We start from the raw sequence: 135,157 nt of genomic DNA on the forward strand, positions 1-135,157 counted from the left end.
TGGTCCAACCCAGCTCCAGCCAGGGCACCAGAGTGCATGTCCAAGGGGGAGATTCCACAGCCTCTCGGCACACTGTGCCAGTGCCCCATCGCCGCACTAATGCTTCTGCACTCGATGCTGATGCTGACTAACTTCACAAATTTGCCACAGGAGCACACAAGAAACGCCTCCTCCATTCTCCAACACCAAACCGAGGGCGCCCAGCCGTGCTGCGCGCCGTCTCACCCAGCACCGCCTCGGGCCGCCTCCGCGCAGTCGCCGTGCGGGCAGGGCGCGTCCCGCCGCCAGTAGGCTGGGCCGTGCCGGGCGGCAGCGGGACTGCCAGCGCGGAGGAGGTGCGGGGTATGGCTCCGCCGGCGACGAGCGGGATCCCGCCGATTGCTCCCTCGCTGGGCCCGACGGCCGTCTGGCTGGGGAACCGCTCCGATCTCGGTGGGTGAAACGTCCAGCCGGGACCCCTCTGCTTTCCCGGGCGCTTTCACCGACCCTGCCGCCTCTCCCCGGGGGTCGGTCCGCTCTGCGCGACGGGAGCCGGCGGGGCAGGAGCCGTTCGGGGTCGGGCCGGGACTGCGGAGGGCTGCCGCGGCGCGGCCTCCTCCTCGCTGTGCCCCCGCTCGACTCCTGCGCTGCCCGGGCCGAGCGGGCGGGAGGCAGCGGGGGCTCCGCCTGTCCCCGGTTCGGAGCTCGCGGCCCCGCGGGGCGGCGCACGGCGCGGTGCTGCCCGCTGTGCCGGAGCGCGGAGCTCTTGCTGCCGTGCGGCTGTTCGGTCTGGGTTGGCTGTGGGTTGGGTTAATGGAAAGCTATACGGTGAGCCGTACAAGTTCTCGTAACCGTTCTGTAGTCACCTTTATTTTGAGCCGGAGTGGGCGAGTGACTAACAGAGTATAAACGATTCGAGGAACTGCTTCTGCTTGGCTGTCCAGCGTGAGGTTGAACTTGGCTTTGTGTTTAGATTTTAGAAACTCGATTTGCTGTAACCCTTTAGTGCTCTGAATGCTGCTCACATACAGAGGAAGTTGCTCCTCAATGACAGTTTCTGTGTTTATGCCTAACCCCAGACGTTGCGATACTGGTAATCTCAAAGCTGAGTGTCTCCTGCTGCCTGTGTTGTCTGAAGTGCGAACTGTTAAATGTAAACTCACTGGAAGACACTCCTTGGCTGCTGGCTGTGTCTGTGGGTACCTTGCACCAGCAGTACGTTACTGTGTGGCGGAGCATGGCTGAGGGCGTACGGCTCATGTGAGAGCAGGCAGAGGCCGCAGTTAGTATGGCTGTGATTACTAGAATGAAATTAGGCATGAAATGCTTTGAATCTTCCTATACGCCCTTTGTCAATCTGTAATTAATGCTTAGCACATGTCAGCTTGGTCCAAAAGGGTTTGAGGTGTCCACCACCTGCTGTTTTGCTCTGAAAATAAGAGGTGTGGAAGCCTTGTCATCTAGCTCATTCCTTCTCTTCAGGAGAGCAGAAAGAAGTACCAGTAGGCACAGCTGAGACCTGTAGAACAATGCTAAATATGTCGGCACTGTCAGACTTCTTCTTCCCAACTTCGAAGAGTTTCAGTGAAAGAACAGCCAGCCTGGAGTTCAGATCTGTGTTGACCATTAATTGGCTTTGCAAGGCCTGAACACTTTTTTCAGATCTTCTATGGCAGGTGTAAGAGAGGAGGGGGATTGCAGATATTCCTTCTCTTGTTAAGCTTGACCACATTTTCCTCCTCTTGTGAATAAGAATTCTTGAAAGATTAGAGTGTGTGTGTGTGTATATGTACATACATATATAAATTAGATTGCTCTTCTGTTGTTGCTGCTTTGGCATATTGTTGCACGTTCCTCAATCTGTTGGGATGGCCAAGCAGTTTGCTACTGGCATCTTGAAGAGAATGCCTGAAGGTGTTCTTGTTAGCTGCAGGATGGGTGTGCATAGGCTTGTAGGTACTCTTGAAATGTTTATACCCAGGTTTCTATCACTGAGCACTTTCACAAGGGAGTCTTAAAGCCATGTGCATCAGTGGGACTTAATAACAATACCTGTGCTTTCATAATGTGCATCAGGTGCACTTTTGAAAGAGAACTGTTGCAAAGTGTAACAGAAAATGCAAAAGGTACAAAAAACAAAACAAAAAACAAACAAACCAAAAAACAAACAGTATTTCTTTCCCCTTCCTCCTGAGGTTTGCCAAATGCTTTCTGCTATATTGTCACACGGAGGATATGCTGGTTTTAGTTAAAAATCTTTTTTCAACAAGTGTGAATGTTTCCACAGAACCATTGATTTTATGTGTTTGGTAGCATTGCTTTAATGCTGCTGGTGCTTGCAAATTTCCTAATGATATGGAATAGTCTTAAACATCTGATCCTACAGGGATCCTTTATTTTTCTTAGACAGCCAAATGGGTTAAGTGCACTTCATTAATTGCACAGAATGCACACTTTATTTGAAAGCTGAAATTTGATGATAGGTGCTCCAACAGAAATGCAAAGTACTGTAATGCTGATTAGCAGCAAAGCATGAGATTCTGATCTGTTTTCTCCGTCTTGTCAGCTGCATCTTCTGGATGGATCAAGTCTCTCTTATTGCTGTATGTAGAGCAATTTATTCTTTTTTTTTGTCAGGGCTGAGCTGTTGTTAATATTTTTGTCTTTGTTTTTGAAGTCTTTATAATGCTAGTGCCTTCATGATGTGATTTCACAGACAGACAAGGGAATTGACAAGATTCATCTGGGATTGCATAAAACACAATGATTTTGTATTGCTGAGGGTTACATGCATTATACGCGACTGCTTTTAGCTATTGTTGTTAATAGGACCTGTTCATGCTTAGGAGGTATCTCCTCCCTGAGCCCTCCTTGCCAGCTGTCAGGGAAGCCTCTGTACGACCATTTTTTGTGGGCAGCTTGTTGAACTGTTGATGTATCACGTGACTGGGAGGGAATTTGTCGTGGCAGTGACCTGACTCTCGAAGTTCGGCGGAGAACGCTCGCTTTCCAGAGCTTCTGCAGAATGTACCCTTGATATCATCGTAAGTTTTGTGGTAACTTCAGTAAGCCAAAGCCTCAGATTCTAACGTGAGGATTCTAGCAGGCTCCAGTTTGAGATACTGTGAAAGACTTGCAGGTTTATGGGTTTGAATGTGATGCTTGGTAGAAAGGATGCAGCTAGATGTTTTAAGATAGGTTATCCCTGGGACTGGCTACATACATCTTGCTAGTAGTGACAAGGAAGTAAAGCTAGTTAAAAGTATTTAGAGCTAGTGCTGGGTGACAGCACTGGCACAGGCTGCCCAGGGGCTGTGGGCTCTCCTCCTTGGAGATCTTCAGAAGCAGCCTGCCCATGGGCCTGGGTACCTGCTTTAGTGTCCTTGTTGGAGCTGAGGCTGAGCTAGAGGGACCTGGAGGTCTCTGCCAACCTCAGCCGTGCTGAGCTTCTGTGAGCCATGTAGCTGATTTTTCTGTGTGCTTGGTTGAGATACTGCTGTTGACAAACCTAACGAAAGTTTTGAAGTTTGTTCCTAGCAGCAGACCTTAAACAACCTCTAGGGCAATTAGCAGTGCTGTTACTAATCGTCATCTTCTTTTATCATGTGGCTTCCTCTATCTCATCAGACTTCCTGCTTATTTCACTTCTGTTTGTAGGTTCCGTTTACTACAGGATAGCTAGAAGTGAAGCAGAATTGAACATGTTGAATGTTCCTCTTAAATGATAGCTTTTTTTTCCCGTTATTCAGTTCATGGATATTCCCCAAAGTACCATTCCCTTTAACAATAGGTGAAACAGATGTTAAGCATCAGGTTGTGTTCACTTGCTCTTCCTCTGGAAAACACCCTGTTTAACCTGTTCCTTGTCACCTTTTCTATGGTTTCCTCTGTTCTCCCCTATAGCTACCACCTTAGTAGTAAGACAGGGATGTAAACTGTGATTTAAAGCTCTTGTTGTAACCGTGATGCAGGGTGAAACACAGAGACACATATTTTGGGCTTCTCCTGGAGGTAGGAAGTGTCACAGTTTGATGCAGTGTGAGCATATTTCTGTCAGAGTCATGAGAAGATGAAACACTGGCTATGGTGGCAGCTGCTGTTCCCATGAAAGGTGAGCTGAAGTGGGAATTGGCTGCTCATTTCTCTTTGTGGCATTGCCAGCTTATGTCGGCCTTTCATAACGCCTGTAAATCATTTCTGTGGCCGCACAGTGAACTAAATGAGAACGTGGTCCAGGCATTAAAGAAGTAAAAACTAGCAGAAAACACCCAAACAAGTCACTTTTTAAAAGTTATTCTGAAACTTGAGTAATTCCTTCTTTACAATGGATGAGTGAACTAGCTCATAAATGATCAGGGAGAGAACTGCTGAAGATAAGGCTGCTGCTGAGACATTTACAGCTGTGCTTAGCTGGGGTGTCTGAGCAGATCCTGTATCTTACCTGAATGCTTCATTTGTCTTATACTGCAGTTAAATATGTGCAATGATCGTACTTGATTTCCCTAACAATTCAGTTAACATCAAGGCCAACAATAGTTTGTTTCTGCATATTTAGATAGAAGGCTATATTTCATCTTCATGCCTGGAAGCAGGAAATATGATCATGCAACTTTTTGAACTACAAGGGTAAGACAGTAAATGTGTATGTAGTTATTTAGAGTAGACTGATTGCTAGAACAATCAAATTCACGAAATATAAACAAAGCTCTTTAAAAGGCAAGCCATGAGAAATAAATGACGTGGGCTTAATAGGCAAAATCTGGCGTAACAAAATACGATTCTTTATCAGCAGGGCAGAGAGATTACATCATTGTTTATGGGCTTCTTGCTGTAGATTAAACAATACAATAACTGGAATGTGTTTAAAACAATCCATTAGATGTGTATTATACTTAAGTTTACTGTGGGAGATTTAGAAAAATAGTGCATTCTTTTAAGGATGACTTTTACGTTGCTTATGTAACAACTAAACAGATACAAAATTTATCGCAGAAAAGGTTTTCTTTTCAGCCCTCTGAGTTGTTCATCATGCAGTATTAAATCTTTCAGGGGATTTTGCTCTGCTCTCTGAAACATTTGAGAATTGCCTATTTAGATCATTGCTGAAGGCAAAGATTTGAGCTGACTGGAGCTTCATCAGGGATGTCATAATGATCATGCTAAATGAAATCTTTTCATGCTGCTAAAACCAAGGAGAAAGTAATTCTGAAGCTTGGTATGAGCTGAGTCTATTAATGTGGCTAATAGATATAAATGAAATAATTGTTCTGATCCTCCATCTGCAAAGGAAGAAAATGGTGTGTGCTGTTGCCTTTGCAGGATCTTTAGCTCTGTGTGGCAAATAGTTGTGTAGGAACAGCTAATCCTGCTCTAGGACAGCAGAATGAAGTGGGATGGCCTTGCTGACATGCTCCAGTCTCTGTTTTCTGTGAAACTAAGGGGGAAGAAGGTTTGCTACAGAGCAATATCTTTGTGTATGTGGTCCACTCCAGCCTTGTCAGTGCTATAGCCTTCAAGATACCATGGTCTTTGATTTTTTTTTTTTAATATTTTTTTGAATAAACATTACCTTGCTAACATGGAGAGAAGACTGAGTCAAATATTGATAGATCAAGCTCAGCCATATAAAAGCTGTAATTAAAAAAAGAACAAATTCTTTTTGCCTCAGTCACCCAACTTCTTTTCCTCATGTATCCTATTTCTTGAAGGTTTTGTAATATATTCTTGAGCCATTGTTGGGATGGAAAGATAGAAGAACACTGTGAGTAGTGGTGATTAGAACCAGTATAAAAGAAAAGTTCTTGACCAAGGCAGACTGACTTTATATTTTACTTTTTAGTTAAGGCTTAGTTAAGGGTGGAGAATACTTGAGATCAATGACTGAAATGTACTTATTCTTAAGCCAACAAGGCTACATGGGGTCTGAATTAGTATCATGAATATAGTCTGTGATTTGTAGTTTAAGCAGCGTTTAAAATGTGCCAAGTGTTGCTCCTAAATGTTTGTATTTGAAGTGCATCCTCAGGTAATTTTGATATGTAGACTGATAGTCTGCACAGGTGTATGAAAACATCAGGACAGGAAAAAGTCCGCAGCAAACTGATTTCAGTAAGTATTGGCATGAATCAAGGAAGTCCTGAATTTTCAGTGAAAATCTTTGTGAGGCAACACGGTACGTCGTGAGAATGGGGTAACTGTCACCATTCTATTAATAACTGTAACATGCCTCAGAGGAAGAATAGGGATCATAAAATGAGTGATGCAGCTCTGACTAATACATGAAATGTATTGCTTGTACCCAGGCAGGTCGTTGTCATGTATTACATCCTAAATGCTGAAGTTTCTGGGAGCAGACTTCTTGACACATGGGTGGTGTTTGGTAATGAGTGCAGAGTACTTTGCTCTGCTTATAAGGTTGAACACAGCAGCAAGTATTTGATCCAGGCAATCATTTTTTTCTAGAATATTTTCTGTTTTGCTTCTAGTGAATTTTTACATCTCTGATCATTTAATGATGTCATGAAGAACAATTTTTGTTCTGTGTAGATTACCTGTTTGCATTAAAAAAATATTGATTTTTTTACTGTTAAGGAAGATACTTTTAAAACGTGCTCATACCTTGTTGAATTTTAATGGAAAAAATAGATTTTCAGACATCTAAAGACAACTGAATAAAACTTGAGTGTCTCACTTAAATGGGCCAGTTTGTTGGAGTTGCTGTTAATATGTAAAATATTTTTTCCATTTAAAATTTTGTCTCCTGCCTAATTCTAAAGCTTTTAAAATTTCAATCTAATTAGTAGGCTAATCTGTATTGCTGAGCATTGAGTTGGTACATCACGAGTTTATTCAGTACCCTTCAGTCAGGAAAAAAGGTTTCAGTATTGGCTCATCTGTGGCATTTTTAAAGTGTTTTTAATTTTTTTTTATTGGCTACATTTATCTTGTAAGAATTTTTCTGAGCTGTCATAATCCTTGATGGCAGACTGCAGCTGAAGGGTTTTCTGGTTGGTATATCAGGTGGCAGCCTGTGAGCAGAAATGCTCAATGAAATCAAAGAACAGTTTGTAGTTTAAAAATAATAATAAAATAATAATAATAATAATAATAATAATAAAAAGAAACCAGGCAAGTGGTTCCTTCCAAAAATGAAATTTATTTCAGAACTGTACCCAAGCACTACTGACATGAGAGAAGAGGAAACTCATTAAGATGAGTTACTTGATTGCCTTGACAGAGCAGTCTGCAAACCACAGCTAGTGCTGCTTCATTGAAGCGACTGCTTTAAAAAGTAAAGGCTTTCTAAGGCAGCTTTTTCTTCAACAATCTCAGTCACTGATCCAGTTTACAACTCTTTCCAGGGTTTTGGCCTGTCGGGTGCAAAGTTGGTGGGGTAGCAGAGAACTGAGGGGGGAGGGGACGGACCTCGTGAAGTGGCTTTGTGTCTGGAGAAGCTGTGAGCAACCACAGCTTGGAGGCCTGGAAGCACTTGCTCTCTAGGTTTGAAGTAGGGTTACCTGCCATGGTCATGAAGGAAAGTCAGGAGGAGATTTCTTAGGGTAATGCTGCTTTTCTCACAAAGAGATTGAAAATGTAAAGAGTGGGATTCATCTGGTGGCCCTCCTAATCTGTCCTCCTACCTCTTAGTTATCTTGAGTGTTAAGTTGCTGTTGATGTCTTTGCAGTAGTGTGCTGTGGTTTTCCCGTTCATTCTTAAAATGGACAGCGTGCATCAAAGTTCAGAGCACCTGCTGATTTTCCTTACATTAGCACTCTTCACGTTCTGATCTGTTGAGACCTGTTAACACCTCTCTGAGGTTGTGATGTATGCTATTTCAGTTGGATTTCTTAGATTCTGAAACAACACAGCCATCAAAATAGTATTTGTTGTAATGGCTTTTCTCCTTCCTGAAGTAAATTGCCTGATGAAGTGGGGAACTTGGGATATGTTGGAAGCTGACAAGACCAAACCCATTTCATTTTAATTTATTAAAATGTGAATTGAAAATTCTTGCCAAACAAACTGTGAGCAACTTTTTCAGTTATATGATTCTGTTTATCCTTTCTTGTCTTTTACTTCTCTGTCATGTAAAACAATTGCAGTTTTAAAGTGTTATCTTGTTCAGTTCTTGTGTTGCTCAGTTGTCCTGCCCAGGTACAAGTTAAAGCTACTGAAGATTACATACCTAGTAAGTTCTAATACAGTTATCTGCAGCGTTGCTGGCCTTTTTTGAAAAAATGAATAGCTTTCTTTTTTGGGTTTGTATGCAAGCTAGGCCATCTGGCTCTGTCCCAGGCAAACATCCTGAGGTTTAATTTCAACATTGGAGTTCATTCAGCCTCCAGAACTATTCAGATGTTTGTCTGCATTTCCTTCAGTTTTCTGCATTCCCCCTGTTGTGTAGCATATTGATTCAGATGAATACTTAATGGTTTTTAAATTTTTATTTATACAGCTGGCACAGTAGAGGTAATTTTGAAGTAATGGTCCTTCTGCAAATTTCTGGAGACTCTTAAGTGTTTTGTTTTGTTTTTTTTTCAGAGGGAGGAGTTAGATGGCTTTGGGAATTTCCGTTGTGAAAGCTTCAGTATCGCGTAATTGGTTTTCTGATGAATCTTCAACCCATTTAGTGGCAACATTATGAATTACCATGTCTGTTTTAGTACAAGTAGGTAGAAAATATGGTAACATATGTTAGAATTTTACTCACCTCATTTTGTTGCCATTCTTTCCTACTCTAAAAAAATAGAGTAGAATATTTTTGTATGCTTGGAGGTTATTATGTAAATCTTTATGATGTATAGTGTGTATACATAAACTTTAGAGACTTCAAACAAATTCTGAATACGCAAACATGTGTTTGGATTTAGCTGAACAGTTGGACATGGTTGGAATCTGTTGTATTCTTCTAATCCCGTTGCCAAGAAAAGTCAAGGATATTTCAGTCTGATCCTTTTGTCAGTGTTAAATCCTGTGCTTTTTCTCTATTTTGCATGAAGTTAGAACTTCAGGAATAGTATGGAGTTCCCCTCACTGGTGAGAAGGAGCACTTGTGTTGTCTTGCTTTCCGTGAAATACGCTGGCCCTCATGCTGAGATTGGCTAGAATACCATTTGTTCTGCCCCATCACATTGAAGAAATATCATATAGGTGTTCTTTGCACATGGTTGAATATTTGTAATTGTTTCATGCAGAGAAGATACTGACTGTTAGAGGCATAAACTCTGTTTATTCCATTATGTAGGTGATGTACAGGCCTTGGCAAGCCATGATTTACCGACAACTACTGTGACGACTGGCAATAATAACAAGCCTGAGCACCTGGAGTATGTTGCCTTTGTATTGGTGCCTGTTTTCTTCATCATGGGTCTCTTGGGGATCCTCATCTGTCACGTCCTTAAGAAAAAAGGGTATCGTTGTACAACAGAGGCTGAAGAAGTAGAGGAAGAGGAGAAGCCTGATGAAAAAATAGGTAATCAAAGCATCTAAAAAAATATTTCTACTTATTTATAAAAATTGCAGCCAATATGGAGTTAACTTTTTGTGAGACTTCTATCATTCTTCTGTCTAGATAAGTTATCATACAATATCAGGAGAAGTATTTTTCATTACCATTATGTCTGTTGGTTTTTGGTCTTTGTTAGTCAAAGTTTTGCCAGTCTTCCAACTTCCCACGAGTCCTTTAGAACAGATTAAGAGCTTATGGAGGGATCAACGTATCCAGGATATTTGTGGCTGTGTACTGAAGTCACCGGATCTCCTTTGTGCATTCCATCTGCTGCTGAGAGAAAGTATTGGACATCAGGGAGTGGTGAAAAGCTGCTGTTTAAGGCCTTAAGTCTAAGATTTATGTTTAGCAACTCAAGTTTTATTTGTATTGTGTTGTCTTTCTCATCTCCCTTCTCAATATAAAACTGAGCCTCTGGGTGGATATTCTCTTCTATGTAAGGCATGCTGCTTATATGTATTTTTTTCTTAAAGATACTTCTGTTTTTCTGTTTGTACTCTTGTTTTGTGATTCCTTATTCCTGTTTTCCCCTGCTCTCTTTTTCACCCCAGAGAAGAATGCTATATGCAGCATTTGGCTTGGCAAATAGAAAGGTCAAGTCACTTGTAAATGCTTCAGGCCTCTTCCTTTCTCCAAAAAGATTGATAGCATCTCCACAGGTTCATAATAAGTGCAAATTACAGTGCCTCTGTGGTAACAGTAGAGTCATGTGCTGCAGTAATGATCTGTCATTGTGTTCTTAAGCAATCACTGCCCATGGCATGTACTCAAGCTGTGTGTCTGTTTAATCTGCTGGTTCAAGGGAGGAGTAACAGCAAGGTGAGTGGCAGTGAGAGGGGGCAGCTTCCAGGTCTTCTGAGGAAACAGGTGTGTAAGCTGCTTTGCAAAGTTGTAGGCATTGGGGTGAAGAAGATGAAAGGTGGGGTGAAGAGAGGAGGAAGCCCCAAATTTACTACTTGGAGGCAAATTTAAGGCCTAACCTATCAAACCTGCCTCCATGTTCTGATTACTTATTTTTCCCCCAGTCTTTGTGTTCTGAGATTATTCTGGGGAAACTTCCAGCACTGGCAACGAGTGAAGTCAGCTACAGAAGTACCAAGGTTCTCAGTTGTGTATGACCAGAGGAGCGAGGAATTTAAGAATCCTAAATGTATAAAATTAAAAAAAAAAAAAACAAACAACACAAACACACACCTTGCAGTTGTAAGATTAAATTGAATCCCTTTTATTCTAGAAGCTGATAATCCCTATTTTAAAATATTAGCTTGAGATGGCTCCATTTGTTGTTTTCCTCTTTATGTTTAGGATTAGAAATACTGCTTTCTTTTGTATCTCCTTATCTAAATAGCTATAAATAGAATTCTGATGCATGTTCATGAAAATATTGAACTTCTTCAAGCCTTAAAGAATGTTAGAGCTGATGTGTAGATTCCATAAACTTACTTTTCTGGGCTTTCTTGAATAAAGACCAAAAAGTCTCATCTGTTTTCTCTCCAAAGTGACAGTAGATCTTGCCATTTTCCTTCTGAAACGTCTTCAAGTGTTTTTTTTTCTTTCTTTCTTACTTTTTTTTTGGAGGTGGGTGCTTTAGTGTAGTTTATTTTTTGAAGTATCTTCTTTTTTTTTTGCTCTTTTGAAAGGCCAAAATATTGACAAAATATTTATTTCGTTGCACAGAAATGAATGAAACTGCGCATGAGAATAGTGACACTGTAGGACAAATTATTAACTACATTATGAAAAATGAAGGTATAGTATGGTGAAATTGAAGTTATGAGCCTTTGTGGTGGTGTCTGATATATATATGTGTGTGTGTATTTGTAAATATTCAGAAGTATGGCATGTTGGTATGTTTTCATTTAATAGCTGTTTTGTATGTGTATTCTTTGAGATTGCCTGCAGGAGGCATTAATCCTAAGCAAAGTGGAGATATTTTTTGATTATCTGAAAATAATTCTGTATTGTAAGCTTGATTCATGCATTTCTTGATCTTCTGTTAACTGTTGGGGCATTTGGTTTTTTTTTTTTTTCTCTTTTAAAATATTTTTGCTTGTTTTTCAAAGAAAAGCTTAAGCTTGTTTTCTTAATGGCAACATTTAAAGCATGTGAATTCTCATGTTTTGACCATATTGAACATTTTGTCTTGTAATAATTCCCATGGCTGTTGTCAGATGAAAGATTTGAGCACAACTGAGAGAACAGAGTAGACTAGCTCTGACTTGGAAATTCAGACATGATATCTTCCTGCACTGTCTGCACCAAGTAAATGGTAAAATGGATACTTTTAGAAAAAATGTAAAACTATGCTTAAGTGGCCTGGAAAGCGCTTGGTTAGGTCAGAACATTTTTACCAGTCAAAGCAACCTTTGGAGGAAGGAGGAGACTGCATGTTTTTATAGTATAAGAAACTTCAGCCTGTTAATTTTACATTTGTATAAATTCAAGTTCTCCTAAGCATTGAGCTTGCCTTGAGTTACTTCTGAAAGAAGCCTAAATCTTAGGAGAGGTTTCTTTTTGTTGCTGGTTTCTTCTTTTCCCTCAATGACTGCTAGTGCTTAGTGCTACTGTGTTTTTCATCACGGTTGGGTTTTGTTTTTTGGTGCCATTTTCTCTTAAATTGCTCTGTAAGTATGAGGTGATGACAGTCCTGTGATCAAATGAATGTTTTTAAAATTTTCAGTGATCTTGTGTAGGAGTGCTGTGCAGATGGCTGCTATGTAGCTTGCAGTGGGGCGAAGCTTCGTTTGCAATAGGAGCAGTAATTTTAATAGCTTATGTTAAGAAAATCCCATAGAGTTATGTAAACATTTTTGCAGTAGTCTCTCTCATGCCTTTTGGTGATACAGATAATGCAGCCATCTTTCTTCTAGATGGAAGTTCTTTTAGCACCTTCAGTTTTGTTGTTTGTTTTTCTAAAGTTAGAACTGTGCATTTTTGAAGAATTCTATTTATTCTCATTACAGCAAATGCTGATGTGTTAAAGGCCATGGTAGCAGATAGCAGTGTCTTTGAACCCGAAAGGTAATTGCTCAACTTTTTAATGTGTGTTTCCTGAGGCAACTAAAAATGTACCCTTTCAAAGGGTTTTATTTCCTGTGCACTTTGAAGACTACATCACTTCCTTGAGTTGTCAGCCAAGAGGATTATAGCTTGATTTCCTTGTTGTGTCTTTTAGCTCACTACATTTTAGCATAAGCCCCATGATAATATCTTGCTCTTCTGGTTATATGTTCTAGGCCTGTCAAAATGATTTATTGCTTTCTCGAGCTAAAGATTTACAGAGGCTGCAAATATTTGTTTACTTTAGGATGCAATTACTTCCAAGTTGGTTTAATCAAAACTTGGTGATTTGAAAGAGCAAAGGCAGTGCTTGTTTCATTTATATGGTTGCTAACTTTGAATAGTGTCTCTTTCAATGTTTTACTCTTTTTGCATTATAAATTTGGTAACATACATTGGCTGGCCTACCTCTTGGGCTTCCTTCCACTGCACACCTATTTGAAACTTCACATAGGGAAGGTAGTCTGCCCCTTAAATGGCAAAATACTATTTAATTAAACATGCTTATGTCTGTATCTAAGTACCTTTAAACTGTATTTATATTACTGCATTCTTCTTATGTAATCCTATATTCCTATTCAAGGCAGAGAAAATGGATGTTGAAGTAGTGAAGTAGGAGTGTATAGTTTTAGCAAAAGAAATGATGTGCAACCATAGGAAACTATTTTAATGATGCGAGGCTTGGTTATTGAAGAAACTCATTTCAAATCTAACAAAATGAGCTCTTGAACATAAAGATGATTTTGGAGCTATTTTTTCCTGGTGCATCACAAATATTTGGTAGGATTTTAACTCAAACATCTTGTGTAGGTATGTGTACTTTGAGAGTTCGACCACTGTTTCAGTGAATTAAAATAGAAAAATGGGAAGGGACTGTGGTCTTATGAGACTACCAAAAGATGTGATGATTTTTTTCTTGTATTACTTCTGACAAATGGTCCTGAAGCTTTACTGGCTTGAGTGCAAATCCCTTGCATTTATTTCTGTGTTCAGTCCACTGTGAAACACTTACTAGTGATAGAAATAAACACAGTGAAGTGAAATCTGAACTTCTGCTATTTAAAGTCATTTCTTCCTGTCTTCACTTCAAACATGTTAAATGGATTTTATTTCCTTTTTAAGTTTCTTTAATTTGTTTGAAGACCACTAAATGCCTCCTGACAATGTATTTGTTCTGAAAATAAACATCTAAATAGCTCCACTCTTTCATTGGCAAACTTTATTTCTTTGTTCTCCTTTGGAGTTTCTCTGGTTTGTTAGAATTTTTCTAGAAATAGCATTCCTAAAACTGGATGAAATGTTCCAGCTAAGGCATGATTAAAGCTTAATAGTGTGACTTTATTAGGTTGTTATTTCCATGGTGAGAAAAAATTCTTACTTTAATGCACTTACATCCTAATGATTCATGTTCAGCTTGTGTTTTTCTACCTTCTTTTTCTGAGGAGTGAGTATCTGGCTAACTGCCTCTGTCTTTTTAATGTTTATTTCTGCTAAAGCACTGAAATTTGTGCTGTCCCTACTGTGATACATCCAGTATTCTTCATAAGATTTCTCAGTGTGTGTCTTTCTCACACACACACTTTCTTCCTATCATCCTCATTTCTTTGCTTGTACTCTACAGATAAGTGTAGGTAACCCCAAAATTCACAAGTAGTTTAGATGTTTTTCTCTTCCATTATTTAATGAACTATTTAAAATGGAATATGATCTGGACCAGAATGACTGCATTGAAAATGCCCTTTCAGTTTTACGGTAATCTGATAAACAACTTTCTGGTATGCCCTTTTTCAGGAATGTTCTGTCTTAAGTTGTCGTCATTTTACCCGTAACGCACTGAACTCTGTCTTGCTTTATGAGAATATGTTGCCTGACCGTGGAGTAATGCTGAAATCCAAAAAAGTCTTTGCTTTTTGTCTGTCCTGCCTGTTTTTCTGTTTTAGAAGAAATTAAGATTAATTTTGTGGGTTGCTCTCAATAGGTGTATTTTGTTCATTGTAATGCTTTTTATTTTTTCATGGGTCCTTTAGAAAGCAGCTTTCTGAAGCTTTGGCTGGATGATATGTTAATCCTGTTTCATGACAGACATTTAGTTTTGCCTCAACACAATGTTGTGACTGTGTCTTTCTGTGAGTTCTTAAAAATAATGGAACAAGTCCATCTAAACTATTTTTCTGATTTTTAACCTGATTTTTTTTTCATTTCCTTGTACTTTCTGTCAGTTACGTTAACTACGTGATTGCAGATCCATTCATTCATGGAAGTGATTTTTGAACTGTGGAAACATGGTATTAGAGGGAACATTAATTCCTGTATCCCCACGAATAAACTATCCTTCAGAAAAGTAGTTTTTCACTAGACGCAACAGAAGGCTTTACTCTTTATTTTCCTTCTAAGAAACAAGATTTAACAGTACTCTGTTCATTTCCTTTATACTTCCTCTAGCCCCGTGTCTCCTAACACTCCTGGGAGTCCAACAAGTCCAGGGTCTCCTTTGTCACCTGGTGCTGCTCCACTTAAACACAGCTGCAAAGGCCATCACTTACATACTGTTGGAGGAGTAATAGAGAAAGATGTTTGTTCTCGCTGTAGCCACAAACGGTGGCATCATATAAAACCAGCTCACAAATCCAAAGAGCACAGAAGAAGTCGCCTTGGAGAGGTTACAGTACTTTCTGTGGGAAGGTAAGATCTAATGCCACTTCATTGTATCCTTTTCTTAGAGACACTATAGTGGCCGATCAGGTAATGGGATCAGCTACCCATTAACTTTACTCATTTCTAGAACTAGTGATTATTTTTTTTTTAAATCCCATTACTAGTAAACTAAATTTATTTCTAGAGGAAGTGAACAAGACTGTTCTAGAACCCTGAATGAGTAGGCATCCGCTGTGGCTGCAAATCCAAAGCTGTAGTTCTGATGACACAGTCTAAATGTAATAAGAATTGCATGTGAATAAATTCCTTTTTTTAAATTTGTTATTTCTGGATTAAGTGTGAGGTATAGAAATAACTTCATTATGCTTTCAGTTGTTTTTAATTCCCTTCTTACACAGTAGTTGTCTTAGAAAAATTACTTGTCTATTAGCATGGAATCTGTGGACAGTTTTAAAAACCAAGTCCCTGAGAAAGTGTGATTCAGCAGCAAGGAATGTTTAAGGCCTTCATGGGTAATAAAAAGGAAGATTGCTCTGAAGTGAACGTGGGTCTGTGTGGGTGTGTGCTCTAACTTCATGGTCTTGGGATTCTCCTGTCTTTAAATGCACACATATCCATATCCTGGCTATACAGAATGATCTTGGTAATATCTAGGGACATGCAACTGAATCTCACTTTTGGTCACCTCAGGTTTAGAGTCACGAAAGTGGAGCACAAATCTAATTCCAAAGAACGGAAAAGCTTGATGTCTGTTACTGGGGTGGAGGGCCTCAATGGTGACGTGCCTGCCACACCTGTGAAACAGGAAGCAAAAGAAGCACCTGCCACACCTGTGAAAGAGGGGACGCAAGAGAGGAGAAGCTCAGAGTGAACTGCAGGTATGGCACTGGGAAGGAACCAGTGAAAGTGAAAGCTGGGAAATAGACTGAGGCAGCCAGTAAGGAGAAAAAACGCTGTGAATGTATCTATTCTGTGTGAAAACTCATCAGGCAAATTTGAAAGTTTCTGTAAAAGTCTGCAAAAATCATATTTGATCTTTCAGTTAATGATTACATTGGTAATGCCTAAAATATACTCTGATTTTTTTCAATCTAATTTTTTATTTAGACCTGAAAATTTCAACAGATGTAGAAATAAAAGCTACTTCATTAAGGTAGCATCATCATCCAAGATATGCATATAATTTTTCCACAGTAAGTGGACAGTTTAGTTCTTAGTGGCAATGTGCTGGATTCCCAAAAGAAACAAGTACTGCTGACTGCTTATTCACTGGAATAATTGCAGTGCTTCTTCGTTGTTCTCACTGATACTGCATATCAGCTGGCTGCTTATTGGATACTTCTCTGATAGATCAGGGAGGCTTTTAATAAGAATAGAAATGCATAAAAATTCTCATATCACAGTGATCTATGATAGGCTATTAAACCAGGAGGATGGGGATTCTCTTGAGGCATTAAAATTTGGTAAATTGCTTAATGGGATATCAGGCATGTTGAAAATGTCTGCCATAATTTGGAATGCACACCTGGTGGGGGGAGTGAGGGAAGAGGATAGTCTAGCAGGGGAAGCCTAGGATGTAGTAGTTGAAAATGTAGGGGGGGGAGATGTGATAATCAATATATAAGTAATAATCAATTGGAGGTAAGCCGTTTTACAAAGCAAAGAGAATTTTATACAACTGTGACATGATGAGAGACTGAGCTTTGGGGAAGATGGGAGTTCCAGCGTAATAAAATAAAGGCTCTATGTTTGAAGGAAGTGAACAAGTGGCAGAACCAAATTGTAGAGCTGGCTTGCTATACAGTGGATTACTTCCTCCTAACCTTTACTGTGAACACAGAGATAAAAGAGTGTTAAACTAAGAAGAATGTATTTATCTGGATGCTGTCTCACAAGTATTTTTTTTCTTTATCTGAATGAAATAGGAAATAACCTCTTCCCTCACTAGCTGCATCTGTATGTTCATGTGCAGCTGGATTGGGCATGAAGGTCTGTGGTCTTTTTTTCCAGTATTTCCAATGGGATATCAGACTTAGAAATTCATTCTTTGACTTATGAGAAGATAATTTGTCTTCTAACATGAAAAATAGCAAGAAAAGGGCATATATATGAAAATAGCTTGTTCCAGTGCACTTGTGATTGGAAAAGTTTGTTTTCATCATCTGGAAATGCTTTATAGCTGTTTTGTAATTTGTCCTTTCTCAAATCAATGAAAGCTGTTCCTTTTAAGTACCTAAAGATTGTTCTTTAAGTTTGAACTATTACTGCTTCAATCTAAAAATAAGCTGCTCTTTAGAGAGAGAATAGTATAGCTATTATTATAGAACCTCCCTTAGGATTTGAGATACTGCTCTTTTTGAAAACAAATATTGTAATAGCAGAGAAATGACTCTGGGGAATCACTTGTAATGGTATCTCCAGTCCAGCAAAACTATTTTCTAAACTTGGGAAACTAGCCAGGTCTGTTTGCTCTGCACTATGAGGGGAAAAAAAAATAAAAATAAAAAACCCACAACCAAAAAACTCAGCTTTTGCCTGAGCACTTAACATTCTGTTCTCTAGTGTGGTTCTACATGAGTTTTTCTCTGCTGCTGTGAAAAGCTGTTCATAAGTAAGCAGATACTAAGTTAGACTTCCGTTTCAATTACTTGTTTCAGACTTACAATAACGTATTACAGCTTAATTTACTGACATTGGGTGGATAAGCAATGTTTGGGACTTCCGTGCCTGTAGCTCATAAATGTATGATTAAAAAGCACATTGTTTTGGAGAACATGCCTCAGATCTTCCAGCGTAGAGGAAGAAGGGAGGCACAAATGTGCATGTAAGTGCTGCCAGAAAAAGGTTTGTTCCAGCTTTTTGGAGGCACTAGATTGGTCCTTGTGCATTAAACGGCCGTAACTGAGATCTGTGTGAGATGAAATCTCTTGAGTTGAGCAGTATTTTCATGCTGCTGGTCGCTTGTGTTCACGGCTACTCTTGAGTTCAGTTTCGCTTCCCCTAAACTGACATATTCTTAGTATTTTCTTGAAATGAGCTCTGCAGTGTTTCAGCTTATCCTTCCATCTTGCTGCCTGCATCTTTTATACTTAGCATGTCTTCTGTCTATCTCTGAGGTTCGTGATCTTGAGCGGATTCCATTTCATCATTTCAGTTTACTTGAAATATTTTTAGTGGCACATGAAAAAGAAGTAAATATGGAACAGATACTTAAAGTCAAGTATTTGAGTTAAGCTCTTGGAGTTCCTTGGCAAGCTACTGAGAAAACAAAAACTTAAGTTACTGCTGTGCTGCAGCTTTGTGATGTTTGCCATTTCTGGTGTCCCTTTCTAAGTTGTGTGCGCTTTACACTGATGTGATTTATGGGTCTGCTGGTGGTTTTGTCCATCCTTTTCATAATTACCAACTGAAGTTTTAACTTTTTTCATTTCTTATTCTAAGGCTTATAATGCATAACCACCACATTAAGTAATTCAGGCACTTTTTTTTCTATTTCAGAGCATCTGTATTTAATTGACATGTTTATACTGTAACTAATTTTCTCCTGGACCTATCTGTGAAATTACTTTCTTGTTTTGCAGGTGGAACTTCTAGAAGAAGTTAGTCAACTAGCACTTTGGAGAAAACAGAGGACTCCCAAGAAATGCATTCTTATTCTTAGTGTGTTTATGGCACTGTAGCATTTTACAAACTTTGTGATGGCATCCATGCAAGGTTAAATACTTACTGATTTTTATTGGTGAAAAAAATTTAAGATTTACACATACACACTGTTGGGCAGTGTGGACCTCATACCAAAAGTTGAGCTTCATCTTCAAAATCAAAAATACACACATTTTTTTTGGACAGGGAAGGTAAAAAGTCTTACCAGATAATTTTTTTCTTCATACTTTACCCCTCTAGTCCATTTGGATTTTTTAACTCTGTTCTTCCCTTCCAGAGCTCACAAATACTCACTGAAGATGAAAGTCAGACTACGGAAGATGAAAAATACTCTATTAATCTAAATTTTAGTAGCCAAGCAAACCACACAAGAAAATAAACGTTTTCAGTCAAATCTGCATGTGTGCAGACATGCAGAAGTATGTAAGCCTTTCTGACTCTGTGACAGGTAACTCACAGCACGGAATGGCTTAGCTATACGCAAATGTTAAATGATACTGTTGTCCTTATTCCCATTACCTTAATAACTATTTAATATTAGGCTAAAAAGTGTCTTCTTCTATGCACTTGGTTGAGCTTTTGGAAAGGTCACTTTCATTAAGACCATTTGTTCTCCAATTTTCTTGTAACTACTTAGTCGTATTTGCAGTCGTATTGCCTCATGGCTTTGCCTTTCTCTTTTGTTTTTTACCCACAGGTTCCTTATTAAGCTAAGGCAACATATTTGAACCACTAGATAAGGATATGGAATATATGTCATTAAAAATTTATGGAGTATGTACCGAAGTACTTCAGAGTGGCTTCAGAGGGTAGCAGTTCTCATGGCACCGAAATCTTAAGCCATTGTTTCACTGCCTTAATATTTTGAGTGTGATCTACTGCTAACAATACCAGTGATGGTTTTGTGATGTTATTTTTGTGTCTACTTATTATGACCTTTACAATCTTATTGCTTTATTTTGGTAAGGCAGGGGGAGGGGACATTTGCAATACTTCAGCAAATTTTGCTATGTGAAAGAAACTGAAAAATAACATATTCTCCAAGTGCCTAAGAATATAAGCTGTAAGGTAATACAACGTAGTAGAGATTATGCTATTTTCTGAGAACTATACATTAATTTAATCTAACCTATGAACTCTATAAAGATCAGTGCTTCTTTTGAAATTGATTTGTTTTAAATTGCTTTCGATCCTTTTTGTCCAAGTGTTCTGAACTGTGTTTTTCTTTCAGATCTGAGAATCTTCATCAGCTTATGTAATGTTAACAATGTGTACAAGTATTAAATTCATATTCATTTTTTTTAACCATATTAGGTACTCCCACATCTTGTCAGAGAACTTTGTTTGATGGTTGCTGGGAAGTATGTGCTGTGATTGCCTTCCTTGTATCAATTAGATATTGATAGATCCAATTGTAGAACAGCTTGGGTTGGAAGGGGTCTTAAAGATCATCTAGTTCTGCATCTCCTGCCCTGGGCAGGTTTACTGCTTGCTAGGTCTGAACGCTTCTCAGAGACACCATATTTGGTTGGGGGGAGGAACAAACAAACAACAACAACAACAACAAACAAACCCCAACAAAGATCCTGAAAATAAATGATGGTTTATTGTGCCTTTTAGAATTGATGTTTTTAGCGAGAACTGCTCATTCTTGAGTACCTTAAATAACTCTGACCAGGACTGGTACTTGAGTGTTTAGCATCCTTGCTGTCATTAATTTAAGTCTGGTTTATAAAATCTCTTTGATATTTAACAAACTACGAAGCTCGCCTTATAGGCATACATTTGATAGATTCTTGATTTTATATATATTTTTCCTTCTTCAAACTTCACTTGATTTCAATAAAAAGCTATTTATTCTAGAAGAGTTTAATTAGTGTTGGTTATAATAGTTAGCTTTCAATTTCCAGTAGATTGAGAGCTATGAGTATAAAATGTTATTGGAAAAAGGGAGTATTGGGCAAAGCCGAGCAGTTTTAAACAGTTTTCATAAAGAAGATGTACAGTTACAGACTGTCTCAAAAAGCTTTAAAAAGTTTTTAATTTGATGGTATTGTGTTTTAATACATAGTAAGCTAATATTGCAAGGTAACATACTGAAATAATTCAAAAGAAGCTTGAACAAAAATGTCCTATTTTTTTACTTAATTTAAAAGTACTTCCTATTTTGATTCCATTTAATTATGTAGATAAAATCAAAATGTGTTGGATATGTAAAACATTGTTTGCCTGTATAACTTACTTACATAAGGTATTTTAAGACCTGGTATGTGCGAGAACTGAATTTGTACATTGCTTCTTCAATAAGAAGATTTAGAAGTGGTGCCTGTTTTTACTGCCTTTAACACTACACTTTGCAGTTTTGTAGTGATATGGACATTGCCATATTAGTCAGCCTTTCTTCAATTTGCATATCGGATGTATTTTTAACAAAGTAGTTTATATACAACTTTTGTACTACCAAGCAGATAATAAAAGATTGATTCTTAAACTCGCTTGTGATTTCTTCAAACCTGCCTCGTTGTGTAGATCTTGACCATGACACATTCTGAGCTTCTAACGTGTAATGTTAAGCTCTTAGCCCTATGAGTTTTTGTTTGTGGAGGTTAGGCTGTTGTGTGATGTTCTTCCTTACTATTTTCTTGGCAAATAATCTACTTGCTCTGTATTTATCTTGGAAAGAAGAAAATATAAGCTTTACTCTGAACTGGTATCTGACTGAAGACCTTTTGCCTTTAATTGCCCTTAATATCAGGGCTTTTAACTTTTTATTGTATGTGATGTTGAGCTTTTAGAAAATACGCAACATTCTCATTATTCTCAATTGTTTTTTGTAAGGTATGGAAAGAAAAAAATACAAATGACAGGAAGCTCTTTGCAGTTGCTTCCTCTGTGTCTCTCAGTGATATTACAATGCTTAATTTGTTACATTATGTTCTCACAGATGACTGCAGTCTGCAAATGGCATTACAATGAATTTTGCTGTATGAATAGGTGAAGGAAGCTCAAAGCAAGATGTTGTGGCTAGCTGGATGTAATTATCAGTGTACCATCCTGTTTGCAATTCTTCTGTTCATTATTTCAGTGTTTCCTAGCTGCATCACACAAGGTCTGTTTTGAGATCTGGGCTCGTTGAGTTTTAAAAGTTTATATGCAGCAGTGGTTTGCAATCAGAACTTGGAAAAATAAAAAGAAAGAAAAACATTCTTCCAGGCCTCTGTTTTCTCAGAGAATTGTGACAGTGCTACTAGAAGATTAATGGAATTTGAAAACACATTTAGATTGTCATTTCCAGATACATTCTTTTCCTTTTCATCTACATAACAAAATAACCATAGTGTGATATTCTGTGTGTCTTGTTTTTTCCTTTTGTGTGTTTTCTACACTCAGCTCCTTGACATTTCTACTGCTTGCAGTAACAATTTCAGGTTATATTTAATTGAAAACTAAGTACAAATTTGACCGTCATCAAGCTTTGAAAATATAATTATAACAATTCTGTAATACATATACTTTTATTAGCTGTACATTGAATAAATAACAATTTCTGTTTTGAAGTTTGGGACATGTTGTAATTGAACTGGCATAAATCAGTCCTCAAAAGAAATGTGACTTTTTTTTTTACCAGAAGGAAACTGTTATTTCCCCCCAACACACTGCTTTATTTTATTACTTGAGGCGTTATGCCAAAACTCCTCAGTCTACCTCATGTTGCTGTAGCAAAACAGATAAGGGAACTACTGTTTACTAATACCTGATTTTATTGGTGAAGAGTACGTGTCCAATGCATCCTTGAAACATGGTAGACATGAAAGAGTTTTTCTCATTTCTGATTTTGTGACCAACACTTAGTTTAAAAGCATGCTGTAATGTACCGGGTGGCTCTTCACTCTTTTCTTTCTGAATTCTTTCTGCTACTCAAAAGTACAGAAATCCTGACAAAACTGAAACTTCATGATTCTTCTGCTGACAAGTGTTTGTGTCATATGCGGAAAGATGCTTCATGCAGATGGTAAGATTTTAAAAACAAAGAATAGTACCAATGTGCCTTCCTTCTTGTTTCGAATGTGGGGGTAGCTGTTGCATCTGTGCACTTTCTGTAGAAGTTAACCCAGGCTGTTCCTGTTGCACTGGTGAATGTGTGGGCTCCCCTAGGCCTGCAGCCGTCATGCTGGCAGACAGGAGGGGGAGGTGGGGGCCATGCTGTGTGACAGGAAAAGTGTCAGAAAGTAGTGTTCTCCCCTCCGCCCCAATAAACTGAGCTTGTGCTTACTGCATACTGATAGAAAATGGTGTGGGAAACAGTTTATTCTAGCATGGTATTGCTGATGCCTCCCAGGATAGAATGTGAGCATGTGCTTCTTCTAAGGAGTTACGTTTCCTGAGTGTTTAATGGATCATAGAATCATAGAATCACTAAGGTTGGAAAAGACCTAAAAGATCACCCAGTCCAACCGTTCACCTATTCCCAATAGCTCCCACTAAACCATGTCCCTCAACGCAACATCCAGTCTTTCCTTGAACACCCCCAGGCTTGGTGACTCCACCACCTCCCTGGGCAGTCCATTCCAGTGCCTGACCACCCTTTCTGAAAAGTAATACTTCCTCATGTCCAGCCTGAATCTCCCCTGCCGTAGCTTGAAACCATTCCCCCTGGTCCTATCACTAATGACACGAGAGAAGAGGCCGACCCCCAGCTCACTACAACCTCCCTTCAGGAAGTTATAGAGAGCAATGAGGTCTCCCCTGAGCCTCCTCTTCTCCAGGCTGAACATTCCCAGCTCCTTCAGCCTCTCCTCATATGGCCTGTGTTCCAGATGGATGTTGAATGCTCCCACCTGTGCCCTGCAGGTGGCTCACAGTGCTAATCAGCCTGTACCCATCTAAACCACTGTTACTGAGCAATTCGGAGCAGTTTGATCCTTTTTCTTGCTAGGTATGTAATATTACTGCTAATAGCCAAAGACTGCACTTATGCTTTCTTGTTTGTTTATTTGATGAACAAAGCATGTAGCTGTACTAGTAAAAGTGAGCTTTGATTTTTGTACTGTTCTGTGAAGCCTTGTGTTTGATTAGGACTCTTGAGGACAGCTTTGAGTTAGGCCCAAAGTACTGTCTGTCTGTTACAGATGCTGGATATACTTTCCATCTTTTTCTTTATGGTTTTTGTTTTGATTTGTGGGGCACATATGATAAGGGCACATATGATAAGGTACCACTGCTCTGTTTCCTACTGCAGTCTGACATCACCTCTTGCTCTAGACAAGCTGCCCTGCTGCCCACGGGCGCCACCTGTGACCCAGCATGCTTGATTTTGTAACTACCATTCATACAGAGCTGCAAGACTCCCAGATAGACTAAGGACTGTGTTTGGTCATCTGGTGGAGAAAATTAATTAAAGAATGTGTCAGGCTGGAGCAAGGAGGGAAAACTCAGTGATGTGGGATGGGAGGAGCCCTTTGTCCTGGCTCAGAGAGAGAAAGAGGGCAGAGCGCAGGCCTGCAGCGCTAGAAGATGGCGGGAGCATGTGAGGAGACGTAATGGTAAGGTGTGAGAACTGCGCAGTGAGCAACTTCTGGGCTGTTTTAGAGCTCAGAGCATGGGCTGCCGTGTTTTGCTGTGAATTTGGGTTTGAAGCATCAAGTTATTTGTACTGGGGATGGGCCTTAGTCCAGGGCTGATAGGTGCTTGTTTGTGGGAAGTGTTGGGCTGCCAACACTTTTTACCTTGGTCTCTGGCATCTGCAGAGTGGGACTGTTGTATCTTAACAGAAATAGCTCTTTTAAAATTATACCTCTGCAACTCCTTGTGACAGACTTGCAGTGGCATGAAGGTTTGCTACTACGCCATCCTGTTCCCTAGAGCTGTATTGGCAAGTGGATTTTTCTATCAGTGTAACTGCTCACTTCACACACTCAAGCCCTCTGATTTTTTTCCTGTTTCCATTACTACCTGTCATTTCCTTACCTGAGAACAGGAAAGGGCAGAATCCCAAGTTTGAGGGAAGCTTACCTTGCTGTCCTAAAAAAAATAAGTAAATGTAGCCATCTAAATGCTTATAGGAGTTTCAGATGCCTTCAGGGCTTCTGGCTGACAAAAAGTGAATTGGGAACCTCTGGTATAAGCAGTCCACGTGTGATCAGTCATTCTGTGATCACTTCTTTGTTGTTTTAAACATGCACTACTCTTGGTTCCTGCTTTCATCCCTCTACTCGGTGTGGATACATCGCTGTATGCCCAGTGAGGTGCCCAGGTAAGGTGGTATGATGTTTGCATGGAATAAGATAATATTTTGAAATTGTCTTAAAAGCATAGTAGATATTTAACTACTGGCCTTTTAGTATCCTGACTTACAGTCGTAACAATGATCCCTGAAAAGCAGCAGCTTTAGGAGGATGTTTAAATATCCATCCCATATCGCAGTTTCTACTTTTACTACGTGTGTAGGTGTGCAGGGGGACACGTGCAGGAACGCGATGGTTTGTGTCCCCTGTGTGTTTGGTGTAGAGCAGCTGGAACGTGTTTGTGGCAGCAGAGGGAGCTATTGACGCTTTTATGGATTATTCAAGAAAGCTCAGAGCGCGCGCCGAAATGTTTTAAAAGCACCGAGAAGCCCCAGTTCAATCAGAGGTACCTCACCTGCTGCTTAGTAATTGCATTTCGCTGCTCTGGGGCTGGGCAGCGGGGGCCCCGCCAGCAGGGCGCAGTGCTGGGGCGGGGGCTGCCCCGTTCCTGCCCTGTCCCCATCCCGTCCCCGGGGGGCAGAGCCGAGCCGAGCCCCACCGCTGTGCCCTTCCCGGAGCCGGGAAGTGGCTGCTGCAATTACTGAGAGGAACAACGCAAACCTCTCCTCAAGCCAAATTTTTAATCAAAGCAATGAGAGAGAACAGGACATGTGTGGCTCACGTCAAAACAATAGCTGTGCGCATCAGCTGCTAATTAACACAAATGCGTGACTCTGGAAAAGCAATTCGCAATTAGGGTGGAATATGTGTATTTATTTTTATTTTGATTAACGTTGGGTTTTTTTCTTTTTTGAAGCTGCTTTTACTAGCTGAGTTTCATACGCAAGCTTCAATAAACAGGAGATTAATCACTAGAAATTAACAATAACTGAAATGAGACGGCGTCATTGTTCTGGGAAAATGCACAGAATGCTTCATACATTAACCTTTGTGTCACTTGTATCTACCAAACTGTAATTCATTGGGTTAACAGCCTATAACATTTCCTTCGTTCTGGAGGTGGATACTGGGGGGAGTGATGGAGAAACCTGCACTGGTTTTGGCCACAGCGAAGGCTTTTAATACAGCAGCAGACCTTGAATTGGAAATGCCAAAATTTGCATAGATCTCTGAAGATTTTTCTGAAGGTTTTTATCCTCTTCTTTTTTTTTTTTCTTTTTTTTTTTTTTTTTTAACTTTGTTGCTGGAATTGATTCTCAAATGAGAACTGCAGGAAAGTAAAGCTTTATTTAGATATCAACCACTGGACGAGAGATGGTTACAACCTATAGCATTAATTCCAGGAGATTATTGGCTTGACCTCTGCAGTTTGTCATCAAATGCTTACGTGCTATTTTCATCTCATTGATATATTTGTCTTTGTCCTATTGCTCATAGTCATACTGTGTCTGTTGTGTACATTCCTCTCCTTTAGAGTAAGTCTCCTTAACCTACTGGCTACCTCATGGTGCAGCTTGGATTGTTAAGAGCAAGGCACAGTGTATGTGATCACAGGTCATTGAAAATTTGACCAACCTTGGGGTTGAGAGGCTGAGGGCGTTGCCTTGCTTGTGCTTCTGCACCCTCATGAGATGAAACTAATCCCTGGCTCGGAGTAAATAACAGCGAGAACAAAGAGCAAACAAATTAAACCACAGCCTTCTTGTGACCTGGTTTCATTGTGGGGCTGGTTCAGTGCTTTTTTTTTATAGTTATCTGCCACCTGACATAGTAACAGGATGCTGTATTTCCTGAAAGACTTGTTTTTTTGTGTTCTTTTTCCCCCCATTGGTAACATACAGAACTGAATTGTGAAGTATAGAAAAAAGCTGGTATGTTGTTTGGTCTGCAGTCCTTTCAGTTGAGATTCAGGGCAGGGATCTGTTCAGCTTCCACATGGTTTTGTTTGTGAGGATGGTTGTGACTGCTTATGAACTTCAGCAATAGGGTTAGAAACAAAATCAGGATAGTCTTTGTCTGTCCCAATTCACTGAAAGGATGTTGTTGGCTGTGTAAAGTCGTCCAAGGAGATACTGCTCATCTCTGACTGAAAGATGGAAGGATGAGGGAGTGGGGAAAGGGGCTCAGACAGTGAGTTGGTCACTGACCAAGAGGAGTGATAGGCAGGCTACTGAATAATGATCTGCTCTGAAGCTGTAAAAAAACATTCTAACAGACAAACAAAATCTTTAGTAAAGATGTGACTGCTTATGCTGAGAGAAATTCCCAAAGCAGCTGGAACACTGCTCGGTCAGTAGCAGCTGACACAAGTAGCATTATCTATAGGTTCAGGGTGAATATTTCTGTTTATCTTACTGGTTCAATTCCAGTTCTCTTCTGAAGTTTAGAAAGTTACTGTGAAGGTTCAGAATGAATGAAGATTTTAAAATAAATTTCCCTGAGATCACAAGTGAAATCCTTAGTGGAGGAGGAGGCTGAGCTGCCTGTCTTTGAGTGTGTGTGTGTGTGTGTGCGAAATTTGGAAGGCCTGCTCAGGGGAGGAGCTGGGAACTTTCTACTTTGTTTTCATGATGGCAAGGAAGGAGGAAATATAATAAAATTATTTTCCAAGGGCAGTTCTTGTTGGAAAGGCCAATGAGGATTCTTTATATGCGTCCAACAGTCTTAAGCACTGTGTGCGATACAGATGTACAGAAACCTGGAACACTGTCTGAAGCAACTCTGTTGATAATGCTTTCTTTAAAAATAAATTAGTTCCCTTGTAGACTGACTTCGATAAACTTTCTTGTGTTCTTAGTGTGTCACAGTTCAAGATAAATAATCCATTAAGTGAAATGATTTCAATGTAATTAAAATGTTCAGTTTAAGCATTTGAATAAATGTATGAAATACTGTATAAATAGGCTGTTATAAATGTTCATATATTCTATTCTTGTTTAGCCAAATGTGATATATTGGCAAGAATTAATCTTATGGAAAATTAAATCACATTTAGAAAATTAAAACTGCAGATGCAACATGAGGGAAATATTAATTTTTATCTTTTTAGTTAGTGTTTCTTGTTTCATGAATTTACATGATAAAAATTGCATTTTTAGATTACTTTAAAGCATCTTTTAGCAAATAATGACTTTCTATTTCTGGATTTTAATTTTTAATGGAGAGTCTCCATAGCAACGCTTGCCCAGTCAATTGCCTTTGTTCTTTAAAATTAAAAAAAGAAGTGTGGAATTTATCTATTTCCAGGTTCCTACTTTCTTGTTATGATTTTGTTTGCTGACCTGAAGAACTCTGCATTGTCGTATCTCGGTTTTTGTTGTTGCTTTGTAAATAAATGTGCCCTGTAATACTTAAGGATAAAATCAATTAATTTCCTTGAGTTGGGCGGACTGGGACATCTTCCTTCCCTGTTGTCCATATTTGGGATCTATGCCATGGTCTGAATTTCTGTTTGTAGTTACCCAGTGCTGACCCACTGCTAAAAGAGAACATTCTAAGCTTACTCACATTCAGCATCTCTTTGCTTACACACAGAAAAACTACATTTTCCCTTTAAGCTGTCTGCCTACCATTAGAGAATATCCAGTAAAATATGAGCTTCTGAGATGAATTTTTGCATATAATTTCCAGCTTTTGTAATAATTTTCCATATTGTTTGTTTTTCATTTCTACACAAATGTCTTCACTCTTACGTGTGTAGAAATTCATCAGATACAGAAACATTAATGAGTGTTGGCCAAAGCTCTCACTCTTTTTGCTTCAAGAGAAAACAGAAACACTTAGGTTCTACTTTATAAATGAACGTACAAAACGTTGGTTTGGACATGGTGTATGTCTGACATTACACCCACATATGATGTGACTGATGCTCAGCACGCATACGTGTGTAGAATCATAGAATGGTGTGGGTTGGGAGGGACTTTAAAGACCACCCACTTTCAACTGACTCACTAGATCAGGCTGCCCAAAGCCCTATCCAGCCTTCATGGTTTTAGATAGGAGGTAAAGGAAATCTGGATGGTGATGATGCCTCATACTTGTTTCAGAAAAGTTTTTGCACCCTGCAAATTTGAGATATGCAGGTATCTGACTTACTTTTTCAGTCGAGGGGCACTGACCAGGTGTTTTCCCTGCAGTGAATGTAATTGTTTTGCAATGCATTGTCTGCTTTAAGGCAATGGGAATGTGACCCAGAACAAACATGCATGGCCCATCTGGTCCTTGCAGAAATTGCAAGCCTAGTGCCAGTGGTCAAAAGCATTGCCTCAGCAGAGATACCTGATTCAGCATGTTTGGGAGCTGCTTTGGTTTGAAAGTCCTTTGTGAGTAATGTGCTTTGTTTTACTTCTCTGGGAGAAAGGTAAGAATTGACTTTGATTTGTGTTGGAAGTCCCACGCTTAGAGAAATGGAAAACTTGTTTTTATCTTGCATTGTTTGGATAAAAGGAGGGAATCTGCATTTAAACAAATTCTTTATGTATTTATACATTGCTTAAGACTCACCTCTTATTCTGATCCTCACATGTGCATTAACGGTTTTAGCATTCAGCATATACTGTTAGCAAATACATAGTTGATGTTTAATGTGTATCTAATGAAGGATTTACCTTTTATTTACAAAAACCACCAGATAATTTTTCATAAGTTTAAAAAATTTATTGGGTGCTTAACAGGCTCAGAAATCACAACGTCAGTACAAAATTTCAAGTGTTTCCTATGACAACTGTTAATATCCACCTTTTGATGAAACAACAGCACTGAGTTGGTCTCTAACTCCTTAGCTTTCCACAAGGAATCCAACAAAAGTAACTCAGTACTCTGAAGATCAGAGGAATAGTAAGCATACCAGGAATGCAGGTCTGATATTCTGAGGCTTTAATTCAGCTTGTAAGCTTAATTTTTCCTCCTGTAAGATTAGGGACTACAGTCAAGTCAGAGATGGGACCTTACTGGCTCTTAGTGGTTATGTATAAACAACACATCTTGCTGGGGAGCTTGAAGACACAACCTCTTTGCAAGCTGTCTTGTTAAGGCAAGTGATGTAGGCTTGGAAAATTTATCAGAGTTCAGAGATCTCAGGCTGTGGTTTCAAGGTGGTTTTAATCTATCTAGAAGGAATTAATTTTGATCCCTCTTCAGCACTTCTGTTACTGTGGGCATGGTTCTCATGCTCATTAAACCACCTGACTTTCTCACTCTTGACTTTGGCTTGGCTTCTGCTGTTTTAATAATCTAAATCGACCAATTAGACCTATCAGTCTCACCTCAGTGCCAGGAAAGGTTATAGAATGGATAATCTCAGGAGCCATCATGGACCAATTAAAGGTCGACCAGGGAATCCGGCTCATTCAGCGTGGGTTTACAAATGGTAGATCCTGTTTGACAAACCTGACTTTGTTCTAAGACAAGGTGACCCATGTAATGGATGAAGGTAAAGCTGTAGATGTGGTCTGCCTGGGCTTCAGTAAAGCCTTTGACACTGTCCCCCACAGCATCCTCATTGAGAAGCTGGGTGCCCATGGTTTGGATGGGCGTACTGTCTGCTGGGTGAAACACTGGCTGGATGGCCGAGCCCAGAGTTGTGGCAATGGAGTTAGCTCCAGTTGGCAGCCAGTCGTGAGTGGTGTCCCCCAGGGCTCAGTATTGGAGCCACTTCTATTTGACATCTTCATTGATGATCTTGATGAGGGGATTGAATGCACCCTCAGTGAGTTTGCAGATGACACCAAGTTGGGAGGGAGTGTTGATCTGCCAGAGGGTAGAAAGGCACTACAGAGGGTCCTGGATAGACTGGATCAAGGAGCCCAGGTTAACTGTATGAGTTGCAATGGGGCCAAGTGTTGGGTTCTGCATTTTTGTCACAACAACCTCAGGTAACCCTGCAGGCTTGGGGAGGAGTGACTAGAAAGCTGCTTGATGGAAAGGGAGCTTGGTGTACTGATGGACAGTTGGCTGAATATGAGCCAGCAGTGTGCCCAGATGGCCAAGAAGGCCAATGGCATCCTGGCTTGCATCGGAAACGTTGTGGTGAGCTCCTGTACTTGGCACTAGTGAGGCCCCACCTTGAGTACTGTGTTCAGTTTTGGGCACCTCAATACAGAAAGGACACTGAGGTGCTGGAGCAGGTCCAAAGAAGAGCAAAAAGGCTTGTGAAGGACTTGGAGAATGTGCCATATGAGGAGCTGCTGAAGGAAATGGAGCTATTTAATCTGGGGAAGAGGAGGCTGAGGGGAGATGTTATTGCTCTCTTCTGATATCTGAAAGGTGCCTACAATGAGAGCAGGGTTGGTCTCTTCTCACTGGTGATGGGTGGCAGGATGAGGGGAAATGGCCTCAAATTAGTTTGAATATCAGGAAAAACTTCTTTACAGAAAGGGTTGTTAAGCACTGGGATAGGCTCCCCAGGGAGGTGGTTGAACCACCATCCCTGGGTGTGTTAAAAAGCTGTTTGGATGTGGTGCTCAGGGATGTGATTTAGTGGTGAGTTGTTAGAGTTAAGGTACTGTGGTTAGGTTGTGGTTGTGACCTGATGATCTTGAAGGTCTTTTCCAACCTGAGCAATGTTATGATTCTATGAAAGCGAGTCACTGGGGTATCAGATCAAATCTAGCCAAGGTGTATCAGAAAAAGTGGAGTTATCACTAACTCCACCTGTGCCTGAACTGAAGTGTGAGCTGGCTGCCTTCTTCCTTTCACTCTGCGTTATAGAGCTTTGGGTCAGTTTTAATTGTTTGTGCTAACATGAAAATCTGTGATTTCTAACTCCATGTCTTCTGTAGTTCAGTTTTAAATAATGGATTTTTTCTGAACCTGGAAAATGCAGTGTGTACAGATCCTCCTGAGAGTCAAAACAGAGGGAAATGTTTGTGTGAGACCAGATGAGGTGGATATACAGCAGAATATCCTGTGTGTAAGGAATGATGCTTTGCCCTCCTGGTTTGTCCTGTACAGAAGAGTGTGTGTGCCTCAGGCAGTAGAAGTTAGAAGGCTGTATAAAACATTTGAAGGCATAGAGATTTAGTCCCAACTCTTTTAATATATATGTTTTGTAACAGCTGTCCCCATGAACAGCACATGCATTCATGTAAATCCAGGAAAAAAAATATCTGGATCTCACCCAGTGTATCAGAAAGAGATCTTCATCTAGTATTCATCATCCTCTTCGAGGTCTTCGCCTGCAGTTGCAGCTTCCAGTGCAGCCAGAGCTGCTGCTACTTCTGCGTCTTCCTCCTCCATTTGTCCATTGGTGTCTTTGTGGCTGTGGTGTGTGGGTGCCTGTGCTGCTGTGGGCACAGCTGTGGCAGCAACGCCATTGGGAATGTCCTCACTCAAGCCTGCAGAGTCACTGTTAGAAGGCTTGATACTGCTTTTCTTCATATGCAAAGGTGAGGCTACGTGAAGGTCATGGCCATGCGTTGCTGAATGCTCACTCAGTTGGTCTGGGTGTGCATAGTTAACTGAAATGCTATCTTTTTCAACATAGTTCCTGATTTGATTGCCATTTTGGCAATAATCTATATCCGGCAGTCTTATGGCATCATCATTTTGGATCTCCAGTACTGCACTTCCTCTAAGAAAGTTGCTATCTTCTGTAGACTGGGGCTTCACACCTCGAATACTGTTTGTCTGACTGCAGTCTGCCTTCCTGTGTCTGCCTGCTCCTAGGTCAAGCTCTTGGTCACGCTCATTCAATTTGGACTGGAAGTCTCCAGTGTTGACTGAAGAAGGCTCTGCTGGCTGGCTGGAGGTGCCCTGTTCACTGGCTTTCTTCACTGAGTTTGTGCTGGGGCTGAGAATGGGGTGCACACCAGAATGGGAGTTGCTGCCATTGACTGCAACATCAAGCTTTGCAACACACTTTGCAAGGCTGTCATCTTGAAAAGCATCGCCTCTGTGGTTCCAGAGGGTCTCCCCTGTGCTGTTTACCTGATTTTTAATTCCTGTTCTATTTAGCTCATCCTTCTGGAGTTCTTTTTTCTGTTCTTTAATTTCATGATTGTGTTTGAATTTGAATTTATTGCTTCTTTGCTCATCTTGTTTGTAGCTGTTTCCTTCATGAGTGCATTCAGGTGATTGTAATTCTTCTGAATCAAAAATGTAGCTGGAATGAGAAAAGTTTGTGGAAGAAATGTTAGGCTATTAACAGTAGTACTTAAAAATGATTATGCTTCATTTTTAAGCTTGAATTCTTAAGGAACTGGTGTCACTGAGGTTTACCTGAGGACCTGAGAATGACCTAAACTGAATGGAAATGTTGAATTATGCTGTGGTCTCCTGGGAGTAGCACAGAACTGACCCCGTAATGAGGTTCACCAGAAGCCCAGAAAGATATCAGAGAATCTCCCCTCTTTCTCTTGTAGGACCAGTGCTTTTTCCCACTTCCTCACCTGTTCTGGAGATGTGGCCAGGGAAAAGAGTAGCCATTAAGTGGGACTGAAGTGTTGTCTTTCTAAAAAAAAAGTGTCCTTCTTCAGGATAGCTTTTAACATAGAAATTGTTCTTGCAGCTAATTTAATTAAAAATAAATAAGGAACTGTGACAAAAGCAAGGATCTGTAGCTGATTTTCATTTTTTAGGGGAGGGGGAGGTTCTGACAAAGTCTGTGCTCTTCATTCTGCTGAATTGAGGGTAGCTTATGCTACCTATGTAAGGAAAATCTTTTTGGTTAAGATGAGATTTCTGTCCCACACAATACTTTTGTGGCTCATGAATTATAGAAATGAATTATAGAAAATTATAGAAATATAGAAATTTGATTACAATAAATCAAAAGGGCATTTGAGAGAAGGCATGCTCTGGCATGACTTTAAAGATACCCAAATTCTGGGAAAGCTTCAGTCTCCAACTAATTTTAGCAGTAGGTGTGGAGGAGCACAGACGTGTTTTAATGCTTTTCTTTTATCCAGTTCAAATGTCTTTTATTGTACCTTTGTATCATTTTGCAGCACCTGCACCCCATCTGGATTTTCTTTAATCTGAAAAGAGAGAAAAGGAAGGCAAGGGAGAAGGAAAATGAGTGAAGTATTATGAAATTAATGCATGGGTAATTGTATTGAAAATTATGCTCGTGTTTAGAACGGTTTTATTAGTTAAATAGAAACACGCCTATGCAAAAATGGACGCAGTGCAGTTCAAGCTCCTTGTAGTTTTCTATCTTGCACTGATAGTTGCCTGTAGTTGGAGAATAATCTGGGGAAGAATTAAAGAGCTCTTAAGCAGATAATGCTGTTCTTTCAGAATGTTTTTCCAGTCTGCAGCAGTTTTATGATTTGGAGACTCTTAAGATAAACTAGTGATGTTTTTCTATTGGCAGTTGGCATCTAGTTTTGATTTAGTTGGCCAAAGTTTTGATATCCTTCATGAATGAAAGGTGGGAACCACAGTGCTGAGTTCTCACGATGTGGTGAGAGCTACTGAGCACTGCAATTCTATTCGTCTCCTGGTTATATACAGAGAGAGATGTTGCTGGGCTTGGCGTTTAGTTATGTGCAGTGTTGTGTGCCTGTATTTTACTACAGGGGTAATTCCTCAGGGTTTAACTAGAGCTACCAAACTGCGAGAATCTTGCTACATCTCAGTATAACGCAAGCTTTCTGTGGATGTGTGTTATTGCCTGATCTGATGAGATGCTGAGAGCCACCAGCTATGTGGTCATATGTCACTCTTTTACTATGGGAAGAAACATCTTGTTAGTTTGGACACTCGAGAACGTTTATGTTCTAAACCTAAATGAAGGCACAAATATGAACAACCCCAAATCCTGGGGGAGGAAGTTATTCTTGATTTTACATGTTTGGGCTACCTTAATTCTAGTTAATCAAGTCAGGACAGCTTGTTAATTATTGTTGTAATTAAAACTATCTCTTCATGACCTACGATTTTGCATGCTTTTGCCATTGCCTACGGACAGCAGCTTGCTTCCCATAAGACGGACTGATGACACAAGGTCAGGATATTTTCTAGAGCAAAGGAAATATTCAGCAAAGGAAAATATTATTGATTTATTTGTACCAGGCATGGCCTGTACTTCCCACCAGTGATCGTGCTGGCAGAAATTATAATGCGCTCCATGTTGCTAGCTTATTATTCTCCTTTTTTCCCCTCTAAATCTGACTTCCTTTGCTGCAAGCACTGTGCACAGTGCCTCACGTCCAGTACCGTGTTTCTGGAGCCTCTTAGAGCCTGTCATTCAGCAGCTGGCTCTTACCTGCTCCTGCCTGTGCCTTTACTCTTTGTGCCTCATCTGTCTTAGAGCAGAAGTTGCTGTAAGGGTTAGGCAGATTGCTGCAGCTCAGTGCCTGTCAGGGCAGCCTGCGCTGAGCTGCTCTGCTGCCTCTATCTGATGGTGCTTCTCCCTCTTCCTTAAATGCATTCTCCCTTCTTACACCTCTGCTGATTTCTTGCTGTGTGCCATTGTCCTCCACAATAATGTCACAGCAGGAATCCTGATGCAGTGTTTTTCATCAAGTAGCCTGCAAGAACTGGCTGATGTGGCCATGAATACTGACCCTGCCTGTGTGCAGCTCTTCTGCAGTATGAAGGGATTTGGGCAAGTTTGATGTGGTATGAGGCTTGTTTGAGGGCTTGTTTGAGCCAGCTCGTGTAGTCTCTTCTGGCTAATAGATAAAACAAATAACTTTTTGTTTGCTTGGATGCTTCTGAAAGATTAATTAGCTCAGGCAAGTCTGGCTTGCCCTGTACCCTGTGTTATCATGGAAGCAGCTTTGGAACTACAACTCAGCAGCAACCAGACAGTGGTGTGCTATGAACCCCTTGTGAGCTAAGTCTGGGCACAGAGTGCAGTGTGGTGCCAGCTCAAGTAATGGCAAGTAAGTTCACGAATTGTGATGCAGTGGCTGAATGCAGTCCTGCGAACAGTGAAAAACATGCAGCCTTGCTTTCTGTTTTGATGACGGAATTCAAAAACAGACTTCAAGATTGTCAAGAAATTATCTTTTTTAATATTTGTGACTCAGTTTTCAGTCAGCATAAATATGTGACCTGCAGATTTTCAAAAGTAATGTGTAGAGTTGGAATTAGACATTCAAAAATCTGATCACGTCTCTTTGTTGGACTGTCATAAACCCTGTATTGGCAGAGAGAAGTACCCCTTGCTTCACATGATGCTTTATTCATGTCGTAGCTTTTTGGCAGTAATGTATTTGTGACCAATTTTTTCAAGAACGAAGCACTGGAAAATTTTCATTACAAATCTCTGAGGAACACAGGTGGATGTTGGTGGTAGGGCAGTAGAGGCTGAACCTTCCCACCAACATTCCATTACATGCTGTGGCCGTGTGATGGCAGCAGAGGGGCACTCTGATAGAACGGCCTCTGACATGGAAGTGTGCGTGGTGCAAAGGTGAGTTCCTCTATGTGGAATAAATGGCACTCATTCATTGATACGTACTGAAGGTTGACAGAAACCAAACAATGCATGTGAGTGCAGTAAGATGGTGGGTGGTGCGTTTCAGGAGTGGTGATAACAGCAGTGTGTCACCTCCACTGGTGCAGGTTTTCACAAGTGTGGCATGCAGGCTCTTGTTCCTCACTGATGAGAATGTATAGCTAGGGGTGGTGACTGTTGAAAAATGGTGTTCTGTAGCTGAGGATTTGCTCTATCAAGCAGTGTTCCTTTGCTCACAGTATGTGTTGCAGTTTCCATGGAAATAAACAGGAGGCATTACTTCTGGAATGATCTACATATGTGCTCCAAGAGAATTCCTCTTTACTCAGTGCAGCCCAGGCAAGCCAAAATGTTGGATACCCATGAGTTATCTCTCCTTTAGATTAGGAATGATTCAAAGTTAATTCAATTGAGCTAAGCTGTATGTTGACACTTGTTTTGGTTTGAATCACATGTTTAGTTTTAGCTCAAACTTGCTTCTAAAACAGAAGAGCAAAAACTGCTTAAAACTGACCAACCCTTGTGAATCTTGGCCTTCAAGTCTCAATGGCTGCCGTGCATTAGGTAAGTCACAGTGACTGTGTGGTTTGTCCATGGGAAAGACAACTTACGTTAAGCCTCTTTCTATAGAGGCTAAGCTGCTGCTATCCTTCATGCTTACCACAGGCTACGAGTATGCAAATATTATTTCAGCTCTGGTAGATCGTGATGACTTCAATCACTGTCAGTTGGCAGGTGAATCCACTGAAGCGCCTGTGCAGGCCTGGGTGCCTGGCTTTAAAGTGGCTGGGTTTGGTGAAATCAGTCCAAGTCTGCCCATAGTCAGGTTCTGAGGGCAGATCCTGCTTCGAGCTGGGGGGGAGGCACTGCACATCAGGCTGCTTCTGCTTAATCTGTTCTGACAAGTTTCCTACTGAGTGCCTGTATTTATAACACTGTGATTTTTAAAAGAAATTTGCTTGTATAGGTTTTAACTATTGGGAAGTGCCAATTGATGTCCTTCATTCTGTTGTGAAGACGTTTGTGATCTTCACAGTAAGCAATTATAAATGGAAATACCATTGTTACTTTTATAAAAAGCACTTTACTGTTTGTAACTTTTAATTACAACTGTTTGAATTATCTCCGCAGCTACTGCACTTATGCTTTTCAGCTGATTAGTTACAGGTAGATTTGTTCACTGGCATGAAGGAGATATAATGCGTGGAAATATTTTATGCAGTATTATCTTAAAAATTAGTTGACATCCCTGAAGTAGGAATATATTTTTTACAATGTTACTGTCTGAGCAATGTTGGTCTTTTTTCCTTCTTGTCCTCTCCTTCCTTATATACATAGTTTGCTCTGAAAGTAATAGCTTATTATTTTTTTTCCCACTGAAGATGCAAAGAGCACAATAACACTTTGATAGAGCAAATTCTGAGTTATAAAACACTGTTTTTAATATTTCTGCGAGCTGCAAATAATCCAGGATTATTCACAGATGATAACTTTCAGGTTAAGGTATCTGACAGACTGACCAGAGGGGAAGCATTGCTGGACCTCGCACTTGCTAGTGTGGAGGAGATAATTAAAGACATTAAGATCAGAGGCAGCGTGGGCTGCAGCAACCATGCTCTGGTTGAGTTTGTGATCTTGACTTACGTAGGCCTGGCAAAGTGTGAAGTCAGGACCCTGAACTTCAGGCTGTTTAAGGCACCGTTGGATGAGATCTCCTGGGAAGCTGTTAGGGCTAGGGGATTGGAGCCCTGATGATCCTTGATTTCCATTCCAACTCAAACCATACTATGAGCACAATCATCACCATTAGCTATACATTTTCATTAATGGTGAACAGCAGCCTGCATGCTGCACTTGTAAAAATCTGCACCAGTGGAGGTGACCCACTGTTTCATAGCTGCTGTGTAGGCGCTGTTGCCAAGAATATGTTGCCACAAACCTTCTTTTATCAGCCTGAAGGGATGGAATTCAGAAAATGCCAAATCTGAATTGTGTGGTAGGACAGTCCAGCTGAGACTATGTGCTCCATAGTCTTCAAACTGATATGGGGCCCAGTGTTACTGAATTGAAAGAGAAAGGACGTCATCTTCTCTGGCCTTACTCCGGAAGTTCAAGCCTTTGGCTTAGTCAGTGTTGCAGTGTCACAGTCAGAGTTGACTTTTCATGCTCATAGCAGTGACACCACATCTCATCACTGGTGATGATGTGATCCAGGAAAATGTCATCTTCAGCCTTGTATTGGTTCAAGAGGTCAGGTAAAACTTGCATACAATGTTCTTTATGTTCCTGTGTGAGCATTCATTGGACCCATGTGACACAAACTTTGCAATATTTCAGTGTTGCCACTGTTGTTTCCAACACATTGAAGCTGATATTGATCTCCGTACACAGTTCCCTGGTTGTAATCCAACAATTCATGTGGATGATCTGAGATGTTCTTTATTTTGTGGTGTGACAGCTGCGTGGCTGCCTGGAACATGACTTGTCTTTCATGTCGCTGTCACTATTGCTGAAATGCACCACCCACTGCCTCACTGTGTTTTCATCCACTGTTTGGTCTCCATGAATGTTCAGCAAGAACTGATGAATGTCAGTGAGTGAAATTATTTCCACGTGGAAGAATTCAATGACACACCTTTGTGTCATATGCACTTCCGTGTCAGACACCAGTTTGCTCCTCTGCTGCCACACAGCAACAAAATGTAATGGAATATTGGCAGGAAGGTTCAGCCTTTTCTGCAATACCACCACCATCTGCTTCTTATGTCATGGGACAGCATTATGAAATAGGAGGCATTGTTTTCAGAACAGACCATGTATATTATAATAGTATTTAAAGCCAAACTTGGGAAAGGATTCTGAGGAACAAATTGGTTTCATACCATGAAAAGACATGCTTTAATCCTACTTATTTTGTTTTATGTAGCTTGTTCTAAAGACTTCCATACTGTATTCATAGTTCCACTAACAAATAATAATATGAAGAGGCTCCTGTCTAGAGCAGTTTAAATCAAGCACGTGATACGCAGATCAGCAACAACAACCAAAAAGGGTTAGAGAGCTCAAGCAATGGATAATTATGTTATCTCTGACCAAGTTTAGAAAGACATCTAGAGTAAGTCATTATGTTCTTTTATGTTGTTGAAGTTGTTCAGATTCTCATAGTGTGGAAGAGTGCTATTGCCTCATAGTTTGCATATTTAGTGCCAGTACTTGCTTCTGTTAATGTAAAAATATTTTTTTCCCCTTTTTCTTCAATGAAAGAGGCTCAGATTGTTCACCAGCCACTCCTGCTGACCTTGAATTGACCATACAAAAGATACTCTAGTTGTATTTTCTTGGCAACACCTTAAATCAATGTTCACAGAGACCAGGAAGACTTGATGTTAAGAAAGTGACTTTCTTGCTTTGAAATACAGTGATATAGGAATACAACAGTTCTAAATCAGTTGGGAAAAGTGCTGCTCTGTCTATTAAGGAGGCTGTAACTGAGTTTAATTAGGGGAGAGCAGAATGCCAATTGTGTGAGATACGTGCTGAAAAATGGAAGGATGTTAAATGTTTTGCTGGTGGCACCCCCTCTGAGGGTGGAAAGGGGCTTTTCTTTGTGTGAGACCTTGCTGTGGATGACAAGGATGTATGATGTCTGACTCCACAAATGTAAGCTTGCATTACAAGCTGCAGTATGCTTTAAGAGAAGTATGCTTTGCTTTATCGGATTTGAGAAACACAGCATATCTGATTTAAGATTATGTAGTAACACAGCTTCTACTGCCTATTTAAACTGTACCTGTGCTATGAAAAAGAAACAAGCAAATGATAATGTCATAAAAAGGGAAGGGCAAGCATTTCAGAGAGATAAAAATTGTTTGACAACCTGTCTTGATATTCCTAGAAGTTTACATGGGAACAGAAAAAAGGCCAATCTCAACTTCTGTTTATGGGATGTTATATTTTGATTCTGTCTTTATAAATATATATATATATATATATATATATATACACACACACACACGTATAATCTCTTCAGGCAGAAAGGTGAGGAGAGCAAGCACTGTATTATTTTACTTTTCTAGTAAGTCACAAATATCGTGACTCGGTGACTTTTGATCTGAGTCATTCTTCTTCAGTCAATTTTTTGATTGTTTATTTTTTCTTCCTTGCATTCTGATTTTTTTATAAGCTTTTGCTGTTTCTTCAACTTCTCACTCTCCTCTCTCCTTTCCCACTCTAAATTACTAAGTGATATCCTTTCACTTGGATGTGTTATCTTGGCTATTGAAACTGAATGTTGCATCCCCCAGTGGCCTAGGATGCCTCTTTCTGCTCTCCTTTCCAGGTAGAGGTGGTTTTCAGACTAGACCCTGCTGGGATAGGGTGAGAATAACCTCAGACATCTGTGGCATTTGACAAGCTTCTCCCAATTTGGGTGGTGTGTTTTGCCTTCTGTGCTGAGGAGGCATTCTCATCTCAGCAGATTTCAGAGGCTGTCCTCAGTGTGTGCCAAAGGCTGAAAAAGGATCAGGTGTGGAGGAGGGAAGTGCAATTTGTTACTGAGGGGAGGAGGCAGCAGAACAATTGGTAACTGATAACATTAAAAAAAAGCATGGAGAGATTGTGGCACAGATGGTAGAGCAGAGAACTATAATTAGAAATTTAGGGAACTAGTAAACATACTCTAGAAAAAACACCCTCCTGTCATAGAGGAAGAGAAAGCTAACAGAAGAAGGTTATTAAGGAAGAAAGAGTAGGGACATAGCTACTTCAGCAAATCTGTGTGCGGGTTAATAGCATATGGGGAATGTTTTGCGTTCCATAAAGTACAAAGGACTCTTCAAATCTGTTTTTATCCTGACCTAACTCTCTATTCTGAGGGCAGGCTGTTTCCAAAGAGAGAAAGAATTGTTCTGGGCCCAGAATCCCCTTGTCCTAGGGGTTCTCCAGATCATTTCTGCACCTGTACCTGAAAGTTATAGTCTAAGTTAGTTAGAACTGACCCATTAGTATACAGGTGACAACAAAAAAAATTTGTGAAAAGTAAGACCATGCAGCATGTCTAATGTCTTTCAGTGAGCATCTGGATTCATTGGCATCTCTTGTCTTAGTGTAGTTATTATGAAGGCAACAATATGATGTCTGCAGTGAGGTCTCTGCAGTAACACCAATAGCTGAACTGAAATCTCTACTTTCCTTTCCTCTGACTGATTCTTAGTCTGGTGATTTGTATTCAAAGTTCTTCAGGGAGCAAATCAACTGTTCCGTAGCATCTAAAATAAACAAACCAACCTGGGGAGGCATCATAATGTGCTTCATTACAGAAAATGGTCCCACCTCATGAGTTGGATTTGCCTGTTAACTTTTCTGTATCTGAATTGATTTCAGGCTTCTTATTCATGCTTTCCTTAGCTGTAACACAGACGTGTCACTTTCACACTCAGACCAGCTTGCAGTCCAGCCCCAGTGGGAATACATGTCTGTTCCATCCCAGTCACACAGTTCCTACTGTCTGCACTGCTCTGCAAGGAAGGGAAAGTTGCAAGTGCTTCTGTGAGTGCAGCTTGTTCTATCCTCCTGTTTTGAGAGTGGCAGACACTGAGTTTCAGGGCAAGGGATGTCAGTGTCTGCCAGAAAGAGCCTTGTACTATCCCTCTGCCAGCACAATGTTTTTGCCAAGGTTATATCTGCCTGTCCTATGTTACTCCTCCCTCTCAAATGTGCTCTTTTCATTACTTGACAAACAAATCTGTGGAGCTGCTCAGGTCTACCGGATCTTTTCGTCCTCTTATGAGGCCTCATTTACCCACTGAACTGTTTATGTGCATCTCTAGTCCAGCTAACTGATGATAACTTGTCAGAAGGGACCCACTGAAGACTCGTAACATTTCGTTAGCCACAGTAGTAATTTAGGGCGGTCAGCCTTGGTTATGTATGTCTATTGGCATTCTGCTTGCACCTTTCAAACCAATTCCTTGTTTTTCATCAGCGAATATCATCATTTCTTGAATGCAAATTATCTTTCTTATCTTATCTGTAGCTCTTGAGAAGAATATTTACATATTTTACAAAGATTGTTAGAATTGAAAGGGAAGGAACTGTGCAACACATGTGAGTGTATGTTTTTGTTTTGAAAGGAATTTTTAGAAATATCACCAAAAATACTTTTTTTTTCCTTTTTTTTTTTTTTTTTTCCTCCCATGGAAGTTTTCACAGTTTTGTTAATACTTCTTCATTTTTTTTTTCTTATAATATAAAAATAGAAAACTCTCTATGGCTTATTTTTGTCAAACCCCAGCTTTTGGCAAGGAAATGTCAGGATTATTCAATTGTATTTCTTCAATAATAATAATTAAAAAAACCAATTCAGAACTATTATAATCTCAGTCCCATTAATGGACATGGCGTATACCTGCTGTATCTGTCACTTGTTGCCAGCCAAACTTTTTTCTTGTATCTGCGCTTAGTGGACCTTTTCAAACATCTCTCTGACAGATCCCCCATTGATTCATTCAGATTTATTCACACTATCACTCTTTAACTTGTCTCAAACCTCCTACATTTCCATACATTTACATGAATCCTATCTAACCTCCACAATTCGATCATGCATTTTTCCCTGACTCTTCTCTTTCTTCTCTCTGGCCCAAACTAAGTTGAACTCAATTGTTTTCTGCTGTTCAGTGCAGTGGCCTGATTCTTTTTGTTTCTGTGGCTGAAGTGGCAAACCTTTGGGAGATGTTACATGCTAATACTGCACACAGCCAACAACTGTTTGCTTCCATAATGGAAGAACTTGTACTCATTATGCTATCTAGGGCATGAGGTTTAGGGTTGTTTCTGTTTGTATGTAGGGACTTAAGGTTACTATATATTCTTATTCCCGATGGAGTCACGAAAGTGGTTTAAACTTCTAGGTTTTCTTTTTTCATGGGAGAAAAGTGACTTTAACTGTGGTAGGCATCAAAACCTGGAGGTTTTCATGCCTCAAAATCATGTGTTGTTTGTTATCTGGGAATTTATACACCTGAAATATCAATACTTTGTAACCTGACATAGATTTAAGTCTTCTGCTGAGAAGATCTGATGGCACAGAATGTTGTTTTTCAGTATCCATGAGAAGATAACGGGGTCCTTAAAGGACAGTGCTGTAGAAGCAGCGATAGCAAGGATGAAAACCAAGTCACACATGAAGTTTCCGATCAGCTCAGCCCTAAACTTTCCAAGAAATTAGAACAATGCAACTTAGTATTCAGAAACACTGGAGTAATAAGCACTTGTCTGATGAATATTGACCACAGCAACAGCTAATCACCAGGCTGTGGCCAACTGACCATGTAACCAGCGGGTGTAATGTTATCATGACTTTAACATCTGTCTGCAGGATGGCAGTATATGTACGTTTTAAGTGCTTATCCAGGAAGTTTGCAATAATAATAATTGACAAAAAGTTGCATTTACTGTCCTCATTCTCAGATCACATTAGCATTACTATGTATGCAAAATAGTGCAAACTGCCTATTATATGCTTGGACTATTAATAACAGCATCCAAGGGAGAGTCCAATCTTCTAGCTGAGAGGTGCATCCACTGTGTGGGAGTAATTATGTCTTGTAATTGTTTCCAAGTGCTGAGGAAAACCATCTTGCCAACATGATGTCCAGCTACAGTGTGATGAAAAACAAAACTGGTGGGCAGGATGCTCAGAGCAGTGAAAATACCTGCATACATTCCTAGTTCTATTCAAAGAGCATACAGAAGGTCAGACTTAGCCTGATGCTGCTCCTGAAATCAGAAAACATACCTGCTGGTTATCTCTGTGTATGTGGTCTTAATACCAGCAAAGTTTACTGGTATGGTTGACAATGGCAACACATGCCAGTTGTTCCATGCCAGTAGAATACCTTACCATACAGTAAATACCTTAGCTGGAATGGGGAGAGTCTGATTTGGTGTAAATGCAACATCCACTACTTTTCTTCTTTACTGCCACTCACTACCTATGCCTTCCATCTTCCTGCTGTGTTTTCATCAGGTCCTGATGATATTTTTACCTACACCTTACCCCTTCATGTTTTTGTTTTGTTCAGGCAGCTGTTTTGCATCAAACTGAGATGTAGTGGCAGGCAGACCTCAAGGTAGGGAAGTCTGAGTGCTGCCAGCACAGTGTGAGCACACCTGCACTTGTTTGCAGGTGTTCTGGCCAAAGGGGAAAGTACTGAGAAGTAGATGCTATCAGTTTTACAAAGCTGTTTTGTTTTGAGTTGTAACTGTTGGCTATTGCCTAAGCAGATCTTCCACAAAGTGTGATATCATGCATAACTATGTTAGGTCCTGCTACCTCCTCCCCAGAATGTCCTTGTTCCCAAATCAGCAAGGTCAGACAGGTCTTTTGCTTCCTGTAGTGGCTTTCTGATGCTGCTGGTCAGTGTGTCATGTCCCTTGTTTTATTTGCTTCACAGATGTTGCCCTTATGCTTCATAGTGACAACTTTCCGTGCTCTCCCACACACTTACAGAAGAGATGCACTCAACCTGGCAGGTGAAACCATTCTGCTCACTTGATGGTGCTGAGCATTCAGCTCCAAGCTTATCTTAACGCTTCCTCACATTCCAGCATGTGATCCTGGTGCATGTTCAATAAAGAACTTCAGGTGCAGGCAGCAGCAGTGCTTGGCCCTGGGATGCACCCTTTGGCATCCCACTCCTCGTCCAGGAGCAGTGGGCCTGCACAGTCCCTGCCCTGCTGCTGCTGTCCTTTGAGTGGCACGGGAAGCTTTTAACGTGTGGTTGGATCATTCTTTTTTCCACCCTGCTGACGTTTCTTACTTTAAAGCCATTCTTTTTCTATTTGCTCACTGAGTAATCTCTGTGGTAGTTGCAGGGCTTTTTCTTTAAATATCTCTGAGAGGGTGGAGCTCTCTGTGAGGCCCCTGTGGTCTAGAGCCCTGTGGTATGGAGCCCATACTGATTATGGGGTGTGACTTAGAGGTGATCTCTGTGGTTTTTTTTTTCCTGTTACACCTTTTCAATTGATTTTAAATATTTATAAGGCTTTAAGGGAAATGTGTGCTCTCTTACTAGTTCCTCATCACTTGCACCACTCGGTCACAGAACGTTTCCCCAGCCATGATTTACCATACAAAATGTTTGTTTTATTTTTGATGATTAAAAAAAGAGTTGAGTAAAGGGCAAAACTCTCACAACCATTAGCCAGTTTGCACAAAGGAAAAACAAATATAGCTTGCAGCATACAAACACTCATTTCCTCCTCAGCTGAGCTTATTCCCTACGTGTGTTTTTCCCAAGCTTACATCACTCTGTTGTTTAAGCTACTGACATTTATATTTCCAGTCCTTTAAAGCTGTTAATCCTATATATCCTAATAATCTGTTCTATTGAGATGCCTAAAATCCCAAATTGTATTTAGGGCCATATTGCGTAGGTGCAAACATAGAAATGCATTGTTTTTCAAGGAGTGTGCGGTCTAAATATGTGTCAAGGTAAAAAAGAAATATAAAAAATTAAAACAAAAAAGGGGTGTGATAAGCAGATGGTCATGTACGTGTGAAAGAAGCAATCAGCAGAGACACTATATTTGATTCAGTAATTGTGTTAGGCTTGGCGGCATGGAAATCTGTGTTTGGGGGACACAGCTGGAGTCTCAAAATAGCTGTAGACAATTTTATGTAACTAAGAGTCTCACTAAACTGTCTCTTTGCAACTTCGTACTTTGGAGAATGAATTCATGGATTTCATCCCTTGGTCTGAAAATCTCAGTTGTACCTAATGTCTTTTTAAATCATTGAAAATAGAAAAAGCCCTAGGAATGAGTACTGAGCATTCTGTGCAGCATGCTGTCCGGGCTGTGGCTTTGATAGCTGTGAGACATGGCTTTGAGGCTGAGCGTTAAACGGGACCAGGGCTGCTAATTTATTAATTTATGAAGCAATTTGCTAACCCTTTGGATACTATGTAAAAGTAAGCTCTGGCTCCCTGATGGTTTTGACTGGAGGTTGTTGTTGCTGCTGTGTTTTAGGTTGAGCATTATGCTCTGAGTCTATGTGAGATGTGGCCTTCATACTACTGCCAGGGTTTGTAGCCTCAGCAGTCCCATAATGTTTCAGTTCACAGGAAATTTGGTGGAGTTGCATCCTACAATAAAGGGTTCACAAGCTCTCAGCTGGTGGGAATCCATCTGGGGCCCTGTTACTGCGGGCTTGCATGCATATAGACACTTGATTAAAGCCTTTTTCCTCTTGGACTCCCTGTTCTATTATGTATTTGGCTGAACAGCCTTTTCTCATGCCTGATACTGATAGTCTGCTTATTTTATGGTTCCTAGATGAGCTCAGCAGGAGATATTTTCTGACACCTGTTGAGATGGTATGAGCTCTGCCTACAGCCATCAAAACATCTTTAGTTAGCCAGAAAGACACCTGTGGACATCCAGAAGGGATTGTGGATTTCAGCTTTGGGTTTGGGTATTTGTAGTTCACCAAAGTACCACTGAGATGCTAGAATGAGTCCGACCAGTCATGAAGTTGAAATACTAAATCCCTTAGAACACACCATTACCATGGTACTACTTAAAAGGCTTTTGGCTTGTGTGGTATGCAGTATACAGCTCAGTGAAATGGGGGTCTGTGTGAGCTCTGAGGATAGGTTGTTTTTTATCTGTTAGCTAGAGAATCTAGGCCTCCTAGAGTAGCAGTAGTATGAGTAGAAACTGTATGGGCAGTTGTTCTGTGGCTTTCCTACTTGAGGAGAGCAAATACTTCATAGGCTTCATAGATTTGATGAAGCGAATCTTTCAAGAGAAAAACATGACTCATTTTTCCAATTTTTCCATTTACTCATTCTTACAAACCAGCTCAAATTCAGTTAGAGTAAGCAGATTGTCACTGTCGTGCCCCTAATCCTTAAATGAAATTACATGGCAGGTGCTTAGATTGTAAAGAGAAGTATGTGTATAGATAAATAAGCAGGTGTTAAACAACTAACACACCCATAGTAGTCTAAATTTTTGTGTTCTATACCTGTGAAACCAATTTTCTTACTGGTAAAATTGTCTTATTTCTTCCTATGTCTGGAAACAGAGCTACTGAAGTTCTGGTTATGAAATCAAATGGTTGTTTCTCTTCTGCCTTTGGGACTACTCAAAGGACCAGCTGGAAACCATTGTGCAGAGAATTTGGGTAGATGAAGGAAGGAAAGTGCATAGCAATTGATGTATGCCATCAATGTCCCAGTTCCATTTTTTGAAGTTTATTTTAGGAAATAAGGGAGCTTATAAAAATGTTGCAGTAAAAATAAAATATTATAATTCAGAAACTTTGTTCTGTGTTCACATCATCCTAGTATAACTGTTAAAAACTGGTTTTTTGCTCCTAAACATTTTGGAACTATTTGAATATATCCCAAAATACTTCTCTGTTCCCTGTCTTCTTGAACAGTTTCTATTCTATATCCTCCCAGAAGGCTTATTCATGGCTCTTGTGAGAAATATCTTCAGTTCAAGATGTTACCTAATGACGTCCTTGATGCACTGCAGTACGTGTTCTCCCGATTGTATCATCTGAGGATCAAGCGCCTGAAATTTGAACTGCTCCACCCTCATTTGTGGTATTCTGTAACTTTGTAACTTCTTCCCTGCCCTAAACTCCTGCAGACCATGAATCTGTTACACTGCATCCATGTCCTGTGATCATATGCTGGAAGCAGTGGAGACCTTCTAGTACTAAAAGAAGTTTTGATGAGTCCCTCAATTTAATAGTTTAAAACTAATTATCATTTCCATTGGAAACTCTGGAGTTTTTTATGCATGTCCTTGTTCTTTAGTCTTGTTTTTTTCAGCTGATGTATGTACCGTATCTCCTGGCACAGAAGCTGCGCACTGTTCAAAATTTGGTGATTTTTTTTCCCAGTAGGTCCATCAGACCTATTTTATAAATATGAAGGAAATGACCTAAATTAAAGGTCTCTTGTGATAGCTTTCTTACAGACGCTTCTAATGCTGCATATATAGCTGCAGAAGTTATCGACCTTTGGATTGAAGATGAAATGAAGAAGAAAGGCTTAAAAATGTTACAGACTTGATACATTTAGGTCGCAAAGAGTAGACAGTATAGGAGCATGTTGCCTGTTTCAATACATTAGAAACTGTGGTGTTTTGTATGAGCACTGGGAAAATTTCACAGTTGCTATGAGATGTTAAAGGTAGCAATAGTTAAAAGGCACAGGTGGTGAAAGCTAAGATTTAGCTGGAATTAGAAAAGGCAGGTGCTGAGATTAGAAAGGTTCTTTTTAGGAAAACAACAGTACGTCAGGGTCTGAGCTTCTATCCAGCTCCTGACAGAATTACACAGCTCTGAAAGTAATGCCTCCTATTTACTTCCATGGAAATAACAGTAGGCACAAAGAGTACAGTAACACTATTTGATGGGGCAAATTCTCAGCTACAATACACTATTTTTCAACATAGTCATCATCATTAGCTATACATTTTTTGCCAGCAGTCCCTTAGATCCTTAACAGTTCAGGATCTGTGTGGCAGTGTGAATACAAAACAGATTCTCTCCTGGCTGTTATATAACTGTGATGTGACCTTAGTTTTCTCTACTCTCACCAGAGGGGACATGGAGAATGCAAATAAGGACAGAATCTGCCTTTCAGAATATTTATTTCTTCTGGGTCTGAAGGAACCAGAAATTGCACATGTCAATTTTCTCTGTGGCACTGACAGGAGAGCAAACAAATCCTTTCACTTGAATTTAATGTCAGCACATCTGGCTGTAGAGCTGTTATTTTCTCTCTTCTGACTCAACAATCACTTTCCTTAGCCTTTCATTTGCAGACTCAGCTGAAGACTTGGAGCTTGCTTAAATACAGGAGTATTTCCTGGATGTGGATTGATTCTCAATAAATATTTTCTTTCTCTCTTTTGAACCTTCTGGAATAATTTCATTTTTATCATGTCAGTTACAGGTATACAGATCAGTGAGAAATTCTGCTGTGAAGAATGAAAAATATTGGGCAGTGAATGTCAAGGCTACAGCCTACTGCCACAGGATGAAGTCTGGGGGAAAAGCTAGGCAAACCAGGCCAGTATCTAGCTTTATTATGTAGTTAAGCCATGGATGCTGTCATGTAGCTGCCACTACCTTGCAGCATAGCAGCACATTTACACCAAGATTAATCAAGCTCTTGGATCTTAGGTTTCATCCTTTGTCTGCTGGAGGCTGTTGCCTCTATCTGCCTGTAAGTTCTATGCAAAAACCAGGGAACAGCATACTGGTCTTCAGCAACAACCTGGGGGCTATCAATAGCAGAACCTTTAACAGATGTTGTTGTAAGGCTCTGAACATTTAGGTGATCTATTCACATTCTATTCACAGAGGAAGAGAAAGAGATAGTACAGACCTCATGTTTTGAATTGCATGGTTTTTTTTCTTTTAGAAAGAAAATAGTAAAGCTTATGAAAGTAAGGATTAAATGTAAGTGCACTTACATATGAGTTAACTTGTACCAACAGAATTGGCATGCTGGCTTATTGAAAGCTTTTTTTTGTTTGTTTGTGAAGCAACTTTGTGGATAGACAAACAGCTTTTTTTTTTTTTTTTTTTTTTTTTTTTTTTTTTTTTTTAAATTTCTTAGTTTTTCCCATTGAGTTTCTGGCAGTGGAGATAAAGAGACACTGCTGGAATTTAGCAGGCCCTTATCCTTTAAGTATGTAATAGTTTTTTAACTAAGGGAGCAATATTCTGGAAGTAGGCTCAGATGTCTATGGAGATTGCTTCAAATAGATATTGCATTTATGCCTTTAGGCAGGATTAAGGCCAGGTAGGATATGTGATCTCAGCTGTGGTATTCAATTCTAGCTTTATGTCCTCAAAATCATTTTGTCCCGAATATTTCAAATACTTTTGGTTTGTTTACATCATCCCATATATTGCTAGTGGCAGGCACTGCAGCGGTTGTGTACTTGCTCAGTGTATCACCCTCTCTTAATACCAAGAAAATTGGATAAAGCCCTAAGCAGTTAGCATGACTCAGTAATTCTAATCTAGTAAAACAAAAGAAAAAGGAAACAACAACAACAAAAAAAACAACAAAAAGAAACAACATAGAAAAACAACAAATGGATGATGGAGCGTGCTTAAAATTGTCAGGATATTAGGTTTGATCTGTTATTGAAATAACCTGCAGCTCTTGGATAGGACAAGCAGTTAGATGTCAGCATGCTTTCCTTTCCCTCTTAAGCCAAATAAATTCTCTTGTTTTCCAGTTTGTTCTCTTTCCCCAAGTACTTCTTTTTTTCTTTTTTCCCCCATTTTGTACTTGTTTGTTCTTTCCATCACATTTGCCTTCCTTTTCACATTTTCTCCTATTTTTTCACCTTTGTTAACTAATTTAAAATGAGACAACTCCATGTTCCTGTATTTCCTTTTTACAGTATTCAACTTCTTCTAAAATTGAAAGTGGAAATGGGCAAGCTTTTATTTGTTACAACTGAAATGTTAGGCATTGGAAAGAAACACAGTTCAGAACCTGTTCTGTCACTAGTGCTCATAGCCACAAAGCACTGCTGGAATATAAGGTACTGCATAGTGAAAGTGAATCCAGTGGTATTGCCTACTGTGGAATACTGAGGCTGTGATAGTGAATGGCCAGTTAGTCTTAAACTACACTAGGAGAACAAAAAAAGTTTTACCTTTCAGATTGTACTCCATCGACTGCTTGAAAGATTTGGTTTAAATGTCTTGATCCTGCAATAGTAAAACAATGCTTTGTGAGTGATTTCTTCATGTCCACACAAGTAGGTTAATCTGAAGTACAAGTGGTCTATTGCAAACAGTGTGGAAATATAGCATCCTCCTCTTCATTCTGTAGTAATTTCTTAGTTTAGACAATGTTCAAACAAATCACTTGAGCAACACACTCATCCCCTTGAGCTGGTCTGGAATGCTAACCTGCTTAACGTGAGAATGAGCTTGCTGGCTACAGTGGCTTAGGGTTCATGTGAAATGTTTACACTTTAAACAATAAAACCAGAAATTCTTCAAATATTATGGGATTACTTTTTCCTTTGCTGACAGCCAGGATATTTATAGCATGTGTCAAAACATTAACAAATGCTTGTCAGAACTTTCTCCCCTGGATTTTTATGAACGTTGAAATGTAAGAAATGCCTCTGGTGTTGCACCTCGCATTCAAGGTACCTGGTGAAGCTACTGTTCTTGCAGATGTGTGTGCTTCAGGCAAAATGGAAAATTCAGTGAAATGCTTTCTGTTAAGAACTTAGAGATAAATTCTTGAGATAATGATATAGTTAAAACTGAAACATTGTAGATGCTTTTTCTCCTTAAAAATAAAAAATAGTAATATTTTCTGCATTTCTTGTAGGGAGGGAGGGGGTGTGGCCATATGGATCTGCACGCACACAAACCTGTAACAAACATTAACCATCACGTCCAGCTCACACCTGTGAAACGGTCAATGCATTTTGCCATTGATTCCAGAACTTGTGCCTCATGCCTTCTTTCTTTCTTAGAATCTGTCTGCTTGGGTAACTATAACTTTGGGTAGCAGATTATACTGCAAGCTTTGATTCCAAAGATGGTTTTGCGCTACCAAGAATAGCCTTGCAAGGCTTGTCTTGCAAAAGCAAATTCATTAAAGGCCTTGAGATCCCTTTCAGCAGAACTCTCCCAGCATCTAAGCATCTAGTTGAATCTTGAATTCAGCATCGACAGGTAATGGGGCTGGAGGGGATTGTCAAGGCAACTTGATGGCCATTGCTGTATATTTTGTGTACGCATTCCTTACGATTATACAGATCAGTTTTGTGGTTGAACTCTGACAAGCTCTCATAAAATTTCACTGCTAGCCTTTCAATTTAATTTAGAGTACCCTCAGCTGTACTGGTACTTAAACAGTCCCTGTTACAATACAAAGACGAGAAGACAACAATGCATAGCGTTTGACCCACAGGTGATACTTAGAATGTTTTTTTTAATTTCTGTTTTCTTTCTTTATTTTTTTAAAGCCTGACATATGACTGAAAACGAAATGCATTCTGCTGAATTCAGCAGCTTGTGATTTAGGACCAAAATGAGGTGGCCCTGAGATCAGGTGTGAGTCATTGCTAAGGAGAGCCTGGGATCCTTTGATTCATTGCCCTTCTGTGTTGCCCTACAGCAAGTCACTTCACTTGTCTTGTATGCTACCATTCCACATCCTTTTCAGAGCTTAACGTTTGTGCAGCACTTTGGAGATTTATAGCCCTATTCAATCTAATTATAGTGTTGCAAAGGGTTGAGAGTGTTTCTATGCATCTGTTAATGGTGCTGTTGGTACTTTAAGTAGAGTAAGAATAAAGCTTAACAAGAATGAATCATTGTGAGTTCCTGTCTTTAAGCAACTTTTTATTGGGGTTCTTCTTGTGTCTCTTTTTAACTTAATTATATTCTTATTTGATACAGCTGCCATTATTTATTACAAAAAGGGTTTTTTCATTTAATTTTTGTTTTGATCTCTAATTTTTCTTACAGCATAATTTTGACTAGATGTCCTTATTTGCTTTGTGTATGCCATGTCCTGAATGAAATTAAAATGAATCTTGCCATATGTTGAAAGGCTGTTAAAAAATGCAAAAGATGCATCCTGTACAATGCATTCTTGTCAATTCTGAATTGCTTCTGTCTGTTGAACAGATTCAAAAATAGTAGGTTAGTTATAGGTTTTTCATTAGTTTGTAATTGGGTTTTCTGTGTTTAAGGCTATTAGGAAACATGTTTCTAAAATTCTCTGGAAGTAAAAAGGAAAATGCTAAAAAGGAGAGCTGATACAAGTCATAGCTGTTGGTAAGTTGTAAGCTTATCCATTTCATCATCTCAAATGATGATTGATTTCATTGTGGTGTGATGTATGTCACTGGATTTTGATCCAAAGGTAAGAGTTTCTGTTTGTTTGTTTTAAGGAAAACCAATGAATTGCTGAAACTGTTTGCCTATAATATTAAAATAAGTGCTGAAATCTCAGCATCAAATGCTGGATGTTTAACAGTAATATGTGCAGAAGCTGGATTTCAATTGAATTAGTAGCTCATTTTCTCTGTGTCAGACAGGCTCAGACATAAACCAATTTATGTTTATACTTAAAAGTATTTTCTTTTAGTTGTATTTGGTGCTTTCTTCTCTTTTACTTGGTGATAGCTTGGAAAGCTGTTCTTATTCCTGCAAATTATACTCAGGCATCTTAACTAAATACTCCTTTTACCATCACTTTTGCTTAGCGTCATCCTTCTTGGTATATTCTTGGAAACTTGTCTGGTGTGTACAACAGTGTTTATGAATCAAGGATTGTCGCTACATCCTGCTTTTTTATGTTGTTTAATACTTTTCACGTTGCTGTTCTTGAGACAGGAGCATAAAGTGTTCGATGTCCCTTCCCACCAATGCATTGTAGGACATAAGTGGCCCATGACTCTGGAACATGGCTTACCATATTGGTGCAGATTGTTCAAATAAGTGAATAGCATCTATGTAGTTGTCATGGATCCAAGCAGCAAGGAGTTGTCACATTCCAGAATAACCTGGAATTTAAACAAAATCATTAAGATTTGAGTACTTGCATTGTAGATGCTTCTATTTGCATTTTCAATTTCATTTACTTCCAGATATCCTGTCTGGAAGCCATGATGTCAAAATCTAAGTGCAATACCCTATGCTTATTTTGGCATGGTCCCTGAGTGCCCTTGAGTGTAATCTCATTGCTGAATGCAAACTTTTAGGCACTGTGAGCAGATATTTCCAGATTTACCTTCTAGTCCAGTTGTTGAATCCTTCTTGGTTGTTTTTTTTTTCTTTCTTTTCTCTTTCTTTCCCCTCCCACCCCATTTTTTTCTTGTTTGGATTTTTGTTTGTGGTTTTTATTTTTCTTCCTTTTTTTTTTTTTTTTTAACGTTGCATTTGTAAATTGTGGATGGCTGCTTCTGAGATCTGCCTACTTTCCCACTCCATTAGCAGCTCCCAGCTTGAGGTTTTCAAGCAAGTGCACAGCTCCTTTGCTATGTAATATGTGAAGCTGGCCAGTACTTTTGAAAGAGCATCCCTTGCACAATAGATCAAAGAAGACTAATGTATGTTTTTGCTCAAAAAAGTGTATGGGATTTAACTCTTCCATCCAAGAAGCCTTAACTTAGTCTTCCAAGCTGATCAACTGATTGTAGAATTATCTTCTTTCCTTTGTGTGTTGGAACTATTAGAACTCAGTGCTGTCCCCAGCAGTTTCAGGAAAAAAAATCATCAGCTGTCTACAGTGGTTTTAATGTATGTCCTAAGATTTGTATTCCCCTCACATTTTCCTCTTATACTCTAATAACTTAGGTCCTGCCCAACGCATGCTTTTGTGGTCTTGTTCAAATACTTTCTCTGCTGCAAACTGTGTAGTACAATAGCATTTTTGGGATCTTTTTAATCAGTTCTACTCTTCATCTCAATTCAAATTTAGTAGAACAAACCTCTGATTTACATGCTTTCTTTTTGTTTCTACCCATGTGTTCCGCTATAATTATTTACATACAGTTGTATTAATGTGTTTTTTTTTTTTTTTCCTAAGGAAAGCTGAAATGGATTTTGTATCACGGACTGTATAAAATCTAGGCCCACATTTTGTTGATGATTAAATGGCTGATCTTGCAGTGCATGTAATCAAAACCTTTAAGAGTCCATTGCAAGGTAATGAAGGGGAGAAATTTTGTGAAATCAAAGGTGAATTTGAAAATCCTGATTTGACTCTGAGCATTCACAGAAATCAGAAATAATCTATCAACTGTGAAACTGTACACTTTTTTCCTAGGCTCTATATGGATGAAGAAAAGTAAAACAGTAGTTCTTGGCTTACTGGGGGAATTGGGGAGGGAGAGAAATGAATAGTCAAGTTTTCTTTATGAAAAGCACTTAAAAAGTAAAATCAGATTGAGGTTAGTTATTCTTCCAATCTTTTTTGAATTCAAAGAGATCTTCAAGGCTTTTTATGTAATTGTGCAAACACTGTTTCTTGAATTCTTTCATTACGCTTCTTGTAAATACAGCGTTACTGAAAACATGAAGTGTGTAAACAAGCAAGATACCATGCATCAGTAGCATCTAAATAAACACTGGTTAATAATTCTTTGAGATCTAATGGTGCTCTTTGATTTGTGGGGAGCCTGAGAAGTAATGGAAAAGTTATGCCTTGATCCATAGCTGAAAACATACTGTAGTCATCCACAGGAGTGCTGTGATGTCACCATTTCCTGGGTGCATGGGCTGAACCTCCACTTGCCAGCTGTATGAATTGAATTTTGCTCATTTTGTCGTAAATTGAAGAGGTCATAAAATGCTGGTTTTTTTTTTTTTTTTTTTGAATTGTGACCAGCAATATATTCAAACCCGCATGGAGATTTCTGGAGGATTATCATCTGTTTATTAGCTGAGACGACTTAGGATGTTGCTGTCTGTTTAATTGACCTTGTAGTCTGTTATCACATGCCCACTGGTGTCTGAATACAAGTTCTTAGCCATAGCTATCTTTTAGTGAAGACATTTAGATCATTGGTGAAAAAAGGGATTTTTATGTTTTATTTGTTCCACTTATTTTGAAGTTCATGCCAGCTACTGTCAATTTCTTCTGGGCAAGTAATGATTATGAGCTGTTTTTACCAGGCTTTCTGCTACCCAAATCCTGAATTGCAACAAAATAAATTGAATTTGTTTTATGAAATGTTGTACAGGCTCATAAAATACTTGGTTGGAAAGGGGTCCAGAGTTCATCTGGCCCAACCTTCTACTCAGTAGAAGTCAGTAGAGGTCTAGAGCTTGCTGCAAGATTGTGCAGTGCTTAGTTTGAGCTCATTAATGCAGGGAAAGCTTTGATCTTTATTGGCAGCATCTGCAACAGCGACATATGCTGGGCAGGTGATGGTGTCTATACACTCTTCCTATGTTTATTGTAGTTCTTTATTAGCAAAAATGTCACAGATGTCTAGGGTGAAAGTTCAGCATCCAAAGATTTCTAATTCTGTAACAATTTTCTATTCTTAGAATGGGTATCAAATGTGTTTTGATTGTCTGCCTCCAGATTTCAACCAATAATGTTAGCAATCTGCATCTTGTTTAAAGAACCTGGAAGAAAAAATGAACATACCAGTGTCTTGTTGGATATTGGTATTTGTATGTATTGTACATGCTGTGGCAATATTTTTCTAACCTAGGGTTAGGGTCTGTTGTTAACAAGATTTTTTTTCCTATTGTTGCAATAGATTACACTGTTTCTCAGATATTGTGTTTTTTCTCATTAATATTTTTACTCTCGAGAGGAGAAACGTAATGAATAGGCAAGCAAAGAGACATGAGTGAGACCTTTCAGAGCTTCATCCTACAAGCTGCTTGGGAACAGAGATGTTCAGGTACCCAATTCCTGCAGACAGTATTCAGCCAGCACTGAGAAACCATGACAACCTGACAGACAGTGCACTGGATGGAGCATCTTCCTTTGTCTTTCTTTGTAGAAGTTGAGGACATTCAACTTCTCATTTGATCAGAAACCAACTTGCCCAGATGCTTAAAAATTAATTAGGGGTGGTGAGAGCTAAACAAGCTCCTGGTTCCTGCAGCTGTCAGTGCCCATAAATCAGCTCTGTTTTTCCTTTTGAAACAGGACAAGAGCATGAATTTAATTAATGGGTTTGACTTGCTCTGGAAACAAGCAGTAGAGAAATAGCCTTCTCCACACCTTTCACAGATGCTATAAACACAGAAATGTTATTGTGTATTTACTCATGAGTACTTTCCAGCATCATTGTTCTAGATGCAGTTGAATGCCTCAGGCAGGTGGCAAGTCAGTGACTGCAGCAAATCCTTGTTCTTTGGACACCTGGCTCAGAGCTGCAAAGGAGCAGCAGGTTGGAAGAGTCTCCATCTTAGTTCCACCTGAGTTCTGCTCAACAAAAGCAACAACTCCTACAGAGTACTCTAGGGGAAAGCACAGACAGTGGAAATTTAAATATAATATTAAAGGCAATGAAATAGATGTATCCTGCCACTTTGCTAAACAAACAGAAAAGCTTTACTTGTCCTTGCAATGGATCATCAGGAATATCTGACTGTGTTGTTTGTTTGTTTTTTCTTTTATTGTGTGTGAAGAGACACAGAAATTGTCAAGCTTGATCAGACTCAGGCTCAGACCTGTATTGAGCATCAGATCCCTTAGAAGTAGTGAAAGTGCCTGTCAGGGAACTGCTATTGTACAACATTTACATCCATCCAACATGGCTTTTGTCTCTTGACTTAGAAAAATCTTCTAAAACTTTTAACTTCTTAAAACTTATGTCTGGTTTCATATTATTCACAGTTGTAACATTACAAAGCATTGTTTTTCATGGAAACCTTACTGTATTCTTTCTCTCAGCAATAAATTGCCTGGTCTAGTTATGCCAGAAGAATAATTTTATTTGCTCTATTTATAATTAGTCCCCTTTTTGATCTGATCAAATGTTCCCTGGTATTTGTATTATATAACTCTAAATTATATAAAGGGATTATGTATTATCCCTTTAGTCTACAGTGAAGTGTATGTTTTCATTGCCTCTGTCTAGGCACAGAGAGAATTTTGGACAACGTATACAGCTTTAATTTAATTTTTTTTTTTTAAGAAGAAATAGTTATTCAGAGCATTATTTGAACTTATGTATGATTGGTATTTTGGTTAGTGTAGAAGTTTCTGAGGGGCTGAGTTAATCTCCTGGCAAATATATTTGGAAAACAATGGTGCTTTATTCAAATACTGAACAATAAACCCCAAAAGAGTGAAAAATGGTTGAATGTTGCCCTTTTTTCCCTGTGTTGACTACAGGTGTGAGAGTGCCTGTAAGCCACAGGAGCAGAATGCCATGCACTCTGCTGTGATTACCCAAACCCTGTATGGTTGTCCTAGCACCATCAGTTCAAGTTGCTTTTTCTTTTTCTTTCTTGGTTAAATTGACAAGGCCTGTCTGGGATTCAAGAATTGGGTCTCTAAGTTTCAGAATAATGTTACTAGACCTGTGATGAATGCATTTATGAATATTTATATGGAACTTAGGATTCAGAGTGAGTGTTGAGTGCAATCTGCTGCACAACATAATGAGGCAAATCCTCAACCTCTTTTCCTTTCTCTGACATTCTCATACTTTGAAAAGATCCACAGTCCTTGGCTTTTAAACACTCTTGTCAAAACAAGAACATTCATAACAAGTTCCAGTCAAAAAATGCAACTTCACTGCTCCATTCAAACACACGACTGTACTGGGCAGACACCAAGTAATTGCTTTCCCAAGTAATTCTGGGGAAAGTTCACAAAGAATGTCGAACACCAGGCGACTTGGATGCTATGACTTTGTTATAAAAGTGCATTTTTTCATCTAACTGTAGAATAAATATTTTATCTTTCTCATCTATATATAACATCTCTAACCAAAAGACACGAGCTATTTCTTAAGTTAATGTTAATGCTATACCTGGCAGCAACACAACTATTGTGTAAAATTGTCAGCCCAATTTCATCAGCACAACTGTTTGTAAAGGCTGTGTTGCATGCTCTGAGATATTACACAGGGATGACTGATAAAGTAAATCATCTTCTCTGCTGTTGGCCTCATCTCGTTATTGGATAAGGCTGTTTTCAGAGTAGGGAAAGGTGGAAGATGATGTGTTTCTTGTATTTCTTTTTAAAGGAGTTCACAGCAGGTATGAATTGAACTGAAACTTATGGCAGCTTAACAAGCCGCATGTTCTGCCATGGATCTTCAGCTCCTCTCTGCAGATTTGCTATGGATCTTTTTCTGTTCACAGTGTTATTACAACAAACTGTGGATTTTACTGGTGAGCAAGAAGGGTAGGTAGGTACACTGTGAGCGTTTTGCTTCTCTTGCTGCTTCTTCATTATCATTGTCCAGTGCCACTGATGTAGCATGCTCTGTTGGATGCAAATATGCCCATGTGATCAGCTAGTCTCAGCAGCTTTTATCTGGGTTGCAGCTATCTCTCTTAGAACCTGGCTTTTTGTAAGCAGCATTCCCAGACACCCGGTCATCTCCCAGTCTATTTTCAGGCAGTGATGATGAAGCAGCATCTAATTTAGCTACAGAAATTACAAAGGTTTCTGAAATGGCAATGTACTGTCATAGGCTCTGCAAAGAGCAATGGGGAACCCCTCGTAGAAATGGAATTTCCCTCTATTCACATTTTTCAGGACGTAGAAATGGATGACATTAAATCCTGGGCTATAATTTAGACAGAGAGAAGATTGCAAACTGACTCTATAAGTAGAAAAATCCCTTAAGTAATATCATATAACATGATATCTATAATCCTGTCAGTTAGAAGATTAGAGATTCAGTCAGAAACTAGCTTATATAAATGGCTTAGTAATAAAGATTGTACTAATAGAGGTAAGGAACATACTGTGCTGAAGGCTAAGAAAATTGGGAAACCTTGAGGAATGGTATTTCCTGTATAAGCAGCTGTCATAGCAAAATATTCTGAGCTACACGCGGCTCTTCTGGAGCAGTATTTGAGATAACTGTTACTGTGTAAATTTGTGGTTGAAAGCAACCCTATGTGCTCAGCAATCATTCATACATTTGGGTAACATGCAGCCTGTAAGGCCCAAACTTCAGTGTGTGACTTGTTTGCTGCAGCTCCCAGTTGTATCAGTATCACACATGTAGCTGAGGGATGACCCGATGCGCAGTAGAGGCTCTTCAGCTGACATTTTAAATGTTCATTGTTCTTAAGCACAGGCTTGAGTGGAAACTTTTCTGATCACTTTTGTTATGTGTTTATTTGTATTCCTTATTCCTGTGGTGATTGTGTGGAAAGCCCTACATGACCAAAGTTAGTTTTTCTCATTTTTTTTTAAGCACACACTCCTCCAGATAGAAAGACAAGCTGTCCCCAAAGGCCAGAAAAGGCCATTGCAGTTGAAAGCTCTGCCCTCTTCTCCTGCTTTCTGTGTAGTCAGAATGCTGCATAAAACAGACCAGGACAAGCCTGCAGGAAAGTTGTTCTCCTGGGTGAGAAATCTAGGTGGTCTTGATAAAACCTAATGTGCACATAACAGCTTGAAAGGCAGATAAAATGCTGTTGAAGGTAACTTCAGGTCCATTTGCAAATGTTATCATTAATTATAGCAATATTTTCATCCTCCAGCCAAATAAAAGCCCAGGAGGGTCCACCAGCAGTGAATTCTCCAAGCAAAGCTGGAAAGAAGAAGGATGAAGATTCTAAAACATTTCCCTGGTGTGGTCTCCCTTTCAAAGTGGGTAGCAAAGGTGTTTTTCAAACTACTGCAATTCAATTAGGCTGACCTAATTTTACTTCTATTCTGCTACAGAATTCCACAGTGATACCATTTAACTTTCTTAAGGTCACATTGTGGCCCTGTTGAGACTTGTATTACAGCACCATTGACTGTAGGAGCTTAAATACCGAAACTGCTTGAATGGGTATCTTGTGTGTATTTTCCTCTGAGTGAAGAAAACTAAATATGGTGGTTTTTTTTTTTTTTTTTTTTTTTTTTTTTTTCCTTCTTTTTTTTTGGTTTGGGCAGATGAAACTCTTTAAAGGAAAACAAATGCTGTTGTAGCCTGGAGAGAAAATGCTACTGGCTATGATTTATGAAATTTATGTCTATTTTTAATTAGAAGAAGTGGAGGCTACGGGCCCATTCTTCTATATTTTATATCATCACCTTTGTGCTGAGTGCTCAGTGACTTATAAAATGGCACAAAGTCTCACTAAATGCCTATCACTTAGTTGTGTGTATCACATCCCACAGTTTGCAGAATTGCTTATGTGTTTAAAGGAGTTCTGTCTTGAAATAGAAATCCTTACTGGGCATTTCTTCAGCAGCATCTGTTTTCCTTATTTATCTTAATTAGAAGCTGCTTTAAAATTCATTGACGACATCAACATTTGGATAAGATCATGGAATAATGGTTCAGGGTTCCAAGTCTGTGAAACACATAATACTTTTTGAATCACAAAAATATCTGTTCTTGCAACCTATTCCTTAATTTGAATGAATCCTATGAGAACGACAGTTCAAGCATCTATTTAAGACTGAAGCTTTGTTTGCCCACAGAAGTGGCACCGTTTTGAAGCAAGAGTAAATTAATCAGCATAAACCAATTTAAATCAGCACATCATTCTTATGTAGAAAATTTCTTCAGCTGAACTCTGCCAACATATCATCATGTTTTGGTTAGAGCTGTGTGTAGTACGCCTTCATCACTTTTGCCATGAGCTGCTCTTAGCAATGGGTTTGCTGAAGCAAGTTGGAAGGCTGTCTGGTCCCTTAATTTTTGTGCTCCTTGTCAGGCTGCCTGATTTTCAAACATGAATTTCTGTGCTGGCTTGGAGAAGGTGCTGGTAAGAAAAGATGGTGAAGTTCATGTCAGAATAACACCAGAATTAGTTTCTGCTAGGATGGAATGGAAAATCTGCATAAAAATGTAGCAAAGTTCTTTCCTAACCCTCCTGCTGTCTGATGAAGTGTCAGTCTACACAGCTCATTGTGAAGAGGTGAAAAAAGAGTCTGAAGAAATATGATATTTTTGTCTATTAGAAAAATAAGGGTTTTTTCACACTATGCTGAGTTCTTATCTCTTGAAATTCTTTAAATCTGTCAGTCTATATTTTTAAATTTTCTATGTGACAAAGCTTTCTACACCAAAAGTGACATGAGAAGACTTGCAGTGTAGCTTCCTGTCTCAGCTAAATTTCTGCAGTGCTGAACTGCTGCCATGAGACAGCCCTCACAAATTTCTTTCAGCTCTGCTGTATGTGTGAAAAAGGAAAATAAGTAAAAGTAAAATTTGCAATGAATAAAAGTACCCACTGGTGGGGGAAAAAAATCAGAAAAAAAATAAGGCAACACTTTTCTGTGGCTTACTCTGAAGTCATGAGATGAGAAGGACCTGTGAAGTAGAAGCCTCCACACGTACTGAAACCATTGCACCATGGTAAGAAGCTGGCATGAGGGTGCCTGAGTGATCTCCCCTGGGTACAATCCCTGATGGCCACCAGCAGCTGCAGAAGGTTTTTCCATGAGAGGTGAGAGGATGTAGAGGCAGCACTTCACTACTTTCTCTCTTTCTTCCTCAAAGACCTCTCCTTATTCAGGTGGAAATTGATAGTGAGAAAACAACAAGGGAGTTTGCAAAACAATCTGCTGTTTAATTTGTAACACAGGCACTGTTTTGACATTGTCTTAAAACCAGAGAAGAAAGGGAGTGGAAACCCATCATTATGATTGCCTCTGGGAAAGAGCAGGCTGCAGGTAGTGTTTTACAAAAGAAACAAAGCTTGGTTACTCAAACTACTTTGAAAGATCCCTGATAATATATTTATATTTTTGTTGATTGTTTTTTTTTGGTACTAGAAAGTTATACTGACATGAAAGAAATGTGGAAATTGGGGGACTCAGGCTTAGGGAAAATGTGCTTCCCTGGGCAAAGCCTAAGGCAACTTTCCTTCTCTAAAGAGAAGGAAACAGGTGGCAAGCATTAATACTGGGGTAATTAGCTGTTATATATAGGGTGGAGCAACACTCAATGAGAATGCCTTTGTGATTAAGAGGTCTGACTAATATCTGGCAGCCTACATGAGGTCCTGCTCTGGACTCCCTGTTGCCCCTGCTGCAATGTTTGGTTCTCCCAGAGGGAGATCTGCTGTGCAGCCAAACAATTTGCAATGACCTTGCTGTGCTGGTTAGGCACCTCAGATACATGGGTGCACCTTATTCGATAACTTCCTGAAGTTACCTGTAGCTTGGGATTTCAAGTACTCATGGTTAAGAGCCTCCTAAATCCAAAGAGATTAAAGATCAGAGCTTTAACTTTTCAGAGTGACATAATCCATACTGTTAGAGAAGCTTGGGCTGGGTGTTTTTCTGTACTGCCCCTAAAACAGGCCAGTGCTCTGGTATGAAATCTGGGTCAAGTCTGGCCTCTAGACCTTTTTCTTTAACCTGTAAATATTTAGTAAGAACATATCCTATAGGTGACAGCTGAAGTAAGGTGGCCTTATCACTTATGGTGCCTGCAGATGCTGCTGTAACACAAACAAGGAAATAGTGTAAAAAAAAAAAACAAAACATGTAGGCATCTCTCTTGTTGATGAGGTGATCTGCAAAGTACCTATAGCCTCTTTATAAGGGGAAACTCTGTATGGCAATAGTGCAACCTGCTTCCTTGAACACTATGGGTGGGGAGAGGCCCTAGCCCTAGGTGCAGTAGGAGTTGGGTGATTGTGTCCCATGAATGACTCCTCAGAGAATGGCCTTTGGGCAGCTCACCTGACTGCTTTAGAGAAGGCCATACATGGAAAGTTTTGTGGCCATCAGTTGCAATCTGTACTTCTGCAAAGAGATCTTCAGGCCTCCTAGAAAGCAACAGAAATGTCCGGAGAAAGAAGAAAGCTCAAGCATACCTTTGTTAGCAGGCCTTTCATAAGAGTTCATTGACTCAAGTGCTACCTCTTGTTTGTGTTGCTTTTTGTTGGAGTAAAAACACTGTTTTTTTTTACTTGGAGGAAAATGTATTGACTAAGAGAAGAAATTATTTTTTAAAATCAGGCTTTTCCAGGAGTTATGATGATCTTGCCTTTGTTTTTTATGTGAGCGTGTTATTTTTCACATGAGAGAAAAGTAGTGAAATGTTTCTCTGTGTGGGAAGATGGCATGGGAGGAGGGTGAAGGTAGTTCTGCAAACAGGTTTGTTTCACATACCGCTCTACAGAGATATTGCAGATTTTTGGAGACTGGGCTCCATGTGGCAGGTGGGAGGGGATTTCTGTGTTATCAATTAATTTCAAACTGTGTGGGATTTTCTTGGCATAAATGAATGAGGTCTTCAACAATTTAAGCTTAATTTCCCTTCTGTCAAATGGAGTGCAAGAGATACGTGATGAGGAAGGTTTGAGGATGGAGGACTCTTGAACGTGCTGGGCTTGATGGAGTTAATCTTCCCATTTGTCAGGGAAAGGCAACCCAGCTTTCTCTGAGAGGTAGTATATTTACCCACCAGTTTCTATTGCGAAGTTTCCAGCAGCCTTATTCCAGAAACTCTGTATATCTTTTGGAGAACAAAGGGCTTTCTTATGATATCTTCAGATATTATGCTTCTTACCAGGGATACCATGGAGATGAAGAAAGCCAAAGCAACCACAATAAAGAACAAATCCTGCATGTTAATAATAGAGTCTCGCACAAACTGTGAAGCTTCTGGCCAAACCTAGAAAACAGGTGGCTCTTTATGGACTTGGTTTAGTGGGAGCTATTGGGAATAGGTGAACGGTTGGACTGGGTGATCTTTTAGGTCTTTTCCAACCTTAGTGATTCTATGATTCTATGATTCTATGACTCAGTTGTTGAGTTTGGAATTTTGTGTGGGTTTTTAGGTGAGCTATTGAACTGCATTAACGCTGCACTGTGCAGTGAGCCCTGTGGACAGAAGTCTATTGTGGGCTATAGGAATGTGAGATACAGTAACAGGTCAGAAACGGTCTGTTTTACTAAACAAAGAAATCTCAGTCTACGATTAATGTAGTTTCATGTCAAGAGTACAACATACAAATCTAGGCTCATTCACAGCATGATAATGAACAATGCATGCCCTGTAGCAGGGAGCATACCACTACTGGATTATCTGCACTAAACGGACTTTACAGAAGTTCCCGTCAGGTTTACTTTGTGCTAAACAAATGCTCATTTAATGCAGCTGTTACAGCAATGCAAACTGCAGATTGGCAATGAGCCGTGCTTCTGGGGCTCATCCCAGATACTGGCCTTATGAAATGATTTTTTGAAGATTTGCCTTTTTGCATTAAGCTGAAATGATACAGAAAATGGAGAAAATTTCATAAGATTAGGAGAAACAATGATTTACAGGCTCAGAATTGTGAGACAAAGGCAATTTAACAGGTTTGGCAGCTTAACAGACCAAGGCAGTTTGACAGTTTTTGGGGAAGATATGGAACTGTAGCTCCTTAAAAGCTATAGGTAAAAGCATTTTTGTTGGTTTCATTGTTTGAAAGGAAATTAACTTAGATACAGAAAAACATGCCATTTTGTGTGGCTGGCAGACTGGAAAATCTTTTGGGAAAATCTCACAACAGTATCTTCAGACTGGAATGTAAACAGAAAGTCAGAAACAGAGAAGACACTGAAACCTGTTTAAAAATAGCTGGAGCTTGCTAGAGTTACAACCTTGGTTTGTTACTTCTATCCTGAAGTGAATCCTACACAGAGGAGTAGGTTTGACCCTCAAATCAAGTGCTATAATTTTATTGCTCATCCAAAATGTATTTTTAATTGTCAAGTTTGAAAGAGAGGACCATGAGTTAACAACTAAAGGAAAGGCAAGCTAGTAGGTCTGAGAATTGGAAGACTTTGCATAGGACACTAGAATAAGGCATATGCAGAAGAATGGAGTGGAAGAATTTAAAGCCTGGAGAATGCCTTGATGCAAACAACAAAGTGGCAAAAATTCTTTGCTCCTCTTAACAACAAAAACAAACAAACAAAAAAGAACTCAAACTCTCCTTATTCAAGTATTCTGCATGAAAATAGTGGTAAAATCAATCATTTTAATTGTGATTTATTATCCTTTCTGGTGTTTAGTTGGATCAAAAGATGAAGTCTAGCTAAATAATAAGGCTGGACTGAAGAAGATCCTTTCCTCCATGAATTTAGTGTGCTGTAATTCCAGAGTTGGCTTGTTCAGTGAGCAGAAGGATTGTGTTAAATACTGGCAGTCCACCATTCAGATGACTGCCAGTACTAGAATGTAGGAGTACCAGATGTTTAGATGTTTAGAACGTGGTATTTTAGTGAATGGTAGGGCTGTGAGGTTATTTTGCAGCTTGTAAGTGAAACTGCTCAGACCCATTCAGATATGGGAATGTTTAAGAGGTATCAAATACATAGACGGAAAATAGGAATTATTCTGAAAGAATGCAAACCATATAAATCTTTTTTTTTTTTTTCTTTCTTTTTTTTTTTTCCTCATCAGGATACATTTGTATCAGCCATGGGCTCAAAGATATTCATGTATCTGATGTATATCTTTTCCTTGTTTGTTTGTTTGTTTGTTTTTTCCCAGTTTCTTTCCTTGGTCTGCTCACCCTACATGGAACTACTCCTACATACAAGGGTGAATTTTTTCACCTTATTGTTCCTCAGCATTTCACTTCACATAAAGAACAACCGGCAGAGAGCAGAAGAGCAGAGGATTGTTTAGGCTATAGTTACAAATCACTGTGAAAGTGGATAACAAAACTTTTAAAATAGAAAGATACAGAAAACACTACAACTGCTGAAGTCGCACCTAGTAATCTTCAGGAAAAGCCTCTGATGCAATAACTTAATAAAGACCCTTTCATGGAATGCATCTTTTTTCTCTTACATGAATTCTTTTTCACTCAAAGGGTTTTTACTTTTCTTTTAAATAATTTTTCCACTTAATTATTTTCAACCAATTTCCTTGGCAGGCATTGAGTGATGATGCGTGGCTAAGGGAATGATCAGATTGATTGTGAATAAGAGTTTTATGTTGTAATTACAGTAAATATTTCTCAGCACAAGGCAGGTCCAAAGTGTTGACCATTGTATTAAAGAGGCACTAATGAGACAAAGATAAAAAAAAAAAAAAAAGTGAATGAAATACAGATGAATTTCTACAGTATTATTGAATTATGGATTATCCTGATTGCATTCACTACCTGTTTCAGTCTCAAGTTGAACAATACTTGAAAGCTATAGAAAAGTATTAATTTCACTGACAGACTTTGTATTTTTTGGAATTGGGTCAGTAAAGTAATTCTTCCATTTTTAATTTCTTTCTTCCTTTTTTGTATAATTCTGGGCAAAAAAATGGGTTGAATTCACCAACATTATCAGTGTAGATTGCGTAGTTAAGACTGACTTGTTGGACTGCACTTGCAGCTGAATACTTAAAGCTAACAGCACACTGCATTTTCAGCAAGACTCCTTATTCCAGAGAGTTTATCTGAGGCTGGGTACAGTGTGTCTCAGGTAGCTCTGTCATAAAGCAAATGTCTTCTGCCTGTATGTAATAACTTATTTACCAGCCGATTTGACATATTCCCTCATGACAGGAGATTTATTGTCAGTGTGCTACAATTTAAATTGTTAGTCTCTGGAGACAGATTCGGCTCTCAGAGAATTCAGAAGACTTGATTTCAAATTCTGCTTCTTGTCCAGAGCATAGGGCTGATTTACCTCCTTGCTTCCCAAACCTGGTCTTTGTCACTAGCAAGATGTGGATATCAGCATGTGTACTGAGCTAAAAAGGCTCAGTCGCTCTCCAGTAAGGCTTTATTGTGGAAGGATGGCAGAGAAGTGAAAAAGAACTAACTGTTCAGGCTGATTAATATTGGTGATGGTACTGGCATGAAAGCAGCCAGTTTTCCTTTCCCTAGCTCACACTCTTTGTCTGCTGTTTTCTTAAGTGGTGTTTGAGCTTTTTGATCATCTGTGCATCAGCAAATCTGTTTGTTTATACGTGAGTGGATGGAAATGTTTTTATGGCAGGTAATGAATTGGATAATTGCACTAAGCATTAGTTTTTAATGTATATCTGTAAATACGGAGTAGCCTTTAGCAATCTGAGCATATTCATCCAAAGCAATGGAATACTTTCGCAAGTGATTTTAATTTAAAAAGGGATGTTTAGGACAGAAATGGGACGTTGTACATGGTTGTAACTTCTCAGGCCCCCGGAGGCCTTCAGTTTAGGGCTGATCACTGTTGCTTCTGTTTCATTTACATTGCAAATGAAATCTTACGGTATTTTTCTTCATTATGTTGTCTGGCAGTTGAATCTGTATCTTTGCTGCACAGATGTGGGCCGTTCAGTGGAGACGTGCACGCATTTAGATAACAGAAGTACAGGGCTGATATCAAGCCCTGCAACATCTGCTGAATTCACATGGGGAAAGGGAATATGAAAACAAATACACAAAGGACACAGCTACTGAGATGGTAAATATTGTTTTTTCCATGCCACACCCAAGCCAAAAATAGAGACTGAAAGGCCCTTAACAAAGCTTTATTCAGGTTTCTGAAAGCGGAAAGTTTTTTTCCACTGTTCTCTAAGTGAACAGGGCTGCTAGCTTGCTTCAAAAATCTGACACTGCCAAAGCCTTATGCTTGTTTTACTGCAGGTAGATCAGAAGAATACTTTCACTGTGAGCAGATCAGAAGAGTAGCTCCTCAGAAAAAAACAGTTTTAAAATCACCTCGACAAGATCACAGTCAGGCTTGAATGCTTTAAGAAATGTAAGAGCTGCTTAACACTTTTTTTAGGGGAGAAAAGATGGTGGGTCCTGTGGAGCAGTACAGATTTGCTGGTTGGCCCTGGGGTGGCTGCAGCCTAGACCTGAAAGCTTCAGGAGGAGGAGGGGAAGAAAGTATTAGGCTGCTGTGTCAGTGCATGGGCCCCTTCTTCTGTGTCCTGCGCTGTTGCACAAGGTTCAAGTGCTGAATAAGGTTGATAATGCTGGGCACTCCCAAATCTAATAAAAGTGTTGCAAGTAGTTGTGGGATGAACGGGGAAGTGAGAGCTGTAAATACAACCACTGCAATAAATTTAACCATTGCAATAAATCCTGGGGGAGGATAGATTTTCAGAGAAGGAAGGGACATACTGCCTGGCAAATCCCTGTATCTGTGGGAACATGGTTCCATATAGCTCATCTGGGACACTCTGCTCCTTCCTTAAAGCAGCCCTCAGAGACTTCAAATCAGAGTAGACATTTGTGGCAGCACCAGCACAGCCTACACCAGGCCATGTATTCTGCTCCTGGCCTGTGTATGAGGATTTGGTACTATTCCCACTGCTGTAAGCATGCAAAGGGTCCCAGAGGGGACTCCAGGTTGAAAATTTTTCAGTCACTTGGAGTACGTTTCCTCTCTCACATGGGATACTTTCCTCTTTGCTCCTCATCTCTTGCACAAAGGCAGACTGTCTGCTATAACAAGGCATTTGCCTTGTTCACGTAAAATCCAAAAATTAACTGCTTTTTAATAACAATGCCCAGCTTTCTTTCATAGCTGGGGAATGACTTAAAATGGAGCCAGGCCCATTTGGTAATGTCAAAAAAAAGTAAGCCCCAAGGAGATGGCTTGTTCTTTGCTTTCCCAAATGGAAAAATAACTTATGTGAATTAATAATAGACTATTTGACCACAAATATTTTTCTAACCAGAAAGCATCTGTGGCTTTGCCGCCAACATCTGTGGTTAAAGTGAAGAATTGGAAGTTAAATAAACTTTTGTAGAAACTGCAGACAAAAACGTCACACAAAAAAGAAATCTTAGGTCTTTTTTTTCCTGCTTCCTGCTGTAACTGATTAAATGTTTAGTTTCCAAACTATGTACTCAGCTCTTAATAAGATTTTAATGTTCTTCCATATGTCCAAGTGAAAGTGACTTAGAGGAAAGGTCAAGGAAAAATTGATGTTTTTCCTCCCCTTTCCAGTAATACCTTTTGACCTCTCTTCCAAAAGTTATTTTGTCCATTTGATATCAAACTTTCAATACGAAAATCTACATCGCTTTTTGTACCCATTTTCCATAGCAATATATCCAGTTTGCTGGAATCTGTGCTCTGTAGCTTTGCAAAACCCAACCATGTCCGTGCATCATTGCTTATGCTTTTTTGGTGGAAGAATCAGGCACACTCTGTTGTCAGGTGGCAGATGAACAGGTTTTGGAAGAGGAATTTTAAGTTCCAAGCAAATATTTATTATCTGATGACATCTCATCACCTTTCAGTGGGTTGTGTGTGTCAAGTCTTGTCCCCACTAAGTCACTTGTGAAATGATGGTTGTGTGAGATGTTGAGAAGGCTGAGATTATGTTTAACTAGATACTGTGCAAATACAGAAAAAGGTCTCCCCTTCCTGCAAAAGGTGAATGAAGGCTTTCCTGAGGTGGTAGAACAGCATGGAGCCAAAGCAGACCCTCGTTTCCTGTGCAGGTCCTGCTTGCCCTGAGCTGTCCTGCTGGTTGGGGCACCAGACACCCTGTCCCATGCCCAGCCACTTCCCCTCTCCTGCCCATCTTTCTTGTTCTGCACGAGGCCACCACACAGAGACCATACAGACCTTCTCTATCGCTTGCCAGGTCTCCTTCACTGTGGTATTTTATGTGCCTCAGATCCTGTACTTTGTTTTCTGCTCAATGGGAAGGCAAGGATACACTCTTGCCTATATCAAGCACCTTGGTTTAAAGCAAATACTTGCTTGTGTGTCCTAGAGATGTGATAAAAGCAACCATGTGGTTAATGAAGAGCCTTAGCACTCAAAAATGTTTCCTTTGCGTGGTGATCGCTTTCTACCCGGCTTTTCAGGGAAGCCACAGCTGCATTCACTTTCAGCTTTTGCTCTGTCTTCCCACCTGCCTAGAGCTGCAATAAGATCATCAGATTGATGATTTTCAGTATAAGCCTTAAATCTGATACAGGTTTCCAGAGATTTACAAGCATTTTGGAAGAGCTGGGTTAACTTTTGATCAATATTTTGCTTAGCTCTGGTTTTAGGGCTAAAAGAAAACAATTCCAAACTCATGGAAGCATTTTGATTTTTATGTTTCCTTGTTTTTTCCCAAAGATAGAAAAATTCTCTCTTGGATTTGCATGGATCTTGGTTTCTAAGAATCTCTTTCCTACAAGAAGGAAGTCTTTGATTTTGTGTCCTTCCTGTGAACGAAACTACATTTGATTCTGTGTTGAAGTGATAGAGCAAGCTAATAGGTTGGGTTATATCATCAGAAAATAAAGGTAATAATCAAAACCGACCCTGGGGGTGTTCAAGGAAAGACTGGATGTTGTGTTGAGGGACATGGTTTAGTAGGAGCTATTGGGAATAGGTGAACGGACTGGATGATCTTTTAGGTCTTTTCCAACCTTAGTGATTCTATGATTCTATGAAAACAGTGTAAATTATTGTAATGATTGCAAATTTTTGGTATAATGGACATCTGAACTGCTAGTGTGCTTGGAGTAAACTCTTCTATATGCCTCTCTTTGGAAGTGAGCTATTTCCCACCCTCATTCAGTATCTGTTTGCTCAGAGTGATTTTAGAATTTCTTGTGTCTTCCACCCTACAAAGGCATTTTGTGTAATCAATGTTCAACAGATTTGCTTATGTAGCTCCTAAGTGCTGGCTTTCATGACCCACCCAATGTGTACAAACATTTGCTGAAAGAGTCTGGCCTTGGCAGGCTGCTTCCCGCATGTCAGGTGGGTGCAACATTCACCTTAGGAGAAAGCTTGTATAAAATAATGGCTGTGTATTTGGGATCTGGTGTGTTTACCTTATGTTCAAATTTTGTTTACCAAATGAGCCCCTTATCTACAAGAGTTACTGAATAAATAAATAAATAAATGTATGTAAATAATTTAAATGCAGAGGTCAGTTATAGTAAATTTAGAACAGTTGTTTTGAAGCATGGTCATTTCTTTCTACGTCCCCACCTGCACAGTGACCTTCTCTGCTAGGAGGTGAGAAGTATCCATAGCTGGTAAAAGACTTGTTGGTGTCTGAGGCTGGACCCACAACAGGTTTAGATGGCCACCCTGGAACTGAGCGACTATTTTTTAAGAACTAGTGATAAACCTGTTGGAGCTCCAACTTCCTTGGATTTATTTTAAGTACTGGTAATAATAAAGCAAAGAAAGTTGAGAGCTTATCTATCTGTAGCAAGATGATGTAGGTATTGCTATTCTCCACTTCTTTTTGGTATATACTAGCATTATGTGCTAAAGAAAAAGAGAGAGGTTTTCTAGAATAAAATGAAGAAAACTTACATTGCTTGCAATTACCACCCTGCTATCATAGGAGTAAAACTATAAACACCACTTACCCCTTTTATGCAGTGAGAATCCCTAGGAGGTGATATCTAAAGGAGTAAATATAGGCTCTGCAACTACAGGTAAATGGCAGGTTTTGTAGTCTATAACTAAATTCTTATAAAGGGATAAAAATGATGAGTATGTACAGCCCCATGTGAAGTTTAGAGAAAAATTGGGATGAGAGGAAGATCTTTGTGAATGGAGTGCTAATGCTGTATCCTGGACGAATCCTTCAGCAAAAACAAAAAAAATGAACTGCAGTATTGCCAGCAATTGTCAATGAAACTTTATCACTTAATGGATATGCTTTCATACAATTTAAATTCTCAATTAACTGACTGCCTGTCCTTCTACTCCCCATTTTTTTTATTTTTTTTTTATTTTTTTCTCCTTTTTTTGAACACTGAAATACTCTCCCCATCTGCCTTTCATTTGCTTTTGTAAGACTTTTTTTTCCTCTTAAATGCACCAAATTGCAGGAAGGGAAATCAGAAATCATGAAAGTTCAGCGAGAAAGCCACATCCATTAAAATATGCTTTGATCAGAGTGAAACAGTGTGCAATTCATGGTATAAGTAAAGTCAGAAGAGTTCTAAATCAGACATCAGACGCATTAACTCCCCTTTTACCTTACATACTCGAACACAACAGTTTCAGTAGCTAAGAAATCTTTAAAAATACTAGTTTTTCTATAGTTACATTTCGTTTAAGAGCATTATTTCATTTGGATTTCTGCTGAGCCAACCGAGCCTATAAACAAAGCTGATTTTACAAAAGGTGAAACAGGTGAGAACTGATATTTTCCAGATAAAGGTGTTAGATTATTTTGAGAGCTAAAAAAAGGAAATAGAGTGCACAACATGCTCTATAAAGAGTTTCTCTTGAAAGCAGTGTTGAAAGTTAAAGGAACAAGAACTTCTCCTACCTGTAGCTTTTGTCCTGATCAGGAAGTGTTGCTTTTTTCTGATTACAATCTTCCATGGCTTAGCTCGGCTCCTGCATTTGAATGTTAAATATGTAAGAATGCCTTGTTTAGCTTGGGAGTTTGCATGACCTCTTAATGAGACACTGTAGTTAGTGTCATTGGGTATTAAGTTGTCATGTGACTGCAGATGAAAATAAAATCCTTTAAAGTTTGCATTTAATACTTCCTAGAATCTGTAACCCTTTACCTGCAAGCTGGATAAAAACAGGACAGACCTCACTGCTTTCTAGCCGGGGTTAGAAAAAGAATGGGAGGGAGAACACGTGCTGAATAGTTCTCCGCTGGGACACCCGCTCACCACAACCACAACAAAGTCCAAGTCTGTCAGTGTATTAACACTGTCATTTGCATATTCTTCAAATTAAATCTTCTCGTGCCACAAGCGGTGCTGAAGAGCTCTGGTAAAAATTTCCTCTGTTGCATCAGAATATTACCTAGCACAGAAATTGAGTCCCCACAGTTCCGAGTGATGCTCTGTAGAGGAGCTCCGCTTTAAGGTAGGTGTTTGCAGGCACCCCCTAATATTTACTGATGAAAGTTGCTGACTTCCCTGAAATCGCTTTGCTTTGGGTGTGGTGTTCCCAAATGTGCTATGAAAGATGTTCTGCTGCTGCAACCCAGTTATGAGAGCGTTCCCTGTGCAGAAGGAGAGAATTGGCTTAAGCAATATCTGCAGTCAGCTGCGTCAGGTGTTTCCCAGCTGTAATCTTTAATGTGTGTAGATGTGTAAGTGGAAACAGAAAAAAAAAAAAAAAGTCCTGGAAAGAACTGGCACTGACATTTCATGAGGATGGGGGTCCAAAGCAGTGCAAGCAGAGGTAGCTCACTTGAGAACACTTTGGAAATGTTTTGCTAAATCCTCTGTTTGTTTATGGTTATATGAAGCCTGGCTGCTGTACTGGTAGATGTATCATTCTCACTCCCAGTAACTGTTCACTTAGGGTGAACTCTGACTGGTTGCAGCTTGCACTCCTGTCTTCCCAGTGGAATAGACATGCTGGAGTACTGCCTACCTTACTCGTGCAAAGTATCCTCTTAAAATCCCACTTCATCAATGAGCAGGGTTTGCCTTGTATTTCCTCTCCTAGAGACTACAGTGAGGTCAGTGTGGCTCTGCCAAATTTATGTCAGGGGTGGGCTGGGGCTGCAGTGTAGGTACTGGGGCAGCAGGAGCATGGGCTGTGCCACCTGGCCCCATGCAGAGCAATCAAGATGGCTGCAACACCACTGCCCAGCAATAAAGCCATAAAAGCTTCTTCGGATCTGCTTATTTTAAGCAGAGAGTTGTGCTGTAATGTAAAGGCAAACATTATCCACAGTCTGTGGGCTTCAGCAAAGCTCTGCAAAGCTCTGTGGCAGACTTTTTTGATTTTTTTTAAAATTTGTCTAAATAATATTCTACTTATTTATTTTTGCTTACATGCTTTTAGCACTGGCTGAAAATAATCTCCTGTTCCTGTTCCTGAAATCTGACTTTTCCTATGTACATATGCAAACTGTTAGAATCTATTTGGGCTGATAATTTGCTCAGGTTTTTACAGATGTGTCCTGGATGGAGTATCAAAACCACAAGTAGGAAAATATTTTTTCAAAGGAAAAGTAGTTGAGATATTCAGACAGCAGAAACCCTCTTTTTCCTCTAATCTCATTGTAGACTTTTTTGGTAGTGGGTTTTTTTTGGTTTTTTTTTTTCCTTCTTTTTTTCTTTCTATTTTTTCTTTCTTTGTCATTTTAGAGGATACTCCTGTTGAGATAGCAGTCTGTCTTGAAAAATTACAGCCCAAGAGGTTAAAATCATATGTTAGATACCATCAGCAATGTGGTCTCACAGTGGGAAATGCTGGGCATTTAAGAGGCAATTCAATAATGGAGACAAATGACAATAGGCTGTCCTATTGCTATCAGGATGTTCTGGTTTCATCTGTGCTTTGATGTGTCTGGTTTTTTGCTTCATCCCTTGCCTTGCAAATGTTATGTATTTCACTTCAAGTCTGTTGACTGGATTTCTTTTAGTCCTGGAGCTTTCCCACATACAAATAAACACCACAAAATTCACATGGAATCAGAGCTGTAGCAAGAAAATCAGGAGATGACATTGTTTATCCCTGGTGTAAGCTGCGGTAAATGTAAGAGCTGTGCTGGTGCAGCAGTGTTGTGTAGTGGAAGCCATGCCAACAGGAACATGTGGATGTGCCTTAAATTTGCCTTCATGTATTCCCTGCTGAGGTTAGAGATGGAATCCCCGAACTGCGGACAGGTCAGGTGATGGAGGTGGAGGCTGCAGTCATTTGGAGGCTTTGCTGGGTGGGATGGGAGCATCCCCCACCCAGGCAAGCAGGACATTGATCTGGGACAACAAGGCTGCAGAGGCAGGGAGAAGAGCTTGCTAGGGGCTGGTTGTAGCAGTTGCTTTGGGAACCATTTGCAGTTTTAAGGAACGTTCTGCTGGAGAACAGATTATTAGAGCATAATAGATTATTATGCTACGTTTTCAAGTAAATTCAGTATTGTGCAGATGGTCCTCCATACTGAAAGTCTCTTTTTCAAAGGAGAACGATGGTTGTGTGAACTGCTCCTCCTGGAGAAGCACTTGGCAAAGTGCCTCATTCTATCCTTAGAAGGATCATAGAATATTCTGATTTGAAATGAACCCACAAATATTATCTACTCCTGGCTCCACACAGAACACCCAAAAATTCAAATTCCATGTCTGACAGTGCTGTCCAAACACTTTGTGAACTCCAGCAGCTTGAGGCCATGAGCAGTGCCCTCGGGAGCCTGTTCCATGCTGCCCCCCTCTAGTGAAGAATCTTTTCCTAATCCCCAATCTGACTGTCCCCTGATACAGTTCCATTCATTCCCTTGGGTCTTCCACTGTCATCAGAAAGTAGAGCTCAGCACTGCCCCTACACTCCCCTTGGGAGGCCAACATAAGGTCTCCCCTCAGCCTCCTCTTCTCTGGGCTGAACAAACCAAGAGACCTCAGCTACCTCTCATATACCTTGCCTTCCAGACCTTTCACCATCTTTGTTAACTTCTTCTTGACATTGTGATTAAGGCCCACACTGTGATGATCATCAGTGGCTTTGTCGAAGTCTCCGGACTACCTCCAAAATGCAAGGAATGGTGTTCAGTGACCAGGCTGGAAAGGCAAAGCAGAGGAAGTAATGCATTCCATAGCTCTTCCTGCATCCAGGTGGAGATCCAAAAAGAAATGTTAAGTAATGTCTTTAACAGAGTGTAACAATTTTAAAGTAGGGCATATTTGTAACATAAATGTGTAAAATGACTTTTAATAACAAGTCCCTGACAGCTATCCAAGAGGTCCTACTTCACATTTTGACATTTACAGATCGAATTTGTGGATACATTAAAAATGTGTGGAACAATAAGATGCCCTTCATTTTATAATTGAAGAAATAGAAATACATAACAAAATTCTGTCATCTTGCACTCTTAATGCTTATTGTAAAATGTTGATTAGGTTTATGTGGCAAGGCTTTGGTAGCAGGGAGGGCTGTGGTGTGGTGTCTGTAAGAAGAGCCCAGAAGCTGACCCATGTTACCTAAGAGCCAAATCCATCCAGAGTGGATATGTTATATCTTTTAATCCCTAATGAAAAAAATAAAACAGTGCAGATCGTTGCTCCTAGCCTACTGATAATGATCTACAGGACCCATTTTATGATGTGTCACAAGGATACATAAGCATCACATCAATCAACCTGCCCTGAAAAACTTTCAGTGTAATTTTTGACAGTCACAGTGAGCTCTCAGGACTGTAAGCTGATCTGGGGCTGAAATAGTCCTCCCCCTCTTCCCTTAAATGACCATTATTTTAGTGGCAGATATTTGTTTCAAACTCCCTTTGCCACGTGACAAAATTTCTGTTGCTACAGGTTTCTGAGTAGTACTTGCATTTGTGGCAAAACGACATCAGGGCTGGAGAAACACTGAAACCTGAAAGCCTTTTGAATGCCTTTTCCAAGCTACCTGTTAACTCACATTTTGATGTTATCTGCTAGTAGCGTGAAAAAATTTAAATGGCCACAGGCCGTATGAAATGAACTCACGGGCCGTGCATTCCCCAGCTGTGGTGCAAAGGAAATGACTGATAAAAGTATTTTTTCTAGCTGACCTCTGGCTTACCTTTGTCAGCCAAAGAATTTCCGGCTAGTTCCACACTAAAGTTTTCTTGCAGCTATGGCCTATTCCCAGAGCCTTGTATGTCAGAAAATATGGACCTTCATCTGATCCTGTTATTGATGCACTTTAGATAAAGAATGAATGAAAGCTTTGTTCTGGATATGCAAATAGAGCTCCTTATGAGAAAGTAAATTGCCCCGGTCCTCTGAAGGAATAGAATAGCACTTTGTATTTGGATATCTCTATTAAAGAAGCTGTTTTCTTTCTATACAGTAGTATGGGTGTGCTTGGGGTCATATTTGTGAGAGGGTTGTGGAGCACTCAGTCTTGCAATAGCAGGTATTTGGACACCCAGCAGCCTAATGGCATTCAGAAACCTGTCTGCTGTGGTGGCTCAATGTTCATCTGATAGTTGAGAAATAGACTCAGAAAGGTGGAAAGCTGAGTACAGATATACTGAGGTAGACAGAAAATGTAAAGAGGAACAGGACCTAAACAGCATTCTCAGTGAGATTATAGACTCAATACTAGGCAAAAGGACTTAACTGAAGTAAGAGTCATGTTTATGTTTGTCTTTCTTACTGGTTTTCAATTAAAAGAAACAGAAGTTCTGCCCCACTCTTGTTGTCCTTGGGCAGAACATGTGAGATTGAGAGTAAGGTTCAAAACGTGAAGAGAACACTTATTCCTTTTTATATACAGCATTAACTCTCTTGTGCTACTCAGCTGCTTTGACAAAGGCCTAAAATCCCTCTTTGGCCTGAGATGAGGGAAAGGGACTGATCTCACTGGCAGATTGATCATCATGTTATGTTGGGGATTGTGTCCTGCCCCAAGATGCTGTATTACTGTGCAAAAGTGGTGAGGCAGAAAACAAGAGGAGCAAGTCCAGGTTCACCACCAACAAGCCACTCAGCTGAATGGGACTGAGTAGGTTCTGGTAGTACTTTCAATGAAGAAAAACGTTTCTCTGTTTCTGTGTTTCATTCTGTTTCTATGTTATCCTCAGCTACTACCCAATTTGGTCACTCTGCTGGCAGATAAGAGATGTATTTTCACTCCTTCAAGATCACAAAGGAATTCACTTTCTGACATGCAGGTTATGCACAGGGACATAAAGACTGGCATGAGTGAGTCATGCCCAGTTTTTGAAAGAAGTTGGAAGGAAGGTTGCTTACATTCAGAACAGGAACCTTGGAGGAGTGGATTCCAGAACCACTTGCAGTTCCATAGCTCTGCAGAGGAGGGAGATTTCAAGCACTCCCCACTTGCCAGTTTTTTTTTACTAGATGTGTTACACATATTTTCTGTCTGTTGAGTTGCATACAGACAGCATGTAATCTAGTCATGAGGAGAACCTGAGCACGGTTTGCAAATTTCAGTGGCTTTTTGATGTTTGATTTAGTTAACTCTAATGGGAAAAACACTGGAATTCTCCTTACAACCATAGCTCTTAAATGATCATTAGAATACAGGCTAATGGGAGATGCAAATGTCTGCAGCTATGTCTCTGTGTCCCTAATGCCAGTGTGAAGTTTGCTGTTGTAGAGATGGCCAGTATACACTCTGTAAACCATTAATTTAAAGTCTTGAGATATAGTGTGAGCTGAGACTACAGTACACTAAAATGCATTATCCTACTGGAACTTTCCCTAAAATTAAAACTCTGCAAACACATACAAGTCTGTTTCCTTAGTTTATTAGTACAAACAATGCATACACAAGACTGTATATTGTTTGAAGACTGCAATAGATTTCTAATTTAACAACTCTGTAACAAAATTTAACTAAATTTGACATTTATGAAAATATAAATCTCTGATTCAGTAGGTTTTCCCAACAATACAAAGTTTACATAAAAACATTCAATATGATCTATTAGTTGCAAACAAGTTAGGAAAAATCATTCAAGTCACTTTAATATACTATATTGGCTTGTACATAGAACATTCACACACTACATTAAGTTCCAGCTTAGCATTCGTTTGTTGAAAATCTGTGGCATGAAGTTCTCTTTTTAAAAATAAAATTGTTTTGTTTAAACCATTTGAAAAAATTTTCCTCAGATGTGCCATCTTTAAGAAGGAGGGAAATATCTTCTTATGCTTTCAGATGATATCCAGCATATCTTTCACTTGGACGAAATGGAATTTTTTTTTCTAAACATTTGTCATTATTTCACAATTTCTGCCTTGAAACTGATAAAACTGTACAAAAGGCTCAGAACAGTTCTAAAGCAGAAAGTGAACCTTGTAGGTAAGAAAAAAACATTACAAATTGGAACCATAAAGAACCTTTGGGCAGCATTTGCATTTGGTGGAGAATTAGCACATATACAAGCGGTCCCAGAGTGTTTGGTCATCTGATCTGTGTTTAACATGGGAAAGAACAGAAATGATAGTAAGGCAAATGTTTTTAAGATTAAAACATGGCATATCTGAAAACTTTCTGTTGAGTACTTTGGGAACATAGGAGATACTTTAGACTTTCTTACATCAAAATGGATAGCCATATTTTAACATAAAGAAATTCACATGTTTAATTGTTTATCTGCATTGCCCTTTGTCTTTGAAAAAGTTTTCTTAATGACCTATACTAACATACACTATGACAACATATAACTTCCTCAAACCAAAAACAAAAACCCAACTCTATATTCCTTTTATGATCTAGGTTTAATATCTTTTTTTTTTGTTTATCACAATACAGAAACCTGAAATCCCTGCATGCAGTTAAAAAAAAATAAAATCTTGTAGTCCTTTCATTGAGGTGAACAAGTATTTATCACCTCACACATTGTCACATTTGCAGCTGACCGGTACCTACTCTTTTCAACCCCCAAATCAATCCCAATTTAAAAAAAAAAAAAAAAAAAAAAAAAAGGAGTATTTTTAAAATGATGATGGAATGTATCAAGTGTTCCAGGTTGGCAGGTGACATCTTGTCATTGCACCATCAAGCAAGAAAAATACAGTTTTGCAAGTGGATATAAAGTTGGCTGTTGGCTATAGATTCAGCTCTGACCACTTATAGGCGACTTAGTTTATTATAAACAGTGGTCTGCCTCTTCTTTCTGTTCACATGGAACTTTAGCTCTAGTTAAAGCAGTTTGTCATTTGCAGATAAGATCAGCCAACCTCTGTAATAGCATAACAATTTTGAAAGTATTGCTAGAAATTGTTAATCAAGGCCCTGGTGAAATCTTGTACTGAACCTTGTATTCCGAAATTAAAAAAAAACCCTGCAGCCCATTGCTTAAACATTTGCTTCATGTTCCCTCCCCCCCAATTTTTTTTTTTTTTGTGTGTGTGTGTGTTTTTGTGTTCGTAAGTGTAAGAATATCTGTGAAGGAAAAAATAGCTGGTCTGCCCTCTGCTGTTAATGTCTTCCAAGAAATGCACTGATTTTTACTTGAATTCAGAAGACAAATCGATGCATGAATACTATTACTCAGGTAAACTAGTCAGGACAGATGCTCAGTTGTCAGTAGCAAAACTATGTCCTCTGCAGTCTATGGCTGAGCACACCTTTTCATAGCAATAGTTGTGTTTTTTGGTTGGTGTTGCTTCACTCACCTCAGGCTCTATAACTGTAATGGGGCTATCCCTGGCGAACACTTCAGTTGATTCCCTCCATATGCAGTCTGCAGTCACTTTGAAGCTATAATTGTGACATTTTGGTCTAATCACTTGTGTCGTGTTGTTGAAAATCTGACGGCTGTTTGAAGTAGCAATTTTGATTTTCAGTGCTGCGTCGACTCGATCCACTACAGTGTAAGTGCCTATACTTCCATCATCAAATCCAATAATAATATTTAAATGTCTCTGTGAGAGTGTAAGGAAAGTGGGAGTCTTATAAAGAGAACAGGCACCGATGTTTTTCCCATCCGCTAGCCTCATTACAATTAAACTAGAGATTGCACCATTGTCATCATCTTCATTGAGAAAACAGATGTACACAAGATAGCGGCCGTCACGAGACAGCCTTTGCCTCCAGATAACACCTGGAGCGTGAACCACACGAAGTTTTCCACTGTGTAGATCAAGCACATTAATGTTTTCATCACCACGGGTTATAATTCCTAGCTTGCCGTTTGGGGACATCTCAAAGTCTTCCAAATTTTTCAAGAAATTGGTAGGCAGTTGTACACGTCTGCAGATGACTTCCTCTGTTAAGCTCCAGATGTTCACAGTTTCAGTAGATGTTATAAATACTATAATATCTGGGCAGTCTGGTATCAGTTTGACATCTACAATGCTTGCACCATCATCACAGCAAAACTTCTTGGTTATACTGCCTGTCCAGAGACTCACTGCCAACACTTTATTCTTTGCCATTCCGACCACAAATGTATTTGCAGTTGTTATAAATGCATTGTGTAAGGCAACTAAAATATTGCAAACCCTGTGTCCTGTGGCCAGTCGCCAAACTCTGGATGCATTTTGCTCACAGAGGGAGACTACAAACTGATCATTATGAGTTATCATTAGCTCTGAGATTTTTTGCCCATTAATGCGAAAGATGTTTTCCCCACTAACAGTGTGCCATACATACTGGCTGCATTTATCATCTGATGTAACCATTATTTCTCCAGAAGTGGTCAGCACACAGTTTTCAACAGTACCTTCGTGCTTGAATATAGCTTCAATATATCCAGTGCTGAAGTTCCACTTGTGGACAGAATCTGATCCATCCAACGTGTATATTAATTCACCTCTGGCTGGCAACACCAGCCTTTGGATAGGTTTGCCAGATTTGTCAATATTGGACATAGCAGTTATGATGTCTATATCCCAAATAGAAAGGACACCACTGGTGGATAAAGATAGCAGCATGTTATGATGATTTGATTTAATTAGCCTGACTATAGTTCCTGAGATTTCCTGTAAGCTTGCCATACACTGTCCTGTATCTCTTCTCCAAACGAAAATGGCTGAGGTATTTTCCATTGAAGCAATTATACAGTTGCCATTTTTGGACAACACAGCAGATATAAAGTGCTCATTGTGTTTAGCTCTAAACTTTTCAGCTACCTTCCACACATGAGTGTCAAGGAGCTCAATGCTGAGAGCCTTACAAATTAAAATTGCACTTTGGTCTTCAGAAAGCTCTATGCTGACAACCTCACTGTCATCTCTCCTGCAGTCGAAGTCATCTGTAAGCTGGGGATTTGTGATCTCCTCTGTACTCCAAACAGAGAGGCTGCCTTCACTGTCCACCATCACCATTTCTTGGGCCTTGTCCAGAATGAGAAGGAATTTCACAAATCCACCAGAAAATTCAGAGGTCACGGTGGCCAGCTTTTCTCCACTGCCTAAGTGAAAAATGGTTGTTGTGTTCAGATACTGTCCACAGAAGGCATAAACTCCATCCGGAGAACACTGCACACATGTTACCTCATACCAGCAGTGGAAATGATAGAGAGGCCAGCCATAAAGAAGGTCTATTACAGTGACATCTTTGCTGGCTTCCAGCCACGCGAGTGCATGGTTGACTGATAATGTAAACCCATTTATAAAACTGGAGCCCCCCCCTAATCCACAATGTTTTGACCCCTTAATTTCCATTTCAGATAAAAGACAGGAATTTATGTTATCATATATCAAAAGAGTGTTGTTTGTTGTTGCTACTACAAGATACCTTTCATCACTAGTAAGTTTCATCCCTATGATAACAGATGGAGAGGTTGTAATCTGCCTCAATAGCTGGCGAGTCTCTACATCCCAAGTGCTGATGGAACCATTTTCCAAAGCAGCGATGATTGTACTGGGATTAAAAGTAGGCAGAATTTCAGTGACATGCATGCAGCTGGAGGACAGTGGCAGGCGCTCGGGGCTATAAGTCACATCCATGGAAGAATGCAAGGGGACAATAGAGCAGTACTTGGGCCCGTCCTTGTCGCATTCTAAGAGGAGGTGTCTGAGTTTAGGCAGTGAACTTACTACTGGCAGAAGCCTCTGTTGCAACTCAGCAGAGAGTGAGCCTGGGTATTTTACTACTTTGAACTTGATACTGCGGAGAGTACTGGCCAGGAATTTCAGTTCCTTTTCCTGCGAATAGGTGTAAGCCAGTTCTATGTCTGAAAGTGCTTTATCAAACTGCCCTATTCTAATCATGGTGTACAGCCAGCTGAAGTTCATAATGACTCCATACAGCAGATCATCTGTTCTTCCACATCTTGTCAAGTGATGAATAAGCTCTGTCATTTTTCTATGATTGATAAAAAAGATGTCAGGCTCTAAGGGATTACACTGAAAAACCCATGGCTGATCAGGCGCCTGCCTGTCAAAAGCAATCTGATCCATGCAGTGCTTTTCTTCCTCATTCAAGCCTCTGCTATCACGGGCAGGGCAACTGTTCAAATATTGGTCATTGCTGTAAAAAGGTTTTCTTCGTCCACCTGACCAAACACCAAGAAAATATTCCGCCATGATCGTGTGCATTTCCTGCAAATCTTCTTCATTGTTCAGATACAATTTCTGGGCAATTAGGTGCAAGTGTCTATTTGCCCAAAGAAGAAGGGTAACGTTTTTCACTTGTCGCTCTATTAAGTATCCCTGCAAACCCTCCTTAAGTCTTGCAATGTATACGTAAGGAATTCTCAGTGGGTTACCATCTCGGATGCTCTCACTTACTTCATACATAACACTGTTGTCAAGGGCCAAGATATCTTCCAGTTCCATTTCACTCAGGCCAGATTTGGACATAGTGATGTAACCAAGTGCTCTTGACAGTAGTCGTGATCCACATTTACTTTCCAGTGACCAAAACAGCTGCTCTATGCTTTCATGTACAGTGATACAGAGGGAGGACTCATCCACGTCTTTGTGAGATCTCCAGTTCTTGACCTCTCTGAAGGTTAAGTTCACAAACATGGGCAGTGTACACTTGGAGAATGCTTCATTGACATAGATTTGTTGCCCTGATGTTACTTTTCTTTTAACTCGCAGCAGCTGATGTTTCAGTACTTGGCTACACATCTTTCTGTCCCTTGCAGTCAATTCAATGTAGTTGTCTTCTTCGTGAATAAGGCACCTCAGTTTTTGCAGTATCCCATGCTTGTTTGGCAGTGTTGACAAAATTATCCGTACTGAACGGGGAAGGTGAATGGGAAGCCACCAAAGCTTCCTAGCGTCATCACTATCTGTTAGCTGTTCTAGGGCATCAAATATTATCACCAATGGTCTGTGGAATGAGGACTCATTCAAGAGATTTATGAACAAATCCCGGAGGTCATGAATCTTTTTAGGGTAACTTTGCACGAGGCAACGATAGTTGACTGCTAATTGTTCACAAATGCTTTGAAGTATATTCTTCAGATCTATGCTTGTTTCAGTGGATCCCAAAAATCTTATAATTACCACAGGGTCAGAATCAGGTCCCATTTCTTCTTGCAGCCAGGAATAGGCCTGGAATACAGAGCATTATTTAGTTAGCATCTAAACAAAGCACAGTAAGAGAGTTTATAAACGGTAATAGCCTATATGTAAATAAACATTTCTAAATGTGACTGGTTGAATGTAAATGCTCTCACTAGTAGAGCCTGAGGCTGCTTTTGATTTCTGTGCACTGGATGAAATTTTTATCTTATGTCATTTTCATGGCTAATATCCTAAAACACTAAGGCCCAGATCTATAAGAGGTTTAAATCTACAAGGACCTGAGCAGAATTTAGTCCATAAATCCCAGGGTACTTTTTGCAAAATCTATGTCTCACTTCTAGAAATCTACAGGTAGACTTCCTTAGACACTAAGTGATGTCATCTTTGGCAAGGCAAACCAGTTTGGCACCTAACCTTGTTTAATATTAAATCCCAGCTAAGATTAAACACATACCCTGGCAATTTTGTTAGACAGGGATGGGAACATAGTATTGAACTTTCTCAGCTGGTTATTTTAATTCTTGGGCCAATGACGTACATTCTCTCTCGGTGTGCCTATGGCTCTTTTATGCTGCCACAATGAGTAAACAGGTTAGCTAGCTATAAGCAAGTGAGGAATGTGGCTCTAAATCCTCTCAGTCTGTGAAGGCTAACTAGCTCAGTTCTCTCATCTGCTAATTCTTTCCACTTCACTTGAAGTTATTACAGAATATTTTAAGAAAAAAAAAACATAACCAAAGCCTCTGGGTGAACTTAAGTATTGAAATGAGATTTTGAGCTGCAAATCCCTATTTTTCATAGACAACAAATGTGAATCTATAGGAAGTCACATTTGAGAAAGGTAGGATTTTAAGCATTATTGTTTCTCTGTCTATTTCCTTCTGGTTGATATGGCTGTTTCCCAAGCTACTGTGCCAAATTATCTGGGCAACCTCTAGGGAACTCAAAATTGTGACTTTCACCTAGACTATTAGGCTTAGAGATGCCAGATTGTTTTTTTTTTGTTTTGTTTCATTTTGTTTTTTTTTCTTCTGTGTCTGGTCCTGCGTTGCAGTGTTTCCCCTCATGTCCCTGTAGTACTCAGCTCTGTGGCTGAAGAAGCTTGTCAGACAAAAAAATGTATTTTTGCTGATTATTACAGATAGTTATAGCTAGTGTATCAGACTAATTCTGGAGTAATTTCTGATGAGGATGTTAAACAAGACAGCATACCTTAGAAAAACATGTTGTATTTGTGAATAAGATTAAAAACAGCATATGACGTTTAGATGGTTCTAGGTTCATAGAACGTTAGTGGAACAAAAGGGGAGGAGATCATTCTAAAATACACGTTTTTAACTCTACCTGCCTTTTGAAAGCTCAAATAAGGCTTTTTTAATTCACTTGGGTATATGATATAGGCACGTTGTTATTAAACGGCAGTCCTTTCCTGAACACATATACAATAATATGCTATATGTGAGTTTTATAATCTTTATTTTACTAAGCTGGCCTTTATGCACTAATGATCCTGGCATCACCATTCTATGTAAGGTATTTATTTACCTTCTTTGCCACTTCGGCTAATAAAAGAGTTTTCCCTGTGCATGGTCCTCCGTATATGATAAGAGGGTTAATGTGTCCTATTTTGCTAGGTAGAACATACTTGTGAACTATGTTTAATGCCTCACATCTGTATTCATAAAAAGTGGAGTATGTTTTACATAGTGATGAATGTTGAAGAACTTCATCATACAGCAAGTCTGTCTCGGTGTCGAAATTCTGCTGCACTGTTGCCTGGATTATATCGATCATGTCTTCATAGAACTGTTTACCAAGTCCTTCAATGTAATGATTCTCCACTTCTTGGGAGTACCCCAGTTTCATGTCACAGTGAGTGACAGAGGTGTACACTCTCAGATTGGAGGATGCAACGATGGTAGGAATGAATTCATCCCTGAGCTTGATCAGTTTCTCATGAGCTTCGGGATCTCGTAGAAACTTCCCAGCTGTATGTACCACATCCATGTATTTTCCCATCTCTGGAATTTTAACAAAACGCTCAATGTTGGCAATTTTCCGAATGTAGCAAACACACTTCTTTAGGAAAGCTGGTGTTTGTTTACCCAAGGCAAAGTCAAGTTCATCTTCAATAGCTGAGGATGAAAAGAGAACACAGAGTCTCTGTTATCTTTTCTTTTTAAACTGTTTAGTATCCTGCCCTCTTCCACCCTCTCCCCCCGCCAACATGCAGACACTTTAATGATCACATCTGTTTTCTGTAAGAAGCAGAAAAAGCACAGAAAAAAGTTGCTGGGTACTTTCATAAAGGCTTCAGTCTCAAGCAAGCATAATGAGCATTTTTTTCACCTCAATCATGTGAGAAATGCCAACAGAAATATATTTTCATGTTTGTGGAAAGGTTGGTAGAAAAGACAATAAATGAACATACAGAAATAGCCTGAACTTTACCAGAGGAAAGATATCTCTTTGCTTGGCTGTGTTTCATTTTTCCTTTTTCATACAGCAATTTCACAGCAGTCTTAAAAATCTTCTTTATTTCTTCTGATATATCTTGCCATTTGTTCTCATTCATAGAGTTTGAAGAAGGTTCCATCTTTAAAAAATATCCAGAGTTAAACAATAGGCTATAATACACACATCTAAAACATCAGAAAGTAAAGATCTACTGTTGAAGGTCATAAATAATATGGTAACAGAGAAACACATCTGCTAAAAATAAGTGAACAAGTTCACCTTTTTATACTGTAGATAATCATGATGTATATTCCACTTTAGAATAATAAAAGTTATCTACTTTTGAATATTTTCTGAATTCCTCCTGTAGGCAGCTGATGAAATGTTCTTCAAGAATAAGACCTTTGTCTGTAAAGTGTTTTGAGGTGCAAGCCTGAAATAATGATATTACAGAAGCAGTAATATTTCTAAAAACTACCTTTCCTATTAATGACAAGTATTAATAATAATAATTAAAGCTTGGATTTCAAAATTGAAAATGAGTTTCCTAGTACCTAATTTTAAGAACTTCATATTTGAAAAAATATGGGATTTTATCTGACATTACTTTAGTCCATACATTGCTATAGTAACAGTGATCTTAGTGCCACTGGTGAGGGCCTGTGAGATAAATTCATTAATCCCTTTAGAGGTATCTGTCAGATTCTGTTTCTGTAACACAGCTGGCAGTTGCTGCTGTGTTACTGTAGGTGACATGTTCAAGGGGTGCCTTGTTTTCCTGGAAGAAGGAGAGTACAACAGGAAAAAGAGTGGCCCTGAGGTCAGTGTTCCTTAACAACTTTCTTGACATGTTCAGAACAGTTTGTCTTTTATTACTTTCACTGAGTTTATGTGACGTAACCCCGTGTTAGCTTTAAGTTACAAACATTCTTTGGTAACTCCTGTGTCTCACTAGCTTGAAGAAAGGTTAGAACATTTAATAACAAATAAAAGTTGAGCATTATTCTAAAGGATATTGCAGTAAATATGCAATATATAGCTAAATAATACTGAATTCGACCCACTAAACATTTCTGTGCTAATGTTTTTTAATGTGGGAGGGTAGAATCGAGCCCTGGGTAACACATAATTTTTATTGTCACCAATTAACGACAAATGCATGTTTTAAAAATTATAATTAATGGTGTTGGAAAATCTTCCATTAGAATGCAGTTATTCTGCCGAGGTGGGAGGGATTGCATTAGGCACTTGTGTCACTCACTCTTGCAGAACTTTTTCCCCTGACAGAGAGGAATTTTTGAAGGAGGTGAATGCGACTTACTGTATTCTGGAAGCTCTTCAGCATTTCAGATTTCGGCCTGAGGTAATATGCTGGCGGCACTGCGTTCTCATCTCTGCAGTACCACTCTTCTATAATTCTGGTCTCTAGCTTGGCCTCCACAGCAGCATCCAGGATCATTTCAAATTCAGCTGACTCCACTTCCCCTGGGATGCGGATGTTCCCATACTTCTCTCCCAGTAGGCCCTGTGTATTGGCGGGAAATAGGGCTTACATTTTTCTCCTTAGTGACGTGAACACCCTCCACAGGATGTGAATTTCCTAAACATCAGTACTGTAATAGTTTCACAACTTTGAAATTAACAGAAAGGGAAACACACACAATGTAAGATGAATTATATTGAGATTATTGTGTTGAGCTCCATTCCACTATGATCACCTGGCAGATTTTCAAGCAGATACACTAACCTTCTTTACATTAACTGCTAATAAAAATACAAGGGCACAACAATACAAACCCTCACATGAGGTTGGGTTCATCTCACATGAACATTATTAAAAATGCAGCTTCTTCTAGAAATACCAAGATTGATGTTGAAGAACCCCCAGTTACTTTGCTGTCTTGTATTCCCATGCTGCAAAAAAATGTTCACTCTCTTTGCCTCAGCAGCTGTCCAGGGAATGCACAGTGGAGAAAGGTGAAATAGTTTTGACCAATACCAAAACCCACTTTATTACTTAAGTGCATGTATTTGGTATAAATGTAAAGATTTGTGGAAGTCAGTTCACAGATAGTGTTACCTTCAAAACTGAAGCGTAAAATATTGGTTATAATGCCATGAATACATTCTCTAAAACTTAGTTTTGCAGTTTTCTGTGTATAAATATTAAATAAACAAAAGGGTTGAGAAAAACTTTTTGGAAGATAAAGCTGTAGGACATTTCTGCATTCTTTCTGCAAAATTGTGGCATATTTTTGACCCTGTGATTTATTCTGCATTCAAATGTTGGCCCACAGCAGTCTGTGAGAATTCTCACTTTGTTTAAAATATAATTTCATTTTTTATTTCTTTTGTCATTTAAATACATTCAGTAAAGATTCTGAATTAATAAAAAGAAACACTTAATGTGGAGAGGAACCAACAGTATCAGCATCTTGATTTGAATCAGAAAGGTCTCTTAGCAAAGTGATGACAATGCAAATAAAGTACTACCCTAAAAATGTAAATGACCTTGTTGGTAAATAATAAAAATCTAAATAATCGTTATTTTTAAACCACTCATCATAATGAGAAACTGTTCTAAACTTTTTCAGCTGCAACTAAATCCTGCAGATCAATAACTGATTATGATGCAGCTTCACTGATTTTAGAAGTGTGATGCTGCTGACAGCCTTCTCTGAATCCAGCTATGTTGGCAGAAGGTACTCAAGCAGCTCAGCCTGCTAGTTGCTGTAGCCTCTGATCAGAGACATCAGAGCACTTAATGCAAACACTTCCTAACCTGTTTCAGACAAAATGTGACCACAGCCATATTTTCTAACCTGACTGACTTTTGCCTGGGGCAGAGTAGGGAGAGCACACGTGAAGTGCAGTGCTAGCTCTAATGGCAAATGGTTGGCCTGACAGCCCTGTAATTCTGGAATTCTGAAGCTGCAGAGGTTAAACATAGTATAATGTTATTTTCTTCTTATCACATGAGGTTAATTGCTCTATAGTGCCATACTTGTACATTCACAGTGATGTAGAAATCTCATAAATTTCTCTTAGTGAATCTTTGCTATGCAGATTTTTAAATTACCTTAAATAGCAATTAATGAGGCTATACTTTTTCTAAATTTAAGTTCAATGGAATGTCCAAGCAAAGCTCAATAGTTGGGCCATTCATTAGCAGTATTAAATACAGATAAGTATTCTTATCTGTTATTGCAACAGACATTATATAAGCAATCCTTTATTAGAGATCATCTTCCCAACCACTTGAGCAAAAAATAATGGAAGGGAATTTCAACATGAACAGAATAGAAAAATAGAATCCTTAGAGTTGGAAGGGATCTTTAAAGGTCATGTTGTTCAGCTCCTCTGCAATGAACAAGGACATCTTCGATCAGGTTGTTCAGATCCTGATCCAGCCTGGCCTTGAAATTCTGCAGGGATGGGGCATCCACCACATGCTGGGCAACCTGTTCCTGTACCTTACCACCCTCACTGTAAAAGACTTTTTCCTTATGTCCAAATGAAAACATTTCTCCTTGTTCTATCACCACATGCCCTGCTAGAGAGTCTGTCCCCTTCTTTCTTGTGGCTCTGCTTTAGACAGTGGCTCCCTGGAGCCTTCCCTTCTCCAGGCTGAACAGCCCCAGCTCTCTCATCCTGTCCTTGCAAGGGAGGTGCTCCATCCCTTGGATCATTTTTGTGGTCCTTTGGATACACTCCAACAGGTCCGTGTCTCTCCTGTACTGAGGACTGCTCATGTGGACACAGTACTCCAGGTGAGGCCTCACCAGCACAGAGTAGGGGGCAGGATCAAATCCCTCACCCTGCTGGCCATGGTTCTTTTGATGCAACCCAGGATATGGTTGGCTTTCTGGTCTGCAAGGGCACATTGCTGACTCATGCCCAGCTTAACATCCACCAGTACCCTCAAGTCCTATAATATTAGAATCACTGTAGATGATTTTGTCATGTGCTTTTAAATAAAATGGAGGCCTATGCAAACATTATTTGAAAGACATTACATTTTCTAATTGAATGGTCTTCTGTAATTGTGCTTGCTGCATGACTGGAAATCACAGGTGGGATTTTCATAGAAGTCCTTCATGAGCTGCATGAATTAGTCACACTCAGAGCACACCTCTGAAGCTTTGCATTCTACTGAGAGAATGATGAGCGTGCCAAGCTCCTGGGGAACAGTTCTTCCCTTAAGCATATTTTGCTAGATGTATAGTATGCTTTTCACCAAAAGTGATCAGTGGTTAAAAACAAACAAACAAAAACATAACTAAGACTACGTGTGTTTGCTGGAATCTTAACAAAATTTTTTTGTTATGTTACATGATAGCCTTTGAATTGATGCATTGCATGCACAGGCTATGAGAACAGCATCTTCCATTCTTGCATATGGGAGTAGCTTGGAAGGCTTGGAAGTATCTCATTCTAGGCAGTTTCCAAGGAAAAGACATCTGCTCTCTACTTTTCTGGATTTATAATCTGTTAGTACAAATATATTGTGCCAGGGTTCCACAAAAACATCCAAAACTTTAGATACCTAAACTTAGAATGGCACATGTTCCTCCAGGGACTTCAGTGTCCAAGATGCAACTACGCTAGAGGCAGGCAGCAGCCTCTGGAAGTGTCTGTCCCTCTCTCATTATTCACTATACATTTAAGTAGGAAAACCAGAACAACAGAATTTAAAGAAAATAAAGTTTCTCACAATCTTCATGTTTCATCACGCTAAATGAAAATAAGAATATTGCTATTTATGTTCTTTATGAAAAATAACAGAACACTCTGCTAATAACCTAAAACTTCAATTTGCGATAACGACATTGGGACAATTTGATGATTATTACAGGAAATTATTTTTTAAAAGCAAGCGTGATGTTTACACTATATTCAGTACTAGGAAACATTGTTATATGCAGACTTGTGAATCTAAATTTCCTACCCAATAAGTCATTTTCGTTTAATTGTAAAATAACAAATTAAAAATTCATTAGATTGAAGATGATTGAACTGTTTAAAGCCACCAGACTGGTAAATGTATAAAACCCTCAGGAACTAATTGTATCAGAGAGAACTTCATAGAATTGACAACAGAACAACCTCAGCAGTAGTCTTGTTAGCTTTGTTGTGCCTGAGGCTGAAGTTAAAGGAAAATTATTAGAGGCAAACTAAAGAATTACTGTTTAAGTCCATATGGAAAATATTTTCCTTCTACTCTGGGTGTGGGAAGATATTAAAATTGTAGATACAATCACAATAATGACCAGAAGGAGAAAACTAACAAGATTTGAATTCTTGCCAACAGAGAAAGCTGCAGGTTCATTGAAAATACAGATATGTAGCTGGTGAATGACCAGATCCAACGATCTTCTGCTGGGCTTCATGGAATCATAGAATGGCTTACGTTGTAGGGGATCTTAAAGATCATTTAGTTTCAACCCTCTATCGTGGGCAGTGTTGCCAGCCACTAGATCAGGCTGCCCAGGATCCCATCCAACCTAGCCTTGAATGTCTCCAGGAATTGGGCATCCACAACCTCTCTGGGCCGCTTGTTCCAGCACCTCACCAATCTCTGTAAAAATTTTCTTCCTAACATGTAACCTGAATCTACCCTCTTTTAGGTTAAAGCCAAGCCTCCTTGTCCTATCACTATCAAACTGTGTAAAACGTTGATCCTTGTCTGGCTTGTAAGTTCTCTTCAAGTACTGCAAGACCACAATGAGATCTCCCTAGAGATCTTCTCCAAGGTAAACAAGCCCAACTACCTCAAACTTCCTTTACAGGAAAGGTGCTCCATCCCTGTGATCTTCTTTGAAGCCCTCCTCTAAACCCTTTCCAATAGCTTTACATCATTCTTGTACTGGGGGCCCCAGGCTTGGACACAGTATTCCAAAGGGGGCCTTGCAAGGGCATAGTAGAGTGGGACAATCACCTCCCTCTCCCTGATGGCCATTCCTCTTCTGGTGCAGCCCAGGATACTATTGGCCTTCTGGTCTGGAAGAGCATGCCGCTGTCTCATGTCCAGCTTTTTGACCATCAGGATTCCCAGTACCTTCTCCACAAGACTGCCCTCAATGAATTCTTCACCTAGTCTGTACTCATATCTGGGATTGCCTCCACTCCCAAAACCTTGCACCTGGCTTTGTTAAATCTCATTAGGTTCTAATGTACCCACTTCTCAAATATGTCCAGGTCCCTCTGGATGCCATCTCTCCCTTCTACTGTGTCAACTGCATCACTCAGTTTGGTGTCATTAGCAAACTTGCTGAGAGTATACCCAATCCCATTGTCTATGTCATTGATAAAGACATTGAAGAGCAGACCCCTGGGGACATTTCTTGTGACGTGCCTCTACTTGGACTTAGAGCCATTGACAACAACCCTTTGGCTATGACCAACCAACAGATTCTTTATCCACCTACTAGTCCAGCATTCAAATCCATGTCTCTCCAATTTAGAGATAAAGATGTGGTATGGGATCATGTCAAAGGCCTTGCACAAGTCCAGGTAGATGACATCAGTTGCTTTTCCTTTGTCCACTGATGCCATTACTCCATCATAGAAGGACTCTAGATTGGTCAGGTATGATATGCTGTTGGTGAAGTCATGCTGGCTGTTTCTGATCACCTGCTCATCCTTCATGTGCCTTAATATGTCTTCCAGGAGAATCTGTTCCTTGATCTCCACAGCACATACGTTAGGCTCACTGGCCTAACATAGTTCCCCAGGTCTTCCTTTTTTTTACTCCTCAAACATGGGACTGGTATTCAACAAGTGGTCCTATCCTATGTAGATACATTTGTATGATAACGTAAAGTCACTTGAGCACAACTGTAGGAAATGCTTTATGGTTTTCAAACTGTCTACAGTTTGTACCCTGTCTTGCATTTTGGATTTCCATTTGCTAGTGCAGTGCAGTTCTAAGTCCACCCTGCCTAAACAGCTTGTTCAAGTAAAGGAAGGACTGCAGGATTGGTAACATTTAGGCACATTTACCCTCCTGGTCAGCAGAAAATTTTGGATTAACTGATATAAACAAATAGGTAGGCAGATCATGTCTTAAAAATCTGGAACAAAACAGTCAGGACAGAGATTTTTTACATTCCTGCTCAAAGAAATTTAGTACAACCATAGGTCTTTTTGGCTTATTGCCAGCATAGTGTAACCCTATTTTTATGGTTCCCTTTCGATGATACTTATGCAATATAAGATAGTCTCACACAATTTTTTTTTTTGGGGGGGGAAAGCAAGACAAAACCAAAAAGCAAAAATACAACAAACAGGCTTAGCTGGACTTTGTTTCTGAGAAACAAATATGTGTTAAACTGAAGCTGAGAATTTACTATCAGAAACAGGAGCAGGTGTCCTTGACTTCTTTATTCATTTTTATTCACTGAGGGACCAATACCCAAGCTCAAAACAAGAATGCTAATGGCTAAACAATATTGAATCATTTGAACTGAAATGAGAGAAGTATATTTACTTAAAATTATTTTCAATGCACTAATGATTATTTCAATAATGAGAAAAACAGACATATGATTTCAGTGAAAATCTCAGTGGAGTATACATGTTAACTGCTTGTTAGTCTAATCTGCAACCAAACTGACTTGAATAACTGAAACTTAGATGAAGAAGACATTTTATCTAAACCAAATTTTAGGAAGTTGAAGATACAGAGTAGCTGGTAGCTAAGAGATACTCTGAAAAATAGTTGTCTCCACCTTTTTTCTTGCTAGCTGTAATGTGGTACAGTGTACCTTCTGATACACGCACAGGGAGAATATTCTTCAAATTCATAAATAGAGAAGTAAAAAGTAGGGAGAGGAAAAAGAATGAAAAAAAGTCGTAGCCGTGATTTCTAGAATGCATTTGCCTTCAGAACAGCATTTTTCTTCTGATGCTGGCTGTTGTAAGGCAGTGCAACTTACTGAGCAGAGTTGGTGCAGACCTCTTAAATCTCAGCCCTTTGTTCCACTTTTTGCTTCATCTCGGTTTGGCACATGTAGCTTCCTAATGCTTTTACCACTGCCTTGGATTGCCCACCTATGAAATGAGGCTAATGACAACTTGCAAAAAAAGCTTTTATGTTCTCACTACTGATATATAATGGATCTCAAGTATTTATATTTCAGCAAGGAATGAGACTGTAGCTTTACATTGTTTGTAAAATTTTTTGTTTTTTGTTTTTTAAAAAAGGAAAATAATGCCTTTTGAGCAGTAATAAATGTTTTTGACTTTTTTCTTTACCTAGTGCTAATACCTGTGTCTACGCCTCCAGTAATTTGGTTGAAATTTGTAGGTAAATATATTTATTTTCATAACTTCAGCTGACTGCAGAAACCATGAAAGAAGAAATTTTTTTTTCATTTTGAAATGATTGTCATGGAAGTATAATAAAAACACTTCTGTGTTGAGAAATAGATACATTTTCAACCTGCCTGAATGTGCATTTATGCTCCTTGGCTTGAGAAACAGTGCTTTGGCTCACTAAAGCATGCCCTAATTTCTCTCTTCTTTTTCCCTGGAGGCTTTGCAGAATTACAAGGAGATGGTAGTGCTGGCAAGGCTAGAGGCATTTCAGAAACTTCATAAGGGTATTGGTTTCAGTTCCACGAAGAACAAAAAGGGTTTGTTGTACTGGAACTGGAACTGAAAGGATGGAGTGCTAAAATCTTCTGCTGTGAGCAATGTTTCTGATATGAGGTATGAGAATGATGGTGGTGTTACTTGATAAAGAGGGCAGCTGTAACCAGGTGGACCATTTCCTTTGGCTCTGAACTTCAACCATAGTACAATATTTCTAAATTTCAGAGCTTTCTCCTAGTGGTAGGGAGATAGAAAGTAACTATGAAGGATTTCTCAGGACATATTTGGTAGGAACTAACAGTCTGTTGTGCAGGGTGAACATGATTCCTCAGAATAAATTCATGAGTTACTTCCCTGATATGTTTTCCTTCATCAGACCTTTTCTTTCTTCTGGAGATAAAAATATCAGTGATCTACTTTCTCCAAAATCTTTCTTCTCTCTTGCATGTGATTATAGACTTTTGCTTCAGTCCATTTAGTTGTCTTTTCTTTCACCATCATTGCTTCAATCTCCCTGAGTGTATGTGCAGGTGAGAAAAACAGTCAAAGAGAATAAAATAAGATAGAGTAGAGGAAGTACTGTAGAATATTTTGCCTACCTGTGGCTGTACATTTGAGCCACTCACTCACTCAAATTCTCCTTCACACAAATGAATCATTCTCACCTTTTTTTTTTTTTTTTTTAAATCTGAGTGGGAGAATCCTTAATGGGTATGTACATTTGTATGTACATTTTTCCTCTCACGTAAACCAGGAAACTTTTACTGCAAGCACAAATTCCTGTTAATTCTCAGATAGGTCTCATTGCAGTTTCTAACAGAGGAGTTGGGTAGAGAAACAAACTACAAGGGTTAGTTCTAATAGAAGATTTCAGCAAACACCCCCAGACTGGAGTTGATAACCTTGTCTGTAGAAATCTCTACCCTTCCTACAGCATGTGGGATAAGAACCTTTCCTGCAAGATCCACCTTGTCTTCAAGAGAACAGCATGGTAGTGTAACCTTGCTTGTTCTGTAAAATAATCTCAACACTTACCCAAGCAGGGAAGAAACATGAAAGGGTTTGAAATCTTGTCTTGCATCTCTTAGGTGAAGAGCACCTAACAGAGAAATGCTTCCCCTGCCAGTGCTGCTTAGTGTGCCTCTCTGAGCATCCAGAGATACAGGCATACAGAAGAAGATAACTTGAGACTAGCAGTGTAGGTGGCTGTTAGGACATGACATTGATTTCTGGACAAAATATCAAGGAATTAAAAACTAGGACTCTCTTATTGCCCACTATTATGCTTTGTACCAAAGAAAATGTACTGTCTTCTGCTGGGTCCACATACCCACATGCCTTCTAAAAAGAAGGACCTTATTTTTATATTCAGGGAAATATAATTGTGCTAATGTCTATAACAAGGGCTGCTTAGTTTCTAAATTCCTATTTTGGTGTGGTGTTTAAGATAAGTGATGAGCCAAAGAGTTTAGATAGAAGTAATTTTGAGCAAGACAAAAAGAGATGAATTAGGCATGTAAGGCATTAACACAGAGGCATGTAGACACCTCCAAATCTGCAGCAATTGAGGGGGTCTTTAGGGCCGCATGTTGGGAACATGCACTCTTTTTTGGAGTACTTCAGAAAATGGATTTAATGCGGAAGAACTCTTGGGAAGATCTACATCTTTATGCTATTCAGTAACACAAACCATGTTTCTCAATAACATATATAGCCACTATAATGGTACTAGAAAGTGTTAATTAATGAGTAATCAATGAATATTATCACAAGTATAGGCCACTGATGGGATAACAGAGTTTTTAATGACCTCCTCTGACTTTAGAAAACTTAAAGCTAGTATTAACATTATATGTCATTTCACTGCAATTTTTTTTGCTGTTTTTTTTTGGTCCTTCTTACTAGAGATTGGTGTTCATTGATTCTGCAAATGAAAACCTAATTTTGTAATTAAATGTCATGAAATTGCTTTGACAGCTTGTATAGAATAATACACTTCCCAGAAGCCTGATATGACCCATGACTGTGCAGTGTGTTGTAAAGCACATAAACACTATTAATAAAAATATATCACAGAGATAAAAAAACAAATGAAGGCCCAAAGGCAGTTTTTTAGTACAAGGGACACTAGTTCTAGTTTTCTAGTGTGTTAACTTCATGTGTTAACTTCATGTCTTCTCTAGTAGTAATTTTAATCAGACCTGAAATAAATGGTAAGTGTACAAAACACTAAATGCTAAATACAGCCTGCAGGTAACAGGTCAAATAATTAGCCAAATTGTTAAAAATTCAGTAGCATGAAAATGAATGAAATACAGCAAAGGACATGACACTTCCTTCAGTAAGGATTCCATTTTGCCCATGCCATGCAATGATATGACAGAGAGGCAGAGTATATGCTCTGCTAAAGGCTGTGGCAGGCAATGCCCTGTTGTTCCAGCCATGAGCAGCAAAAGCATTTTGTAAAAACTTTCAAAGAAGTTTTAAGCACTAAAATAGTTTCTCTACTATTTTGGTGGGGTATTTAGGATGAGTGATGAGCCAAAGAGTTCAGATAGGAGTAATTTTGAGCAAGAGAAAAAGAGATGAATTAGCACCTAAGGCATTTGTCACAAAATAGTTGACAAAGAAAAGAACATATAGCTTACTCATAATAACTGTGGTCTCTGTAGCATTCTAAGCAGGTGTTTTCTAATTTATTTTTTCCAGGCTGAATAGGATAAAAAAAATAGTGTGATGTTTTCCAGTTATGAAAGAAGGAAGCATATAATATTTAACTGCTACATAGCATACCAACAAAACTTCACTGAGAGCAAGTATTTTAAGAGATGAGTGAAAACAGTGTATGAGCATACCTGCAGCACCATGAATATCACTGATACTTTCCATTATTTTGCTTTTATAAATTAGTTACTTCCTTGAAGAAAAATAATATGCACTCTAATTATCTTTAAGAAAATAACTAGCCACTGATTCTTGAATTTAAGAATATTCAGACCGAGAAGTGAGCTTGTTACTAGGTGGGTAGGTATTTGTTTCTGCATATGTCATTCCTGAAGAGACTATTTGAGAAAAGAGTACATGCTAGATGCAAACAAGAGCATTAAGTGCTTAAGTGAACTTATCAACTGCCTGCTACATGCTGTAAAGTATGCTGTTTCTTTACACAGAAGTGAGATTATAAAGTTTAGGATTATTTTTTTTTCTTCTCTCACTTGCAAGAAATAGCTGATGTTGGCTTTCTCACACAGTTTAATTTGTAGAGCAGACCTTTACATCTTCTTGATTAAAATAGTAGCACAGAACGTGACACAGTAAAACTCTTGAGGCTCAAGAGAAACTAAATCTTATAAATCTCAGGCTGCCTATTTTCTCCTCCACACATTATGTGCAGAATGAAGCAAATTTGAGTTTACACAAATCTTGTTGTCACTAATATGGTCATTCATATTAGGTTTAATACCTAACTTTCTGGAAAACAGCACCAAAAAGTCAATTTATGTCCAGAGTAAGAAACACAGAGATTTAGCACAAATCACACACAGTCTTCTGGAGGCTTAAAATGCAAGCTATTTAAAGATTACATCAAGAAACAAGTGAAAACCATGCAGTTTTGATGGTGCATGCAAAAGCTGCATGATGAATCTTGTAGATATTTTCAGTGGGTTATGTTTGAAAAATGGGTAAGCATTTTTAGATCCTAGATTTTAGATTTAGAGAATTAGAAATGATTCACAGGAGAATACATTCCCAGCTCTAAGGCAGATCAAGGAACTCATTTACAATAGCTTAATAATATCATATTATCCTGTGCTTGATATCAGTCTATGGGTATGTGTGCTGTTTGTGCTGTCCAGAGACAAACATCATGTAAAGGGCTATATATCCTTTGCCTGCCTGAACTGCCTGACTGAAGACCAAGGCTCCCCAAAAGAGGAGAGTCACATACAAATTTAATCACTGTTTCCATTGTGAAAAGTGTTAAAAAAACACACAGAGCTCTCCTTTGATATTGGCAGAATTTTTTTTCCTGTTGACTGTCCCAAAACAGAATTAGTGTTTTCAGCCCTATGCTTAATGACAGGGTTAATGCCAGGAAGTCCTATGGAGACACTGCTGTATCATGTGTGATTCCACTTATGTTAGTGGGAATTATTATCTGAATGGGTTTCAAATCAGATGCTGAGTGAGAAGAAGGTTTGATATTTCTCCCTTTGAATATATTTTATTAGGACAACTGGGCTGTTGTGCCCATGGCTGGTTTCAGCTATTTCTCCTCATTCCCTGTAATCTAGATCTGCTTTCCTGAGGAAAATTAAATTCTGAAATGCATTGAGACTTCCTAACCTCTGTTGAATTCCTGGGTGCTTAGCATTCCTCCTAAACTGACTGTTTTAACTGACACATTTTGCTGACTTTACCCTCTGTAACTTTAAATGTGAGGGTGTTTTCTCAGGATAGAAAAAACAAAATGTAATTAAGGTATTCCGGAGCCTGTATGTATTCAGTTTTCCAATTAGGAACAAATCCTAAGGTAGACAGCACAACCGAATTGGGAGTTGAGGAGATTCAGGAGAACTGAAGTAATACAATTTGGATTTTTCTCTGAGCCAGAATGCACTTAGAATTAATTATCAAGCGAAGAAAAACATGTAGCAGTGCACTTCATAAAATGATTAAAGCACACGTTATACTCAGGGAACAAAAAGATCTGGAGGTATAGACATCATTTCACTCCTTGATTTCATCTTAGTTCCAGGGTTATTTAAGGACATGACAGACACTGTATATTTTTAATATTGAGCTGAAATTCTAGTGGAATTTCAATTTTATAATGTTAGGAGTTTTTAATGGCTTATGAATGCTGTATTAAACACAAGCTGTCAATAATTTCAGATGGTTAATGTAAACTACAGTGTCAGTACAGAGTAGGTAGAAAATGAAGAAGTAGAATGAGGCATTCGCTTCTTTGGACCACATGATTTGTATGAAAGCAGGGAAGACTCTCTTAGATTTGTACCTGCTGTAGCTTCAAGCTCAGTCTGGATCCAGATGAGTATTTATGCTCTTAATTTCCAGCCATTTGCCAAATCTACTCAGTGTTTTCTATTATTTGATTTAGTTGTTATGCTTAAGCAATAGTAGTCATAAATCTTCTTCATAAATCTGCTCCTCATCCTTACTGTTAGTCAACTCCAAATTACATTGAAGTTGCCATTTTATTTATTTATTTATTTATTGTATAAATGTGTTCAAATGAAACACAAAGTAATGAGAATCTCTCTGGAACCATCTTAATGCTTATTATGTGTCTAGGTTGTGTCCCTCCTTGTACTATTAGAAGTATTCTCTCACTAAGAAACGGAGAAGACTTCACTAAAAGAAATAAAATAAAACATATATCATCAATATAAATTAAGATGGAAAAAGATATCTTGGGGATAAATAAACCAAATATGAAATTTTTAATCATAAAGAATTTTGTTTTATCTATGTAATTTTGATACTTGCAGACAGCTGGCCTTCATCTGACCAGGCAAAGGAATGTTTTTTTCTCTAGAGAATCAGCGCTTTTTTTGCACAACTACCTGCCAAAGCTTGCACTTTCATAATTACACATTCAAAACATGCTTGAGGAACTTCAAAGTTCATGTTTAGGCTGACTAAAATTTGGTATTGATATAACTCCCCCAGTGTACCCAATTACTTTGCTCTATAACTTGTTGTAAATAAGGAAGAAGACTTTTTTTCTATGTCTTTTTTTCTATGAAACAATCATTCTTAATCCAAAGCAGTACGCAAAGATGATAGGTTCATCGGGTATTCCCTTTAGACAATGATCAGGAACACTTGCTGAAACTTTTAATCTGGTTACTCCCTAAAATAGAGTAAAACCCACCCTACAGCCAAAATGCCTACATTCTGGTCTAAGACTTCAGTGAATGCATCTAGTGAAGAGGAATAAGAAAAGGTGTGCTCTCCCCAGTGTCATAAAAGTTTAGAAACCAATAAGCACCTTTATTAGTACGTATCAACAGTGTTCTTTCAGTGTTACGATTCAGTGCTGCATTTCCAAATGAATTTTGAAATCATTTTTTTGTGCCTGATATACTGCAGTTCGATTTGAAAATATTGGTGCAACCACCATCTAAGCACAAACTCAAATGTATTGAACTGAACAAATTGCTACAATAACAAACTCAGACTTTAATTTTGCAGTTTCTCAGGCTGTGGTCGTGAAACAAGAGTAGTTCAGGCAGAAACTGCACAGTGCTGCATAGCTGGATGAGAGCACGTGCGAGTTGCAACTTGCAGCGTGTGTTTGAAGAGCAGTGCAGAGCAGCGTGCCAGATCTTTTATCTGTATCAAGGCACAACCAACAGCAGGTTAGTACTGGGCTACTAGTTAGGGGATCTCAGTAAAAAAGCAGTAAACTCATTCTGAAAAAAAAATCACTGTAGATTAACAATAGTCTAAATAGCTAAAGGCTTTAATTAATAACAAGCACTGCACTTTGGTTCCTAAAATAGCACCTAATTACCTAGTATTTCTTTGCTTTCAATGGAGAAATAGGTGCAGCTCCAGAGAATGACTCAGAAATTACTGGAGGTAACTAGATATTCCTATTGGCTGTTAAGGGTATCTACTGTAGACTGAGACTAGATCCAAAATGGATGAATCCTCTTCATGATCGGTACTAATAATGGGATGATAATATAACCCTTATTGTCAGACTAGTCTCACGCCTGTATTGCTATCTCTTATGAATTTACTGGGAAATGTGACCAAAGAAAATGTAAAGGTTCTGGAGAAGCACTGAAAATATATTCGGTCTTTGGTACCATTATGCAGTGCAGTCTTGCAGTTCACAATTTAACAAATACACTGCAATATGATCTCCTCATGTAAGGTACTGAGACAACCAGCCTGAAATTTTATGCAAAATTTGCATAGAAAACATTTTTCCTACAGAGAGATTGCATATTCCCCTCACAAATAAATCTTGATAAATTTGTAGATAAAAATAGCATGGTACATGCTGCAAGTTAGTAAATGATCACATGCAATAGGTACTGACTTTAAATAGAAAACAAATGAACAAACAAAATCCCAAACTCAAACCACTCTCCCCTCCCTTGACTGGATCTAGTATTGATAGAGCTTGGACACCAGGGAAAATGGGGACTGTATGTTCCCAGAGAAAACATCACAGGAAATTAACCACTCACTGTTTCAGAGTTGCTTCCTCTTTTGTGCTTATGAATATGTATTCAAAAGCTTAAGACTTCTAACTTCTGCACCGTAATTTCAGAGCTGGATTTCATTTTCTCTTCACCTGACATCACAATACAGGCACAAAGCACCATAAGGGAACACTTTCTAAAATCAAATCATATCTGCAAGTTAATTCTGAATATGCAGATTTAATCCCAGATCTGAGTTTCAATTTAAAAAGCCATAACTGAAATGTAAGAAAATACCCAGCTAAATGAAAGTGGCACAATTTATAGAACATTGTCAAGAAATGGGAAGTTGCCCAAAGTCTGCAGTGCCAGTCAGTTTTTAATTATATTACTATAAATTAAAACTAAATACACTTGCTGGAGTGGGATCAAATTCAATTTGATTGTAAATGAAATAAAACACACTCCACTAAGGTATAACAAAGGAAAAAAACAAACAAACAAATATGCATACAGAGATTTCTATAATTTCTATAATTCTGCAACCTAGACATTGCAAGTGCTATTACTCCAGCTTATAACTAGAAAAACTAGAGTAGAAATTGAGTTATCTGACTCCATCCAGCCTCATTGCTGTTTCACTCTATTTAAAATTTCTGTTTTGGCTTGATTTCTCTTTCCTTAGGAACAATGCAATCCAAGCAGTTCTTAATACTTCCAAAATTCTGAGCTGCAAAACTATTGAGCAATGGTGTATTGAGAGGTTTCTTCCACTGATATTTCAGAACATACATGCCTAAGAGTATACATAGTTAACTAGTGTTGCCCAACAAAATATGCTATGCTTTTCTGCTCCAAGTCTGTTTCTCCATCAAAGCAAACACAGAAATTAGAAAAGAAATCCAGAAAACTAAATTTAGCCACAAAAGGTGCTGCTGAAATCAGGGCTTATGAAAACAGTGTAAGGAGAGCTGTACACCCCAGCCAAGACTCAGTCCTCTGGGTTAGGCTTGTTCCAGTCAAGAGCTGAAGATGACCTTTGTTGGTTGATTTAAACACAAATGAATAGTGTTTAGAGAGGGTGATTTAACTGAAGTCTTATCCTAACATCTCCACAGTTATGCATAGAAAAATGATTTTTTACATCCCTCATTTAATTTCTTCCAAAGATGGAGACTCGAGAAAGCTGATAATAATAATAATGGAAGTATTTATCTTCTAGAGAAATAATCTTGATCAGAACAAATTCTACACATTGTCATCATATTTGTATATTCTCTGAAGTCTTCTTTTCACAAAGTACCTCTCTCATAAAAAATAAACCCACATTCTTCCTAAATCATTTTGTACTTTGCTTTATACTTTAATAGAATATTTTAAATGTGCGGTTCATACCACTCAGTTGCCAAACTCATTAGAGAAATTCTTTCCCTAGGTCTTATTCAGAAAGTTAAAGAAAAACAGCCTTGCTTTTCATAGATAATGAGGATATGCTGCTCTCTAAACAGCTGAGAAAATACCTTTATCAAAAGCCAGTATACTTTTTCTTTGCATTGAAAACTAACGCAGACAGCATACAATGCATTTAACTGCTCTTAAAATATTTTTCAAGTGATATATGTTCAACTTAAAACATAGCACAAATCTTTCTAAGCACAGGAGAGAGAAAAATTCATGCTATATTGAATTATATAGTTAATATAAAACCAGTGACTACAAAATCTATTGTAGATGACTCATCGGGAAGGGGAGAAGTCTACCTAGCAAGACTGTATGTAGTCTACTCCCAATGCCTTTCAGTTACTCATCCCAATGCATGATTTCATAAATTCAAATTGCTTCATCTGAAGAACACTGTCTGTTGAGCTTGATATAGATCAACAGGTTCATTTATTGAAAGATACCTCTGACATTAAAAAAGATGGGTTAAGCTTTATAAAGCACTTCTGTACGAGTGTAATGGTCACTTTTAACTACAACAGAAAAAGCCAGTGAAGATGTATCTGTTTTGTCAGCTTTACTGACTCTTTAAGAATCCTAAAGGCAATGTTCTGGCAACAATAAAGAGAAGGCAGTGTCAAAGCCTCCTCAGGTTGTCTCTGACCTCCAGGCTTTTCATGCACTAATATATGGCATGCTCACTTGAGTTTACCACACAAAGCAGCAAAATGCGTATCAGAGCAGATAGCTCTTGCCTGCTGCTGTGCTTTTATAGCTAAGTCCTTCTATGCCAGCCAATAATCCATGTCTGAAAAGTGCCAAGAATTAATTAGTGGTGGCCTTCTTACACAAGCAGTCCATCTCCTGTTGTAGTGGTAGAACAATCACATCTTGTGGTTTCTAAATACATCTTGCCATGAAAGATGCTCATGAAAGATCCTTCCTTCCTCTCTTCTCTTAGTGAATAATCTCAGTTATTTGACAGCTCTGTGTGGGGAAACTTTTCGCTGCAGCATACAAAATGTACAGCTAGGAATATCAAATACTTCAGAAAGAGGAAAATAATATATTTGTTACTGAAACATGCATGTTAGGTTCATTAATAGTATATTATTGTGGTAAAGAAAAAATTATTTTTATACCCACAACAAAACATGGACCTGCAGAACTTTTCAAGCAATCTTCTAACAGCTTCATGCGAGTCTTCTGCAGCTCAGGACTGTCCCATTCATCTGCCTCGACTCCCCAGTATAAATCTATGACCTGGAAAATAGTATATAATGTTGTTAATCTATTATTTGCTCTTTCTCTCTATCAAATTAAAAATTAACTTTGATGGCATGTTATGTGCTGCTAAGCATTGTTCTGCAATGCTGTGAAAAGCAATGAGATCTACCACCAGTCCTTAAACAGACTTGCAGTTTTTCCTTAAGTAACGACAATCTGAGCCTCTATTTCCCCTCAGAGACTTTTTTCTCTTTAGATTGTAAGTACACTTTAGGACTGGGACAGTCTGTCATTTTGTATTCATATTTTTGTGCAGAGATTAGCATGACAAGATCTTGATTTGATGTAGTCTTTATTTTCTAGTAGATTGCATATAATGAACAGGTAAGAATAATGACAAAAGCACTGATAGAATGCTGGCTCCCTGGAAATTAATGGGAGTTTTGCTATAGATCTTATTCAGTACTATGACTTGATACCCTGTGTCGCTTGTAGCCATAGGATATAAAATCATCCAGTGCACATGGCTCTAAAGAAAGAATATGTGCAGTTCTGTAATATCATACTTCCTTTGTTAGTTGCCCTTTGTTACTTTGGGAGAAAAAATTGTACAGATATGCAATAGCAGACAGCTTGCTGTTCAGCCTTTCATTTATAGCTGCAGACTTGGTTTTGTGATGGTAATGGATTGCAAACAAACTCTTGGAAGAAACTGGAATATAGATGCTAAATGTATTTCAAGAAATTTAGGGACAAAGTGTGATTTCACTGTATATTTTACCTAAAAGGCTGAATCTTTAATGTGGGCAATTGAATTTAAAAGAATAGGGATTGTATGCATACATTTCTTACTATTGGAATAACATTTATGACACATGCTACTACATTCTAATTTAAGCTACTGTTACAGCTAGCATGTAACTTGAACAAAAAAGCCCAAACGTACAGTTTTATAAAACAAAATCAAAATTGTATTAAGACATGAATGATCCCAGTGTCAGTTATTATATTACTTGTATCATGGGAGCACTCTGCTCTTACTGTGAGGAACACAAAACTGATTGTTGTCTAAAAAGATCCTAAAATCAATCTGAAGGTCTAATATAAGAATTAATAGTGAATTGCTGTAAAAGTAGAAGTCAGAGGTGTACAGCTGGTTAATCAGCTTGGGAAATTTCTCCTAATAGTAAGTGACAAGGCTTAAGAAGCTGTCATCCTGGAACTACTTATGCCAATGTTTAACTTTATTACTTATATTCCGGTTGGCTTTTTCAGGCAGAAAATTTTGGGACCTATGGTGGTGTTTGCTACAGTAGGAACCTTGATGTCAAACACACCGGATAAGGCACTGTCTGACTGATGATGAATGAAACAGCCCTAAATATGAATGCACTGTAACTTGCACTGGCAAAAAAATACTTCTAGCATCCTTATTTTTTATAGAAGTTTTGTTCCAAGACTTTGCTGAAACAAAAGTCTTCTGCTTTATAAAGCTGCTTCTGAAACAGCTTTCCTATCTCCCTCATTTTCACTGATTTCTTTTCTGTCCTTTTCTAATCTCATTAGGAAAGAGTGTTCCCAGTTTCTCTCACCCATCTGTTATTTATCTATATGACTTCATTACTGAACTTCATATTGTATTCAGCTGTCTCATTGCTTGAATGATATACGATAGAGCTAAAGTATTCTAGTCATAAAATTAGAGCATTTTAGCATACTGTCAGAAGCATTTGAATTAGTGATTGAATGAATTTATTGTACTGAAACATAAAGGAAATTTCTATTTTAATTAACTGTTCAGATATCAGATAATACTGTAAACGTGAAGAGGAAATTATCTGGATATTGTAGCAGTTTGGCACCCACCTTCCATATGTTGTCAGTTATAGATTATTTTTATTCAGTAACTTAATTTTGGTGCATAGTATCTCAACGTGTGTTATAATTTTGTCCTACAAGAAGATGTATTTTAGCCATCAAACCGCTGAAGGCACCAGCATTTTCAAAAGGATGAGCTCATTTGTTATCACTTATGCTACCTGAAATAAACAGGATTTACAAAATTAAGGAAATGAAACAGGACAACTATGTCTGATGTTGAACTGTTTTTTACTCAAACTTGGAGAAACTGCTTGACCTCATCCTGACATTCAGTAGGGCTGTCACAATGAGATGACAGCTGGTTAAACAAGGTGGGCTGATGCTACTCTGGATTACCTCCACACTAGTCAATTAATGGTGACTCTTCATTGATGACTCATTGTTTCCTTTTGCTTATTTTAACTTTTGATCTATTGAATTGACAGTTTCATAGATTTGTCTAATTACATGGGGTAATTTTAACTCTATCTTCCTACTGCTTAAAAAGACCAAAAAAAATTCATTCATGCAGAGATTCTACTTTCAACCTAACAAGTATCACACAGTGAAAATTATTTGAAACAGTCCTTTTTCCCAAGAAGAAAAGAATATTCTGTCCGTTAACTATTGTTAGTTATCCTCCAAAATTTTTCTATTACAATTACTTTCTTTGACCATACTGTGTCCCTCCACTTCCCCAGATTTTATATTCCAGGTATAAAACACCATGCCTCCTGGAAGTAGGCTTCACAACTTCATTTCTGTCTTAGCCAATACCTGCTTTTCAGCAATATTTGCTGACTCAATGGAAAAGGAAGCACACCAAACTATAAAATCCATAGAGTGATTTAATTCATTGAGTTCTGCTTCCACGCACATGGTAGCCATGTTCCCCAACAGTTCCCAACAGTGCTAGGATGCTTGACAAATCTCATGTTTTGCAATGCCTGAAACACTTATCATTGGAACCAGATAACTCAGTGGAAGATGGAACAATGAATGCCCAGGAACGTATTTCACTTAGGTCATAATTTGTCATGCACAGGGTATCTCAGGACAGTCTGTATTTTAACATCTTTGTGGCAGAGGTTGCACATGTCTGTTCAGTACAGGATTATGTAACAGGATGGAAAGTTACGTGTTATGCTCTGTGGAGGGAGATACAAGTTTATCACTCTATCTGAAAAGTACATATTACTTTATGGCCACCACTGCAGTAAAATCTGCAGTCTGGACTTTGCATACTGAGTTAAGAAATATAGTGTATCAGGAGTGGAAAAGGCAGTAAAAGCCCTTTCCCTTGGTAATTTTGTGTGTGAATTTTCCTACTTTGCACTTTTGTGGTAACTTTCTAGTTGTTTCCAGAAATATGTCAGTGGAGCTGTCTCTCAGACCTCATATTACATATGGATTCTTCTGGTGTTGAAACTGTAAGATAAAACAATTTGCTTTGATGAATATCAACCAGAGTAAACTCAATTATTCCTCCCCTACAGGGTACATTACAATCCATCTGAAGACAGGCATGTTTTTTTTTTTCCCACAAAGAATTCAATGGATCATTATTTATTTGGAGGAGACATTTCCCTCCTGTCCCAGACAAGTCTCCTCAGAAATGACTGCAAAATTAAGATGCTGAGAGAGTTTTTATTGGCATTTTCCATTATCATCATATGATAGCAGCAGGAAAATGTATTTTCTTATTTCAGTATCTTTTGATATTCCTTGTGTGTACCACTGCAGCTGGGGCTTCCCAGTCAGCTGATGAGCTTGAATCTTCAAAGGAAGTTCTTTCATAGCCTTAATCAGGAATCTCTGTTATTTACCACTATGCAGACTCAACAATTTCATTGCAACCCAGGGAATTAAGACCAAATATCCTAATTCAGGAACTTGTTATTTTGATTAAAAGCCAGTTGAATGTACATCACAAATAACATTGTGAGGGACAAGATGCTGTTTAAAAAGCACTAGTTTGCTGTCAAGTGAGCTAAACTCTGAAGAGCTGAGTTTTGGGAGTCATTAAAATGGGATGGTAAAAAAAAATATTAGTATCGGAGAAAGGCTTGAAGATTTATAACCAGATTTTTAAAAAAACTGCATATTTTTACAACATTGCAAGTTGCATTTGTTACTCTTAAGAGAGAGCTAGTTCCACACCAGCTGACATAAATGGATCTAATTGACTTTATTGGACTGTGAATTTGTCTATACCTGACTTAAATGTACCAGTGATTTAACTGTGAAGTCAAATTCAGGCACTTTAAATCAAATGCAACTCTATTTTTCACTAATTGGCACTTTCCAAAGATGTCTATGGGTTTTCCATTATACAAAGTAAAACCTGAATGGACTGAAGCAATGGGAATTTTATGGTTGACAGTAAAGGAAGCAAATTCTGTGGGATACAATCACAACAGGAATTTTGTTTAGATGTTCCACATTCAATTCTGTTTTTAATCAGTGTTTCAGCGTTCACCTGGTTATTTTCCACATTACAGTGGAAGACAAATCTGCAGGTAGATATAACAATTATGAAATGACACAGATGGTGCAATGCAATGCTGATGACATGAAATAAAAGATATTTTGCAGGCGTGACATTAACTTCAGTATGATTTCTAGAAGCAGAGCACAGTAACTCAGCTCTGATATTATTTATTCTTGAGTATTTAAAACAAAGGTGGTTTGATTAAATTCCCGATGTGAAAGTTGGCACTTTGTTCCTATACTGCTTTTTCCACCAGTGAGTTTTTTTCGTCTGTTCTGGATTTACCTCAAATCTTCCTGTAAGATAGTTTAAGTGAATCAGTGTGATACAATTAACGTATGAAATACATTTTTCTGTAATTTTATATTTGACCAGTGGTAAGGCAACAATTACAGTAATTAAAAATATTATCCATTCTAAATACAGCTAATTGCAAGAAACTGTGTTTATCTTAAGACAAGATTCAATAAAACCTACCTGAAATTCCAGCCCATAGTTTTCCCTGCAGAATTCTCTCAGCTTAGGATACACATGCTCTCTTAGAGCGCTCCTTTCTGCTATGGTATCTGTGTTGGAAAAAGATGTTATTAATATATTTAATATTTAAATATATTATATATATATATTATACGATTAATATATATATATATATTAAATATTTAAATGAACTTTCTTATTTTTAGTCAGAGATCCAGACTATTACATAAAAAGAGCCCTCATAGACCTATACTTGTAGTGGAAAACTAGTGCTGGGATTTAATTTCCCATCTCTGTGTTGTACTTTGTTCTTTTTCACACCAATGACTTTATGTGTACAATGGTAACTTCAATAGTTATCTTCATATTGCAGCATATATTTCAGTAAAATGCAGCTGAATTAATTTTGCCATTCAACAGTCAGAATTTCTTTACCAGTTTCACTTCTATTTAATTCTTACAAAGATGAATTTTATTAATTAGAAACACCACAGAACAAAGAAATACGCAAAAAAATGTACTTAGAAATAAATTAACCACATTAATTAATGACATTGTGTCAAATGCTATTACTTTCTTCAACAACTTCAATTTGATAGTACTGTAAAAGGAAGAAGGAAATGACAACATCTTATTTACTGTATCTCTGGGTCCAGGTGATTCCTGCTACTACACTAAATGCACAGCTCTGACATCTTCATCTTATTCTCACCATGCAAAACAATGATTTTTGATAACACATTCCAATAAAGTAACTGGATGCAAGAATTAAGTTAATTTGAACACGTTCATATGAGGCACATAAGAAACATACTGTCAAATTTGAAATAAATTTGTTTAGCACAGAGACCTTGTATAGATAATAAACTTTATTGTCTCTCCAAGTAAGGTTAAGATATGTGATGGATTACATAGGTCTAGATTGTGGCCAGTGTTGAGTAAGTTAAGACACAAATGGATGACACTGTTGCTGAGTTATTTGCAAAAGTAAAGCACAACTATTGTTAAAATCACTAGGTCCAAGGGCCATATAATGGAAAACAAAAACAAAACAATGTTAATTTATGAGTGATGGAGAATATCTACTGCAGTTAAGGTAACATTTGTATAACTGCACTGATACAAAATAATAGTTTAAATCTGTAGCGCAAAGCTTCTGTGCATCCAAACTGAATGCTACAACTAGGGCAGGTCTTCTGAGCTGCTTGAAGAGGAGTGTAGTTCCACTCTTCCTCTTTACATTTCCCTCTTGGCAAGTTTTTTTCTCCTTGGCACTGGAGAGGCCACACAAGGAGTGCTGTGCATTCTGGACACCCAAATCAGGAGAATGAGAAAGAAATTGGAGAGGCTATTGAGACAGTCATGAACTCAAAGCCTACAAGTACCTACTGAGGGATTTGACCTTGATTAGTCATACAAAGTGGAAATAACCCTGGCTGGCCTACAACTACTTCAGTGTAGTTCAAAGATGGTGGAACCAAGTATTACAGCTTGGGAAGCTCATGTGGCATAAGGAGAAGCTTTTTTTATGCAGGCAGGTGATGCATCATTGCCATCAGCTGCCCAAGGGAGGCTGGGAATCTCTGTCCCAGGAGTTTTAAAGTCTCAACTGGACAAGCCTATTGTTGCCCAAATTAATGTTGGCAGCAATTCAAGAGTCCTGATGACCTCCTGAGTCCCTCTTGCAACCAGCAATCTATTCTCTCAGAAGAACCCATAGGTATGGCTTCATCATACAGTGTACAGTGCTTGGGAAGATTTCTGCTACTGTCTGTAGCAGAACAAGCAAAACTATAGAGTAAAATAGCTGGTGCTAAGGATCATGCAGCACATGTTTAGGGGCATTTTACTCCTCACTGAATTGAATCCTCACAATTATTTGGTGCGCATCAGGTTCTAGAGTTGGCTTCATTTGACATATGTCACATATTTTTTTCTTCCTCCAGCAGATACTGAGGCCCACTGATCAACCATTGATACAATAGATTCTAATTTCCCCAAACAGATCTGACAAAACTGTGTCGTATCAAAACATTTTCTTAAAAACCAACTTACTACTCTGCTACCAAGCTAAAACAAAATGATTCTTGCCTCTGTATAAACTGAAATTAGTCACAACTGTACTTTCATTATTAAGGAAGCACCAACTCACAGGTGTGATATGCCCTTACTTAAATGATCAGTGTGACAGCAGATAGATCAGTCTTACTAGGGAACTAAAATAGGCTAAGATGCAGGAAAAGAAAAAAAGATTACTGAGAAAAGGCAAAAATTAAAAGTGAACATTGGACGATAGATGGGAAATGCATTGCCTGAGTTGTACAGCAAACAAGATCACATTCTGCTGCTTTCCAGCTGTGCCCACAGGACACCCTGCAGAACCCCACTGACTCCACTTTCAGGATGTGGCATTGCTCCCTGTGGCATTACTTGCAGAGGCTTGCTCAGAAACGAAACAACACACTGCAAGAGCAGTGTGACATTTCTAATACCTTATAAATCAGTCAGAAAGAGACAAAACATTCCTTCAACTAGAATTGTATTCTGGGCAAGGGACTCAGAATACCCATCCTGCATTTTTATTCCTACCTCCAAATTTAATGGAATGTGATTATCTTATTGAAGTTTGAATCTGTTGACTACATTAATGAAATCGAAGAATTCCTGTATTCATAATAATTTGTGAAAATTTAATGAAACAGAATTGCATCCAGTTGAGATGAACTACAGTAATTAGTATGGATGGCAGATAAGCTGCTTTAATTAAATAAAATCTAATCTGATTTACACTGACAGCAAATCTGTGAAGCTGGCAGTTCCCAACAAGGATGTCATGGAGTCAAATTCTGCCTTCCAGGATGCTGCAGCAGATGAACAGATTAGCTGCATGACATTCTGCTAGCAGACAACATGAGCTGTGAGACAAGCTTTATGCACCTTCTAATTCTGATACTCTGAAATCCAAATGATAGTCCACAATAAACCATAGGAATTCTGCATGTGCAAAAATGTATGACAAGATTACAAAACAAAGACCCCAAAGCCCATCTCCAATGTTTAAATCAAATTAAAAAATCACATTGTCTTGCAGTGAGATGGTAACTTGGAGAACCCAAACCTTTCCTACAAGCTCTTGCTGACTGCTGCCTCATGAACCAATCCCCGAGCCACACCATCCTGCCCAGCCCTACACCTTGCCCCAGTGCAGCCTTAACCTTTTGTTTGCCTTTGTAGTTAGAAATCCATCTTTTATTTTTCTTGACAACTTTTAGGCAGAAGACAGGCACTTCCTGACTTGCCACATAGGCAGTGAGTGAAATACCCTGGCTGGCTCCAGCCTCAGGCCTACTGGAAACCCTCAGAAACCAGTCACTTGGACAAGGCATGCTGCCAGAGTCCTCCCACCCCCCAGTTCTCGCTGCATTCCCAGCTCAAATCTGAGGACAGAACTGAATTAGCACGCACGCTTTTACAGCCTCTCTGCCAAATAGTAGGCAATCACTGTTTAAGCACGACTGTGTGTGTGAGGTGTGATTTCTGAAGGCTTGTAGCTCAGTCAAATCACTGCCAGTTTTCATTAGAGTACTCCAGGGTGCTTCTTCTCACTGTGAACTATTTCCATGCCAAAGTTTGACCTTCAAGCACAAGCTGTTTTCCTATTAAACTCGCTTCCCCTATTTTCAGCAAAGAAAGTACACATTATATTCTCATGTTAGTAAATAGATGATGAGTATGTACAAACAGTCACCAAACATTAATCTCTGGGATAAAACATGTCATGGGAAACAGCCGAGTTGAAAATTTCAAAATTTACATGCAAACAGAAAGAGTGAATGTTGAAACCCTGTGGAAACTGTGCTTTTCCAGTTACTCTGCTCTCAGCCCGCATGCTACCCAACCTCTGCCCTCACCAGCAGCTGCAATGGTGGAGTCATTCCCCAGCAATGGAAATGCTGCTTCAAAGCTGCATTCACACCATGACTTTTATTCGATCAAGACTTGACACAGCTCCATGAGAAGGCTGCTGAGCACCATCTCGTTTTTGTGTGTATGCATGGCATTGTTTCACCTCTGGTCACCCAGGGAAGAACTGCTCTCTCCCTGTGTACACAGAAGCAGCAGCTCTCATGTCACTTCTGTGTGCTCCATGTCTCAGTGTGTCACTGAGAAGATCATCAGGGGTCCTGGCCTCACCTCTTTCATGGCCTGCTTCTTTGCCAGCTTTGTTTGTAGCATAATGCCCACAAATAGGTTTACTTTAATACAATTTGTGTGCATTGGTGGAAATCTAAGACCCTGAATGAGCAGTGGACAGATTAAACTAGTTTTGAGTGCATATCCATTATGAGATCTACCTATTTGCTTCCCTTAAGTATCCTAAATGCTTGTATTTGCCATGTTGATAGGATGGATTTTTGCCGTGGGAACTTTTAAATGCATTACAGTACTAAAATGCCACTATTGTATAACCTTTGTCTACTGACTGCAGTGAATATCCATGAATTATCTAAAGATACTATGCAAATAAGGTTAAAAATTACCTACCAGCAAATATAAGAAAGTGACTGCCAAACATCTTAATGTTAGTATGCTCTCGTCATATACAACTATTCAACTGAATTATTCCTTTTATACTGCCTTTTTTTTTTTTTTTTAACTAATACTACACAATAGCACTGTGTATTACCCCTGTAACTAAAAGCTCTGAATATCAATGGTTAACAAATGTCTCTAAATATTGTGGAAAGCTTGTCTCTGAAAATAATACCATAATAGTGTCATTTGCATTTCTATAGTGCCTTTCATCTGAAAATATCAGAGCACTTTGCAAACAATGAGTTTGAATCATGTAGCTGCCACAGAGGTAAAAATGACTTGAGCTTCTCAACATCCTGACTTCCTACAAAATTAACTCTAAAAGCTGTTGGCATTTCCTTCCCTTGGGATTTCTACACGTGGATAGTATTACAATATGCATTCCAAGCTACCCAGGGCTCTTTTGAGATAGACTATGAAGGGAAACAGACTGGTCTAGGTTCTCTCTTTCAACGACCCTTTCTCAAACAGCACTGCCAACCCTCAGTTCTCTACCTTCAGGTCTTCAAAAAAGGGAAAAGAGCAACTCAGCACACTGAAGTTCTTTACTTAACCTAATAATCACAATGGACTCGAACTCTGGGTTCTGACTAGAAAAACACTACAACACTACTGCAATGTGGCACACAGCTATTTGTCTCAACACCAGGTTCCCAGTATGTGCAGAATGTGTGTGAGTGACCACGGATGGGCCCTCAGCTCCTTCTTAGTGCTCTGGCCAGCAGGCATACTATGTAACAACACTGGTGGCACCCCCTTCCTCAGCTGTCTTGATTCTTAAAAAATAAACAGAAATACAACAGGTGATTGAGAATTTGATACCAAAGGAAAGGCTACCTGGCTTAAAGTATTGAAAAATAACATTAAAATATCAAGTAATACTGAAGTGTGTCTCTCAATTGCAAAGAAATGACTGGATAAGATTACAAAATTGTGATTCACATCAGAACATTTGAACAAGCACTTTTTCCTAACAAAAAATATAACTACCTGAGACAGAATTCAAAGTGTAGGGCATAACTGCAAGCCTGGAACTCCTAGTTGCAGCAATTAGATCCTCTGTTTTAGCCCCAAATGAAACGTCTCATTTAACTGAGATGTAATTTTAAATATACTTATTTGAAGTGTTTCCTACTTTCAGTTCTGTAAGATGACAAATTAAAGACAACATATATAAGACACATATTTCGTATTAATTTTTTTAAATACAGTTTTTAATAGTTGGCCACATTTCGTGGTGACCGTCTTACAAAACACCCAGCTTCTTGACTGTTGATGTGGACAACCACTGCCACCTATTGACTTAACAATAACACCCTCCTGTCAATTTATATATGTTAAAAAACGAGGCAATTAGTAAAAGCAAAGCAGTCGGGACTCATGTTATAATGTGGGAAATATCAGAATGGATCTGGAGTTACAGAAAGGAAAAGCTGTGTCCAAATACTAGGAGTATTCAACAAAAATATTTACTATTCACACAGGATATTTTTCCCAATTTAAAACAAATGAGAGTTCTGATTTTTGTTTTAGGTATATTATGCCTTCACTGAAACAAATTTGGAGTCTGATCCATTGGCCAGTGAGGTTAATAGAAAGGTCTGTTATTCCTGGAGGATCTTAAAGGAAGTTCTACACTTGTGGCATGAACTGAAATCCAGCATCTGCTAATGTCTTGCTGACTCCCATGGAGTTCATACTAAACCATTCAATCCTTAAAAAAAATAGTAAATAAATACCACATACTCAAGGAATTTGATGGGTATGGTATTAGTGAGAACTCAGAAACAGAATTTTATCTTATAATGAGTCCTTATATCCGACCTCAAATAACACCCTGGGGACACAGCTGCCCTTCTGTGTTCTTCAGGAGAAAAAAGGAGGCTGCCCTGGAACTGTGCAAATGGTTCCTAGTTTGCAGATTGGGTGCCTTGCATCCCTTGGCTCTGCTGTGTGGCAAATGATGCAAACACAAATATATTTGCTTGCAGATGCCAATAAACAGTGGGAGCTTCAGCGGCACTGTGGCTTGGAGGTAGAATCTCTAAGGAAGGAGAACACACCATTCTGCTCATTGCACAAGGGGAAGAATTCGACAAAATCTAATTCTTTCATTTAATAATGCAAACTAGGAAAGCTCTTGAAAACATGACAATTCACAAGCAATTACTGTCATACAATTAAATGATATGACAGGAGAAACTGAAGACACAGCACATTTAGAGACACCAAAATTAAGTCAGAAAAATTCCTCTGCAGAACACTAAAGCTTATTACAACCAAGCACTAGAAAACAGCAAAGCCTGCAAGGGCTAGAATTTGCAACTATAATAAAAATTAATGTGAAAGAAAAACTTCTGAAATCGAAAAGAGGAACTCCAAGTGAGCTGTGTGAAATCACCGTGCAGAAAAAAATGGATCAGCATCGTAACAAAAACATTGAAAAATCCTAATTCATTGTAACAGAAAAGGTGTGGAATTACCTAGAGAACAGAAAAGAAAAAAAAAAAAAAGCTGTATAATAGTGGAGACTGTTTTCAGTAGTCAAGCTGTGTGTGCGGTGGAAGTTTCACAATTTCTTTTTGACATCCCTAGAGCAGAGGGAAGACAACTGGGGCACTAACTGAAGCACATGAGGTCAGGACACAGTGGCAATCAATGCAGTGTCAGATGCCACAGACAGTCAGATGCCCACCTGAGTTGCAGCCCCAAGTGCTGGGAGCAAACAAAGCAGTGCACTGCAGGATTGGAGAAGGCATGAGATAGATGGGAGCCATAAAAAAAACAAGTGAAAGCAGGAGCCTCACCTGCTTCATGGCACAGGCCGAAGCAGGCCCCTTAAACACACCTATTTTGAAGAAATTCTGATCACCACCCTGCCTGGTTTTGCACCTTGCAGCACTGAGAATCCATAGCTAAGCTCAGCAAACCCTGCCAGCCTTTGGTAAAGCTGCATCTTTCTTCCCTAAACTTTAATTCTTCATCCACAAAGTTCTAGATCTGGAGAAAAAGAGGTATGGCTTTGATCAAAACAGAACAGCTGAAATCAGGGGTAAAAGCTGAAAAATATGGTTGCATGGGCTTAAAGAGAATCAGGAGCTGATGCTTACTGCCAGGGAAGTAAGCATGCAGCAATACAATACGTTTCCTTTGCAACTGTTTCTTCCTTAGTTCTAACCAGGGAGAACTATTAAATAACATCTCAACACAGTAAGAGCAGCACTTGGCTGCAGCAGCAGAAGCAGTTATCAAAGAAGAAACTAAAGGATACTGCCTGCAAGGGAGAGCAGCTGCAAGAGGGCAAAAAGCCCAGAGCAATGGGACTGGCAGAGGGGGGAAGCCAGAAACCCAGCAATGCTGTGCCTGAAAAGGAGAATCTGACTGATTTCTCCTCCAGCTGGTTCTTGTGCCCATGTGTGGTGCAAGGAGTCAAGGGGGGTGGGGGGAGTGTGTGGGGGGGCAAGGCCAGGTAGTTCCCCAAATGGGCTCATTCTTAGGGACTGTGTGATGCCTGAGGGGAAGCAGTGAGTGACACACACAGGAGGAGGTACTTACTGCACCTCCTTTCTGCCTTCCCAGTCATTGTGATTCATCTACGTATTATTTTTCCTGAAGATTATATAAGATAGTTGGAAGGGCCATTTAAAATAATTTTTCAAATGCATCTGTTTTTATGATCCAAATATTTTTGTGATGACTTGATTTGACCATATTTTGTTTTTGCCATGCTTTTATTAATTATTTTTATCTTGATAATCACATTAAATTGATGATATATTACGGTAACAGTAAATATGCAGTTAAAGAATCCTGAGGAGTTAGTAATTGAATATATGTCCCAATCACTTGCTGCTCTTGAGAAACACATAATCAAAACAACTAAGTTCAGTTTTTCCTAAATCAGTACCTTTCACAAGTGCTATACAAAATAATAACAGTTGCAAAACATCTAGATCTGGCATACCAGGTTAATTACTCAGTCACTGAGCAACAGATTGCCTTCCCAACCAGTGCTTTCAAGCCATGTTAACAATCCTTCCCAACACTTTGCCTCTAGTTTGAAAATAATTATATTAAGTATTATTCTTACAGAGCAGAATGTGAAAGTTCTCAAAGTGTCTTTCTCACTATGTTCCTTTTGTAGTAAGGCAAGGGGATGTGAAGAAGGCATAAGGGCAATTTCATCTTAGTGCGTATGAACTGATGCATTCAATCCCTGCACTGCTATGGGGATTTTGTGCTCCCACTATGTCACTGCAGCTGGAATGTCAGCAGCATATTCTGTGCACCATATAATGCAAATTCAAGTTTTCTATTAAGCCCCTTTGTATCAAAATGATGTGAACATAATTGTTGTTTCCCATACAGAAAACAATCCCATTAACTAACAATCTGTACAGAAGCATGTAGAAAGACAAATGAAGGCACTGTAACCCAGAAGTCCTTTGAAACACTCAGGACAACTATGGCAAACAGACAAGTTTGGAAAGAAACCCAGCAGTTAACATTCAGATGCACACCAATCTATTAACACAGCATATTCTGATGGGGGAAATTTGATGGATGCTGCCCCATGAGCCACAATGACCTTTAAAGGAAGATAACAATCTTTTATGATGCTGTACTCTCAACAGCAGCATAGAAGGTGGTTGAAAGGATGGGCTTGGCTTCATTTCCATTTCTAGCACTGCCAGACACTATCAGTCTTTCTTTCTCACTGTCTGTGAAGGCATTTGTCCCTTGGTTGCAGAACAGACAAAAACGTGCACAACTCTTTCTTTACCTTTTGCACATACAGACGATTAAACACAATTGAGCTCACGTTGGGGGATCTCATCTCTTTTATTTGAAATGATTTTGAATTTGCATAATGACTATGAGAAACTAACTGTGGTATTAATACTAGAATAATACACCATCAATGCAAGCACTCAGTGGAATAATATTGTATTGAACATGCTTGATCACAGAAAGAATAAAACAAAACACAAAAAAATTAAGACAGCTGGCATGTAAGGAGATTGGCTTTAGTTCTGTTTTCTAAAGAACAGAAGAATATGTGATGACCTGTGTGTCTTTTACATGTGTCTTCCATTGTCTTTTGAAATATACAACTCAATGATGGACATTAGACAGATCCAACAAAATGATACAAATCTCAAATATAATGAAGATCCTACATGAGAGCAGATAACCAGGTGAATAAAATCAATCCTGTAAATAACTCTCCTACTTCCAAGCATAAATGAATTAATCAAAGGGAAAGCTCTAACATGAACTACTGGACACTTTATGAACACTTCTAGTAAGGGAAAATTTCATCCAAAACATGCTGTCCTTGCAGGACATACATCCATGGTGAAAGAACCTTTACGGGAATTTACTGCTTCATTTTAGTTTAGTTTATTATCCAACTCAGTTAATTATCCAGCTTACTTAATTATTCATATTTTGATTGGATGCACAGACCAGCTTCCTTACACGGTAAAAACCAGATTTGAGAAATGTATGAATAATGACATTCACTAGTGAAAATGAACGAAGCTCACTCTAAGCAAGGAAATGCTTGGAGAATTTTTTTATCTTTGATAGTTTTAATTGACTAATGAGCCTATTTTGTGCCTGTACACTGCTGTAAGCACTACCAGGAGAGCTGTGCAAGCTCTGTGCAGCAGTACTCTGCATAGTTCATTTTCCTGTGTATTTTCTTAACCAGTGCAGAGAGAGTGCAGCTGTCACGATAAGTCAGACCATCTTCATTGAGGAATGGCACAGGTATATCTGAGCCTGCTGCAGGCTGCAGCATAGATCCAAAGGCCACAAGAGGTCCCTTCTCTTTGATTTGCAAAACAATAAATAGCTGCTTAGCAAAAGAACCGCCTGAGGTCCCTTGGACCCATTAGGGTACCATGATCATATACCTGGTTTAAGTGGCATGTCATTTAATTCAACTGCATTTACTTTGTTCACCATAGATTGCTTAACTCTTTATAGTCCCATAGTGTATCTGATTTGTATTTCAGAATAAATCATCATACAGATTTTGCTGATGTCTTGTTAAGACAAATTAGGGGTCACATAATTCAACAGCATTGCAGTAATCTTCATCCCTTTAGTCTAATCCATTAGAAATATATTAAATAAATTAAGATCACTCCCAAACAATAATGTGTTTCAATCATTTTCTTAGTATTTACTGGTAACTGAGAAGGAATCTGTGAAGTTAAAAGAAACCCAACACTTACTGCTCACAGATCTCAGTGTCTGAGCTGTTGAAAATATTATAAGGAGGAAACTGAAGAAGAAAAATAGGTGTTTTCTTGAAAAAAAAAAAAAAAAAGTAGTCTAGCCTGAACAGTATAGGCCATTCCATAGGAATATAGCCACCATGATTATTAAGCAAGAACATGTTTATCCACTGTTTTCTAGAATTCTTGAGACTTTTGTGAAAATGTAGTAGATAAGAAAACAAAAAGATGAAGTCCTTCAGTCTAAGGAAAGCACTTATAAAGCATTCCCTTATTTATCTCTTAGTATGGCTGTTTTCATAATCCCATGGAAATAAGAACATTCAAATAACTCAGTCTTCACAATTTATCTTGTTTTCCATATAAAGATAGACTACAGTGGACGGTGTCCAGCGATGCTTTTGGAGAAAAGTACTCTGATGGGGAGATATGCTTTTAGGTGTGCCTGTTCCACTGATATTTCCACTTTGATTTTTTTAGATCTTTTTGGCTGAATATTGAATATGCGGTCATGTTCATACAAAATTCTCACTGACATGAGTAGAATTAGGCATTTCTGTGAGCAATTCTCTGTTTCAAAACTTTCCATCTTTCAGAAGTTGTTGCAAACACCAAGACCGGTGACTGATCAGTGAAGCAATTAGACAAATTCCTGGAAGCAAAGGATCTCACAGATTGTTGAGCACAAAGATGTAACGTTTGTCATTTTGTCCTTGTTGTGATCTCATTTTCTTTTGTTGTACATCTGAAACTGTCAGGAAGAATACTGGACTCCTTTGAGCTAACTCACTATGTCAGGTCTTACTGCACTTGCCTCTTGTTTATGTTAGAGTAGCTCAAGTGCATAACTCTACAAATGTGCACAACCCCTCTCATCTAAAAGTATTAAATCCTCATGGTTATTTGACGGCTCTCAATCTTAAAAGTAATTTTAATGTAATAAAATTCAGTCAGTGAGATCAGCCAGACAGTTTCAGGGCTTCTGTTATAAAGTGCCTATGTTGCATGGTCCGGCACCAATCTTGTACAAGACAAATAAGCAATACTTACTAACAGATAACACATATTGAAACCACTATACTAAAAAGAGTTTTTGGAGGGTTTGTGTAAGCCATTTATTTTGCCATTGATTTTTAAATTTGTGCTTCCATGTGACTCTGAATTTCAATTCTGTATTTTCATAAAGCTCACGCTGCAGCTTCTAGGAAATGAAAGTGCTTTCTAATGACACAACCACACTGAAGGGTCCAGCCTTCAATGCCTGGCCAGTAGGGAGCACTGCAGTGGGGATCTACAACTGGGAGTCATCCATTGTCATTTCAGCTTAATGTTTTGTAAAGCGTCCCTCATTATAATCTCTATATAATAATTTTACAAATAACATGGCTCTGCAATGGCCATGTGTCTCAATTCCTGGTTCAGTAAAGGTAACAGAGAGCTGGAGGAGAAAGCTGGAGATTCACATTGCATAGGTGAGCTTATGAAGGTACCCGACTGCTCATACAGTGAGATTTAAGAAACATTTTGACTGTTAATCATACTACAGGTACATATCACTATACTGAACACTGCAGCTGTGCTACCTCAAGCAAACACTAGGAGCAGGTTTTACAACCCCATTTTCCAGACCCTGGCAACTTGAAATCTCGTCTCTTCAGCTATTTGATCAGTCCCAGTGGCTGATACATAGCAACAGCGTGGCTCTAGATTAAGTCAGTGTGGAAATCCTCCCATGTCCTAGTCTTTCCTGCTTCACAGATCTAGTCTGCAAAGACAACTTTTTCTCAAGATCTGGATCTCAAAAAGAATGACTGCAGTTGGTCAAGCACATCTGTGCAGAAGTGTCTTACTTCTGGAAATGGACCTTAGGAGATGGATGCTCATAGAGGAATTTCAAGAGCACATCGAAGATAGATGTGTCTGGGGCAATGAGATATCCTGAGAGACCATGCAGTACATCTCAGTGCTCAGACAGCAGCACGTGCACAAACCCAGCAGGTGCTCAGGGTCCCCCCATGTCAACTTGCCAAACTCCCCCACCTAGTGGCATGTTAGCCCTACTCCTCTCTTTTGGCTAAAAGTTTTGGAAGTAAGAGCTTTTATTTGGGGTTTCTAATCTATCAGTTTTTTATCCTTCTTTACTTAAAACTTCAGAAAGGGAATAAAGCAGCTGCCCTGAAATATGCTGCCTATATTTAAAGCCGCCAGATTTTTCTGTACTCCTTACGCGTGTCTATCTGTGACTGTATCTACCACCTTCAGTATAGTAAACTCTTAAATTACAGGTAGCTAAATATTATTAATGTATTATCACAGAATCACAAAATCACAGAACTGTATGTGTTGGAACTCTAGAGATCATTGAGTCCAACCCCCTTGCAAAGCAGGCCCCCTACAGCAAGGTGCACAGGTAGGTGTCCATGCAGGTCTTTAATATCTCCGGAGAAAGAGAATCTACAATCCCCCCTGTTCCAGTGCTCTGTCACCCTTATCATGAAGAAGGTCCTTTGCATACTGGTGTGGAACTTCCTATGCTACAGCGTTGGGTGTGGTCTTTGGAACATACATACTCAGTTCTCACAAGAAGTTCTAGCAGCAAACTTGAAAACTATCTATACTACTTAGAAGGAAAATGACTGGGTTTCTCATAATGTTACTTATTTCTAAAGATGAAAAAAAAAAAAAAGCCAACAAACTAAATAGCTTGCTGTTTTTCTAAAAGAAAATCAACAAAGCAACAAAAGAAAAAATGCAGAACAATTCCTTTGATCTCAGTTTTGCTCTCCATATGCATATCCTACCTGGTGAGCATGTGAATGAACATTTTTGTGTGTGAATTAAGCAAAAGTTCTCAGTGTTTTGTCTTGCACATTTGGTATATTTGGAGCAAATCCTCAGCCCACTCCTCGAGCTACATAAGCCAGTAACTCACAAAAAGAACAGGGGGATGTGAAAAGCAGTTCTTTTCATACAGTTTATCAAGTTTAACTAACCAGCAGAAACTTGAATCCAACTCAGTCTCCATCCTAGCCCCAAACGGCTGTTTCCTCTAACATGAACAAAAGCTTGAGGATCTGCTGAGCAAAAATTGTCTACTTCTGATTCATATCTACCTGCCTTCACCACCAAAAAAAAAAACACCAAAAACAAAAAAAATTACAGTCCCACATCCTTAGGCAGTCAGATCACACTTTCTGTTCAACTATGCTTACAACAAAGGTGGTTCTGTGGCACAGGAAGAAAGAAAATTTGGCAGAGGCTGAAACACTGAAAATAGCAAGCTTTGTTCCAAGCTTGACGGACTGTAGGCATCTCTGACCTTTGGGCCGCTTGAAGTCAAACACCAAATCAAGGACCCTGCCAAGACCAGATGCTTGAACCATGCTGAGTTACTCAACTTTGTTTCTAACTTTTGAAGGCTTTTTTCCTCAAGTATAGCTTGGCTTATAGCTCTCAAGCACCACAGTGATATGTGTCACGTAAATCCATAAATAGGTACAAAGTTAGGTAACCAGAACTAACACTTAGCATGAAAAAAGTCCTGGAGTTATTTGTCTCCACATCTCCGCAACACCTCCCTTGCAATTTTATACACTTGAACATCTGTGTTTTTCTTTAGCTCAGGCTTAAATTCCACCCAGATTATATAAAATTGTCATTATAAAAAGACCTTCGTGCAACAAATCCAAGGAGGGATGCCATATGGTATTTTTGGGCTGGACAAAATGGACCATCATTAGTGAAGTATTATTCTGACTTTTGAGTGTTAACATTAACATTGACTGAGTTATATTTTTCTTAAGCAAAACAAGATTTGAGGTAAAAATAGTATCATATACTTGGAATATGCAAAGAATCAAAGTTATACCTTTTTCTTATCACATATGGCGATTAGATTGCAACTAAAGCAATCACAGTTCTTAACCTGTTATGAGTTAAGCAACCTCATGTTCAGTAGCAGTGAATACAATGCAAACAATATTTTAGATTTTCTTTCATATGTACATCAACACACAGAAATACACGGAATTCCTGCAAAGCAGCCTATAACAATAAGTTCAAAAAATAATATAAATAAAAATTGCTAAGACTCATTTCTGCAATCCTTAATTACAGAAATAATCCTTGTCTAATCAAACTAACTGTGGGTGAGAATTTTGCCTTGTGTGTCACAAGAAATTATGTAAAGTGAGCACAAAACATTCATGTCTTTTCCAATGGAGTGTTTTTCATATTAATACAATGTTCTGGACTAAGTATGTCAATGGAAAATAAGCTAAGCTGAACCACTGTGTAATAACTCAAGAAAACTCAAACTCACTCCACAGTATAACATGAGGAAACATCGCTACGGAGGATCCTCTAGGATTTGATAGTTAAGATTATTAATCATGCCAAAACTAGTATTAGCTTTTTAATAAGTAGTTGGATTTCAGTGGCCTTGTGAAAGATTACAACAAATAACCATCCAAAACAAAAAAGTATACAGTTAATTATTACTTGTTAATGGGGAATCTGTTTTTGAGAGAAAGCAACGAAGATCAGCAGGCATTTGAATTACCAAAGCCTGTACACAAGTAAGTAGGTAAAAATTCAAAGTGAGTGATTTCTTGGATCCTGGGCTACTTTCAGAGTCCAAAAGAGCTGGAGCAATTCATTATTATCCTTCCAACTTTATAATTAGTTTTAATATCCGAAACTTTAAATGGTCATTGAAAGAATAGAGCTATGAAATGCACATCCTTTCTGTACTAAAAAGGGCTTTTAAAATAAAGTTTTTTCATGATTTCTGCACAGTTGCTTCTGTTGATATAGCAGAAATGTTTTGAAATAGCAGAAAAAAAGAAATACTGTGCTGGAACTTAGGAACTAGTCAGAGGTGCTGCACAGACAAGAATCAGCTGAGATGATGGCTGCAGAAGCAAGAATCCCTGCCCTGTGAAGTGCTGGATGCTGGTTCAGCCTAATTCCTTCAGGTCAGAGTGGCTCACACCCTCTGTCAGGACATACTCAGATGCTATGTGAAGTATGATCAGTCAGTCTTCAGTGGAACAGCTGAACAGCCTGTGTGTAGGAGCTGGCTTTGCACACATCCCTCTTCAGTGCCTTCATTTGTCCCTGCTGCATGACATGAAAAGCACCTTCTCAATCATTTTCCAAATCCCTTACTCCAGTTAAGCAATTATTTTCAGCCAGGACTTTTATCACATTGTATCACCACATAATTTGCTGAACAAAATAGCAAACTTTGCAACTCAAATAATTTTCTGCTTAAAGTAATGACAAGAGGCACTGGAATGATCCAAGTCCATGCAGTGTTGATGTCTCTGCTCAGTATAGTGAGCTGTATGGAATTTTGCACCTCTCATATGCTTGTACATAAACTTTGTTTTATTGGCAGGGATCTATACAGGCACTACTGAGTCACAAACTGATGTTAGCTGATTGCTATTGCAGTCCACAGATTCCTGCAGGAAACAGCAGAAGCAGTTCTTAGAATCAGGCGAAAGTAACTTGCCTCCCTTATCACACGGAAGCAAGCAAAATTCCCTGAGACGAGTGATGAATGGTTGAAGTAAAAATCTGCAACCTCTCTTAGCCAAAATATGCATTTAAAATATGCCTGGTTGCTTGGATCTGCAACAAGAAACAAGACATATTTATGTTCAAATAATAAAGGAGCTTTAATGTTTCTAAAGATGCCTTCATCTTCATTGATTAATTAACACCAACCTGATGATGTTAATTGATAGATGAAAACATTGCTAGAGGAAAAAGCAGTTTCACTCATCTACAAAATTAAATCCAGAAAGCAAGTGACTGTAAAATGACACAGTTCTGTTCCTGTTACTCATGCTCACTGTTGCTGTGTAAGTGTTCTTTTTAGGGATTTCTGTTCAGGAAATTTTACAAATAACCATTTTCCCTATCTATGTAATACACATAAATTTAATTCCTAATACAGCATGCCCCTAAAAAAAAAAAAAAAAGACATAACATCAAGCCCTGATTTTCCCCACTTTCCATGTTGCAAATTGCTGCAATTCAAGAGGACTATGCTAAGTCTGTTCCTGTGAGGTTGCAACGAGGAGTTTCCCTGAGAGCTGCAGCAGCAACGATCCCCAGGTCCTTGCTGAGCAATGGCCAGAGCAGGGGAGAAGTCTGGGGGGCTGCAGGACAGCCAGGCAGGCCCTGGGTATGCAGACAGCACTGCAGCCGAGGCTGAAACACACTGAATGCTTTGCTCAGTAGGAAGGGTTTCACCTTTTTTATTTTCCCCAGAACATTTGCATTTCGACTTTTTTTTTTTTTTTTTTTTTTTTTTTTTTTTTTTTTTCCAAATAGCACTTTTATTTCTAAGGACTTTAATAGATGATATCTAACTCCATTAAATACATTTTCTTGTTTATCAGTAGCCTTTTCGTAAGGTGACATACAGTGAGCTATGCAGTGTCAGTGCTACCATTGAGAGCCACAGCTGCTCCTGGTGACTGGGATCCTCTGAATGCTCACTTGCTCACCAAAAGCAAAGTACTGAAATTCTTGTCATTTCTGAAAGCAGGAGCAAAGATGCAGATAATGTTTTGTCAGTGAGAAATGATGATCACTGTCGCCACGCCATCCTACAAGGAAGCCAGCACAATTTTAAGGCAACCGAGTTGTATCCTTGCTCTTAGAGTTTTGTGAAGGTTGAAATTTTGGAATAACAATGCAAGAGTAAAATCCCGCAGATGTATGGCTTACATCTCTCACTTTCAGCATGAGTTTAGTGGCTTTTTTTTTTTAGCTGAACAACCACGTAGCCAGCACAAGCTGCCCTACTGGTAAATGCCACTCACGTCAAACACGGAGGCATCGGTGCTCCCACAGTGGAGGCAATGCTGGCAGAAAGCCATTCCCGATGAGTAACAAATCTACAGATTCATGCTAGTTTTCTTTCATAGCCAACTAAGCATCTTTCTGGTTATCACTAACTGTATCTTTGCTTAGCTTGCACCAACAAGCATCCCGGTGCCATTTGTAAAGAATGGGGTTGCGGGAGCTGAGCACGGGGTAATCCCGGCAGCATTTTCCCCGGTAACGGCTTGTGGGCACCGCCGCCTGCATCAGCCAGCTGTTGGTGCCATGGCAATCGCACTTCGGAACCCGAACGGTTCTGCCTTTGCCTGCACGGCTTGCGGCTCTGGGATGCCTGCCTAGAGACAGCGCTGTTGGGTTTGGGAGGCGGTGGGGTGACAGAGCCGTGTGCGCTGTGGGCTCGTTTGCACAGGTGGGAAACGTCGAAGGTGTGAACATTTCAGTTATTACTTCCTTGTATCGTGTGAGAATACGCTTCAAAACTTCTGTCTTGCAAGTGGGAACGGCACTCCCGACACACGCAAATCCCTCGCACGAAAGGGTAATTTTAACAAGGGCTTTGAAGCGGCAGGTCGGCTAACTCATTCTGATACGGAGCGTGCGAGTGCGACGGCATTACACTAAAACCGCACAGTTGAGCTCACGAGCGCGGCCCGGCAGGGCGTACATCACCGCGGCGCTCGCTTTAAGCCGCGGACTTCGGGACCGCGCGATCCGCCGGAGCCCCGAGCACCGTCCCGCCCTACCCGGCAGCTGGAGGCCACCACCCGCCGCCCCCCGCCCGAAGCCGGCCCCGGGCGGCAGGGGGAGCCGCGGCGGGGCCCGGCCGTTACCTTCGGGGTTGGCGCTGATGAAGACGCGGACGCTCCGGCCGCCGGGCACCAGGTGGGCGGGCAGTGCCGCCAGGTTGCCGGCGAAGGCCGCCCTGCGCAGCGCCGCGTCCCGGGGGCACGCCGCCCTGCCGCCCGCCCCGGCCGCCCACATGGCGCCGCCGCCCGCCGGGCCCCGGCTCAGGGCAGCCCCCGGGCCGCGCCGCGGAGCTGCGGCTCTCCGGCAGCGCCCATGCGGCTCCTTCGAGCGCCGCCGGGGCCGGAGGCGGGGGAAGAAAGTTTGCGGCGGCGATGGGACCCGGCCCCTCGGGGTCTTCTCGGTGCCCAAAGCGGGGACGTCTGCGGGCGGACTGCCGGCGCCTCTCCTCCGCCGAGCGCTTCACGACCCCGGCGTCGGGTTCTTATAGAAGAGCCGGCGCATCCTTCCGGCACGGAAGAGTTCAGAGCTCTGTTTGTGTCTTCTGTAGTCGCTCGCACGGAAGCCCCGGCTGCTCAGGTACAAAAGAGAGACGCTCGCGCGGCTTGTTTCTTTCTTTCCCGTGCTTTAATCAGTTATTTATTTGGCGGCATCAATGCGGAGCCCCGGCCCGAGGCAGGAAAGAGGGCGGCGCGGAGCGGCGGCGGGCGGTCCCCGCGCAGCTTTGGTCCAGGCGTCCCGCGGGCTGCGGCAGCTCCCTCGGAGCCACCCAGGGCTGGGCTGGGCGGGGGCGGCCGCGGGGCTCTGAAACCGCCCCGGGAGGGGCGGGCGGCGAGGGGAGGGGCTGGGCGTAATGCATGTTGAGCAGCGTACGGTGTGCCCGACCGAGCGCTGGGTTGGGAGTGGAGCTTTCCCTCCCCGTCCTTCATTGCCGCACGGACATCCCCGCGGCCGGGCTGGCTCCCCTTGGTCCTGACTGCTTAAAGACACGCAAGGGAGTTCGCTTGTGGGTTCTGTGCGAGTTTGCACGCGAGTAAGAGGGGAAATTTTTGGCTGCTGTTTGCTTGCCGTTTTTTCAGTAGTTCAGCACTCTATAAATTTTGGGGCGCTTTTAACTAAATGTAGCAGACTACGTTCCTGTAAGCTCTGTGAGCTTAGCTTGGCAGGGAGGGGGCCTCTGTGCAAAGGAGGGAAGTGTCTGTGTATTGCAGCCAGCAGCACTGAGATTGGGCAGAGTATCACAGGAACCATCTCTGTGCCCAGCGCTGGAAAATTCCCCTTTCTATCAAAGTGGCATTCCTGAGAGATTTAGTAGTGCTTGATAAGGAGCCTTCCCTGGTGAACATGCATGTTTCTCTTCTCTGTGGGTTGCCTGATGCTCCATATGAGTCAGGCCAGGTTAACAGAATGGACAGTCATGAGATGCAAGTCCCTGGAAGATGAGACTCTGTGTGCTATTGCCTGCACAACTGTTGGTGTTACAGTCACCTTGCAGTGTTGTGCTGATGTGCTTAGATACGTTCCTGTGCCACTGGAGGGGATTTCTCTGACAAGTTGAAAACTTGAGTTTTCATCTTATGGATTCTTTTGCAGTCCTGTCTTTGGCAGCACTGCCAGCAGCATGGGCTATTACCTGAATGCTCTGGGATGAAGTGAGATTGTGACCATCACTTGCTGCTGCTATGTGGTGCGCAGCTCCAGCAGCAGGACCTCCGTGCTGCACAGGGCCCTGCAGCCCACAGCCTCACCATGCAGCTCAGCACCTGCGCTGATCTGTGTTGCCACTCTGGGCTGCAGCTGGCAGTGCCTTCATGCATGACTCAGCTGCAGCAGCCGGACGCTGTGCTGTGGAGGCTGAGGCCAATGGTGCCCCAAAGCAAGAGTCTCAGCGGCTGCGGGCTGCCTGCACTGGGGTCAGCACCCTGAGCCTGGCACCTGGATGTATGCAGTGCTGGGGGTGGATGCCACAGGGCTGAGGCAGAGAGGACATTGAATGGCTGCTGAGAAATGGATGTATCACTTTCCCTGGGATGTGGAAAAGTGTTCAGTGCATCAGCACGGGGATAACTCAGCAGGGAAATTAGTTGGTGGCTTTACTTAAGTATTAACATTTAATTTCTTTAATTCAATAGAAAGAACATTAAAAAAATGTCATATACAATCACATAAAAATCACAAAGAGGGTGCTACTGTGTTTGCTATAGGAGCAAAAATCATCAAATATACTTTACTAAATTTCATATTGAATAACAGATTTTGTAAATTTTGTCAGCAAAATATTCCTCTATACAAGCCAGATTTTGGCATCAGTGTTTGTGTTCGAGTCCCAGAGTGACTGTGAGATGTTTCAAGCTCAAAGAGGGTAGATTTAGGTTAGATATAAGGAAAAAAAATCTTTTAAAGTGAGGGTGTGAGGCGCTGGGACAGGTTACCCAGAGATGTGGTTGATGTCCCATCTCTGGAGACTTTGAAGGCAAGGCTAGATCAGACCCTGGGCAACCCTGATTTACCTGTGGTTTCTCTGTTCATTGCAGGGGAGTTGAACTAACGGCCCTCAGAGGCCTCTTCCAACTCTAAGGATTCTATGATTTTATGCTTCTATGTTGCCCGAGCATGGGTACCCATCAGGATTGCAAAGCACTGCCTGGAGGTGTGATCCCCAAGCCCCTGCAGTGACCTTACAGGACAGGTGCCCCTGCCGTCAATAGGACTAACGGAGGGTGAAGCGCTGTGCTGAATGCAGTAGAACAGATGTGTAATCCTGAAGGTGCCCTTGTATAAACATCTCTGAGTAAAGGCTTGGTCCTGAAACAATGTAGGTCACAAAGTAGCCAGAAAATCTCTACTATGTTACATCATAATTTCTTGCTTACCATTCCGGCCTCATTTACTCCAAGTTCAAATACTAAGTACAGAATGCCCCCCTTGGTGAAGCGCCTGAGAATAATCAAGCTATGGTTTGTTGATGGCCTGATCCTCCAGTAATTCCCACCAAACCTTTCTTCTTGAGATGTCCCATTGCCATCAGTGTGACACTGGGGGTGCAAATACAGCTTGGTCCCAGCTTATGAAGATCTATACAAATGTGCAGAGTTGTTAGGCTTGACCCCACATCTGTTATAGAATCACTAAGCTTGGAAATGACCTCTAAGATCACCAAATCCAACCACCAGCCCATCCCCACCAACCCATGTCCATCAGTGCCACATCTATGTGTTTTTTTAACACCTCCATGGACGGTGACTCCACTATCTCACTGGGCAGCCTGTTCCAATGCCTCTCTCTTTCAGAGAAGTTTTTCCTAATATTCAACCCCCAAATGAATAAAGGCTTGCTGTTTAGAATGGGCTTTCTGAGGCAGTGTGCTGTTCTGAGATTAGTTTCAGATGGAAATGAACCCCATGGTCAGCCCCAGTAGTCAACATAGGTGGGAGGCAACCAGGGTGATAGACTATAGGCAGCGCTGTGTGTCTCCACAGTGTGGTTCTGCAAGGTTGTTCTGTCTGCAATCTAAATTTATGTTTTTGTGCATATGTGCCTCGGTACACACTGTGAGGTGTTGAACAGTGCTCAACAGTGATATAGTTCCATGGGAATTAGTGGAGCTCAGCAGCTCTGAAGTGAACCAGCAAACACTTTGGGAGGCCCCATACTGTGTGTGTAATAGGGTCACAATATCTGAGGGTTTATGCTATCTTCCAAGTGTCTGTGTTATCTTAGGTCCACTGAGTTATGTCCTAAGAAGCTAAAACTCTCATTGGTTCTCCTTAGGTATCACAGCCTGCTTTTGCCAGAGGCAACATGTCCCTGCTGTCCTCTCCCAAGAACATCACTTATTTGCAGGCTGAAGGTTCAGACTGAGTCAGCAAGCTGGCCAGCATCTTTCCTACTTGCAGAAGCTAAGGACTTCTGCATGCAGCTACTTCCTACCTACAGCCAAGCGATGTCTGCAGCTCCTTGGCAGGCTGGCCCACTTGTAGGAGCAGGTGGAGCAGGCAGTTGCCCAGAGCAACAGACAAAAGGAGGCAATAAAATCACATTTTAAGCAAGAAAGAGCCCCGGTGGTTCTGCACCTGTTTAATGTTCTCCACACACTGCTGGTGTTGGGTCCAAGCAAGATCCTCACTGCAGGAGCCATGGCTGCTGTCCTGCTGGTTGAACATCACAGCTGCTCCTGTCCATGCTTCAGCTTGCTGCTACTGGGACTGTGAAAAGGAACTCACTGTGTTCTTCTCTGTTCCTTTTCCTTGACAATGATGTACTGCATCACTGCAGAGTGGGGGGAGGGAGGGGTGGATTGGCAGGAGAGCAGGGGCAGATGTGCTGAGATGAGAGAGAGCTCTCATGGAATTCATGCTTCACTAAAAAAAACCAGTTATTATTATCCTTGCAAATTAGGAATGACAGGCTGCCTAGGCTTACTGGGTTTATATTTACATCAAGAAACTGATTGCAAGAAATAAGATATGTCCTAGCAAATCTTACACAGTACTGGGTTCCTGTGAGGACCTTTTACAGCCTTTTCAAGGCTTAGTTAACTTAATTTGGACTTCCCTACTCTACCCAGTTCACAGTATTGAAAATATTCATTTCCTTCCATTTTTTCTTATTGCTGCTTGTGCTCTGAACCTCTATGACTTTTGGCTGCAGTTCTTCCCCACTGGTTTATAGGTTGCTGTGTCTGACTTTGCCAACAGGTAAAACTGGGCACAAGCTCCAGATTCTGTTGAAGGCAGTGGGAGTTTTGCCACTGACTTAACTGAATGGTTATACAACCTCAAAACTTGTAGGATTCAGGGTGAGTGTTTCCTTCCTTTCTTTCTTGAAACAGACTTTAGCTTGAGTAGAAGCAGTCATTTTTGGAAATATTATAATGGATGGTGAATTTAAGTTTCCTGTATGACAGTAACTATTAAAAAGAAATTCGGAGGAGACCAGAGTCTGGCATAGGAAAAGCGTGGAGTGGAGACCAGTAGAAAGTCAGTTATAGAGATGGGATTTGCACCAGAATTGGGACTTGCCAATGGAAATGCTCAGGAACTTCAGTAATATCTGAAATTCTGCACATGGGATTTGAAAGATATTTGTCCTGGGAATCAGACATGGGCTTTTGATCACTGTAGTGCAGAATGCTCTTCCTTCACTGGCTTTAGATGAAACTGTTGTGTCCCACAACTAAGAGACTTCCTTTATTTTTCCCCCAGCAGCTTTTCCTTTATATTTCTTTGGATGCCATTGCTATAATACTAGTGGATCTGTCTGTGCTCTTCTGCTTCCATAAGTGCTGACAGGAAACTGTAACCTGGAATAACAATTTCCAAATACAGAGGCATAAGAACAGTCCTAATTTTCAGAGGCTGCCAAGTGGTACAGCTATATGCTTGTACAGAGTAGTATATATTTCAAGGAAAAGGGGAAGAAAATATGAAAGAAATGAAAAAATATTGTTTTTGTGTCTGTGCAAGCATGGAAGTACTTTGTTCTCACCTGCATGTCCCAGCCTTACTTGCCAGCTGGCTTTGGCACAAGGACTTCCACTTCATCCTAAAAGTGTTGTGCCACCAGGCGCCTGCCTTCACCCTTGCATTGATGATGGTTTGGATGAGAGAGAGGTTTTCTGCTTTTTGAGCATGCTTTCTGCTTCTTGAGTTTCGGAACAAATTCTCTTTGCAGCCTAGAAATGCAAACATAGTCTTTTCTCTTAAAATGTTGCAAGAGGCTATACCACATCTTTATTTTTATCTCCTATGTCACTTGATTGAAAGATTCTTTGTAGCTAAAATAACGATGAAGGCATGGAAATTATTTTTATCTTACTTTCTACTGGAAACTTAAAAGGAACCTCTTTTCTCCTGCAGAATTCTCATAGATGGATGTACACACCCCAGGGATACATACGTGCACATGCACGCACACTCAGAAGACACACAGGGACATAACATACTGCTGAATCCACACCAGGAATATTCAATATTGAGATTACACAGTTAACGTTCAACTCTGTCTGTATTGCTTTAAATTTTACCTTGTTGCACGTGTGATTTACAGCAGCC

At 39.5% G+C, this 135,157-nt stretch overlaps 3 protein-coding genes across 5 annotated transcripts; 1 reads left to right on the top strand and 2 right to left on the bottom strand.

Annotated features, from left to right (window-relative positions):
* Window positions 1-265: 265 nt before the first annotated feature.
* RELL1 (RELT like 1) lies at window positions 266-20,433 on the top strand. Its single transcript, XM_048942392.1, has 7 exons — window positions 266-432; window positions 9,225-9,452; window positions 11,166-11,237; window positions 12,452-12,509; window positions 14,991-15,230; window positions 15,894-16,081; window positions 18,785-20,433. Exons 1-6 carry the CDS (start codon window positions 345-347, stop codon window positions 16,072-16,074), a joined length of 867 nt encoding a protein of 288 aa, XP_048798349.1. The 5' UTR covers window positions 266-344; the 3' UTR covers window positions 16,075-16,081; window positions 18,785-20,433.
* Window positions 20,434-29,721: 9,288 nt separating this feature from the next.
* On the bottom strand, window positions 29,722-73,844 carry C4H4orf19 (chromosome 4 C4orf19 homolog). Of its 3 annotated transcripts, none has more exons than XM_048942946.1 (6): window positions 73,832-73,844; window positions 73,338-73,408; window positions 53,957-54,047; window positions 51,165-51,219; window positions 33,979-34,026; window positions 29,722-33,152 (listed from the first exon to the last, which is right to left on the bottom strand). In XM_048942946.1, the coding sequence occupies exons 3-6, from the start codon at window positions 53,991-53,993 to the stop codon at window positions 32,195-32,197; spliced, it is 1,098 nt and encodes a 365-aa protein (XP_048798903.1). In that variant the 5' UTR covers window positions 53,994-54,047; window positions 73,338-73,408; window positions 73,832-73,844; the 3' UTR covers window positions 29,722-32,194. The 3 variants fall into 3 exon arrangements, with proteins under 3 accessions (XP_048798903.1, XP_048798902.1, XP_048798904.1); XM_048942945.1 differs by lacking the exon at window positions 73,832-73,844 and adding an exon at window positions 73,585-73,681; XM_048942947.1 differs by lacking the exons at window positions 33,979-34,026; window positions 73,832-73,844 and adding an exon at window positions 73,585-73,681.
* Window positions 73,845-79,225: 5,381 nt separating this feature from the next.
* On the bottom strand, window positions 79,226-129,341 carry NWD2 (NACHT and WD repeat domain containing 2). The gene is made up of 7 exons (XM_048942079.1): window positions 129,191-129,341; window positions 110,656-110,744; window positions 105,747-105,863; window positions 88,703-88,906; window positions 87,376-87,520; window positions 86,470-87,059; window positions 79,226-84,951 (listed from the first exon to the last, which is right to left on the bottom strand). Exons 1-7 carry the CDS (start codon window positions 129,339-129,341, stop codon window positions 81,019-81,021), a joined length of 5,229 nt encoding a protein of 1,742 aa, XP_048798036.1. The 3' UTR covers window positions 79,226-81,018.
* Window positions 129,342-135,157: the final 5,816 nt, after the last annotated feature.

The sequence above is a fragment of the Lagopus muta genome, chromosome 4 (assembly GCF_023343835.1).
Source record: "Lagopus muta isolate bLagMut1 chromosome 4, bLagMut1 primary, whole genome shotgun sequence".
In the NCBI taxonomy this organism is placed as follows: Eukaryota; Metazoa; Chordata; class Aves; order Galliformes; family Phasianidae; genus Lagopus; species Lagopus muta.

What these genes read in the sequence shown, in the direction of transcription:
- RELL1 (XM_048942392.1), top strand. Translation starts at nt 345, where the DNA reads ATGGCTCCGCCGGCGACGAGCGGGATCCCGCCGATTGCTCCCTCGCTG. An exon ending in GGGGAACCGCTCCGATCTCG is followed by an intron (nt 433 to 9,224) that starts GTGGGTGAAACG and finishes TCCATTATGTAG; the next exon opens with GTGATGTACAGGCCTTGGCA. An exon ending in CTACATTATGAAAAATGAAG is followed by an intron (nt 11,238 to 12,451) that starts GTATAGTATGGT and finishes TTCTCATTACAG; the next exon opens with CAAATGCTGATGTGTTAAAG.
- NWD2 (XM_048942079.1), bottom strand. Translation starts at nt 129,341, where the DNA reads ATGTGGGCGGCCGGGGCGGGCGGCAGGGCGGCGTGCCCCCGGGACGCG. An exon ending in TGAAGAGCTTCCAGAATACA is followed by an intron (nt 87,521 to 88,702) that starts GTAAGTCGCATT and finishes TATTTTTTAAAG; the next exon opens with ATGGAACCTTCTTCAAACTC. An exon ending in TAGCCGAAGTGGCAAAGAAG is followed by an intron (nt 84,952 to 86,469) that starts GTAAATAAATAC and finishes TCTGTATTCCAG; the next exon opens with GCCTATTCCTGGCTGCAAGA.
- C4H4orf19 (XM_048942946.1), bottom strand. Translation starts at nt 53,993, where the DNA reads ATGCTATTCACTTATTTGAACAATCTGCACCAATATG. An exon ending in GATGGAGTACAATCTGAAAG is followed by an intron (nt 34,027 to 51,164) that starts GTAAAACTTTTT and finishes CTCTCTTTTCAG; the next exon opens with ATTAAAGAAAATCCAGATGG. An exon ending in TGCTGCAAAATGATACAAAG is followed by an intron (nt 33,153 to 33,978) that starts GTACAATAAAAG and finishes TTCTCATTCCAG; the next exon opens with CTACATTTTTGATTCAGAAG.